Source organism: Diprion similis, chromosome 3 (genome assembly GCF_021155765.1).
Source record: "Diprion similis isolate iyDipSimi1 chromosome 3, iyDipSimi1.1, whole genome shotgun sequence".
NCBI classification, from domain to species: domain Eukaryota; kingdom Metazoa; phylum Arthropoda; class Insecta; order Hymenoptera; family Diprionidae; genus Diprion; species Diprion similis.
Genome location: NC_060107.1, coordinates 3,333,658 through 3,453,680, shown reverse-complemented (window position 1 = coordinate 3,453,680; position 120,023 = coordinate 3,333,658). Strand labels below are relative to the sequence as shown.

The following is a 120,023-nucleotide window of genomic DNA, read 5'->3' as shown; positions in this document are numbered from 1 at the left end:
TATTCGCTATATACATTGGATCCTGTTGTGTATCCAAGAAAGAAATATGCTGGTCTTGAGCCTTCACCGATTCATTAATCGCATCACTATTGCAGATATCAGATACATTATCAGCTGCTTCATCGCGCATAAAGGATTCGGCGACCTAAGTGTTAAAAATTGTTGATTCAAAACTGAAGTGAGCTTAAAATTGAGCATGTATTCGTTTCCATCACTTACAAGGCACCAATCAATCGCTCTCCCACTGTTTCCTGCGGGATCGCATTGATCGCCTGTATCTTCTAGATCTCCATGTTCCAAAGCCCATCTTGCTATCTCTTCCCAATCGATGGTATAATTGGAATCTTGTCCATTCCCACATTCTGGTCTGGAATAAATGATAATGGAAAGAGCTGATCGTGTCCAACTGTCACTGCACGCGTCGTAAAGTTAGGTGAAATATTTTCAAATCAAATCGCTTACGTTGTTATTAAGTTTGGGAACGGTTTAAACATTGCATTAAGTGTTACTCCATGTCGATGAAACGTTTCTTCGAATTTGTCCTGATTTTGAATTTTCTAATTGATCATGAGGGAATTTTGTGTTTCAAACCGAAATTGAATTGATTTTGATGACTGGTTAACTGATGCCAATTGACAGATGACAGTTGAACATTAGTTACATTTTTTTCACAAACAATTTCCTCCGATCTGGTCTTGTTCAAAATTGAATCGACGATGTTAACCTACAGTTACGATTCCTTCAATATTCATATAGTCAACAATTTTCATTTATAAGTTCCTGTAAAATTGTACATGTTTTGAATTTGATTTTGAAGTTATTTATTAACTGGCTTAAAATTTTTTATAAAAATCTTTCGCCACACGGCTTTGTTGGGGACAATAAACTCCAAGTTTCATTTGCTTCCCAGGATTCGGTGGTTCCGTAAGAGGGCCTACAAGCTTACAACGACGCGTTCGACGTTCTTGTTTCAGTGGTACTTTATACACAGTCCTTGAGCCAGTAAGAAAGTAGTCATTTTCCATTTGCGAACATATGCTTGCATTCGAAGCCTTGGAGGAATCAGATCTTGGTTCTATAATGAAGAAACCAATTATGTTGAATCCCTTAGATGGAATATTTCAAATGGACCCGCTATAATGATTGTTCAGGATACATAAAACCAGTGAAAATACGTGGCAATTTCTTACTGCCCGATGAATCTTTGTCGCAAGGATTAACTGATGGCTTCTCCTTTTCTTTTTCCACGCTTTCTCCGCGAAGATGGTGAGGTCTGCTTTCAGGGTCTTGTGGCGTGCTAGCAATTAGTGTTCTGAATCCAAATGGAGGAATGTAAGTCGTAGGATCATTAAGAAATTCTCGTTCGATTTCGTTTTCCCTCAAATAATCATGTCGCCTAAATACTGCAATGTCTGAAGACTCTTCGCCCATGGCAGCGTATCTTTTCGATGAAACATCAGCGATATCCGTTGTCGCAGTAGCCGCGGATTTCTTAAGCTCACTACGACATGCTTTCTTGATGTTGTACTTCGGCATTGGGTATGTGTCGCAGACTCCTCGTCCATAGCACATCTCACGGCCAAATGGTCTGACGTTAAAAGTTTACGAAGCGTGTTTTAGAAGTAAATGAATGCTTCGATTGTCGTTTGAATCACTCACTTATCCTCGATCACCGAACACGCAGGATAAGCTGATCTGATGACACTGTTGCAATTCTTGCAACTGGATTGTTCCTCGTTGTTGCGAAACATTATTATTATTATTTAACGATCTTGGCAAATTTTTGTATAGAGAATGCTCAAGAATTTCATCATTTTCGAAACTGTATTAACTTCAGTTTTTCATCACGATTAAATTTTTCTATTCTGAAAACAGATGGAAAAGGTGAAACCAAAATAAACTCTTTTTTCTCCTCTGTGTGAAAAGAAATTCTTTGATTCTTACCAGTGACATTTTATTACATTTGATACCGTTTCGCCTGTTGCACCGTATAATTCGTTTCTTTATTCTATTGACATCTGGATGTTTTGGTTGTACGCCCGTTTCTTCACATGGTCTTTTCAACTTGGGCTTGCCAAAATGTGGAAAAGCCAATTTCAGTTCTCCTGAAATATGACAAACAGTGTTACACAAATACTAACATCTGTTGAGGAGAAACCGTTTGCTGAGATATATTGAATATCAGAATGGTGGGCTTTTCGTGGTTATTTTCAGTACCCTTGCCCAGTTACCACCGTGACAGTGTTTACCTATGTACCCATCAAGTGTTTTATTTTTCTTTGCCATACAGATGATTTTCTTCATCGGCACAGTGCGATGAATGAACGGTTCCCACTTCATTCGAAGAGGGAGGTTACTAACTCTGGGTACCTGCCATGAAGGAACGTACAACCACAATTCGTGTTTGTCAATACCATCTCTTAATTCTCTGTTAGTCAACTTTTTACGAATAAACGGTGGATATTTGCTTGGTGAAGAAAGGCCAAACACTTGGCCACGGAGACTGTGTAAGTATAAAAAAAATTCCTTTCTTTTCATTTATTTCAGGACCAATGGAGTTTACATACGATTCCGAGATGAACCGTGAATCACCAGAACTTTCATCCGATAAACGTTATATTTCGGTAACTTCCGGTTCATATTCTTTTACTTTTAAAATAAACTTCTCAAGATATATTATTTTAGTAAAGCGTACACTTACGGCATATTGGTAACATAGCTGTGGGGTTCAATGTCTTGACTGGGAGGGAATCTCAATTCTGATCTATTACCACAGAAAGAACACTGCGACATTGTTTTTGTTATTTTTTTATCTTAATTATTTTTAACGAAATGCTTATTGTAATTTTGTCGAAAATATAATGTTGGGTTCAGGATTGATGGTTATACGTATTATGTCAAGTTGACTAAAATTTTTGGCAGAATTCATTCAACAGAAAACAAAATAGGATCAACGGTGGTTATGATAATATATTCATAACGGATTTTCCACCGAACAGAGCAACAATATATTACACCGAAGTTGATCTTTGAAATTTATCACATTTATCTAGTAATACTCCTCTAGATAGGAGAGCAGAGTTTTGTTTACGAATTAAATAATAGTTGACAAATTTTTCGTTGAACTAAACTTTATAGTAATTTATCAAAGTGTAAATGTTACATTTTTGTTAGATTTTGTCGGCCGTGAAGTGCAGCAAGATTTTGGAGGAGGTGGTGGAGATTTTTTGCCTTCCCGTTTCTTCTTTTTGGAACAGCAACAACTTTCCCTGTCACCACTGGGTTTAACTTTGTCGATCTGAAATTTGAAAATCCAATTGACTGACCTTGCGTAGATCGAATTTAACTTCACCATTTAAGCGATTTGAACCAGCTAGATATTTTCGCGCCTTTTTGCTTAGGTACTAAAAATTTTAAAAAATCGAACATATTACCGGCTGAGCACTATAACTCTGCTCGTAGCTATTCTCGGTCGATAAGCCTCCCTGTGGACGCGGCACTCTTCTGCCAAGGGCGATCTCGCGTATGGTAGGTGCAACGGCGCACGGAACGTTTCTTTTACGAATTCGATCGTAGGTTCCCGGACAGCCAGGAGGTGCAGGAGGGCAAGGTGGCTCCTCGTCGGGACAATTATTCACCACTGATTCTTCATCTGGTTTTGTAGAAAGGAAAAAGTGAATTTTTAACATGCAAATCAATCCTTATTGCGGCTTCTAGGTAAGAATCTATATCGGCAACTGGTCAGGCAGTCACCGACGTTATCGGTAACCTCACAAGAACAGCTAGCTAGCTTCTAAATATGCCCGACAGGTGGCGACAGAAACTACGCCCGCCAGAGTTAAATTCCATCTTTAAACAAGCCATAAAACTCTACCTTTTCCGAATTCCTCATCCAGACAAACAGCTGCTTCCTTGCTCACTTCTTTCTCGATTTTTGTCTTCCTCCGTGGTAAATAATGCTGGATTGCATCGTTCAATCGCAAGGCAACTTCCGACGGTGATCCGACTATTTCCTCGGCTGGAAAAAATAATTTCTGTTAATCGTTATACTGATTTTGATTTGTGATTGTTTGCAGTATTATGTTTTCTTCTGATTTTTTTTTTTTTATAATTAGAAAAGAATTTGAATATTCCTAAATCGAAAATTTCTCTTCTATGCATTGTATCAAGCTTTTTGGTATTAATTTTAAAAGGGTATTATATTCTCGTTCATTAAAAAGAGAGGCAGAGTGAGGGAAAAGAAAAAAAGAAGAAAAAAAAAACAACAATTTGAGTCACTCGCCACCAAGCGAGAGTTCTGTTTATACGTTGACGTTAAAACGCGCAGGCATGGGGGCTAGGAATGATCCTCTTCCGATTACTCACTCGAATCGCTGCACTTGACGCTGACGTCATGCAGTCTTCTTGGCATCGTTCTCAACGTTCCCTTCTTTCCCTTTTCTAATCGTGGAATAGATGACCATTAAAGCAAAAATATACACCTCGAAATAGAATCTTTACTCCGTATAACTTCCGATACATATGTATGTATAAGATATATACACGCATATGTATAGTGTAAATACGTCGTGATGTGAGTAGAAAGAAAATGACTAACCACCTCGATCCTTGGTGTTTTTCTCGATTATCGGACTCATCGACAGCACTGTAAAAGAACCAAAGAAATGAATACACGAAGAGAGAAAAAGAGTAACCGTTCTCAGAGTAATAAATACAGGGAGGTAGAAATTGAAAAAGTGAACGATTTCGTACGATATTTTTCTAAAAAATCATTCTGCTCGTCGTCATCGTCTTCGAGATAATCAGGATTCATTGATTCGTATTTTCCGGTCAATACGGTGTAGGAATCGTCCTGCGTAATATCTTGAAAAAAAGAAAGGAATCATGGATATTTTCAAAATAGTGTCAAAATATTCTAAATTTCATTCTATCCATTTCGAAATTGGAAAACAAAATAACAAATTTTGAGTAACTCTGGCAAATTTTCAAAGCCGATACAATTAATTGAAATCCATTCTTACTCCAGCATGCCTGATCCTCTTCATCGTTTCCTTCGAAGTCTTCCATTTCCCCAAAGTAATTTCCGCGGTCTGACGTAAAGCATGTATATTAGAATTGGGAAAAAAATATTTGTCCTATATTAGATATTGGAACAACGCTTATATAGATATGTTTTTCTCGATTTCAATAACTATTTTCAACCCTTTCAGTCACACATTTCTCCATTCAATATTTTGGATGGTCGTTGATTACGAATCTAAAATCCGAATTTGGTCATTTCTAAATCCAAGATGGCGGATCTAAAATCGGAAAACTATTAAAATTCGATTCCGATTCTGGCTGGAACTACTTACTTCCATATTTTAACAGTCATACGAAGTAACAAAGATCATTTGAAGTTGTAAATGAACTGTGATAAGGCTAGAACATAGAAATTTTTTACCATGACTGAAAGAGTTAATTCGCGACGCGACGAATCCGTAACCGTAGTACGATTTCAAAACGCAACAATAAGCATCGAACAAGACTTTCACGCGGTCCTTTTCATACTCGATTTAACGCTTTCTTCGCTCCCTTTGCGTTATTATCCGTATAACGTCGATTGATCCAACCCGTCGATCTGACATGCACGCTTCAATGCCACGGGGCCAAGGGGACACGTGTCGAGTGCACGTGGGTGGCATTTCACTAAATTAGTCAAGCATAACCAGCCCCTTTGGTTTCCCACTTTTGGAACAAGGGCTCCTTTGTTAGCGCCAAAGTATCCCGTGCAGATCTGATTGTAAACCTTCAGGGTTATAAGCTCACATCAAACGAATGCTGATCGGTGCTCAAACACGCCGCGTGTATATCGTATAAGAATATTTAATACACCAGCCTCGATCCTCCTTTTGATATTGAAGACTTTTATACATTTTTCTCACCACCCGATCACCCTTTCATTTTTTTACAATAATAGTGAGAAAAATCGAGCGGAGATTCGCACCAAACTCGCACAAGCTGCTTACCAGGCTCGATTCTGTCGTACTCGAAATTATCTTGATCTGCTGTAAAAAAAGAACCGGGTAAAAATTTATTCATCGAATAATTTTTACATAACCTGCTACACCTGCAATTTTTTTTTTTTTTCTTCTCATTCGGCAAATGCCAATATTTCTGCTTACCATGTTCGGTGGAATTGATTGTAATTGTTTTATTCTTATTTCCACAACATCCGCCACCGCCTCGTAAACTTTCATTGGTGTAATTCATTTTGAAATTTGTGTATGGTTTCCCAAAGAAAATTTGACAACTTTTTTTTTTGCTTTACTCGGGGCAGTTTCTTTTCTTATGAATAATTTTATTTTCATTTAATTTTGGTTGATTTTTACTTTTTGAATTTATGTCACGCTATCTTGGAAATTGATCGAAATTTTTGCTAATATTATAAACATTGTGCGAAAGGCGCGAGGCTGTTACTGGCGCCATTCTTTCAAACTAAAATTTTCATTCGACAGATCGAAGAGTCGGCTTTGAATTTGCTGCGATTTTTTTTCTTTCCTTTCGTTTTATTGTGAAAATCTGACTCTCGTTGAAATATTTTACTTTCTTCAATGTCGCGATCAGGCCCGCGTAAATTTACTACAAGGAAAACATTCTGCAAAGAAAATCAATTCCCTGATGAATTTTATTCCTCCGTCTTCTTAAACTTATTGTAAAACTACGCGGGCCACAGTGTATGCGTAAGCCCGTTGAAAACTAGCTTTAGTCGGATTTATTTTTGTAGCGACTCTCAACCGGCATTGATAACGCGGAATGTTTCGGTCCCTCGGGATTCAAGGGTTGAGCCTCTTCCGGATACCCTGCATTTTAAAACGTACTGACGACTAGAATGTGCGAAGCACACGTTGACGTTCAAAAATGCAGTTTTCTTCAAAAGTTTTTTTCAAAAAGTTTCTGCATCATTTATACTTAAATTTCAAATATTTTTCAATTTCAGGTGAAAATGTTCATTTATCATTCACTCATTACATCAAATAGCTACTTAGTAAGTAAGACAATGATAATAACTGATACTTTAATCCCACAAATTCGTCATAATAAATATTCGATTAAAATCAGTAAAAATAATCGATTTAATCGAAAATCGATAGTTTTGGTCATTCTTATTACCTGCTGATGGTATCGGGCGAATCTCGTCGAGGAAAGGCCTCAACGGGTTTCTCAGATTTCCCTCCTCTAGGTCTTCAGGGAAGGTTTACGCAGATATTACATATATAGGTATAGGCGAGAGCGTATCGCAGCGACGAAGAATGGCAAAAGGCAATAGACTTTATATTTTATTTGACGCAGATACACAATGCTTTGTGGTATACTTTGAGGAGGCTTTAAAATTGTTTTGTTAGAGGGTTCCGCGTCGGGCGAACGACGGGCTTCGCCGGTTTCCGAGGAGGAGGTGGTGGAGGCTGCAGAGGATGAGTTACTTGTGTGAGGGGGTGTCGAGAGATCAAAGAGATCTGAGGATCAAAGAAATGGATATTTGCTACAAGTCGAGGTACAAGGTGCTCCTCCTCCAGCCTCTGTTCTTCTCCACTCTTCCTCTCCCTCTCTCTCTCTCTCTCTCGTTCTCTCTTTCCATACCTTCTTATAAAGCCGCGATTTCTCCCCCCCCCCCCCCTCACCCCCCATCATCGCCCGTCGCGCAGATTTCCCGCGAATCTTCAAAATAATTATAATTACTCCCACTGCACTGCGGATCCTTGGCTATGATATCCGGCCTCTTGCTATTGTTATAAACTGCAAACAAGACTCAGACCTGAAAGTATTCCGTGATCGGTCTCGAGAGGGTGGAATCGTTATTTTCAACCTCTGTTGTACAACACACAGCCTTACAAGCCTGTTAATACGCAATACATTTACCCGGATCATTATCAACAGACTGTAGGCTCATCCGACTCCTGCTCTCCTCGCTATTCAAATATAGTGTATAATTATACAAACGGGGTTCCGAAGCGCGTCAACTCGATCCCGCAATTAACTTAAAACGTTTATTTTCAGGGGAGACTGTATAATACACTGGTAAAACGCTCTTCATTACGCCTTCATGTACATTGTACATACATATATATATATACACACGATATCCTATCTCAGTTTCAATTCAGGTTAAACGCCAATTCCGTGGTTTCTTTTCAACCCTCTCACTTGACTTCTGTCATTCCTTTCTATCAATTCCACATATTCTACAAATCTATGAAACATGTTATTTTTTATTAAATATCGCATTGATACTGAAGGTGTTGAAACTTCCCACAAAAATTGTGAAAATTTTGTGAAACCGTGACAAAGTGCAGGGTTCTCGACAGCCTATCGTCGGCCCTGGCCGAGGCCAGAGGGCAGGCGGCCTGTTGATTGGCCGCGCTTTGAACGTTAGTTGGCCAAAACGCCGCGAGATCGTGCGGCAGGGTAGAAGTAACCAAAGACACTCGTGTGAAAAGTTTTCATGGCGACGGTATGCTTTTCGGTAGTTAACGGGGACACGAAAGTGAAGTGTTTGGGTGGTTGAGAGAGAGAGAGCCCCGCGAGGTTTTCGCCGTTGTGTGCTATTGTTGTTGTTGTTGTGTTGTTGTTGTTGTTGTTGTTGTCGTTGGTGGTGTTTTCTCGTGCATGGTTGAAGGGTGGGAGGGAGGTAGGTAGTGAATATCGGTGCATCGTGAAACTGCCTTGCGGATAAACACATCGGTTTCGGGATCGCACTCTCTCATAGCGAGAGAGAAGAGGTTCTTCGTCGTTCGCGGGTTGCACAGAAATTATAATCATCTGGAACGACGAGGGACCGGTTGTGACGACCGATGACCAGTTGACAGGATAACAAAATATATTCTCTCCCTCCGTGAGACGATGTTTCTTCGTCGTGGAAGAGGCGGCGGTGAGGTTGAAGGCGGCGGAGATCTACTCGTCGAAAATCATCATTATCATCATCATCATCAGCAGCAGCAGCAGCAGCAGCAGCATCAGCAGCAGCAGCCGACCCTCAGAGGAACATAGAATATATACAATACAACACAACGCATAGCACCCGTCATACACGCATCCAGATCCGTATACCTCTACTCTACTCACCACCGTGTGCCTGCATCTCTCGATAATAAACAGGTAAGCTGGTTAGGTCTAGAGCTGAGATCGCGAGTGGCGTTATTCTTCTGTTTTTTTCTTTTTCTTTCTTTTTTTTTTTTTCTTCTTCTTCATCAGGCTGAAGTTAGTTACGTTAGCGTAACGCGGAACATCGTGGGGAGAAAAAAATCACTATTTCGCAGTTTTATGTTAGTGACTTTGAAGTGACCAAGTTTCGAATATATAGGTATGAATTACTTTTGCCACATTATTATAATTTATATACCTACTACGTTTCAGAGATTTTTCAATTTATTACGAAATAAATGCTTATCCGCTACACGATTCGTATAACAATATAACGGTATCAGTTTGATTTTTCTTTTCTTTTGTTTTATTATTATTTTTTTTTCTCCCTCTCTTTTCTTTAAACTTTTGTTTCACCGACTACAGTTCTTCTTCTGCCGCTTTTGCGGATGAGTACAACACACACACACACACACCCGTAGGTAGTTTTCGATCGTCAAATATTTTCTTCGCAACTACGTTCGCGTCGAACAATATCGTGTGTATAATGCACACATCTCTCTCTCTCTCTCTCTCTCTCTCTCTCTTTCTCTTGCTCTCGCACAATGCCCACCCACACACACCGGCGGGCGAGTTTTCCTCTCTTATATTCGTTATGACCGTGGTTGTGTGGTGTTGCTGCTGCTGCTGCTGCTTGATGCCGCTGCTCCGACTTCAGCTTTTTTCTACTTCTTCTGCACTCTGGTGTGGCGGCTCCAAAAATAATACAACACCGCGCTTCTGTGTAGGGAGCATTCATCCACACGGTGTGTGATCTAGGGACGAGAAGAAGCGAGAGAATAAGAAGACACGCCGTTGCGTCGCGTAGCGTCCCCCCCCCCCTCTCTCTTTCTCCCTCTCTCTGTCTATCTATCTATCTGTCTGTCTATCTATCTATCTATCTATCTATCTATCTATCTATCTATCTATCTATCTCTCTATATCCATGTGTCTACGGTGACCCAAAAAAGTTATCCAACCACGGGCAAATCTCTGGCCTGCCCGTCCGGTTCCCGCTCGTTTTAGGTGATAAACCTGCGCTACCTGCGCTAAAGCGACGTATCCCAAGAGGCAGAACGACTCAAGCTACTAGTAATTCGTGCACGAGAACGCTTCGCGTTCTTGTTGTTTTACGTGGCTACGCACAGCGATGACCGGAGTCGGCGGCTTGACTCTGTGTGGTTGAAAACTGCCGCTACCGCTCTGCTGCCTTGGGGCGATGCTGAAACGTGCGCGATGCTGCTAGATAATAACGATGATTTATTTGTGTCGAAGGAGGCGTGTGTGGTTTTTCTTTTTCTCTTTCTTCTTCACATTATTTTTTTATTTTTTATTTTTTCATTCATTTTGTTTTCCAATGTCGTTGGTTCTTTATTTTTTTTTTTCCTACGATTTTCTCCCCGAGAAAGATAGACGAGTTATAGATAGGAAGATAGAAGTATAGATGAGATGAATAGGAGAAACGAAATCTATATTACACGGGAATTATAAATATCGTGCTACGCTCGCTTATCGGCTTATGTATGTATTGTAGGATTTCGGCCAGTGGAGGGGGGGGGGGGGGAGGGGGGGGACATGTGTTCTGTTATATGGCAAGTGTGCGAGGGCGAAGCACGTGGGTAGAAACCGGAGAGTCTATTGAATTGTTGGAATCGGGAGTTTTCGATTTCAGGTTCACGTACTATACATGGATTTTTGAAAAATGATAATCGTTACTTTGGAACGTTGAGATGGTGTTTGAAATTTGGCAAACTTTTTTGTAAGCATAACAAAGCGTTATCATTATATATACGAACGTTACTTGGATTTTGAAGAGAGTGAAGTTTGGACCGTTGATGTAACGATTCGATTTAAATTGAGTAATTTATTTTTAAAAAGCAAAGTGTATTCAGATTTTGGAAATAAAACTTCTTTGAAGTTCTTCTAAATTTTCAAAATAATGAATTTTCTTTTTTTCAGTAATAAAAACAATTTTAAATTATGTCTTATGATATGAAATATAAAGTTACAAAACAGAACAGTGATTTTATTTTATTCTTCAATTAGGCTTAGTTAGTTTAAACGTTACTTACACTAAATGCCTATTCATCTATTTAGACAATAATCACGTACGTAAATTTCCCGTATTCTGAATTTCTGGAATTGTTTATTGAAGCTTTTTATCAATCGGTTTCGACGACGCGACGTGCAGATATTATCAACATCAATGATACATGTTATATTGTACCGTTCTATATCTTCGTAAACATCAACGATATATATATATATACATATATATAATATTTATTAGAATCGTATCATTCATTACGGATGTGTCGATACACTCACTTACAATAATTATATATGTTAAAAATATTACTCACGATATCTACAAACAACGTTTACATATATATAAACGATTAGAGAAATTTTCAACGAGAAATTTCTATCAGCGATTAGATTCAGCGACATTATATGTATATATTTATGCATTTACATACATACATATACACACACACAGTCACGCGTATATTATTATCTTATAATCGCACCTCGTGGAGATTAGTTTTGAATTTAACGTACGCTGCTTTCAATGAGCCAGCAGCATCAGCAGCATGAGTAGAGTATACGTGTAGGTATAACGATAATAGCTAGTAATAATAACAGCGAAGACGGCGTCGACAACGTGGACGAGGACGAGGACGCTGCTTCTGCTTAGTTTCGTTTCATTTCGTTTCATTTTCTTCGTCTTGTTCATGCCTTACAATATTTAGTCTCTCTTACTCACTCACTCACTCTCCCTCCCTCCCTCTTTCGGCGGTTATTCGCGTCGGACGAACGAAAATTTTCTGAAGGTTGAAACAACAAACTCTCTCATCCCTCCTCGTGTATCTTTTTTTCATCTTTCTCTCTCTCTCTCTCTCTTTCTCTCTTCCGTTTTTTTTCCTTCTTCTTTCTTTCTTTCTTTCTATTATTCCTTTTTCTTATTTTTTCTCTCATTCCTCTCTCCCATTGAGATCAGTTGCTGTAGAAGAATAAACGCTAACAATTTTCGCTGCATTATGTCTGCGACAATTGCTGTTGTCGACTCTGCAGTATGAATGAAAAACGTGAAAAACGATTTAACACTCAGTTGAAATTGGTCAAGTTAATGTAAAGAAAAATTTATATTTTCTTTATTTTACAATGATTTTTAAGGAACTAAGATTTCGAATTATCAGCGTGTATTGTTTTATTACGGTTTACTGAATTTTAAACTTTTGCTTTGTGTTTTTTGTCTTTTTTTTTTTTTTTTTTTTTTTTTTTTTGTTCCCTCTCATTTTCGGTTCGGTTATATTTATCGTATTTATCCTTTTATAATAATAATAATGACGATGATCATGATTTCGCTGCTTTTCAAATCTATAATAATGCAATTTACAATACGGGAAAGGTTTAAGATTCAGCGATGAGGAATTAAAATCTATTGACTAGCGGTTAAAAGATATAAAAAAAAAAAAAAATCATCCGCGTAACCGATAATTTTTCACACGGTATATCACGTTATTTGTTAATTTTTCGTTACCACAATTTTAACTTTATCCATATGTACAATATTCGTGTTGCGTAGGTATAGATATTTGTCTCAACTATATAGTAGACTTTGAAGGCAGAAAAAAAAAAAAAAAAAAAGAAAAACATAGGATCTAAAACGATGTTCCAGTAAAGAAGAGAATATTAAGAGATTGATATCAAAATCGTCAGATTTCTGCAGATTTGTATACAGAATACATATATGTATACCGATTTAATTTCACCACGTATATGTATACATATATATGTATACACGACATGACATATTCTTCTTTCATGAAAACTTATTTTCCTCTAGTTATTTATTCTCTTCATTAGACATCGTCCGATCGTCGTCGTGTGTACATACGAACGCACATTACACGCGTAGGTACACGCCTGAACACGTGATTACGTGTCTCTACTACATACACACACATATATATATATATACATATATGTATATGTATATATAATGGCGGACGTTATATTCGATGCGGGAATATCGCGGTGCGACGGGCATACGGGGCATAATTATTTCAGAAAATGTTAATAGGTGTCTACGTCTGCACTCTTGAGTTTCTTGACTAAGGCCTGGGGAATAAGGGGGCGGAGGGGCGGTGGCTGAAGGGGGGGAGCGAGACGGAAGATCAGAGTCGGGAGCGGTCGCTTTGATGTTCGCCGCTGCGCGACTCCTTCACGCCAATAAAGTAACGGTTAAAGTTCCCTTTAAGCCTTAATGCCATTATCCTTGCTTTATGCCCCCCTCCCATTCCCTTTCCTTCTCTTATTCACTCTCTAGCTATCTTTCTCTCTCTTTCTCTCTCTCCCCGTATCTCGCTTATTTATATGTGAGTATATGTACGTGTAGTTTTTTTTATCCCCCCCCCCCCCCCCCCCCCCCCCCCTCTCCCACCTCCTTGTTTTCCATTTAATCTCACCAAACACGCTGGATTCGTTCGTTAATTAATTCATCGAACTTTTTACGATGTGCAGTAAGTAAGGCTGGAAGAAAAGAGAAGAAAAGAAAGAATGAGGCTGAAGTTAGTGTAAAGTTAACGTAATAAAACATCAGGTTTTGAAGTTCGGCAATCGTTAATGTGTATTTAAACGAAATTTTTTGGGGGGGGGGGGGGGGATTATTATTGTCCAATATAATTAAGAATGACTTTCTCTCGAGAAGTTGGCTTTTGAAATGATGAGTTTGGTTTGAATTATCGTGGTGGACCAAAGTTCGAATAATCTTGAAAGGTTCGAATTAACGTTACTGATTCAAACATCATTCATTCGAAGCAAGAGAAGAGAAGCGAAGAAAAAGGGAATAACGAAAGGAAAGGGAAGAGGAGGAAAGCTTACGATTTGTGTTACATGTACGCAAACACTTCGTCTGTTTTTTTTTTTTTTTTTTTTTCTTATGGATGCACAATTTTTATGCATTCTTCTCTTTTTTTGTTTTGCAGTTTCCTTCTCATTGTCAACCGATTACTGATAAAATTTCTCATTTCTTTTTGTACACGCAGCGTAGCAGTTCGAATGTTTTAGCCTTAAGATCGTCACTTCAGAATTTGTGAAATCAAAAGGGAAAAGTAAGAAGAATTATATATATATATATATATATATATATATGTACGAGAAAATTATATACTTTATACCTATACTTCTTTATATATAAGGAGTAGAAATAACCAGAAGTGAAAAGATTCTTTTAATCTTTCCTGTAAATGAAAGGAAGAAAGAAAGAAAGAAAGAAAGAAAAACGAAGAAATCAAGATTCCAATTTTTATGTCTATTTTTTATTTTCTCTCTCCCTTTCTCTCTCTCTCTATTTGAAATTATTATATCTATACACAATAATAAATTAACGGTGACAGAAAAATTTAAAACTCGTATATTGTGTAGGTATATACGTTAAACTATAAAATTTGCATACTCGATATATGGATTCAATGTGGGCGTATAATGGGAAGAGGTTTCTTGTCTTTTCTTTATTTTTTTCTTCCTCTTCTTCGTTTTCTTCTTCTCTTTCTTACTCACAAATTTTTTCATAAAAAAAAATATATATATATATATATATACATATATAATAATTGATGTTACGTTGCATAATTATTTAACCGTTACATTACCTGCACTCCATGCACACGCTCATTTCCTCTAACGTAGATTTGTTTCCGCTGTAACGTAATTTCTTCTTTTTGTTTTTTTTTTTCTGTTTTTTTTTTTCGTTTTCTTTCTTCTTCTTTTTCTCCTTCCTTTCTTTCTCGCTTCACGTTTTACATTCGTTGGCCGCTGTTGCTACCGTCATGGAGTTTTACCGACGACTTGTTATTTAAAATGAATCCGTCGTTTCGTCTACCGCCGACCAAACGAAGCAACCTGGAAAATCCGTCAAGTGTTATGTACAAGGGCTGCCCCTAATGATCGTACCTACCGAATAATTTGAAACAAGAAAAACGAATGCATGAATTTTACAGAAATAAAATTTAGGTATGCGATGTTATACGGCGTAGGTTGTGATAATTAATTCGGTGGGTGGAGGGGGGGGGGGGGGGGGGGGGGGGGGATTCGCAAGAAGAAGAACCTTTACAAAAAAAAAAATACCTCCAACTTCACGTTCTGAAAATGAAAGTTCGATTCGTGGTTAAAGATTTTAAAGCCCTCGGATATCATTTTACATGAAATTATATGAAGTTTTTTTTTTTTTTTTTGTTTTGAATCACTATAGTGGATCCGCCATTACAAATTTTGGAAGTTTGACATTGGATTCGTTATCGGTGAGCCAAAAAACTTCCGCCTACCAATTTCTACCAAAAAATCGGAATATTCTTAGATTTTTTTTCCACCATATATTGGATCACCGTTTTGGATATCGTAGACTGATTTCGAACTCGTGATCAGCCGTTAAAAAAAAACCGATGGATAAAAAAAATTGAAAAATTATTGGAGGTGATTGTTTTAACTAAAAAAAAAAAAAAAACGTCCAGATATAGTGAAAACTTAACTTTTCATTTACCGGATGATTACAATGACTTCCTTTTTAAAACCTTGAAAAAACCAAAGAAAAAAACAAAAACAAACAGAAAGATAACGAAGAGCGAAATGCAAATAATTACATTTAACACAGAAAACGTACATTTTATTTAATATATACGTACATACACGCGTATGCAACGACGTCTAGACATCTATAAATCTTTCTCTCTGTATCTGATGTATGACGTATAAAAATATGACGCGATCAGAACGCACCGCGCGTATTTAACGATAAGTGTTAATATGACCGTGGGCGAAACAAGCATCACAGCGTGAAGTTTTTACTTATTGATTGTATTGAAGGAAAACCAACAAAAATTAAAAATAAAAGAAATCTTATCTGTGTGTTTATTCATAGTAAACAGATGCTGCGTCTCTCATCTCTGTATTATATAATACACAAGTATAGTATATCTGCAATAATATCTATAAACTTATGACGATGAGTAACAATAACAATAATAATAACAGCTATAATAATAATAATTCTGCTATTATTAATAATAATAATAATAATAATAATAATAATAATGGTCATGATTTTTAGTCTCAAAGGATGCCGCCACGGTTTAATTGCCTCATCCTATATGCACTTCTCTCTTTCTCTCTTTCAGAGTTCAATGTATGCGTTACGGCAAGTTAAGCATATTTTTTTTTTTTTTTTTATTTACACGCGTACAAAGGGTGATGTACGGTATATACGCCCAGCAAATAAAGTTCGGTTGGATGGAAATTCTCGTCTCTGATATGCAAATGTCGAATATTGTATATATATATGTAATACACGATGAAGAATAAAATCGTGATTTTATTACAGTTGCCGGATTAAATATTAGAATTATATAATCTATAATATATATATATATGTTTTTCAAACACTCGATAAACATCGCTTAGAGACGGTCAAGTGTTCTGTGAAATTTACAAAAATTGCATATTCTCGAATTTCTTTCTGCATCTGAACGGCACGCGATTTCGTATAAAATTCCATGGGGGAAAAAATATTGTTGAGTGAATAAAGTCGTTATTTTTAAATTTTTGCAATCTGTAATCACGGTGTTGGAAAGTTGGAGAAAGTTGTTGTTGTTGTTGTTGTTGTTGTTGTTGTTGTTGTTGTTGTTGTTGTTGTTGTTGTTTTTTTTTTTTTTTTTTTTTTTTTTTTTGCAAATTTTAAGAACGCATGGGCCCGAGAAGTCTTTGCGTTGAATAGATATATTATATTTATCTCTGCATGATCGATTGATTGAATTTTTTTTTCTTCCTCTCTTAGTTCCAAATAGTAAAAACTTTCAAGAATATGGAAAAAAAAAAATTTTTAAATCTCTTCGTGCAAGATAAAAGTAAAGAAAATTGAAATGAACCGTCGGAATGAAAATTTGAATTTCACACTTTGTGTCGAATGAAATTTCAACTTCGACAATCCTTAAACAAAGAGAGGAAAAAACCAAAACATAATGCAAAAAAAAAAAAAAAAAAAAAAAACCCCCAACAAAACTGAGAAAACTGAACTCATCTCGGAGTCGTCGTCATAACGGCGATGATCGATATATAGTGAAAAAAAAAAAGCTTGAACAAACAATATGAGGTCAATTAAAAATTCGTTGACTTTTTTTTTTCTTCCCAAGTAACATGTCCGAATATACGTACGCGTGGCGCGTTTATAATGTGTATAATTAATACGTTTACGTACATCTCTCCCCTGTTTTGTGGGAGTAGATATATAAACTGGCGGTAGGGTAGGGGCAAGCAGGGGAGGAGGGTAAACGGCCGAGAAAATGAAATTTAATTCTCAACCATACACACATACACAGAGGCAAAGCTGCAAGCGGCACAAACGCGAAAGCTCTTTAACTTGGTGCACCAGCAGCAACAGAGCACAAGCGGGACAAACGCGCCTAAGGTTAGGGGTGGAGTGCGCAAAGGTTAGGGTGTAAGGCAAGGCTTATACGGGGTGCAGAGCAGAGAGGCGATCGGTGAGCTCTGCGGCTCTACGGTATGGAAACGGGAAACGGGAAACGGGAAACTGGAAGTGGAAAGTGGAAAGTGGAAAGTGGAAAGTGGAAAGTCCGGGGTAACGTGCAGGGTAGCAGGTGTACATTTCGCCCCGCGTCGTCTGCTGCCCAAGGAGCTTATGTGTACCATAAAGTTAACCGTTGCCAAAGTCTTTGATGATACGGAAATCAAATGATGTATGAACTAGCCGCACGACCCACCCTCCTTCCCTCCCTCCTCCCTCCTCTCCTACCGATTGCAATAGCACGTGGTATCAAACCGTCCGGCGATCTTCATCTTTTCGTTATCTGATATGTGACTAGGTTAAATTTTTGGCCGGCTCGCGGCGGGGGGGGGGGGGGGGCAGGGGGATGGGGGGGATGATTCTTATCCACGTAAGATCTCTGTATACCACGCGGGCTTTTTCTTTTTTTTTTTTTTTTTTTCTTTTTTTCATATTGATTTTTTGTCACGGGCTGCTTATAAATTCACGCACATTTGACACGCGACTATACGGTGAAGGAAAAATTGACTTATTGAGTGGCACAAGAAATAACCTAAATGTTGGGAGATTTTTTTTTAAACGCTATAATTCTTGTTTATTCTAACTTTTTCAGATTCAGATCGATTATAATAGCAGATAATTTTCAATGCGTTATAAATTCGTATGTTGATAGGCAGGTTTCTTTAACGATCCATACTTTTGTACTATGTAAATCGAAATATTGTCAGGATTATGATGGTGAAATAGAAAAGAAAAAAAAAATAAAATTTATCTTACGTACGTATTATGTATTAATTGAACAGTTCTGCATTGTAAACAACGAGAAAGTTAGTAATACATATACAGGGAGCGTGAAATAAATCGTTTGTTTTGCCATTTTCTCTCGGTATTTTTCTTTTTCTTTTTTCTCCTTTCTACCCTCGTATAATATGGGGCACAAAGCGTACTATACTGTACTTCACTGTACTGTACATGCCTTGGTTCCTTAGAATAATATATCTGCAGGTTTTCTCCTACACGACGTGCGTGCATACCTAGGTATATAGGTATTATATGACTATACATAGATAAGTGCACAATATGTTCATTGTACATGCACAGTTCACACGTATAAACACTCACACACACGTTATACCGTGTGTCCATGAGAAAGGTGGGCACCTTACGCGCGTTCGTCAAGTTGTTTACATTTTATTAACCAACAGTTACCGCCTGATTGAGCAGCCGACTCAATAATAATCGCGACTGTTTGAAAATATCCCTAGAAGCCCACCGTTAGCTGTGGGCTCCTAGGGACATTTTGTGACAAAATATAGTTTCGACACTGTTGGCTGTGGGCTCCTAGGAACATTTTTTGACAGTATATAGCTTTGAGACTGTCAGCTGTGGGGTCCTAGGGACATTTTGTGACAATATATAGTTTCGACACTGTTAGCTATGGGTTCCTAGGGACATTTTGTGACAGTATACAGGTTTGATACTGTTAGCTGTGGGCTCCTAGGGACATTTTCTGACAGTATATTGCTTTGAGACTGTTAGCTATGGGCTCCTAGGGACATTTTCTTACAGTCGCGATTGGTATTGCGTCGGCTGCAGCTCAATCAGGCGGTAACCGTCGGCCAATAAAATACAAACGACTTGACGCACGCGCGTAAGATGCGCACTTTTCTCGTGGACACACGGTATACATCCGTGCGAAACAAAAGCATTCTCTCTCTTCTCAATTCTCAAAGGTTTACGAGAGCTCAAGTGGGCGTATAACGACTGTCCCCCTGGCAAGGCGGCGTCTCTGCTTTACGTACATACATGTATATTATAATGTATATAAAATACACATGCATGTATAACCTATAGCATATACGTATTTAAGCGTGTGTACATACATATCATATGATGCACGTATAACTGCCATGCACTTTGTACGAATCCGTCATACGGAATCGCTAAGGATGCACACCACGCGTCACACCGATCCATCGTCTTTCATTGTCAGTCAAGGTGTTGGTGATTATGGGTAAATATACTCTCGCGAAACTCTCGTCTCATTGATACCCCATAGAATAAACGTTTTTAAGAATAATTATTGATGTTTCGTTTCATTATTCGCAGGGCGCTGCAATCGTTAATTGATCCTTTACCCGACTAGAGTGTCAATCTCTTTTCATATACCCTGCAAGTAACAGCTTACACCTAAATAGGATAACTATATGATAAATGAGAAAAATATTTTCCACATTTCTATTCTACCCGTGGAAACCGTGCAGGAATATCAAGAATAATATAGTCACGGGTTTTCTTTTATCTGGTCAAAAATCACCGGAAAGTCGGGGAATGTTTTTTTTTTTTTTTCTTTTCGCCGAATTTATGCTCAAATTGGAATTCAAATTTTTACATCGTTACGAACTTTGTATTAAACATCTTAGCGAGATACTTGTGACAAGAATGGGTACATGTTTCTATTGTCTGAATCAGATTCGAATTGAGGAAAAAATTGCCAAAATACTATTTGTTAAGGTACATAAACTTTTTTTTTTTTTTTTATTTTTTTTTATTTGTTCATTATTTCAACTCTGATATGTAGATACGTATATACATACATGTATGGCAATAATAATAATAATAACAACAATAATATAGCTCGGTCGGTAAAAACTGACCACATGACATGATCTTTGTGTAACATAACCTAACCGATTTCGCGGTTATCGCGATTATTTCTCGGTCTCGCATCGGAACTCGGTCGGTAAAAACTGACCACGTGACATCTTTCTTTCGTAACATAACCTAACCGATTTCGGTTGTCAAAAAAGGAGATCGCGAATCCTGTTTATTTGGGGTACGTTCAGAAAAGACCGGCAGACAAACGGACAGCAAAACGAACACAGGAGATAAGAGCCGAGAGAAACGGCGCGACGAAAACCGAACGGCCGGGGGGGTACACGGGGGTGAGTTTCTCCCCTTCAATTCCGCCGACTCCCATACCTGCACGTACTATACATACATATATCCCTCGGGTTGATCATCGCCGGTTTCGCCGTCCGTTTGATGCATTGTGTGCCCCCCCCTGCCCCCCCCCTCCCGCCCCTCTCCGGCGCGCTGCATGTACAATAATTGTCTCTATTGTTCAGGAGTGTCCCGCGTAAGTGACTATTGCTTTGATTCGTATTGTACCTGCATTATCAACCGAGCAGCGAGCACCCGCCGCTCGCCGATTCAAAGTGCCCCCGCTCTTCCTTCTCGAGCACGGCCACCACCACCCCTCCTACGACTTCATACCCCCTTCGTACCCCTGCCGAAGGCTAAGTGCTCGCAAAGGCTAAGTGCTCTTCGCGATCTGGCCCGCGGAGTCTCTCTACTCCCCTTCGAACCGTTAACCTCCCTCTTTCTCTCTGTCTCTGCGTGTCTCTCTTTCTCCGCTTACACCCCCTCCTTTTCATATATCGCACGTTTTTGCAATGCATCACGCGTATGCGTTACGTGTATCACATACGATATACATATGTATCATGTATAACATACCACCGAAATCGATCGACAAACTGTTTCCGCTTTATTATCCGCTAGCGTGATGTATTTTTTATATATGTATACCTGCTTTATTTACACGTAACAACTTGTAAGTCGAATTATCTAAAAAAAATTTTTTTTTTTTTTTTTTTCATTTCATCGTATACTCGTTTATTCCTAATTTACTCGAATTCGCAAAGTTTTTGGCATTGATAAGAAAACGTTGATTTTTTTTTTTTTTTTTTTTTTTTCATACACACACACACACACACACACAGGACTATACGTTATACTGTGTTATACCCGAGATTTTGAATGCATCGTTTGTGTTTGTACGTGTGTGAAAGAATTTTTTTTTTTTTTATATATATAATATAGACGTATGTATGGTGATAATTTTCCTCCATGCCGTCGTCATCGTCGGCATCAGTTGTCTTGTTGTTGCTCCTTAACCGGTGCGGCCGGATATCTCTCTTCTTCTCACATCTGCTACTTTTATTTTTCATTTTATTTTTATTTCTCACTTTTCAACTCCTCTCTCTCTCTCTCTCTCTCTCTCTCTCTCTCTCTCTTTTTCTTTTTCTTTTTCTTTCTTGTCTTTTTCTCTACGCTACTGCTCATTCTTTGTGCAGAGTCGAAGGGAAGATGAAAGATGCAACATAATAGCGGATCGGAATTTTTTTTCAATTCAGCGTGAATTACTAAATTTGACGCGCATCCGACACCCGGCGACACGGTAGAAAAAGAAGTCACGAGAGGGGGAAAAACAGAAAGAGAGAGATTCGTCTCGGATGAGTTATAATAATAATAATAATAATAATAATAATAATGGTGAAAATTCATATACAAATACAGATGCACGCACACTTAGGTACATTATAGATTACATGTATGGTATGTATATACATATCATGCATTTCGCCGGTGCGAAAAAAATACACTTTTTACAAAGAGGTTGTAGAAAATTTTTTTTCTAAAATGAAAAGAAAAGAAATAAAAAAAATACGAACGAACGAAAGCAATGGGAATTCGCGACTTTTTTTTTTAAATAGATTCCGAATATACGAAATGAACGGAAAAAAAAAAAAATCATCGAAATTCTATTCCTTTTTTCGCTCTTCCCCAATTTCTTTACCATCCTTTCAGCATACCTATTTATACCTATCTAGGTACTTCATTATATGCCAAGACGTGTGTACGATATACGTAGTACACGTGCGTACTGTTTGATATAACGAGTTATCGTTTATATTGCTTACGTATAACAGGATTACATTAGCGATGACGAACAAGCGGCATGTACGAGTATAATATAGTATACCTACGTGGCGATAAACGTTAGTGAAAATCAACCTTTCATATGCAAAGATATAATACGTCTTGTACACGTGGATATTATACATTATATATATATACATTATATATATATATTTATTGTATGCATATGTAATTCGTGGCACGTATATTAGCGGCGTTGCACGATTGATCTGGTAAATAATATATTCCCACATTGATATATATAATATGTATATATATATTAGGGTGGCGCAAAAAAAACCGAATACTTTTTTTTTTTTCGAGTCTCGTCTGACAAAATGTTAGTTTTTGATGTTTCAAGAGCCCACTCCAAAGGACAGTTCAAAATAAAATTTTTATGAGATCGCTCCATATTTTTTAAAACGTCAGAAATCGTCAAAAATCGATTTTTTTTTTTTTTTTTTTTTATACATCCTTTATCGTTACGGTATAATTTTATAGACAAAAAAAAAAATAAGTATCCGAAAGTTTCAGTTCAAAATTTGAATTTTGAAAGGTCGCTCATAATTTTTTTTCAAATTTTTTGGTGCATTTCTTTAGATATTTTCGAGCGACCTTTTAATATTCATATAAAAATTTCATAAATTTTTTTCCTCTTATTTAGTAATAAAGAATCGATAACAATACACCACGACATGAATTAAAAATCAAACAAAATACTGAAAATACAATTATTTTAATTTAATTTTTTGACGATTTTTGACATTTAAAAAAATTTGGAGCGACCTTTTAAAATTTTTTTTTTTTGAACTGTCCTTTGGAGTGGGCTCTTAAAACATCAAAAACTAACATTTTGTCACACGAGACTAAAAAAAAAAAAAAATAGTATATGTAGGTACCCTTATAGGTTTATAGGTTATTTATTTATCTTTCTCTCTTTCTCTTTCTCTCTCTCTCTCTCTCTCTTTTATTTCTTCTTTTTTTTCTCAATCTCGAGAACCTCGTCGAATCTACGGTATGTGTTAGAGGAATTGAGAAGAAAAAAAGAAAGGAAAAAAAAAACGTCGAACAAGAAGAAGAAGATGAAATGATATAATCACACATACCTATATCCATATAATCATAGTTATCCTTATAAGACATACACACACACACGAATATATATGCACTTCAAGTTTTAAGAAGTAATCAGACCGTCTGATTATCGCACATGGCTGGGAATTCGTCCCGCTGACGTGGGTTCATAATAATCGTTTGTTTCTCCTTTCTAATTTTATTTTATATTCGTTGTTGAATTTTTTCGCTCGCCTGGGCTTACAATATACGAGGCGCCTTATTATAAACTCTGAAAATTATTCCGTCATCCATATAATATTATGTATACTAACCTATAAATGTCTGTTGCTAGCTGCTGCATACAAGTTTATTCGCCACGTGTACCCCCCCCCCCCCCACCCCCTCTCTTCTGCCCCCTTATATCGCCTCGATTTATAGCAAAAATAAATTACTTGCGGATGTGCATAAAATAATGAAAACTTCTGCTCGGATGTAAAAATTTTTTTCACACTTTCCTTTCTATTCCTTATTCTCTCCCTCCTCCTCCTCCTCTTCCTCTTCTTCCTCCTCCTCTTCCTCCTCAACATTTCTTTCACTATGTAGCATGTAAAGTTGAATAAAAAAATTTTCCTCCGGTAATATCAATATTCGTTAATCTATCATCGTCTTTTTACAGTTTTATTTATTTATTTATTTATTTCATTCATTTTTTTATTTTTATTTTTTTTTTTTATTATTTTATCTTCTTCTTCTCTCACGGTACCCACAATGTATTGTACATACATTTTATCACGCCAACGTCATTCTATTTATACACCCACTGCATGTATCCCCATGTACAACACGTCTCTATTACTATTCTAGTCTTTTACTGTAAACCATTCAATCGATCGTGACGTTCATTAGCGAAAAGAAGGAAGAGAAGAAGAAGAAGAAAAAAAAAAAACAAAAAAAAAATTAGAAAAGTAAAAGAGAAATAGATAAATAATGACCACTGTTCTCTGCTGTTTAGTTATTTCTCTTTTTTTTCCTTCTTTTTTTTTTTTTTTTTTCCAATTTTTTTCGCAAGCGAAAGATAAACGGATGAAAATAAATTCTCGCCGCATGGTAGAATAAATTTATAACGCGCCGACTGGATGTGTGTAAAATATTGTTCAATTTGGCGATGAGAAGAAGGAGAGAAAGAAGGAACAAAAAAAAAAAAAAAAAACAGAAAAAAAAAAGAAAACCAACAAACAATTCTTCCCCTCGTACGTGAAAAGTTTATTTATACACACAGATTATCATACACTTCGACTAATTGAATATGTAGTAATTAGAAGGGGGAAAAAAAAAAAAAAAAATGAAACAAGAAAAGAAAAATCAAAATAAAATAAACAAAAAAACCGCGTCACTTGCGAGAAAAAAAAAAAAAATAAAAATAAAAGTCACGATATTTGTTTTTACTTGTTCCCTTCGCACTTTTCATTTGTCTAAACGGGTTTGGATCACCGAATTTAGATTAGGTTCTGCTGTTTTCTTTTTTTTTCTATTTTCTTCTATATCTTTTTCTTTTTCTTATTCTTCTCATTTTTCATTCGATATGTTTTTTCCTCTGAATTTTTTTTTTTTTTTGCGTCGCTGCTTTCTTGTAGTTAAATTTTGCTCACCACGTCCCTGCAGTAATATATATATATATATATATATATATATATATATATATATAGGTATATAAGGTGTATACTTAACTCGGCCAAGTCTCTTTTCACCACATGATATAACCTCTCAGTCTCGCGTTCGCGAATGAAATCGATCCGAGATAAGAGAATCGCGAGCGAAATAACTCGAGGTTTCAACTTACCACCAGCAGCCAGCTCCGTTTTGCCGCCGTTCTTACCCTTCGTATCGCCGTAGGTGTACACACCTACACACACCTATCCGGAATTAGGGAATTCACGGTGATTCAGGTGTACGAGATTTTGCTCTTAACGCTTACTCTGATATTCATTCTGCAATAGCTATACTCACAGCTTTTCACTTTAACTGTATTATTTGAATTTATTTATTTATACACTGGAAGGTGAGAGATAACAGCTCAATCGGTTCGTCGATACTCGAATACTTTATTTATCGTCGTCGATTGAGTATTTGTCAAATTTTAGACGTATTGTATTCGCTATTTAAATATACAAAAAAAAAAAAAAAATATGAGAATATTATCTAATGAAATTAGATAAAAATTATTGATTATTTTTGTTTTTATAAAATCGGTGAAACAGATTTTCTTCTTTTCTTCTTCGTCGGTAGTTAATTCAACATTATACTATATCGTCATTTGTTGATCATAATCAATGTCCGTGTTGTTAAAAAATTGAATATTCAACGACGCTTTGATATTTTCAGTTACGATGGGAGAAAAAATGGTGCTGCAAATCAATTTTTTGAAAACGTATCTCTTGTCTATATTTTCAGTATTTGACAATTCATTGTCGCCAGTTTTTCAAATCTAAAATTGTTCTTCTGCCCGATTCACGTGAAAACTTTTATTGCGAATATTTACGTTCGGCGTTTTCGATGTGTTTAAAAAGGACGATCGCCCGTTCGCCATGAAGGCATTTAGGTTATGTTTACAAAAGGGTGGCGGGGTACGAACCAAGAATAATAATAATAAGAAAAAGAAGAAAAAGAGAAGCCCCGAAAACGGAGCTAAAGAAATGGAGAAAAGTTAAGGAAACAAGGAAGGAAAGACGCATCGAGGCGTAATCGTCGCAGTGATGCGCGAAACTTCTCGGCCTAGCTCTCTTCTGGAGTTTATAAAGAGAGGGCAGTTTCACAAAGTCAAAGATGCCGCTTTGCCGTGTCGCATTTTCTACTCTCTGATCTTTACTCTCTTGTATACATATATAATAATAATAATAATGATAATAATAATACACAATATGTTTTCTCGGTTATCGCACAAACCACCTTCATCTTCTTACCTTTTTCTTTTCAACAACTTTCTCCGTGAAAAATCGTTGAGAACCTCTGTTCGATAGATGATCAATTTTATTATCAAATAGCTATATCTATATACTTGGATGTTTTCTTTATCATTTTCATTTTCGTTTTCAATTGTGAGCTTTGAATCGTCAAGTAATATAATTGAAATGAAAATTCCTATACAATTATTAAAGTATAAAAAGTAAATACTCAGCGTTTTGCAACCGAAAGAACATCACAAGTTTGCCGTAAAAAATTGAATAAAAAAAATAAATCAAAAACTAAGGATATAAATTTTATATTCAAAAATTTATTATCATGAATATACTATATATTATTACATCTTCTATAATCAATTCGTGCAGATATTATTATTCGAATTGGATAAATGTATTATATTCGATTAAATTCTATATTCAACCCATATTTCGGGTATGATTATAAATTTTTTTAATACAACGTGTCCTGCAGTAAAAATTACTATACAATGTAAAAAAAAAAAAAAAAAAAAAAAAAAAAAAATTCCCAAGTAAGAAGAAAAGCGCAGATATTCTCCTTTTCTTTCCTTTTTTTTTTGCATCTCTCTTTTCAAATCCCGGTGCGGGAAGTGCGCGACTAAAGGGGCGGCAAAGATGAAAGAACTTTGGTGAACGGCCGCGCTGCACACACAGTCTCTGAGACGAACGACTGACCACCACCTCATCGTCAGCTGCTGTCGCACGCGGTCTCGACATTTGCCTTATTCTATTGTTCACGCCGGGACGCCGATAAACTGTGTCCTGCAGGGTTTTCCGGCGCTTATGTGTATACATATATATATACATATATATATACTATATGTATGTACATGACTCGTTGTGTGCGTTTGCATGCACGACGTGTATTATATACACATGAGTGCCTCAGTACATAGGGTCGCCTCCTTCGTCCATAGGATTCTGATCATTACCAGGATCAGGATCTTGTCGTCGAAGCGGAAATTTTTCTCTTCTCCGCTCTTCCCGTTGCTTGTTACAATCTATCCTCAACGATGCACCTTATTATTTATGTAGTCCGTTTATGTATAGGTGTACAATGTACGACGTAGATGATTGGCTGAACTACTACTTTTCTGTTCACGTGTTATACACACATTATAGTTACACAATAGAGTATATAATCTATTATAATTGGACTTGGAGAACGACGAATGAACCTTCTGTCGTCGGCTAAAATTTATCCCTTTCAGTCACAGTTGGAGGCTCAGTGTCCCAACTCAAAAATTTCCAATTCCTAGTCTTATCGCAGTTTGTTTATAACTTCAAACGATCCTTGTTACTTTGTTTAACCTCAAAAACCCCTGAGTAACGGGTTTTGGCCAAAATCATTGAAGTTTGATAGTTTTTTTTTTTGATTTTACATCCGTCGTATTAGATCTGCCATCTTGGATGTATAAATTATTAGATTCTAACTCCAGATTTGTGATCAGCGACCCCAAAAACCCCCGAGTAGAAAAATTCGGACCAAAATATTGAGTGGAAAAATATACGAATGAAAGGGTTAATGCGCAGGCGCTAACAGCCCGAGAGCAACTGTTTTCCAGGCTGACCAACTGTCACAAGTTCGAACGAAAGTTTACCGCGATGTATGGTAAACTAAAAAATTCTGACAGATGTCTGTGACAGTTGTCTGATAAAAAAATTTTCAGGTTATATACATCGCGATGGTGAACTGTCGTTTGGGATGGTTGGTCACCCTGGAAAACAAATGCTCTCGTATTGTAGTAGCGGGTGCGCGTAGAAACGTGAAGTCTATAGGAATTCACTCTGTATACAAAATATGCGTTCTGCATCACTGTTACCGACTGAGTATAAATGAGATTGACAATGAGATTAGAAACTCATTGAATTTGTGATTGAATTAATCGTAGGAGTTTTTTTTTTTTTTTTTATTCTTATGTGAAATTTCTTGAATGGGGAAATCGATCTTATCTAATTTTAACAAGGGTTTATTACCCGCGGTTCTAATAATCGAATCCGTTGGTTGTCGGAGGGTCGCACCCTCGGTAAATTTTGCGTAATTCTTGATTCAGATTATAACGACTATGTAGGCACAGACAGTGATTCGATACGATATCGTGCAGACTGAACGGGGTTTCGTATTGCGCAGTGAGATGGATACGAGAGTCTAAGGGGAGGAGGGGCGAGGAGGGGGGAAGGGGAGGGCGAGTAGCCTTTAAGCTAATTACCTTATACAATAAATGAAAGAGAAAAAAAAGCAGCAATCGCGATGTACGACGAAGCCATGCGAGATGACCATTGAAGTCTGGTATCTTTAAGAGCTGGTTGATGGCCTGTCTGGCCGAAATAATATAAGAATAATCATATCGCAACGAATAATATTTATTAACGAATAATAGGCTTTCACATTTCTTTACATTACGTGTCACATTACGAACTGACACCGATTGGCGTCGGTGATAGAAGTTTGGTTATTTAGGGAGGACGTATCATACACATTTGTGTCTAACTTGTCCACCGGACCTCAGTCTAACTATTTTGAATTCAGGTTAAAACAGAAGAATGAGAATAATCTTTCTGGGATACCGAGCTTCGAAGAGAAAGTAAAGGAAAGAGTTGAGAAAAGGGTTTAAGGAAATCAGAGGAATTTTTTGTGCGAGGCAGATGTAGAAACGGCGTCGCGGATGATATTCACGCCGCACCGCTGACCCGACGTATGTATTTAATTACAATAAAGTCGAAGGAAAACTGGTTTGCCGCGATACGATACAACGGACTTATAATGCCGGCTTATCAAGATCTCGGGATGGCAGCAGGCGGCGGGAACCATCAAAGAGTCCTTTGAAGTTCGTTTGCTGGTGGTTGTGTGTCCTCGTACTCACTCGTTCATGCCACTCTCTCTCTCTCTCCCTCCCTCTCTCTCTCTTTCTCCCTTCCGTCGCTGACTCGCTTTAACGTCTCTCCTTCCCCCGTTCGTTCGTTCGTTCGTTTTCCCGCATCGCCACACTCTTCTTCCCTCTCTTCTCATCTCTCCTCTCCTCTCCTCTCCTCTCATCTTCTCTTCTCTTCTCTTCTCTTATCATTCGGCATCGTCAGTCACCGTCGCCACAGCGTCTCGCACTCTCCTTTAGTCGCTTTAACTACCATTCGCAAAGCGTTAACGCGTCCCAATTCAGACTTTTGGTATCTGCGATCTACCGATGACATTATACGACCAATTATCAGCAATATGGAAAAAGTACTTTATAAAACGCGAGCATGTTTTACGCGTTTTTTCAAACTTGTTTTACATACACGAAATACTCGTTTTTATGACGGTAGAGTGAGTTTGCGAATGCGCATTCGCGGAGTATAGAAAATACCACTTTCCAGTCCAAGGAGTTTAAAGTCGTCCTTTCTGCACCGCGCGCATGCGCTGTCGCGAACAAATCTGACACCACCCGACCCTAAACTCAGTTTCGTGCTACGTGAAAAAACGTCTGACATACTCTTTCATCTTTTTTTTCTTAAATGTCAATTCATTTTACGGTAAAACCTCCTTAAACCACAGCTGATTTTTTGATCTATCGATCAAACTGCAAGTGTTCATTACACTGCATGTCTAAGCTCTTGAATGTTACAGAAAATTATCTGTACATTTTACCAAACGTTTAGTGTCAAATTGTTGTTAGGGATTAATTACAGGACCCTTAGTCCGAATCGAGTGTTGAGTCAAAGATAAGAGGATTTGCGGGGATTTGGACAACGAGTAAAATAATAATAAAAAAAAAAAAAGAATATTTGAATCTGTGCAGAAACACAAGAGTTTGAAGCATTTTGATCGATCAGATTCATTTCTCTTGTATTATTATAGTGGTGAACATTATTTTCAACTCTTTATTAACTCTTGTGCTCACTGTAGGTATCCATTGCTCGAGATTGTTTTTTTTTTTCTTCTTTTTCTTCTTTTCTTTTTAAACACTTTTTCTACTTCATACACCCCATAGAAAAAGAGAAAAAAACAAATCCTTCTTCGTCTTCTTCTTCTTCTTCTTCATCGCATGAATGGATAATAAACGATACACTTTATAATAACGGATTAAATCATATCACCGACGTCGGAAATGATCAAAGTTTTGGATACAAACAAGCAAAGTGTTCGTATATAATTAAAGCGTAAAGAGACGATGTTATATATATATATATATACACACACACAACTTCGTGTATAAAATTTGAAATGAAAATTACAGACAACATTTACGTTACGTATAACGTTTCCTACACACTTACAACATATGCGCATGTGTTTCGTATAATATGGCAAAGTTGTCCGATGTTTATCATACGGAGAGGGATATTAAATTGACGGTTACGGGAACACGGCTTGTGTGGGTGGTGGGTGATGCGACTTTATAGGTAGGCGGCTTTATATGTATTCACATACGTATGTCTCTCTACATATAGGTATAGTTACCTACGTATGTGTGTCCGGCGCCGAGATCGCGTGCGGCGGCAAGATCAAAGCTACGCTCTTTCACACGTGTGTATGTGTGTGTATGTGTGTGTAAAATAAACGTGTACATTTACTTTCATCTATGCATTCCCATTTCACTGTCACTTATCTCCTTCGTTCGCTAGGTATATGCTTCGTTACTTTTACTCCGCACCTATCCATATATACATATACATAATACAATACATATGTAATGTATATGTATGTATATACCACCACTACTATATTTCATCTATTATTACACTTATTCATATATAAACATCGCATACCTGTGCATGTATACGTATAATACAATACAATACAATACAATACAATACAATACAATGCAACAGTGAAAAACTTTGAGAGAAAAAAAAAAAAAAAAAAAAAAGCCAATAAAAAAGAAAATTGAAACGTGAGAAAACACGCACTCACCTACGAACACAGAGGCTATACTCTCGTGTCTAACGTATTCGTGTATAAACCATTCACGTATCTTTACGAACGTATTGGAACGTGTAACAACTCAATAGCAGCTAATGACCGAGGTTTTACAATACTTTTTGATGTTTTCTGTAGATTATAACACGTTGAAATATTGTATACATACCACGTACACGTGTTGTATACAACGTGGGAATAACATTCTTATTTCGTATTCACATCTATTTAAACAATCGTTGTAAAATGATATCTGTACAATTACACACACACACACACACACACACACACACACACACACACACACACACACACACTAATAAATCTGAATTACAGGGTATTTCGAAATGTGTAAAAATTTGGCAAACGTCATACGGACTGGGATTTTTTTTTTTTTTTTTTTCTTCTTCTCTCTCAATTCGTTTGCGATATGTATAATATTGATCTTCAAATCTACACACGCAAGTGAGACAGTTTCTCAGTTTCTAGAACTAACAGTGAAACGTTTTATCGAGTTTGCAACGTATGGAACGTTGATTTGGGGAATAGAATCGATCTAGATAATAAACAAAACTCTGTAGATTTGTGTGCATGTGCAGTTTTTTTTTTACATATTATTTGTTGAATTGAAAAGAGGAGAACCGAATAATTCTCATTCGTTTGTATAACTACTAAACTACTACTACTTCTACTACTACTACTACTACTACTACTACTACTACTAACTACAGCTAGTGAAACGGCAGTGTGCCTGGTTGGGACAGCCAATCTGGGAATTCTATTGAAATAGCGGTGGCGCTCATGCATGAAAGCGGTTGTAAAACAAAGGGTTTTGTGCTCCAGGTGGACCAATTACCTAACCTATCTACTACTGCCTTTCTTTCCTCCTTTACACACGGCCTCCATTCGATTGCGTACGCACATACGTATGTAAACGTGGTTTTTTTTTCTTTCTTTCTTTCTTTCTTTTTTTTTTTGTCCTCTTTTTGGTGAAGGCTGCGCGTAATCCTGATCCTGATGATCCTCAAAAGAATATAAAAACAGAGGAATAAACAAATAAAAGGGGAAAATTTTTTAGTATAAACAAACAATTACAAGTATTTATTGCAGGTGTATGCGTAACATACAACGTATATATATATAGTATATACATACATAAATCTAAGAATGACACTGAAATTTTAAAATAGTACATTTTTATTATTGCATGTAAACATATAAATGTATATATACATTTATATATATATATATATATATACTTGGGTATAATAAATTCACGCTGTAGTATGAGAAACATATATGAATATTATTATTATACAATAAAAATAATTACTTACGAATCGTCAAGAGAAGACAAAACCAAAAAAAAAAAAAAAAAAAAAAAAAAACAGATTCAACCATCAAGAATAAAGATAATTAAACAGGAACTAATACACAAGTAATAATATATCATATTGCGCCGGGGTTAGGTGAAAAAAAATTGCTAGGAATAATTATTAATTTCTCATGGATTCACACGGGCGGGGTGACGAATTAGTAAACGGTATGCTCAATTTCCTCGAGAAAATTTGGATTCGTGGGGCCACCGGTACACCTACCCTGTGGTACAAGGTTTAAAGGGCTCTTTCAAAGAATTTCCGCCTTATACCTGGACGGTACCTGGGACTTGCCTCCCTCCTTCCCCTCCTTTTGTGTATCTTGTACCTACATGCACCTATACATTCATACATTCAGGTTGGTGCTACGTTCGGGCGAAGCGATCTTCTTCATCCGCCGTATATGGGGAGGGTAAGGTAAAGGTAAGGAGGACTATCTCGGTGTATAGAAAGTGTCCACACTTTGAAGCAGAGTGCGATTTAACCCCTTATTGAATGAATTATGAAGGATATGAAATAAAAAATTTTACACACTTTTTTGTCGAAAAAGTTTTATTAAAAAAAAAAAAAAAAAAAAAAAATGGAAAAAATCTTTCAACGTATCTACTGAAAGAAAAAAGTTAGAAACTTGAGTAGCCAAATATGACTTTTTATGCGTTAACGAATCAAGATGGCGTTGCTGTAGCAAATGTTTCAGGAAGCACCAATCGGATTGAAGCCTGATTGGTTATCAGCGCCATTCCGGTGACTCTTGGAACCATTATTTGTCACTTTTTAGTAGACAATTTTTGCCGTTCAAAATCCATATCAGTTACTTCTTCTCAACTCCTTACTCTCTATAATCTGCCGCACACTTAAATATCATTCGGTTTACTCGAAGGGAGGTTAGATTTAGTGAGCGAGAGAGATAGGACGAGTGAAAAAGGAGCGAAGGGCGGAGGAGGAAGTTGGAAGGGATGTCGAAGAGAGAGAAAGAGAAAGAGAGAGAGGAAGAGGGAGAGCGTCGTCGGCACATGGTCACTGTGCATGGCCGCTCCTCCTCAGCTTCTCTTCTCTTCTCTTCTCTTCTCTTCTCTTCTCTTCTCTTGGTCGTCGTTGGTTCGCCGGCGGTAAGCAGCGTAACCGTGCAGCCAACATTCTTGGTTCAGTTTCACGGCAGACGTTGAAAAGGACGCGTTGCCGGCTCGCAGCGGCGCAGATAATACGAGTGTTTTTCGAATCTGCCACTGACGACGTTCTACCAACAGCTAGAAAAGCTTAAAAAATCACGTTAAAATCACGTTATTCAACTTACACTTAACAAGTTTTTTGTAAATTGCAAAAAATAAAGTTGATAATAAATACTTGATTCTCTTATATTATGTGTATAAATATATATTTATAATAATAATAATAATAATAATAATAATAATAATAATAAATACGTAATATTAATTGTTTTTCCTATTTTTGGTTTTTTTTTATTGTTTTGTTTTTAGTTTCGGGTATGCGAAATTGTGCAGTTTTTATACAGTGTTGAGTTATATTATATATATATATATATATATATATATATTGCGAAATATGATATGAGTTCTATTTTATTCTCATATATATTTGAAAATTATTGTTTGATCAATGTGATCAGAGTGCGGTGTGTGCTTTTTTAATTTCCTTATCGTATTCGCCGATATTGGCCGCGTAAAATTGGTGCATCAGTTAACTTTCTGTGTCTCGATATAGTGTCGAGAAGACGATTATTTGTGCAACAAACAATCAGAGAAAAAAAATCTGTTGGAAAATCAACGCTAAAGCGCGGTAACTTCAACGCTGGTCAAAGCGACGCCGTTTATGTACGTTTAACGAAGCGAGAAGTGCAGCTTTCTGTTATATCGTATTATACATGATGCATGTAGTATACACACACTGGAATGTATAAATCGTGTCGAGAAATTACTAATCACGATATGGAATATATAAATAAATGAATTCGATCCAAGGAAGTGTATGAATAAAAAACGTTGTATCGATCTCTAAATACTGTATGTGTTTGTTTGTTTGTTTGTGTTTAATTGATTTCTACCCTAAGGAAAGAAGAGAGAGAAACGAGATGTTGAATATTAAAAAGTGAAAAAAAAAAAAAAAAAAAAATTTGAAAGAAATTCTCATTTTACGCCTTGGAGGCATATAAATTATTATTATCATTGTTGGTTAGTGTTGCTCCTGTTTGTTTGCTGTGGCGATAGTGTTTTGTTGCTTGTGACTTAAATCAATCTTGTGTTTTAAAATGTGCTTGGTTTATACGAGTAACGTCTAACTTATATCCGAACTAACCTAACCCAAGCTAACCTAACCCCTCACTTAAAACACTTCAAAACACCCGTCAATGGATCTCGGCAAAGATAAGGTATGTCATTCCAGTTGACGCAGCTGACGTTTTTATCTATGCGATATCGCTAATAAATACCCATAGGCTGACCACTTATCTATCTATCTATCTATCTATCTATCTATCTGTCTATCTATCTTTTTGCTAGCTGGCCGAATGGCTACCTGTTGTAACAGATTTGATGGAAACTTGACTCAATCTTCACTAGCATTTGTTTGCGCGAGTATGTAACCTAATAATTGCGTACGACATGCGAGATCGCACGTTGTGATTTCTGAAAATTATTCAACGCCCTCTTTGCCTTTATTTTCTATGAGAATTTTTGATTCCTAATGCCTGCCCCACAACTCGAATCAATCGCTTTCTTTATAACTAAGAATATTAAAGTACCTTGAAGAGCGGTCACATCGTTCGATCCCAATTTTAAGCAAAGTTGTAGTTCTGTATACCACAGCTATTATGGTTGTTCGAAAATTGTGAGAAAATGAATTTCTATAGGCTGTGTAGCGTTCTTGAATTCGTTATAATCGCTCGCAGCTGAAATGGATACACTCTTATAGGTACAGTAAAACTCATTAATGCCTTAGGCTTTAGGCTAACTTGTTTTCGTACTGAAAAAAAAAAACGCGAGCTCGATTCTATACCAATTATGTAACAATTGATTAGCGATGCAGTCGACGTGAGTGAGAGATTGCGAGTCATTGTCACATAATTCGTATAGAGTCGAAATCGCATTTTTGTTTCGGATCAAAAAAACTAGTTAGCCGAAATGGAAATGCATTATTGAACATTAGTTTCTAGGGTTACAGAATATTCTGAGCGCGGGAAATTTGAAATTTTATTATCGGTTTATCCGCAACCACCTGTTGTTTGCGATGTTATTATAATATCGTTGGATGCGTCCGCATGTGAGTGCACTTATGTATGTCTCATGTTCTAAATACGCGAACACTTCATTCCGTTTCGATGAATAATTTGCATGCGTGCATGCGGACAAAACTACAAGCCCGCCCGCTTTCGACGAAGAACTTACTGCCGAGGCGTCGTCGACCTCTTCGATCGGTTGTTCGCCGCCTTGTATTATTGTTGTTATTATTATTGTTATAGGTATGCATGCATGCGTCGCGCGGCAAACTACAATCGTAAACATGCCCGGTAATTAGAAACCAGACGGAGACGGACGAGAAACTGAGATAAAGGGGGGGGAAATAAAATTAAGAATGAATGAATAAAATGAAAAACGCGTTGGGCAATATGCACGCGTTTTTTTTACCGGCATTATATGTCCACATATTATTACCTATATATAAATGTATGTACATATACGGGGTGGTCCCTGATAATTGTTGCGATAAATTATTATCGTCGTTTCTAAATTTCATTTTTACATGGTTAAATATGTATATATAAATATTTATATATATATTTCTTTACTATTTACGTGATATAAAGATCAAACTTGAATGATTTGATAACAAAATTAAACTCTCAAAGGTACATACGTACTCACGACGTATGATGTATTGCGAGTAGGTGAATACATTTATCCGTGCACCACCGTATGTAGGTATAAAGCACGCGCAAAACCTTTCGAAAGAAAAACTTCTGAAGACACGCCGCTCTGTTGCTGCTGCTGCTGCTGCTGCTGCTGTCGTCCTCGAGACTGACAACATGATCGTGCATGCGATCGCGTACATATGTGTACGTGTGTGTGTGTGTGTGTACATGACATGTATGCCGCCAGGTGTACATAGGTATCTAGTATATGTCCGTATGAGCTCTGCACTGATAATGATGATGATGATGATGATGATGATTGTCGGCAAGACTTGACGACGACTTGACGTTGTTTCTTGCGTGGATTTTTTTTTCCTTACACTCTGTCTCTCTCTCTCCCTCTCTCTCTCTTTTTTCTTTTCCGTCTTACCGCTAATGATCCAAGTCTGTTTTCTACCTCCCCCCCCCCTCCCCCCCCCAAAAACCCTGTTTCTTTTTTTCCTCTTGTTTCACCGAGACACGATAACGCTGCAACAACGTATTGCGGTCAGGAATGATGACTGTGTTTCACTGATATATATATATATATATATGTCAGTGTATATTTATATATTATGTATATGTATGAGAGATTGTTTTAGATATTTTGAAATTTTTATACACAATGTTCCTAAAAAAATGAAAAATTTTTCCCTCCGCGTTATAATCCGGAAGTACAGATGCCGATTGGAATTTTGCGTCGCGAACGATGTGATTTTTTTTTTTTTTTTTAATTTTTTTCTTAACCTCACATAATCCGTTGAATCGTCGAGGATCGAACCGGGTGGATACTTTGTTCAATTTCACGTCACCCGTTATAGAACGAACCTTTGCGCTGGGCAAGCGGGCAGACAAGAAGCAAGCAGGACGAAACTGAGAGAGAGAGAGAAAGACGCGCTGGTTGGTGGTTCAAAAGAAAGGCCGACTGCTCGGCGGCGGCGGCGGCGGCAGCAGCAGTTCTGGGATTTAAAAAATTTTTGTCTGAAAATTTATATATGCCCAATGCCCATGCAAGGTATATACATTATACTACACGTATGTAAAGGTTTATTTATAATAGCTGTAACCTCTGACTTGGGCTGGTTTCTTCCCTCTTTCTCTCTCTCTCTCTTTCTCCCTCCCCCTTTCCCTCTTTATTTCACTCTCTTTTCGATCGTGTCATCTAAAGCAAACACTTGCTCCTGTGTTACAATGAAAAGTAAATAAATAATTTAAAGGAACGTAAAAATACTTGTCTTGTTAGCGTTGGGCACGGAGCTTAATGAATAATATTCATATGTGTACCGTTTAATGTATGGAATTATTTGACTTGTAAATATGTGCGTTAATTGGAATCAGAACGTATTGATTGACAGAAAAGTACAATGAAACTAAAAGACTAGAATATTCTCGTCGTTATCAGCTACATGCGTGGAAAAGAAAAAAAAATTATGTAATCGAATTTATCGAATCAAATATGACAAAAGAAATTTTTGATCAATTCAAGTGAACGTGATATATGTTTTATTTCGTAGTTCGAATTTTACTGTTTTGACCAGAATTTTTTTTGACCAATCAAATGATATGTACTTATTCTAATAATAATTACTGATTTTTGGCCAAGGGAATGAAATTCTTTCTCTGTATGTGTGAAGTTGATTTTTTTTTTTTTTTTCTACATGATTTTACTCGAAATTTGGACTATATATATATATATATATTTTTAATACCGAAGCTGTACTTTCGTTTTAAAGTTAAATCGAAGAAACTGTCGTTATTACACATATTTTCAAACGATTTCAAATTAATTTCAAACGTTTTCGAAGCGCGATTTTTCACACGTTTCCAGAACGTTTCGTGAAAAAAATATGATTTGGCAGAAAAAATAATCCATATAAGAAAATACTTTTTGGATATAGAATAATGCAGTTCAGTTTCATCCTAGTAATTCTATAAAAGTATCGAGGGTTCAAGGTATTTGACAAAATTAGATTTTCGGACTACACTCTACCACGTGATTCGAACGGGAATTGGAACCTTCGGTTGTTAATTCAGGCTCGACGTAAGAAAAATACGAAAGTCCGAGGTTCCATCGAGCCAAGAAATAGACCAGATTGAAGTTAGCAGCAAGGTTAAAGTAACGAAATATTTTGAAACTAAAATCATTATTTTCAAAATTTCCACACGACCTTATGAAGAAGCTCAAATTCCAAAATCTCTGCGTACATTTTGCTTTTTAAAAACATATTTACTTTTATTTCAGACGATCTTACAGTTGCGAAATAATGATTTTTCATAGAATCGAATCCTCACGTTTATAAGGTACGAACTTCACTCTCTTGAAAATGGCGGGAGAAACATTTTACGATTCATTTCTCCCCTTCTCCCTACCTGCTGCTGCTGCCACCGCTTGCAAGCACAACGTTTGCCTCGCTTTTTGAATTATGAATCAAGGAGCAGGATCACCCCGAAGTATCCTGAATAACGATATCCTTATGCAACGCGCGTGTCCCCCTACAACTGGACGCGAGTGCGTCTACTGCGACCCCTTTTTTCAAACAAATTTTATTTTGTTCTCCCCCCCCCCCCCCCCCCCATATCTTTTGAAAGTCGACGTATTCCCTTCTTCCTTATTCGTCCATGCACCCTTCTAGTAGCTGACCCCTGTTATTATAATATGGTGCAAATGTTTAGTCTTGGATATGGGGTACGAGTATAGGGAATTCACTCTATACTCTCTCCCTATTCTTGCCACACGTATACATACACCTGTCTAATTATTTTTTTCTTCTCTTTTCACCACGTCTTCATTTCTTACTTTACTTCGTTCGTTGAAGAGATTATTTTCTATCGATACTATAGTTACATGGTTATTGGTGATTCGGTGAGTAAGTTTATATGGGGTTTTTGTTGACAAGGAAAGGCGATGAATTTAAGGGAAGAAAAATGAACTAATATTAGTAGAACTCGCGTTCTTAGGGTTACGTAGAAACTTGATTTCTTTCTTTTTCTGATGTAACTAGAAATTAACTATTTTTGGAATTTTTCCTCTACTCGTGCTGTGAGATCTTGTTTCTCTCCGTGTGTTTCATGATTCTAGGTCAACCGGAAGTACACCTCCCGTGAGGTGGATTCTGACCGATTCAAGGCCACCGACTGTCGTCTGTTACTATCTATTTAACCCGCGTAGCAGACGACATCGGTGGTCTTGAATCGGTTAGTATTCACCTTGGGAGGTGTATTCTATAGGTTTCGATGAGTCAGTTTGTGGGTATCGAAATATGTTACATAAATTGTCGGATCTTTTGATTGCGTTGACTTAGAAGCTTGAATTTTTTACACCTTCAAGAGACCGTCGAATTTGGTATTTGAGACATTCATTTCAACCTGACACCTATACACAATTTTGAGAAAAAGGGTCTCGACAGGCGGACAAGGAAGTGATCCTATAAGGGTTCCGTTCTTACCTTTTGAGGCACCGAAGTCTCAAAGGAAGAAAGTTGCTCTCGATTGAAAATAAAATTTTATACACCCTAAATATTGATTGCATTAGTTCGTCACCGTTATGTTTTAGTTTTAACTTTTTTCACTTTCTAAACCATCACTTGAGTCACATATTACATGGTTTTTGGGATTTCTGATTACGAATATGAAATCAGATTTCAAAAATTCAAAATGGCGGGTCCAAGATGGCGAAAGAAAATTTCGAATTCGTTCGAATCTGGTCAATAAACTTTATGCAAGGATTTTCGGATCCGCCGATTGAATTTGCCATATTGAATTTTCAAAATCTGATTTCAGTTTCGCAATCAGCGACACCAAAAACCTCTGGACATTACAGAGTTTTTTCTCCTGATTCCATTGAATTCGACATTAAAATAAAAACATTTTCTCACTTCCTTCACACGTTTATATCATTTATTTAATAATCTGTTGATTAATTCGGTTAAATCAATTCTAATCCGTGAGTCACATGTTTATCCAAGTACATATAACAAGAAGCCAAACTGCGGCGAGAAAATCCGATTATGTAACAATCGTGTTTGACCAGAGTTTGCAACGTTGATGTCCAACGGAATTTGATTCGTCTCCGTCGTTTCTCGTCATTCGTGTTTTTTCAGCGTTTATCCGAAGGAAACGAAGTTCATCTGAATATATACATCATATACTTTGATTATTTTATTATTATTATTATTGTTGTTGTTGTTGTTTTCATCTGTTTTTCGATATCATACGATAATCTTTTTTACATTTTATCACTTCCTTTGAAGATGTTCGTATAATAAATTGCGGTTTATTAAGGTTGTACTTGTTGTTTTTTGTTGTTGTGTGTTTTTAACACCCTTTTCTCTTTCCTAACACTTCGCGCGCGGACCTGAGACTTTGAAACTCGAACGTCGAGATGAGACATAAATAATGATAATAATGATAACCAACTGACAAGAAATGAAGAGAGTAAGGTTGAAGGGAAAAATGGAAGGAAGGAAGGAAGGAACGGAATGACTAAGGACCGCGTAGAGTGTAGATGTGTAGTGGCAAGTCAAGTGACGAAGGAGGGAAGCGCTAAAGAAAACTTGTGTAATTACACGGTGCGACTTTTACAACCCTGCATGTCCGTATCATGTCTCTCTTCTGCAGTGCTCTCTTGGGTGTCGCGATCGTTATTCAACGTACTCTCGTAATTTTAATCGCCTTTTTTCAAGCTCATTGTAAAACTAGAATCAAAATAAGAAAATATTGTTAACTCGTCGTCGATTTTGTCGTAGAATTTTATCCCCCCTCCCCTTCAATCGTGTGTACAAACTGTACGTTTGAAATTTCAAAGTTTTCTTTTTTTTTTTTTTGATATAGATATTTTTATTTTCTATAAGTTACAAAAGTAAGAAAAAAAAAAAAAATCAATTCCTTCAAAGTCCCCTGTATAAATTTCGTTCATTTAAAAAGAAAAATATTATCGTAAATAATGATGTAAGATTGAATTGAAATCGAAGAGTTTATTAAAATAATCGGATTATTTTTAACTTGTATAAAATGTTGATCGAATTTCGATAATTCTTTCAAGTGAAATTAAATTACGCTCTGTTAACGTTTTTTTTTTCTTCTTCTTCTTCTTCTTCTTCTTACTGCCATCTTCCATAATCTGCAGTAGTAAATCGGGGAATTTTGCTTAATCCGGGGGGTTAAAATTTACTCACATTCACGTAAATCTTGAATGGTTCTGACTTACGTATACATAAATACTAAGATAGGACGCAGAGCGCCGAAGCCAGACTGTTTTTTTCAGTTCACCAGTATGTACCAGTATATGTGAATGTACGTATGCATGCGTGTAACATAGGTGTGTGTACGTGAAAGATTTGGTTTGTTGCGAGTCAACTGAAACCGAAATCCCACCAATTCATGTGTACCTGAGTTACGATTCGAATTATCGAAGCCTTACGTTATTGTATTACACACAAGACACTTCTCTATACATTGAGAATAATCGCCTTTACGTATCGCCCGGATGGGAATATACACATGTATTCATACGTGTAAAATGGAATCGTATACCTTTGTCACGGTACTGTAATTGACTTGAGAATTGTGTATATATTTTTTTTTTCTTGTAATTTCGTTTGTTCATTATGTCATCGTGGTTTAGAATATCTTTGTGTAAAAAAGTAAATTTTATTCTGGACTATTTTCCGTTCAATATTATACAACAGGGATAGAACCTGTTTACAAATGAAAAATCGCGTCGTGTCTCGGATATCGATGATTAATATGCGTGGTGAAAAATTGTTTAAATTTGTCTGGTGTTGAAAAGAATAAAAAATATCTTTGAAAAATTATCGGAGAATTTTTTGTTCCTGCGAGTTGAACGTACGAGAATATATTGATAAAAGTTACGGTTCAAAACTCTAAGTAACGTAACAAAAAGAAAAGGTCAAATATGGCGCTATTGTTTATCTCGAATAATCGGTTAGTCGTTTAATCGAATAGAAAAACGATTAGTTTAGGAAAAAATCCCACAACTCGGTTACGTTGGCAATACCGAATCAGCTTGCAGTGCCACCGTCGGCCGGTCGCGAAACAAGTTCAATTTTCTAAACATAACATGAGCCAGGATCGTTGAATTTTGTATTTTAAGGTTAGATTATCTTTGTAAACTTATCGTAACCCACAACCCTCGAATTTTTCATTTTTCGGTTAGATTCGACAGTCATCGGTTATGTTATGTTTACAATAATTGAGAGCGTTTCGCGGACGGCCGTCGGTGGCGCTGCGGGCTGATTCTGCATTGCCGCCAACGTAACCGACTCGCCGAACAAAAATCACTAGAAATAGAATCATTGCTGCCAAGTGTGTATGTAATATACATATATATACACACATTAAAACAACACAAATCTGCGTGATTCGCGTTCCGTACACCCGTTAGATCGTTGCCTCGGTCAGCGTTGGAGGGATGGCGAAGAGAAGGGAAGGGAAGGGAAGGGAAGGGAAGGGAAGAAGGGCACCAACTTGAACGGCACGGCTTGCCCGCCGCGTCCAGGCGTTCCGAAAACCTGTAATTACGGACCCGGCGTACATCAAGCGATGCCGCCAGCCGCCAGCCGCCGTCGAGGCCTTCTTCCTTACCGCTCTCCTCCCTCTCGCTCTATTCTTCTCGCCCTCTCCTCTCTCTCTCCTTCTCTCTCTCTCTCTCTCTCTCTACTCGGTCTTCTCTTACCTCCAAGTGTACATGCATATATCCTACGCTCCCCGGGTTCTTCTTCTCGCTCGCAGACGTCTATACCTGTGGAGTTTTCTCTCTTCTCCTCCTCCTCCTCCTCCTCCTCCTCTTTCCTCGCGGCAAAGACGAAGACGACGTTCTCCTCCAACGCTGCCGCTGCTGCTGCTGCTGCTGCTGCTGCTGCAATCCGCGCGAGACGATCTGACCGAGAGAGAAAGAGAGAGAGAGAGAGAGAGAGAGAGAGGGAATGAATGAGAGAGAGAAAAAAAGAGGGTTGCCGACTCGGGGTGCCGCCTTGCCGAGTAGATTTACCGCGCTAAGCACACCTCGGATATTTTCTATCTAGGAAAATATGGAGATTAGAGAAACGAAAATCTTACCAGGCAGTTCACAATCATCCTCCTCCCACACTATACTCGTAATCTAACCTTACAGAGAAACTAGGTACACAAGTTGACTTATGGCAAAAACGTGTATAAATGAGATTAGTGGTAGGTTTTTTTTTTTGTGGAGGGGGGGATTTCAGGAGAACAAAAATTTAGGGAATTTAACACTTTTCGTGCGTTTTCTAATTACGTTTTAAATATCGATAAATGCTATACGGTATTTATATTTATAACCATATTAAATTTTTACACAAAACTGAAAAATACAAATGTACATATTTATTGTATATTTAATGCAAAGTTTGTTTATTATTTTTCAAACTTTTCGAACGAAAGTGCTGCATGTAGAGATTGGACTAGGCGCGTGGGGATTAGAAGCAGCTGTTGAGGTAGGTTTTTTCGAGGAATTTCTATACCGTAAGCTGCTGCATATAGGTGTGTGTATGTATGTATGTATGTATGTATATATACAGACGTTTATTATTCTTTTGCCAGTGAAAAACTTGAAAACCGGGAAAACTAGAGAAATTTCTAGAAAAATAAGACTGAATTTTTGTGTCTGTCGATGAAATAATCTCGTTCTTATTCAAAATACTGTAAAACTTTAGAAACAGAAATATTGGACTAAAAATTTCTTTTTGTTGAACTACTTCACAGATTCGACGTTTATATTATCTGATATTGAACCTTCTTTTGTTTTTTTTTTCTTACGGAAAATCAAAGTCTGTTGTTTGTAAATTGATACTCAGACTGTAAGATGGGTAATACTTATTGTTAGATAATATTGAAGGTATTAGTATTAAGATTAGTACTATCATGTGTAAAAAAAGAGAAGAAAATTATTGCTAATCAGCGGCGTGTTTTTTGAAAGGCTATACTGGAAAAATCCTATTTTTGGGATGGGATTCCTGGAAAAGTTGAGGAATTTCAGGTTCCAAAAAGCGTACGGATACCCCTCCCCCCCCCCAATGTACGTGTCGAAAGTGACACATTTTTTAATTATAAACTTAATGCTGATGTTTTTTTCCATTTATTTATATATTTATTTTAATTTTCGTTACTTTTCTACTCTTGTTCTATTTATTTAAAGAATTTCAATTAAACATATTATGACGATGCAAAGACGAGGGAAAAAAAATGGCATCTACTATCTCTGTATATAATTTATAATTGGATACGTAATTTTTGAGTTCATAATTTTATATCCAAGCCTTTACGTGAATGCTTAAATAATTCTGAGCAAGTAAATCCAAGCATCTATAACCATCCATGTGATACGGGTTTCCGGTGAATGCCATTCGAGTGCACAGGACTGTTTATTCCTGTATATGACTGCATTCCTATGCGGAACACCTGTTATCTCACTGTAGAAGACGAAGGAGAAGAAGGAATAGACCTAGTGTACTTCATCTCATTCATTTCCTCCTTATTTTTACTCTGCAACGAAGTACATCAGGAAATGTTTTTATGAGATGCAATAATTGCAGTTGCGTTGTTAATCATCAGGCTGAAGTAAGTGTTGAACGTTATTGTAATTATGTATCTTTGGAAAGAAAAAAGAAAATTCGTTATTTTAATACTTTGGAGGATTACCTGAAATTTAGCAACACCGTTGAAACACCGTAAAAAAAAAAAAAAAAAAGTCAGATTTTGTAAATTCAATTTCTTCAGGTTATTCTAAAGGTGCGAAATAGTAATATTTTTGTTTGAATCTTTCGGTACTTTGACGTTAGGTACTAAACTTCAACCTCGTCGTTTGCGTTATTGGGATTCTCACTTGGCAACGCGTCATCTGGTAGAAAAAAAATGAAACTAATGCAACCAGGCTGACATCTGACCGTTGACCGTGCTTTTTCACGTATGCATAGTAAAACAGGTATATTATTAATTCAGTTTAATTAATTTACGTGACATGAGTAATTTGAAATCTCAAAAATAACGATTTGCATCCATTGAAATTAAAAACTTAGGTTATGTGGTGATAAAATGGCGCCGACAACCAGACTATGACGTCATAAAGACATTGTGTCCGATATGTATTTTAAGTTTCAATACATGTCGCTGCCTGATTAAATTGCGACAAGTATTATAGATTATATATGGTTTATACATATATTATAGCTATATATATGTATATTGTTTTGTATGTATTTTGCGCATCGAGTTATGAAATAAATCAAACAAATCTTCATTTATGAATATAAATGGGAAAAGCTGAACAGAATTTACGAATTAGTTGCATCAACGTCTATAATAGTAACAATAATAAATTAATAATAATAATAAAAACCGATAACGGATTTATTAATTCTATTCAAACGTCAAATTGCAAAAAATATCTGATCTAAAATACTTTCAATTTCCATCTCTATTTTTCACTCTATTATCTGTATTGGTTAATCCTTTTACCAAGTATCACCCTCGAAAGATTATTTTCATGATTTTCTCCCTCTTGGTATTTCGATGGTTGTAAAATTTTCAACCGGATATGAATGCCCACCGTATACCTACCTACCTATAAGGTTTCAATTCGCGTCTAATTCACTTCTCTATCGCACGTGAAAAATGATACACGATAGACAGGCCTGTATGCGTAACGATGCATCGCTTCAACTCCTATGTCTGTGTGTTTGTTTGTGTCTCTCTCTCTCTCTCTCTCTCACTCTCTTCTGTGTGTGTACAGGAGGGCAACCACTCGCCGCCACAGCTCGGCAGCATTCTTCCGTGGGGCTACTAGTTTTTCAGGGCACCGGCCTCCCCCCTCCTTTTTCGCCTCTTCTTTCCTCTTCTCTCCTCTCTTCTTCTCTCTTCTTCTCTTCTCTTCTCTTCTCTTCTCTTCTTTTCTCGTTCGCTCGGGTTACTCGGCTTACTTTGTACGTTATATGCACCTAGACGGTTAGGGTGAAAGACGGAAGAGGGAATAAGAGAGAAGAATAGATCAGTCTGCTAGACTCGTCACGATTAACTAAAAAAAAAGAGAGAGAGAGACAGTGAATGAGTGAGTGAGGAAGGTTTTATTTGACTTCATCTTTATGAGGCTGAAGTTATTAACGTTGGCGTAAAGGAACGTTGGGAGGAGAAGGGGGGAGGGGGGGGGGGGCGTTCAGAAAAAATCACTGTTTTGCAATTTTCTAGTGACTTTGATGTGGCCAAGTTTGGAAAATATGAGTTACTTTTGCTTTATCATTATAATTTTTTTTACTACGTTTGAGAGATTGACGAAATTACGGAATTACGGTTATTCCTAAACACGAATAATTACACTAACGTTACTAACTTTAGTCTCATTTGTCTTTTCGGTTTATTTTTGTTTTCTCGTTGTCAGATATGCCGAGATACGAGACAGAAGAAACAAAACGAGGCTAAATACGTATGTAGGTTTAAATTCATGTGAGCGTTGGTGGTTTTTCGACTCTCCTTTTCTTTTCCTTTTTTTTTTCTCGCATTGCTTATCAAAAAGTAGCAGGCGGCACGCATGCGTCCCAACCAACAGCGAATTCTTGTTTTTTTTAAAAGAATGTTAATCCATCGCATCGCAGAACGATAGATAAACTCTACACCATCAGCAGCATCGAGTATTCAATACATAGTATAATAGTATATATAGTACATATTATTATATATATGTATACATTTATATACGTTAAATACTGCTTTATACTGCTGATGCTGTAGAACTTATCGTTTTGCGATCCGATAGATTAACATTCTTTCGAAAAAAACAAGAATTCGCTGTTGGTTGGGTGGGCATGCATGACCACATTTTTAGAGAAAAAAAGGATTCGAAAAGTCGCCAATACTTATATACTTGGACCTTAAATCTCGTTTGTTTGGTTCTATCGGTGTATATATAAATAAATACTAGTGATAAATACACACATGGAATATCAACGGATTGTTCTGCTTCTTCTTCTTATTCTTCTTCTTCTTCATTTTCTTTTTCTTTTTATATGAGTTATATGCAACGAGACGAAAAAGAGGAGACGGAATTACGAGAAGAGAAGCAAAGAGAGAATGATTATTATAGGTCCAGGGAAACTTCGTGGAATTTTAACATCATTTTGGATGATTATAGTATATAGACTGTGTATTAAAAGTTTGAAAGATTAAGAAAAAAAAAATTTTCCCCCCATTTTCTTAGAAATTTTTGATAATCTGCCGGAGGACTGACTTTTGTCTAATATATGATTTACTATAAGAGTTGGTTTTAGACGTTTTATGTTTCCAACTATTTCCGCACGGTTTTTACAACGTTGTACGTGATAAATAGAAGTTAAAAATTTTTTGATACTTTAAAAAAAAAAAAAAAAATCTGTATTAATAATTAAAAAAAAAAAGTATCGCCAGAAAGAAAAAAGAAGTGTCAACGATTAAAATCTAGTACCTTGGCAAATCAGTTTCTAATGTATTGTTGAAATTAAGTAAAATTTTCTGTTAGTAGGGGGGAAAATAATGATAATAGTAATAATAATAACAATAATACCCCGTAAGAATGATCGTTGATGGCTGTGCGAAGCGTTATTTCTTGCCTCCCCAAGCATGTAATATCTTATTCACGTCAGGGATGATGACAATATACATATTATATAATATTGCATTGATGTAAGCCGCTCGAGCAAAGATGGAGAAGAAGATGGATGAGATTCGTACACGTATTATTGAAATAAAATTGAACATTCGTGCGGTTTGAATATTATATTTATTTCTCTTTCTCCCTATACTTCTTCTTTTCCCTCCTCGCTATATATCTTTTTAGATGGAAAGATTTTCACGTTAAATTCTTCACATATTTTGACACATTTATCCTGTGTATGTATATATATATATATATATATATATAACATAGATGCAATATCTTGGCTCGAACGCTTCGACGAATCTAAATAATGAAATATTTCTCCCGATTCTTCGCTCTTCTCTCGCTCTTCTATATATATATATATGTGATATTATACTACGCATTATACACAAGGTGGTAGCCAGCCGTCACATTTGCTTGGATTGATTTCAAATCCGTGATAATATTGCGGTGTTGAAATTCTTCTGAATCGTTGACGCGTGTACTTTACGTATAGAAAGGTGCCTGTTCATCTTTCAATATCACTTTTCTGTCTCCCGATATATTAACGTGAGAATCGTACTGTCATTCCTTTTTCTTTCTTTCTTTCTTTCTTTTTTTTCCAATTTCTTTTCTCTACTCCTTTCGTGTCGCTGAATAATCGTGATCTCTAGTAGCAGCTATGCACGTATTATTATATATATATATATATGTATGTGAGATAAAATTATTTGGTAAGGGAATTCGCGACAAATATGCGTGAAAACAATTCACACGTTATGCGGATGAATTTATTTTGTTTATATGTATAGATATATTATATGAAGTGAAATTGTTTTTAGGGAAAATCGTTACTTATACGTTAAAAAATGTTATTATTTATACGTACATCGATAATTTATCGATGTAATAATTGTTTACTATTTGTCAGACTGTCGAGAATTATAAAATGAAGAAAAGAAATCCGTCAGCGAATCATTTAATTCGAATATTGTGTAACACGAATAAACTCCTGCGGACGGTTTTTTTATTAGTTTTCCGTTTCTCTGTTTTCAGAGAAGAAACGAAAAGTTGAGTTTTCACTAGATTTTCATTTTCCATTTTTTTATTTTTGTCCGACGATATTTCGAGAGATCGAGTTACCGGATTTCAATGATTTTGGTCTCCATAAGCGCGGCTTTTTTAAACTTAAAACTGATTAGATTTTGGCTTTAATCGGTTCCGTACTTTTTCAATTATTTAAATAACAAAATTTTGAACAAGACAAATAAAAATGACGATATCTTGAGAATGGATGAATAGATTTGAATGAAAATTCGTATCGTGAGGTTTTTTCGGTTACCGATAACGAATCCAAAGTCAGACTTCCAAAGTTTGTAATAACGGGTTAAAAAAAAAAAACTAAAAAAAAAAAACAAAAAAACCATATTTTCATGTAAAATGCTATCCGAGGGCTCTAAAATTTTTAATCACGAATCCGAATTTGTAGTTTGAAATTCGAATTGGATATTACACTCTTTTTTTTTTCTCTACAAACTTTAAACCTGCAGTGTAAAACCGGGAAGTTCGAGGGTTTGATCATGGCCAGTCTAAATTTTTATCGCTTGTTATCTTTCTCGATTCGATATTTCACAGTTAATGCACTCGCATCGCGTTGCTTGTGTGGTGTAGAAGAAGAATAGAGAGCCAGTGTCTGAAGTAGGCCGTCACGAATTTGTAATGATGTAATGAGTTGCAGAGCAGAGCTACCGGGCATCTTCTCTTCTTGATTCATCCACGTTTTTCTTTTTTTTTTCTTTTTTTTTTTGTGTTTTTCAGTTTCTTTTTTCACTTCTTTTTTCTTTTTTATATCCTCTCTTTCTCCTTCCCGCAGTACGTTTCTTATACGTATTCCTTTTACCCTTCGTAAGTGATCCTTGCGGCATCATCATCATCATCATCATCATCATCATCTTGAATATCAAGTTAATCCAGGAACTCACGTATGTGTGCTTCTCTTTTGAGTATTGTGTGTATTATATATATATATATATATATATATATATATATATATATATATATACGTATTCACACCGTGTATGATGATAATAAATCGGCGCTTTGCGGACGCATCGCTTCACTGATCAACCGTATCGTAATACAGCAACGTGTAATATGAAAGAGAACCGACGTAGCGCCAAATTATAAATTATACACACTCCGGCGATTATTTTTTGTCCTCCCTATATGTCTACCTGTACAATTATATCTACCCACTTATCTGCCTCTATGACGTAACCAATATAAACGTGCAAATTCTCGCGAATTTAGGAACGAAGAAATATAGGCGAAAGAAAAAACACAAAAAATGTTTGTTTCTCAAAGTTTCACCGATTAACGGATCAAGTCTATCTGCGTTCTTGAGTTACATATTAAATATACTTTGTCCTTTATTTTTATTCAAATCGTTTCGTACTTGAAAAATGAAAAATTTATTGTGAACGATAAAAAAAAAAAAAAAAAGAAAAGAAATAGTCGAATATTTTCCTCACTTGTTGCAATATATACAAAAAAAATTTTAACACTCATTGTCAATAATTTCGTATCAATGTTCCATTTTTTTTAAATTTTTCTTATGAATTTACAGAAGTCGAATGGTCGAGTTTCATTATAGATCCCTTACTAACTTCTACCGACCTTACCCCGCTTTAGGGGTAACAAATGTACGGTATGTGTGTACACAATACCTACCTACAAACGCAAATATACAACTCGACGACGTGTACGCAGAAACCAGTGTCGCCATCTAAGGATTTTTTTCGCAAACTTCTTATCGAGATGCTTGTATGTACATACATGGTATGTCTCTCTGTTTAAATACACGGTTATTTGCAAATTTTGTTTAAAGAATCAAGAATTATCGATGGTTATCGTTTTCTTACTATCGGCAAAAATTATACAACAATCATTACAACAATGAAAATAACTACAGCAATAATAATAATAATACTAATAATAATCATAAAATACGAACTTGAAACTGTTTCGCATGAATCTATAATAAAGGTGTTATAATAATGTGGCAAAAAAATGATTTATATTAATAATTTTTACTTTATTATTTCTATACATTTTGCACCGTTTTGTAGCGAAAACGCCTAATTTCGAATTATTTGGCGGCGAAACTTGAAGTAAAGAAATGAAACTTTTGCGAAGCGAGAAAGTTTCGAATGATCGGAAAATGACGTATCAAAGTGCAGACGAAATGCAAGATTCCGAAAATTCAAGTTACGATGGAGAAAAATTTCGAAAAGTAAAGTTTCAAATCAGGATAACCGGAATTCCGAAACGTAAAGATATTGAAAATCCAAAACAAAGAAAGATCAAACTGGTGAAATTTTATCGAGCCAGAAATTCACGGAAATGAAAAATTTGATCCATTCGAAATTTCGATGTTGAAGATTTATGAATTTTTGAATTTTCGCACTTTCGGAACTTTGAACGTCTGGTTTCAGATCATTCGAAACTTTGATGTCTCATTTGATGATCATTCGAGAATTTGATTGGATATGAAGTTTTTATTTTACGGTGTGAGATGACTGTGTGAACCGGAAGTGAAAAGTAGTTTGTGTCGGTCATCGAAGCTATAAAATAGATATTGTATACGCGAAACTTAATACGATGAGTCGCCGCCGTCGTCGCCCAACGTTTGAAATATGAAACGAGAACTACGGACGTCTTTTTCATTCATGCACCAGGTTTTTTCTGAGAAGGTTGAATGACTTGTGGACAGTATCATTTACGTGCTTCATTTTCAATCTTCGGATCACTATTGTTATTGTTATGATTATTATTTTTTTCTGGTTTTGTTTTTATCTTCTCTCTTTCTGCTTTCCGTTTTCAATATTTATGAGATTCAAATTAGCAAACGTTATTTCAACTACGCGTGTTTTATTTAAATTACAGGAAATAATCGTTATGTTTCGCAACTTTGAGGTTAACTGAAAATCGGTCGAACCGTTGTATCATAGAGTAAACCATGACCATCTCAATACTTCATTCGAAGCCATTAGAAAATTGCTAATTATCAAGTAAATTTTTTTTTTTTTTCCTTTCAATGTTGTTTCGTCAAGTTAAAGTTACTAACTTCAATCTCATTTCGATTTATATCATATGGGATGTAAGGTTATCTTTTTTTTTCTTTCTTTTTTTACGAAATGAAACATATTTGTGTGTGTGTTTTTTTTTTATTTATTTAATTTTGTAACAAATTGACGATGTTCCTGAAGAAATAAACAAACAAAGAACGATCAAGATATGATAAAAGTTATATGTTATCGTTATTAATACAAGTCTGTGTAATTCGGTAAACCTTAATTTACAAATAAACAAAACACACTGATATTTCGAAATTTTAGTTTGTTAAAAATCATTGTAAAATTAAGAAACCAGTGATTTTTTTTCCCCCCCAATCTTTTATTACGGTAACGGTACTTGTAATTTCAATATCGTAGATCTCAGGAATTCCTGAGGGGATTTCCATGAAGACAAAGAGACAAAATAAGATCCCAATATACATTATTTATTTATTTAATTAATTATTTATTTCAAGTTTAATTGTTTTCAAGATTCTACCATTGTTGCAAATGGATTATCATATGTATCCTGCTGTCGTACAGTATTCGAATCCTGTAGGACAGATGATGTTATCCTCTTTTGTACTAACGAAAACACACTCGCATCGAAACGGGGAAAAATGTAAAACCTAAGATATTCAAAACGTTGGGAGAGAGGAGGAGCCCTTGAGAGTATTTTTCTTCAGTCTGTGCTCTACCCACGCTAATCCTAGTAGACATTGCAGCGCCTTTTCCTTTTATCTATTTTTATCGTGTATAGCGTGTTATACCGACGCACGCACATAACTGCTGATGCAGGGGGAAAGAAAGAGCCGCAAGAAGACACGTTTTCTAAATGCAATATACTCCGGGGTATAAACTTATATACGTAAATCTATAGATCATAAAATAGACGAGTGTGTGTGTACGTGTGCGTGTCGGAAGAAATATTTTCAAACTTCAACTCTAACGAAAAACCGTCCCACCGAAGAAAATATTGTCGAATTCGTAAATCCACTTGACTTGGCCGCGTTTTTTTACGTTCTGTTTTTTTTTTTTTTATTATTATTTATTATTTATTTTTATTTTTTAAATACTTATTTCTTTCTTTTTTTTTCCCCCTTTTTTCTCATCTTTTGCAGCTGACCCACGTTCAAATTTTCTTTGAACGAAACGGCGAGGCAACCGAATGGCTTGTCTTTTTATCAAATTATAACAACATAGATAGTTTTTATTGGTTTTTTTCTTCGCCCTCCTTTCCCTCCCCCTCCTATACTTTTTGTTTTCTCGTTCTTTGCTTTTTCTCTTCTTTTCGTAAATCAGTTCTGTACCCGAAATTTCTTTACAAGCTTTTTACCATTTGTCTGTGCGGCTTTGTTATTACCGGAAGGAAGAAAATGTTGGAGAAAAATGACGAGGTTCAAGTAAGTTAGGTTATCGTAACGAAACATTGGGGAAAAAATTATGATTATTATTATTTCTATTTTTACAATGATTTGTCAAGGAAATAAGATTGCAAAATTTGATTATGTTTTGTTTTATTAGGCTTTACTGAATTTCAAACAGTTCGAAAATCGCGAGATAACGTTTTTTCCTCAACCGCAATCGTTACGGTAACGTTACTAACTTCAATGTGATGAGGAATGAACGATTTTTTCCATATGTTTTTGGACTTTGTTCATACGTAAGCGTATAATATTTAATTTGAATTTTTTTTTTCGAATTTACCGACCTTATGTCTAAAAGAAAAAGATGAAGAAGAAGAAGAAAAAATAGTAATAGAATTGTCATATTTTTTAGAATATTATTTGTATTACTATTAACGATGAGTATAAATTTGACTTGGTGTACATATAAAATGCATCCATAACGGAGAATCTGATCTCTCTTGGATGAAAATGCAGACTGTTTGTGTCGACAGAGATTTCGAAGGTTAGGAGAGAGCTTTTCAAACAAGGAAAAACCTTTGACAAACGATTGTGAATTGCAAAAGCCTCTTACGTTAAAACTTGAAGCTTATAATGCGAAATGCGGACGACGATTTTATTTTTACTCCGAGCTTTTAAAAGAATATTTTAGGTATTCGTGCATGTATTATATATATATGTATAAAAGCGTTTGTTACAATCTATTTATTCTACCCTGCATAAACATCTCAATGTACATATGGGGCATTCCACGTCAAATCAGCAGCCCATGTCTTACCCACCTCCTTCGATTTCTTCGATCATTTTTTAGTATGATGTTGTTACCGACCCAAAAGTGTCTCAGAATTTTTTACAGATTTTTTGTAATCAAAATTGGAATTTGCAGAAAATCAATAAACCAATTCCGAAAATTGGCCATTTTTGAAAAATTTCAAAAAAAAATTCATTCTTATTCTACGATTTGAAATATGATTTATAAACACTTTTAAATGATAACGGAATCTTAACCTTGACAGATTGGCTTGCAAGTTGTTAGATTTTTCACATTTGAATAAGAATTTTTTATTTTTTTTTTAATTTTGAAAAAATTTAAATTGCTTCAACTTTATTCAGGCCTTCTGGCATTACCCTAAATTTTAGAAAAATTGTCATCCATTTTTATATCAGAGATAGTTATTACTGATGAAGAAAATGAAAACTCCAATTCCAATATGGAAAAACTAAAAACTTGCGAAAAAAAACGTAAACGTTCAAGTCCCATCATCTTGCGCTGTTTAAAAAACATATTTTATATCGTAGAATCATTGCGAATATTTTAGATTCTTTCAAATGGCACTTCTATAATGGCTTTTCAATTTCGATTTAAATTTCCATGGTGGTTAATAAAAATCTGACAAGAATTCCGAGATGCTTCTAGGTCGTTAACAACATCGTACTAAAAATGATGAGAATCAAAGGAGGTGAGGGACATGTGCTGCTGATTTGAGGTGGAATGCCCCATATACTAAATTCATGCGGCCCATGAACCTTTCTACAAGTTGACGCATTAGCTAAGGAAATATTGCTGAAATCTAGGGAATTCGCTGTTATTTTTTTATTGTTTGAAGTGAAATCACATTATTGTTTACATTGTCGAACAGTTTGCGGTTTAGAAATTTTTGAACGGATGCCAAGATTTTTTTATTCATTTTTTCACCACCATCACAGCACAAGTCACCACTATAATTATGAAAGTCAAATAAAGCGATGAAAATTTTTTATCGTACTAGTTATTCTAAAGCAATATGTATCGCCAAACTCATTCAGTATAAAATTTTCATCAACTTATCGTATCACATCGGACTCGAAACTTGAAATTCATTCGCCGCACCCTGAGCACTTGGTATAATAGAATGAACTCCCGTGTACAGCTGAGAACTAACCAAGGGTTGTTTCGTCCCCTAGTTTCGCCTCGACGTCAGTTCGGTTGAGTCAGCAGCCAGTAAATCGTTGTCGACTCTTGTATTCAGAAGTAAAATTTTTTACCAGCGCACACCGAACCCCTAGGATTTCCTACATTCTCTCTCCCCCCTATCAATCCAGCGTCGGTCCTGGCCAGGACGCTGCCTTTCCTCAGTTTGATTCCAGACGCGTAGTTCGACGGTAGCACGATACCAAAATTTCACATCTGGCTTCAGAAAATTCATCTATCTTCGTTCAACCTATTCATCGTATTGCATAAATATAATATCCATTGGCATTATATGTCATAATAGAACCATTAACTACGGTAAAGAAAATCATCCCAATCTTTAGAGGTACTCCTCAAAATGGTACGTATTATTTTTCCACTACCCCCATAAACTCAGGTAGGAATCCGGTGAGGCGAAACTGATTTGTTATGACAGCTTTTCATTTCATAATTTTCTCTCCCCCATTTGCTGCTCTCTCTCTCTCTCTCTCTCTCTTTCTTATACCTGTGCAACAGATTCTCAAGTTCCTTGTTATATGCTGGTTTCCTGCATGCCTGCTCTGTTTATACATAGCTGACGTAGAGATTTTTACCTCGGTTTTCTTTTTCGATAATCGAATGTTCTTCGTTTTTTCAAGTCTCGTAAATGAGCATTCAACTCGTCGCAGTTTTAAATCCAACTAATATTTCAACTTTATACTTGTTGCTCGTCGATACTGTATCTTGTATGAAAATTTAGCATCTCGCTTTTGGATGAAAAACACTTAATCCTTTGGTAAAAATTTTCCTTCCTATTTGTTTAAGCATTTTTAAAATCTATATTAAACTTATTATTGACCAAAATAGGGCATATGGATCATAATAATGGGATTATACCTGGGTTGCGCAGGTAATGCATCCCCTTGGGTTATAATATAGAAATTAATATAGGATATCCATGGTATTATTATATGAAATAATATTTCTATAGTTCTGATTCACAATGGCTGCATCTCCGGGAGCAAACAATGGTGGTTATTTCCCAAACCTTTGCCCCTCTGCAAGTCTTTCTCTCCCGTGGCATAATTCTGTGAAAATATTTTTATGCTTCATTTGAAAACCCAATATTAATAGTACAGAATCTTACGAAGGGATAATTTTTTTTCCCTTCTTTGGAGAGGAGCGGACAGGGAACGCGACTCAATAGATTACGTCAGAATTTTTGACGATCAATACTGCACAAAGCACACCACGGACCGATCAATAGAAATTCTCATCGCTGAAGAGAGAAGGCGTTTCCCGATGCGCAGGCTACAGCAAGATGGATGATTTTTGTTCGATGTAGCCCCACCCGTAGATTTTATTGTCTATGGATAAAAAATATTGAAGCCAAGCCACTTCGAATCCTTGACGATTAATTGAAACATGACTACTCGTCAGAATTATGTACTTCCCTCGAGGGTCTGAAAATGCTTTTTAGTTTCAGCATTGCAATATTGTACGTTTTGATGTTTCATTTTCCCTTATAATTTATTATCTTAAATAAAATTATCATCCCTTCTTTTTCTGTTTTACAAGCGTTGCGTAACCACCTCGTCATACAGAATTTGAAGTGGTTCTCGTTATTACAGCAAGCTTCTTGCGCACTTGAAAGATAATATTTTTTATGATCGCAAAATGAAGAATTTGACATAAACTTTCTTGTTCTAATTGTTAGAGAAATATCTATCCTGGCGGGCAATTATTTGACGAATATTGATTAACTTTGTATTAAATTGTGTTCATCGACTTTGTTTCAGGTCTGGACTAGCCATGTCCACTAGGAGGCGACGAGGATTAAAATTCAGTATAGGAAGAGAAACAGCCCGCAATAGTCGCAAGAGATAGGATGAGTGGGCCGCGACATAGCGAAGCTCACTGCTTCAATGAGAACTCTCCGAGGCCACCGGTGCCTGGTAAGAATTGACTAATGTGTAGAAGTCGCAGTTCACCAATATCGAGAGAAAAAAAAATTTGTTTGGAAATGTTAAATTAACTTCTGCAATTTATATGTCCCGGAAAAACATGAATCATGCGATTATCTTCGAATATCCATCGTCTCTCGTCAGTCACGCAAAGTGTTTTCATATAATTAACAATTCTAATGTAATATTTCTTTATTTGTTATTACTTTTTTAAAATAAAATAAATAAATGAAGGACTAGAACTGTACAAACATTCTTTCGTTTTAGGAGAGGAGACTGGCAGCCGTGTCAGCAGACTCCGTCAACAGAGCCAAGCCCTAACACCGAGGCGCTCTTCGCTTGCTTATACCACCGCTTCTGTTCCTTGCGATGGTTCGGCTCCGCTGGGTTTCGAGCCAGAGGGAAGCTGCGGTGGTACCTGTATGGAAAGCGTCTCGCCACCTGCCTGCCTCAGGTGGGCGAGGAACTTGCACTCGCTTCTACAAGATCCGGAGGGTATAGCATTGTTCAGAAAGTATCTCGACCAGGAAGGCAGGCCCCATGCGGAACCACTAAATTTTTGGTATGCCTGCGAAGGGCTGAAGAATCATCATGATCCGGACACGATACATCAGCTGGTCAAACTTATTTATAGAAGGTAGCCTAGGATTATTTGTTTTCAGCGAAATGATTGATACATTTGTTTAGTTGCCCAGGAGCTTTTTCGTCACAGCTAAAACTCTGCCTTTGCAGATTCTTTCTCAACTTGCAGCTACCGGTGCCGGAAGATGTTAGGAAAGAAGCTAATCGCCGCGTCAAAGAAGGCCGAGTCGACGGAAAGGTGTTCGACAATGTTCAGATCGAAGTCGAACACCTTATCAACGAAACCACTTACCCAAACTTCCTCAAATCCGAAATGTACTTACAGTATGTTCAATCCTATCAAAACCCGGATTCTGGCAGTTGTACCAGTTCTGGGTCGAGTCGGGAAATGTCTGTATCCTGTGGGCCAAGCTTACTACCGACTCTCCACGAAGACAGCGAATTCATTAGTTCAGCTCACACCTCGCATTCGGCTAGCGAAACACCCGGGGAGTTGAGGGCTGGCGAATTAAGACTGACCAGGGATGTTCTCATGGCGACTCAACAAACCAGAGCGATGGAACTACGGCCTAAGCCAGAGGCCTATGCTGGGTAAGCTTGAATATGCTTTGTGGCCTCTTCCACGCATTGAATAATTTTCAAACCCCGGTTCGATACCCTTTCGAAGCATCGTTCATATTATGAATCATCTTTACCAACCATCTCTGAAAGTAGAATGCTGTGCCAGTTTTAGATTTTATTTTTTATTTTCATTTTCCAAAAATTAGATTTATGTGAGAGCTTTGCAATGCCGAAAGTTTGAATACTGTTAAGTTTGAAGCTGAGTAGGCGGAGTATATTTTACATATAGTTTGTAAACTAGTTTCAGATCTTGGTAACAACTGAAGTAGCGAATCGACCGAAAACTATAAGTAAATTATTCTCCTCTTCGACTCATCGCTAGTTTTTTATAGACCGCTTTCATACTTTTTCAAGTATATATTTAGTCGTTTTTTTTTCATCCATATAAAATTATCTCTGGTTTTTTTCCACAATTTTTCTGCAAATTTGAATTTGTTTTACACGATGCCGCTTACAATCCTGTAGTACAAAATATACCTTTTACTTAATTTTTACTTAGTCCTTACCGCTGCACCTTGCGCGTTTTGTTTTTAATTTCCCATTTGTTTTGTTTGGCATTTTGCGTGGCGTTTGCGTAGCATTTACTTCCAAGCTGGTGCTAGTCCCTACCACGTGCCAGCCAACAGGTTACACGCTCAATATTCATCCTACAACCCAGTTTCAAGGCAGGATTCTGAACTGCAGAGTTTGAGCAGTGACGCCCGGACAGAATCCGATAATATGTCGCTCACCGACTCGTCTGTGTAAGTTTAATTTTTCCTGTTTTTTTTCTTTTAATTACAACTCAAGTCACAAGGTATAAAACTGTTGGCACAATTCTAAGAATTGTTTCATTCAATTAATAACTAGTTTGAAACTCATTTAAGAAAGTTTCGTTAGTTTGTATCTTCTAATTAAAAAATTGGCATCGAAGTTGCGTTGCAAAACTTTTATACCTTACGATTACGTTTTGAAACGGGATAAGGCTTGGATGTTGATATCTATGAACGGTAAGTACACAATTTAAACAAGAAATATTATGCATGCTAAAAAGTTGTTATCTCTCTTTTTCATCGACGACAATGATTTTGCCAGTTATCTAATGTTGGTATCATTTTACTGTGTGAGAGATAACATATCAGTTGCGTGAGAACTGATATGTAGCGAGGCTATGACAAAAAGAAGTTTAGTATGTATTTGATCATTACCCCGTGATTGCTGTTGAGAGATTTATGGCTTGGATTATGCAGTGAAGGAGTTGCTTTTCCTATTATCTTGAAAGATTTTTCAGTGCCTTAACAAATAGTTGATTAACATGTATAATTCGAACAGTATGGATAGAGCTCATAGACTTTTTGGTTGGTCTACTCAGTGCGTTGTGGATCAACCAGTTTTCACTCCTCGACAACAAAATGCTTTGGTCGAATGGCTGCTCAACAAACGGTATAATCTAAATATCCTATTATTTATAAGGATTATCACAGGGATTGAAAAGCTAACGATCCGGATTTCTAAGGGGATCCCGAATTGCTTAGCCACTGAGACACTGAAGTGTCAAAAGAAAGCTGCCTTAAATACGTTACATACTGAGTATAATGTATTTGAATAATAGAATCTTCGATTCAGAAGATGACAGTATTTGAGCAAATATTTACTGCACGTTTTTATAGCTACTTGTAGTTTTATCGCTAGAATTATCCGCCTGTAAAAATTATTATATTATTTTATCAGTATGTGCAAGCAAATATGATTTGTAAGGATTCATCGTTGATAGTAACTAAACGAAAGATTGCAATATTCCATTGAACATTGTGATAATAAAAAAAAAAAAAAAAAAAAAAAAAAAAATATGCAGGTCAAAACCTACTCGCATTCTGAGGGTATAATATTACAACTAGCATTTTCTTTGATTACAGCGATGGTATGTCGATAGGAAGGCCTCGCAGTAGTAAAAAGCAGTACATGCGACAATGCAGGGCTATGAAAGAGTCGGCGAGTCTGAACCGTGATCCGATGGTACACTGCACGGTTATCCCTAGAACGCAACGAGTGCCTCGCGATCAAACACGTTCTTTAAAGCCGGAAATTTTTGCCCAAGTCTTGATAGAGAAATTAGAAAATGTAAAAAGAGCGCGCGAGACGCAGGAGAAATTGGACAGGCATTTGCAAGATGGGGAAATTATTGGCGGGGATGTGATGAACGAGCCTCCAACCGGCGGGGCCAGAACGCTGGCCGACGCCATTAGAGAAAAGCTTCTGGTCGAAGACGACAGTGATCAAGCTATTCTGGATCAACACGTATCCAGGGTTTGGTCAGATCTAACTCCGTCGAGATCACCTGGCCTCGCCTCACCCAGACCCCACTCTCCTGAACGGAGGCGAGGACTGCTGCACAATTATCCTCATCAACGACCATACAAACAAAGAAAAGAAAAAGATGTTTCGTCTACATTTTCGGCGGACAGCGGCAATATTCACGATTTTCCCGAAGGTAGCGATTTATTGGGAGCTGGTTCAATGAGCTCTCTAGGATCCCATTTGCCAAAATCGAAATCCATCCCATCCGATTATGCAGAATCACTGAATAAACCGGATCTTTACCAACCATGTAAGAATCTTTTGTTATATTTACTGGAATAAATAGATCCCTGACAAATATTTATATTGGATATAACAAAAAATAAAAATGAACGATGTAACAACACATAATCAATGCACCACCACCGAAACCTATTCACTCTGTTATTTTTCTTATTTTTTATTTTGTTACTCCTAAATCATTTCTTTCGTTTATCAAAAGCTTATAATCAGGACGATACCTTGTTATAGTTAATTTTTTGGCAATATTTCGCCAGTCAGTTGTTATTGAAAAGTGTCAATTCTCAAATTTAAATACCCTGAGTTATGAGAAATATTATTATTCAAGAGAATGCTCGATTACCACTATTTATATATTTATTTTTGTAGCTCACGATCAGAGAATCCGAAGGTCTGATATAAGTAGAAGATCGACATCTTCTAAAAAATCAATGACTGAATTAACTGACAGCGGTGTCAGTGTGGTGAGCGATGCACCTCCGTTAGCTGCTAGCAAAGACAGTCGCCTATTGTCTTGGTTGAAAGAATCTGATAAGAAAAGTGATTCTAAGCACAGTCGACATGGAAAGAAGTACGGTTCACGAAGCGGCTCTTTGGAGAGAACTAGCAGGGAGACTTGGGGCGTTCCTGCCCAACCTTTTGTCGCCGATCCTGGAATGCCTCCTCTGCCGCAACCACATACAGTGAGTTGCTCTGAACAATATCAAAGCCGATATTATAATATTTTTACTATTTATCCGAATTAGTAAGGCTAATTGAGGTGGAAAATTTTATATATAATTCTTGTCAACAGGCCACGCAGCTAGAAGAAGCCAGAAGAAGGTTGATGGAAGAGGACAGAGCGAGAGGTGGTAGTAGTAGACAACGTTACCCAAATAGTGGTAAGCTGTCGTGTGAACCGACTAATCTAAATCCATCCTGCATCCAATCTAACCAATCGACATTGAGGAAGAGTAGACAAGATCCGGCAGATTTCACCACCGTTGTGTTCAGTTTCTGTGACGAACAACTCCCCTATATGACCAAAATTCCTGGGCGTAATATCACTTTGAAACAGTTCAAGGATTGTCTACTAAAGAAAGGCAGCTATCGGTAAGTTTATTTTGTTAGAAGAAAAGCAAAAATCATCTAGAGCATGCGTATAAATACTAAAAAGAAAACCTTTTATCCTTCCTATAAGTTGATTGTGTTTCTCTTTTTTTCACTGATGTACACTTCATTTTTGCAGGGATTATTCAATCATTTGATTGGGAATTTGAGCAAACAATAGATATTATTCTTTCTGTGAAATGATGGAAACATCTTATCGAAACTCTAATTGTCACACTTTTACATTTTATTACATTATAACTTTTCTACTTCGTTTTAAATTTTCTACTTTACTGACAGTGCACATTCGTGTTTATCCGATGACTTCACTATAATCATCCTTTGTTCATTTTTCTTTGCAGGTATTTCTTCAAAACAGCATGCAAAGATTTAGATATGAAAGTGATCCAGGAAGAAATAACGAACGACTCCGAGGTTTTGCCGCTGTGGGAAGGCAAAGTAATGGCACAGGTCAAAGCGATGGAGTGAAGCGACCATTTGCTCGAATACAGACGAAATCGAAACAGTTCAAGATCAGTTTGAAGGATATAAAAGTATTTCCAGTCGAATGGATTCAGAAATTATTTTTCGCTAACATTCATTTTTAAACTAAACTACTAGTCTTTTATTACGCATAGACATCGATAATTAATCATGTTAATTTTATTCACGGTTTTAATCACCCACTGCACATTTGTTCATTTTCTTGAATCATATTTTTTCCCCATATTTTATAAGTCGTATTTTTATCACGTAAAAAAAATTGAATGAAATTTTTGTCATAGCAGCGCCATAAATTATTGCCATTTTTTATTCGTTTCATTTATCTAGATCAGCTCCGTTTCTTCTTCTTTTCGTATACTTTTATTACGAATTTTCAGCTCGTTTAAATTAGGCCAATTTTTTTTGGCAATTGTTCTGATCGGGGGACTGGTCCAATTGAATAATATTGTTTAATGAATCGTTTTGTCAGAGAGAATGATGACAAGAGACGAGAAACGGAAAATACTTCGTAAAAATCGTTCGCGTTATAATCGTAAATGGGATCACTGATCGAGTTTAATCCTTCGGCGAGATTGGTTATGTATCTTGACAGTGATCAAAAGAGAAAAACGGAAAACCGAATACTAATATTTCCTTGAAGACTTCCCTTAGTTTTCCAGCCGACTGTACAAAAGCCTGTGTAGTGTCTCGCCTTATTAAGGTCCGCCTAGACCCTAGACTTGTAGGAAAAATTATTATTACAAATTAGTTTTAAGAGTTTATATATATATTAAAAGAAAATAATAATAGTGACATTTATTATAATTTTATTATTATTATTATTATTATTATTATTATTATTATTATTATTATTATTATTATCATTATTATCATTATTATCATCATCGAGAAATAATTCACCCTCACATCACTCATTCATTCAACATTGTAACATACACACATACAAGAAGATTTGCATAAAGAACACCGAAGAAAATAATTAGAACAAAGAATGTAATAATATTTTATCAGGTGCGGAAATTTGTGCCTTTTTAGTATTTTAAGATTTGATTGTAAGCGAATCTAGGCGAGGGTTAAGAAATACTTATTAAATATGAACTTGGGAGACTTCTAGAGATTATGTTTCTATCCGTGCCAAAATTCATACACGGTGATATCGCCATTTTATGCATATAGTTGAAATTTCCTTTTCATTTTCGGAATCCACATTCATACTTCGGAATGCCTCCGAATTTTTTTTTTATTTGCAATTTTATTCTTAATTTTAACTTGCTAAATATATGATGTTTTCGCATACAGGGACTATTGTTGATTGTACAAGTTTTTTTCTTTTTTTTTTGTTTTTTTTTTCGTTTTATGGATTTTGTCAAATTTTTAATAAGCGATTCGATTGACTGGGATTTAAAAAAAAATTTACCTTATTGATAAATATTGGACTGGCTTCAACACGTTATGCGCGTTGCGAGTCGTGCGGTTTTTACATAAGTTGAAAAATCATCTCCAGGAGTCTTTCGTTTAATGGTATTTTAATGACATCTCTAGCAGCTGCTGGGCGCTGACCTCCGCGAAATATTATATTGAAATAAAATATCAAATAATTATACTGATTAATTGAATTATAGATGATAAAATTATGTTTGACAGCTATTTATGTAGGGCGGTAGTATACGGGGACAGCGCATGGTGGCTCATAATAATGAAATTCTTTTTTTTTGCATTTTTTTTTTTTTTTTTTTTAACCGTACGTAATTAAATATTATTAATTGATATCACGAAAGCTAAAGTGTTCCTGTACCTAATTAATTATTATTATTATTATATATCAAAAGTATTGAGAATAATAATAATGCGATTTTCACCGGATTAAACGACAAAAAAATTTCATTTATAAATCATTTCTGTTATTTAAAAACTTTGCTGAAAAATAGATGTTTTAAGAACTTTGACTTGAATGTATGGATATTTTGCTGAACCAGAAGCAGGAAATCTTGAACATTCCAACGAAACTTTTTGAATCATTATTTGTTTTTTCAGTGCGTTTTTACAGTACCGCAGGTTGTATTTTGTAATTTTTAGACACAGGGTATCTACTAGACACAAATGTTTTTTTTTTTTACATCTTTCGTGTGAGCAGAAACACGACTTTTCGTGTTTTGTTAATTTGTACGCTGAGGATTATTTTTGGTTAGAAATGTCGATTTAAAAACGAAAATTTATAATACGACGATATTTTATTCACGCTATTTCATCTGAAATTCGTTGAATTTTTAATAGTATTGTAGCTTATTGCACGTACAAAGAATGGCAAAATTTTATAATACAGAATTTAAAGAAGCACTCAGAGAAATTGCGCAAAGGGTGGCTCATTTTAATTCACCATACGGTAAGATCATTGTTTTATTTTATACTTGCTCAAGTTTCGTTGGGTTACGTTATTTTTCAGTAAATTAAAATTCGTTTAACTACGCTGTTCTTATATTGTAATAACAAAATCATTTACTGAATGGTAATTACTAGTCTTAAAACAATGTGTATTACGTATGTAACTCCGAGAGCTTTGTGGTTGCACAAATCTATAAAGATAAACGTTTAGATTCAGGTATGCAGCTATTAACTCGTAATTAAGCATTACTGCAGGTATTTTTTTACGGGCAGTGAGATAGCGAAATGGCTCCGTAACTTTTTTACCGTTTTATTTTCCGTGCGGTTCCAAACGATAAAGTCTTAATTGAGTGCCACTGAGCTACCTGATTCTACTATTTATAGCTCGCAATCGTTAGGAAAAGGAGAGCAAAAAAAATTTGAAGCCTATACAATTATTCGAAATTTTTCATTAAAAAGATTCTTTTACAGTATAAATTTATATAAATTGTGTATATATGTAATTCTGCATGATATGCAAATTGATCAAAAAATTTATTTAAAAAATCAATTTTAACTCCTTTATAGAGCCTTTGGGGCACGGGTTAATATTAAAACTTGGAGCGGATTTCACTTTTAAAAATCATTTTTTAGTATTCCGAGTCAATTTGAGGGGTGAGAGAAGAAGAAATTTTTTTTTACCTTTGACATATATGTATCTTGTAGTCTCCAAAATGTTGGGAAAAATGCGAACTGTTCGAAGAAGAATTTGAACTATTGAGAATTGAAGAGCTGTTTTTACATGCAGATCGCGTGCGAATCGTTGAGTGGACACGTCGCTTGGCCGGAATTAAAGACGACACGATAGACGAGGCGAAAAATCGAAACGACTATATTCAATTGCTGAAAATAATGACACGAGGTGGCCGTTTGCATGGTGTATTTTTGAAATGCCCACCCGAAAGTGATATCCCTCCACTGGCAGAGGCAATGGCCAATTTCCTCAGCGATCAATGTCCCGATCTGCCTCGTGCTGGACCCGTCGAACCGATCGTTTCCCGACAAACTCCTGACGGTTGCGCCTACATCGCATTCAGGAGGATACCGGAAAAGGGTGTGCTTTGCTACATGGCCGTCAGTCCGGATGGCCTCAAGTTTGAGGAAAGCGAGTCCGAAAACGAGGAAAACCCCGAGCTTAACGAGACAAGGATAGATTAGGGGCGGTGAAGAATGTTATTCGAAATGTCACGTAGTCCTTGAGTGAAAAATCAATTGTCATTCTGTCGCAATATTGGAGCAATTTTTGCCATCAATATTTCTTAATTTTATAGCAATGTTGGTGCAATTTTTATTAGTATTATTTGGTAATTTTTATCGGTTAGTTTCAAGCATCGACTGATCAATCGTTTCCGGAAATCTAGCTCGATAAGTGGAAGGAAAATTACATTAACTTGTTACACGTGTCAGGGTAGATGATTTTATCCATTTCGCAGATAATATACTGATTGCATGAATGAATGTATGTATGTATGTGTCTGCAAGTTACGTAATTTGATCAATCAATCTTATTTTAGGATGAGGAAACGGTGCTTGGATTTTTGCTCGCTCGCGTTGTTATGTTTTAAAAAGAATGTAAAATCCGTAATTAACGTCAATGGAACTGGAGAAGCAATTTACGCGGTCCTTTTAGACAATTTGCGGTTTCCCTCGTTGCCTTGGACCAGCATGTTCGTTTCAATGTGGCGAATAAATGTGATCACGTGTACCTTGAACTGTTCTGTAGAATTACGTAAATACTGCGAACTCGACTGTTATTCTCAATTGTCGGTCTTTTTAACAGGAGAAACACTCCCTGGTTGCGGTAATTATACGACCATTATACATCAGCCATAAACTACTTTTCTGTACTATAGGTATGAGGAAAACGCTGTTTCATAATTATTAGTTAATCACAGTATATCCTGTATTTGATAATTTTAAATTATAATTAACTTCTCCTGTTGCAAATTCTATTCTTTGTATCAGTTATGGAGTGTTATATTTAACTTGGATTTTCTCTGATAATAACGTTGATACTGTTTTAAAAAAAACTCTATTTTTGGCATCAAATTTTACACGTAATTCGACACGATGTGATCGGCACTCTGATTCTATACCTCCGAAAACTGTATCACCGAATTCTCACCCCGCAGTATTCAACGGAGGCTTAAAGTGAAAGGATAGTCAAATAAACGAATAAATAAACCGGTATGCTTTTGAAATTCGTATTTATTTGGTTCCAGCAGCCTGCTGCTATTCTGTAAGAGTTTAGTCTGTGTTCGTATAACTGTGTGATCCCGTCCAGACTTTGCCTACAAATATCTTTGTATCTCCGAAACTATTGATTTAATTGTAAAAGGATGTAGCCTAAAACCTGGCCAGACGTTCCAGCTATTCACAGAAAAAAAAGAATCAAAATCGGTTCAGTAGTTCCGGAATTGTAAATGAGAATACAGAAAAGACGTTGAGTTTCATATAATGAAGAGAAAAGAAGTAGATACATGTAACGTGAATAATGTTTCCAGGATAAAAAAAATAGTTTCCGGGTCATAAATCTTAATGATAACTGTAAGTATTATACACATAACATTCATATGTAAATCATTTGTAGACATTATCTTATTGTCAGTTTTATTATATAGGTATACTTGAAACGCAATGTTTATAGATAGTTGTAAAGACGCGCGTACTTGAGGCTATTCAAAAAAGTAAAATGTCACCTGAAGTTGCAAAAAATTGCCACTAAAGGATTCGTACATCGAGAATTGTCGGTTGATTTAGATCAATACCGTACGGTGCAATTTTGAACTTACAACGAAAATGTGAGTGACTATAAACGAAAAATTTGAATTGTCGATGATTTATCCAATTGTCTAGATCTTTCTGTCGCCTGATTGATTCGCGGTTAGGGATTAGCTAAAGGACAGTGATCAAACCATTCACCCAATTTCATGTATTTTGATACAGCAATTAGGAAACTTTTAATTACTTATAATAGATCATTGCGCAGAAAATATTTCAAGCTCATCGTTAACGGATACTAGTGGGTGTCGTTTTAATTTCTGCGAATTTTTTTTTCGGTTTGAGAAAAGTTTTATTTTTACGAAACAATAAGGATGTATCCTTATAGGTACCTCATATGTACCTAACTAATTGTAAGTTCTTTTTATCCGACCTTGTGGCTAATTACGGTTACCAACGCACTACGAGGATGGCGTTAAATAGATAAATAAACAAACAAATGAAATGAAATCCCTCTCGCTAATCATAATATCTGTGTTTTAATGAAATGAGGGGATTTTGGGGCAAGAGCGAATGGACACGTAAAGTACCAAGAAGTCGCATGAGCGTCATGACAATTACTGTAATTCACCAGGTACTTTACTTGCTCTTCAATTAGGGTAATCGTTTCACCTCAGAAAAAAATATATCTGCCTCCGGGTACGAATTAGATGATTAATATATTCTGAGGTAGGTTCAAGATTTTATCAGCATTCGGGATAATCCACTGTCCGCCTATAGATTTCGACTTCGCCATGCGTACTTGTGCCTGGCACAAGTTTTTTTATCATTCATATCTTGTATTTCCGTTAATTAATTCTTCCGTGTGATTTCAGCCACCTGTCGGGGTCCTTCAAGTTATTATTTATAACTTTGTTTTTCGATGTACGGAATTGGTCGATTCTCGGATATTCGTCACATGTAAATTTACAAAAATTTGCGATGCGTCGTTAATTGCTTACATACTAATTGTTACCATCTACATTGTATGTACGTATGTACTACATTTAGGTGTAGCTTAGATATATTCATTTATCCACGCGTACGTGCAGTATGTATGTATGTATGTACATACATACAATGTTTCTTGTTTGCTTTCCTCTTAATATTCTTCTTACGTTGATCTTTACCTACATAATTTGTTTTTATTCTTCATTTATTTTCTTACGTGTGCATAAATCTTGACTTTAGAAATTAAAGGGTAAACTTCTCCTTGGTAATACATAAATAATTAGTAGATAAAATTATATAAAGAGGCTGCGGTGTTTGGTGTTGTATATAAAAACGAAGTGCACGTGCGATGATGAAGAATTTCGATAAAATTAAAAGTTAATATAATTTCAAACACACAATTATACGTGCGAAAACATGATGTACCCAATATGTCTGCGAATATGAAAATTTGTTAATATAACGATTTATCGTTATTTTATTGCGAAAGTTTCGAGCGACGCAAACTTACAGCGCCAAAACGTGAGCGAGCTCAAAATTACGCAAGTCAGTACTCGGCTTTAGATTTTACGACGGTCTTTCAAGTACGTTGTAATCAGATGTAAGTACGGCAGCGTAATCCACTTTTGTCCAACCATTGAGCTTGCTAACTCCCCTCTTTGAACTTTATGTCGTGCAAATTACGCTTCACGTAGCCGCTGCGTGATGAACTCGGGGAAGAATATACGTAGGTACTATGTTTTAGATGTAAAGTTATATATACGAAGTGAGTCTACGGAAGGAATTCCTAACAACTGCTCGTTCCGTCGTCTGCTAAAATTTAATGCGCACGCGATACAATCTGAGAGCGGCTCTTTGCCAGGGAGACCAATAGCTGTTTCTAACCTCAAAAATTTTAACAACTGCCGTTACCAGTTGTGCTCAACACCGACAACTGTTAAAATGTTTAAGCTTACATTCATGACAGTTGGTCGCCCTGGCAAACAGCCGCTCTTGTATTGCAGCGCGTGCGCATTAAGCTTTAGCACACGACGGAACGTGCAGTCGTTAGGAATCCACTCTGTATACCCAAGTACCGTGGAATTTTCTTTACAGATTTTGAAAACAACTTGTGGGTTAACTCCCGCTGTGATTATATAATTTGAGATTTGAATAAGCCACAGTATTAAATGCATTCTCTAACCACAATGTTGAGCCGTCGGATTCTTCTTTGACGATTATTATATATACCTACACTTTCACCGCAGTGGGAAGTTTTTGAAACCGTAATTTTCCTCACCACCGGGTATTTCCGTGGTATACAAATGATGAATTATAAACTTTATTACAAATCCAGTTTTATTGAGAAAGGGATCAGATATAATAAAATCCATTTCAAGGTCAGGGAATTTGATGACGTGCGGATAGCTTTGGACTTGCCTTATTTGTAGCAGCTTAGGAATTCGTATAGGTGGAGACATGTACGGGTACTTTCCTCGATCTACGTCAGTCGCGATTCACCTGCGTTAATGGGTATTACCTTATGATCTAACCACCTTTGTTACAAGGTTTATAGAAAAGTGAAGAAATTTCATTTTGCATAAGTTTCGCAAAGACTGTAATACATGTCGCGTGTGGCACGCATCCAATGTTGAAAGAATTTTTGTACCACCGTTGTCTTATATCTATATACTTGCATCAAGGGAATTCTGTAAATGTAACTTAATTTTAGTATTAAGTGGTGAAGAATTGGTATTGTGGAGCTGCCTTTGTTCGCATCGCATAAAAGCCATTGTTTTTTTAATTTTATTTATTATTCAAGTTAGTTCTTCAAAAGGTTCTACGACATTGATAGGCTAAACTTAAAATAGCCTTCAGAACTTTTCTTCCTTAATGCGAATATTCAATTCCTGTAATCATCTTTATTCAAAGTCGTAAAACCAACATACCAATATGAGTATATGAGTCATTTATACGAAAAGGTTAACTACATACGTAACTTACGAAGTACTCTTTAAGTTATTCGATATTGCTAACAGTTTTAAATTTAATATAGTTTTACATTCATAATACGGCTTATATTTTTCACTCTAGTAAAATCGATTATGCAGATTGTCCGAAATGTATGTGTGTACAAACCACTGGGGAAATCACTGGGTCTTTTCTTTTTTTTCGGCGATCCGGTTTGCTATACATACCTGTATTTACCTCTTTTATATAAAATTTAGAGTACGTGCTAATGTGACCGCTGGCAAACAGATTTCTTACGTATAAACCTGAATTCCACGCTGAGACTTTAATAGATTCGTTTACTTATCGCACTGCCTATTGACAGATTTCCAGATGAGAATTGCTCGACGAACACTTTAGTGTAAGCTGAGTTTGTAATTCATTGTTATATATTTTTTTGTTTTTAATTTCTAGTTCTGGTTACTATAAGAGTTTACTTTATGTATTTTCATTTTTTACCAGAACCAAAAGACAGTTCTGGGTATAAAACGATACCAATTTTACTAGAATTTTCCAGTAACTGTAACGAATGAATTTTTTCTCACAATCAATGTGTGTAGGCATTATGCGGGCTATTCTAAATATATATATATATATATATATATATATATATATATATATATATATATATATATATATATATATATATATATATATACGCGTCGGTCGACCTCAACCTCACTTGATCCTAATCTTTTGTCGCCCATGTTTCGCTTCGGAATTCGATGCAGTAGATAATTTATATAATTTATCACGCAACCGTAATCAGAACAATATATGACAAAATCGAAACTGAAAATGAAAGGCACGAGTTAAAGATCGATAATCATATGTTAAATTACGCAAGAGGAAGAACGCGGGTTTATTCCCCTCGCATACAGTAAAACAGAAACTTATGCCTGCAGCAGGTTATTATAAACGCGTCTACCGCCCATACTTGACTCTGAAACACGTAGGTATTTATTCGTATGCAAATTTATATTCGTATTTCTGAATGGTATGCTTGTGCGTAGAGATTTTTCCACGTATAAGCCTGTTTTTCATCTCGCTTATACCCGCGTTACCCGTGATGTATAATATGTGCAATACTTTATGCGTTATTCGATTTCATAATCTTTCAAAAATCAAGTTATGTCACAACGCGGTGCCCGACGTCACGTGTACGTTTTTTATTGCTAAATATTTGTAGAATGCCGCATCGGTCGCAGTTCAAAACAGAAATTCAATTGCCAGCGGCGACGGATAAGTTTTTTCATATCGATACCTCCAAGCACCGATAATTCTGTAAATTTTTGAAATTCCTCAATACTTGATTCGAATTACAGTTACACGCAAAGGTTGAGTCGAGCAACAAGCTTGCAAAGTAGTCAGTGGGCTCGAGAAAAAAAAACGCCAGTGGTGCGAATAACACAAAAATCCGCGGCTCTGACGTTATAAATTTTTAGTCTTAGGACAGTTTATCAACGTAGATCTAAAAACAGGTATAATGAATGTTGAAACCAGTTATCAGTTATTTGCATGAACTCAAAATACCGGGTAATTATTATTATTATTCCATTTCATTTTCGGCTTTGTAAAATGCTAGGCAAACTTCTCTGTATAAGACTGATATATAGTTATACAAATATCCGGCGCCCGACCTTTTTATTAACTAACTCAAGGATTGACTGCTGATGTAAGTCAAAGTATGAGACCATAATAAGAAGACAAAATAATTGAACGTATCCAAACACTCGTCATAGATTTGTTATGCGCAGGTTAATATTGTACAAGTCTCACCTATACTTGGTGTCAAAATTATCTATATATGAAGATAATATTTGTTTTATGGTTAGTCAAGTGCACGGTGTGACTTCGGTCATACGTAAGGTTTGACCCTAATACCGCCATGTCGCCTACAGTTTCAAAGATTTCTTGAACGTAAAAATTCCCGCGACACCAATGCGCGGGCAGTAAAGTAATTCGCTTAAGGTCGCCTCACGTGCCGAATACGAACCAATTGTGTCTGATTGAATTGAAGATTGCGTACCGGAGATACCAGAGCTTGTATAAACGTGAAGTTATTTTGCAAAAAAAGTTTGCGCAGCTTGCGGCGAGATGACGTCTCGTCACGTTTCTTCCTCGGTTTTTTTTACACCCTGCACTTGCTCCGACCCCTTGATAATAAAAATAGACGAGTAAAGAGATTTAGTAGCCGGGTCACTTTCATCCACTTGATCTCACGGTCAAATAGATTACATCTCCTACCGCTATGTATATAATTTACGTAAATGTGGACGAGACTCACACTTAGTGGCGAGTCCCAAAGACCACCTGCGCGTCAGCGATATGACAGAAAACATTTAAAAACGAGTCCAACTGGCTAGTCACATCAACTGATCGGCTGGATAAAATGAAGTAAAGTAAACCATCTACATACATACACACGTTCAATGGTGAACAGCATATCGGTGCTCAACCTGTCTACACCTGGTTATTTCCGTGAAGCGCCCCTTAGAGACTCCTGATTATAGGCAAATCAGGGGTACAACTCCACTCTGGTCAGCTCCGAATGCTCCGATGCTCTTTTGTTAGCACGCTGCGAAACTTGGAGCTGGTCAGAGCGAATTTTAACCCTCACTTGCCTATAATTAGGGGCCTTATTAGGCGCTTTACGAAAATGAGCCGGTATAATTGCAACTCGTGATGGGTATACCTGATAAAAATTCTACGGTTATAAATCACTGCTACGCATACCGCATCTTTCCGGGATCGAACTCATTAAAGATGGTGTGTATATCCTATATATATATAGGTTACATCATTGTGAATGGATATTTTTTTGGTCTCTCGTCAAAATTGGCAGGCCTTGACGTTTTTTTTTTTATCGTTTTTATTTTCATTCCTCATTTTTACTCGCTTTTTTTTTCTTCTTCCTTATGATTATCTTGCGTATATAGTCACATGCGCTGTCACATGATGTTGCTGTTATCATATTTATTAGTACATCGATACAATCGCTTCTAATTAAGATTCAATCCTCAAGAATCTTGTGACAGATAACACGATTGTTTACTGCATATATGGGATCACGGTGGTCACAAAGGCTTGTAAAACTTTACATACGTATTAGATTTGCACACCGAGTCTCATGTGTGTGCGTGTGTGCACGTATGTAAATATATGCCATACATGCGAGTAACAAACCCGTGCATTTATGATAAAATGGTAGGTAATGTTGAACCGCGAAAGGTACACATTGTATAGAGATTCCCGCGTTTATTACTCTACCAATACGTACTTGACACTGTAAACAATAACGGCACGTGAAGTCATCATGAAGTGCTGGAATAATATACGCTTGGAATTTAAACACATTTAATTGAGATCTCTCGCGTAATAATCATTGAAAAATTAACAACCCGTTTAGTCATCGCTATCTTTTACAATCGCGTGCTTTCTTATTGTTCGAGATTCTCTACGGGTCACGTGAATTAACTTTACATGACTCGACGATGTAGGTAGAAATTGACGTATACATATTATATGGTATTTGTATAACGGATATATTCTGCAAAAACATTACACATGTGATTCCGTCTCTTGACATTTCGTACTTATTTTATTTTGGCTACATCACCATTTTCGAATATACTTCCTCAACGTTGATCGTGAACTTTTTCAAATCACCCAAGTCGAGTCATTCAAGGAATTTTTCCTATATATTATAGGCATTCGAACTATAAGACGACTTGATGTTTAATTGTTTGTTGCGTATTTCGTTCATTAATACACACACAAATATGTATGGTATAACCTATTCATCACTGACGGAAATACCCTTAAGCTTTGATCGAGAAATGTAATGAATTGAATCACATTCCTACATGGATGAAACCGCCTTAATGTTTAACCGTAGAAGGGAGAAACGGCTGCGACACTACTGAAAATGTTTATGTCTTAAATCATAAAATGTTTCGAAAGAATTCAGCATGTAATTTATTACGTGATTTATCTTGTAAATTCCAAGAGCACGAATCATCAGATATACTAGATTAAAAATCATATAGTTCACTACGTAGTTGAGTATATGATTTTTGATCGAGACAAAATATCTGATGATATCTAGTCGAGTATATTTGATGACTCGTGCTCTTGTAGTTAATTAGGTATACGATTTCTTATATATTTTACCATAATTTACAAAATAAATTATGTAATCAATTAAACGCTAAATTCTTTCAAAAACATTCTATGATTTAACACTTGAACATTTTCAGTAGGGCAGAAATAAGGGGTTAAATTCTGGGGGTCTATTACGTAATTTTACTTTTCACATTTTCCACCATCCAAGCATTCTGATTGGTTGACCAAACTTTTTGCAAAACCGATCACAATGCTTGGATGGTGGGAAATGTAAAAAGTAAAATTACATAATCGATCCCCTGTACTTATAGATCAGCAGAATGCCGATGAAAGACGATGAATAGTTATAGTCGTACAAAGATCCAAAAGTAATGAAAAACGACTACGGAAATGCAATTGAGAGAGGGAGAGAGAGAGAGAGAAAGAGATAGAGAGTGTATTATGAGCATATTCTTATCTCGGACTGCACATGTCTGTTGCTAATTCAACTCTGTAAACTTGTTTGCGTCAAGGGAGTTAATTTATATGACTATCCTCCAGGTATTTAACACTCATATAAATTATCGGCGCGCTTATATTGTTTCACTGCAATTATAACAATACTTTCACCGGGTTCAGTTCACCTGAGGAAATTATTATACCTCATGCATGTATACGTATGTAAGTACAATGCGTATTAGGTAAATGGCGTGTATCACACTTAAGAAATCGAAACTATGCTGGTCACGGCCGAGCATGGTCAAGTTCATTAGTCAGTATAGCATGCAGTAGACACACGATGCCGAGGGACTTTCGTAATGTTATAACGTGTAATGTATGTACACCTTCTTATCTTCCCCCTACAACAGAGTAAACGAGTTTACCGTATCAATTTCACGGGGCTTTCTTCTTTTTTTTTTTAGCGATCATATTCGACTTTGCTGCGAACTGTAAAACGCAGAGTTTCAAGTGTGCTTAAGCGTAACTTTATTTCCTATACGTTTAAGCGACTGTTTGATCTGTGATTGTGAAAAAACTTACGTCCGTGCAGCGTGTATGGTAGGGTACCTAAAAAGTAAAGTATCCAATGTTTGAAAGCAGTACTGTTAAAATTTTGGACCGGACTGAACTATCATCATCCCGTATTTAAAAAGAGTAAAAGAAATCGTACACCGATCGAGAAATCGTGGATAAAATCAGGATTGCGGGATTTTCACTTTATACGAATAAGAGGACGCGGATACACGGATTATACGTGTGAAAAGAGGCTTTACGACTTATAGATGAACCGGGTAAATGCGCATGCCGACTGTCGTCGTCCTAGATTCAAATCAGGTTCGAACGCTGCTGGATTCACGTTTGTATGTTGCTACCGTTATTCTCATTAAATGTAGATTACATTAGATTGTGCGTCGATTGTGGAAGATGCCTGCAGTAAGTAAAGGTATAAAGGGAAAAAAAGAGAGAGAAAAAAAAAATAATCAGGTGGGCTCGTGGTGCCAAAGGAATAAATTGACAGAAAACGAGGCACAGGTTACCGATCGAGGCGGACACGAGTAGACGTTGCCAATTGTAAACCCGTGATGCGATTGGTTTGTTCGCAAGTGACGTCACGGCTCGCTTGCTCGTGGGGGTTTTCGTAGTCCTGCGGAGCTCCGCGAAGCACGTGGTGGTGGTTTTTCTACCCAGGAAAGCATTTATACCGTCTGACGCGGCCGGCAACGGCACAGTATTTTCTTAAACGGAAACGTGGTTTAACGTGAATTCTTCTCACAGAGATGAGAGTGGTTTTATCGTGTACGTTTACACTTAGCGTTCGTTGAAAGTCGAGGAAATTGTGTATCCTACCCTATTTAAACTATCGCATTTTATCGTTCATTGTCAGTGAAGTTTTCCATATTTCCATCATTTTTGGGATATCCTCACAGTCGTAAAAAGATTCCAATCCTTTCTTTGGCTCACTTAATTTACTTACTTAAATCTCAAAATGTACTCGCGTATCGATGTGCAAAGAAGACCCGGAATATAGTATAACACCAAATTTCGTACTCGATGCCAATTGCTTCTCGTATATTTCAAACTAAGAATAAACGAGACTCTAATCGGGATGGATGAAATTTGGAAATAAATTAGTTGTCACGTAGATTATTGGGCTGGACGTAGTTGGAAAAATAAAAATAAATAAAAAACGACAACTTAATTATCAACGTTAATTTTACTGTACGTTATATTCTTATTTGCAATATATAATATATAAGTGCGCGCAGTGTTGGATTCTGGACTCGGTGCAATTACAAGGTGCGTATTATACACCTGCTCACATGGTGTATACATGCTGGATAAATACATGTTGAAATTTATATTTTACTTGAGGAGTTATGATTTCACCACGATTATGTAATTCCTACGATCATATATTTTTCGATCAGCTGTGTTTGTTTACAGTTCTTGCCGTCCAGCTTTTCGAGCTGATTGTCGAAATGAAATTCTTCACGAGACTTATCTTCATCTTAAGTGGACGATCATATCAAATGGTAGTAAATGGTTGTTAGTGCAGGTATAAATACTGTGTAAAGGGTACGAATAGGGTTTAAAATATATGACTCGTTCATTAACGACGTATTCCACCAACAAGAATCCTCATATCTAATATCGTGCGAGGCGTGAGATTAGTCGCAAATTTTCAACCTTGTATATATACATAGGTATAGTATAGTGGTATAATCCACGAAATGCCAAGGTTCTGAATAGATCTGTTTTCGACGAGACGAGTGAGGTCAAGCAAATCCACAAACTTCCACGTGGGTATCAAGCATCGCGTATACCTATACCACGTACATTTCTCATTGTACTATCGGTCATCGACTAAGATCATTTGAATATGCAAAAGTATGTATACGGAAGAGCTGAGAGGACTGCCGATATCCATAGCGAACCATAATTATATTCGGTCTCATATGTGTATGGTGGAAGTTGATCCTTGATGTATCCGCGAAAAAACATTTATAATCTACCAAACACATGCCATAGGTATATATACCTATACAAGATGATATTTAGACACGTGGTAAGCCTTGCTGGTCACGCGGATAATTAACAACGATGATTATACCTTTCCATGTATAACTTCAGGCATGGTTCAACGGTCGATTTTATCGCCGTATCTGTATTATTTACCTATAAACCGTTAACGCGGGTGGGAAATTTATTACGCACACGTGGTTGCCGACATCAATAACCACCTACCCCCATGATTTCATCACGCCACGGCAACAAGGCCTCCTGCTAATCTATTATTGGGTAAAAATTCGTTCCGACCTCAAATAAAGTCCTTACCAACTTTTGATCGCTTTTGCCTTATCTTGTTGGATCAATCTCTTTGCCAGCAACTTTTTTTTTTTTTTTTTTATTATTTTTTTTTCTATTTTTTATTCACTTTTACAGGTACGCTGTTTATCATTTGCGCGACGATTAATCGAGGAATGATTATTTTCTTATAACGATATTTTTGTAATTGTAGTATCCTTGTGTCTAACTATTGGTTTAGTTACTATTTAGGTCCCTAGACATAAGTATCTATAAGGCCAACCTTATAGATACCCAAAGAGAAGAACGATCTTCTTGTTGTGATTCACAGGTTAAAATAAAGAGTTTCTAATATCCTAAACTAAAACCCACGACTCTAAACACCCTCTTAGATAATAAAATTCTAAACTTTGAGGACGTGAACGAAATACGCGCAACCTTCAACGTTGCACGTATTACAGATCGACGAGATCTTGTTGCGTTGTGTCGCACACATAAACTTTTTGGGAGGTTTCACCAGATTCTTACCAAGTCTCTGCGAATCATTTACGAACATCTGCTAAAACGACAACGTTGATGACCAATCGAAATCTATCCACGCATCAAATCAGAACATTATCATAAGTGACGTTAAATCAAGCGCGATATTCTTTTGCACAGATTGACTTCAATGAACTCAGGCACGCAGTCGGTAGATTGATTTTAAAACTGATTTGTTTTGATCGATGAATAACGCATTGCATTCATCGATCGCTTTGAGACAGACGTTACGATGGTATTACGAAACAGAGGACGATTAGTTTGTCAATAAAAATCTCAATATCGTGTTCAGAACTAGTTCACGGATGTATCGCCAAATCTCGGTTCGATAAATATTAATCGCACGTCTGAAATCTTGAAAATAAAAATAAAAATTAGAAATAAAAATTTGAAACCCCGAAAAATCTTAGAATCCAGATATCGATTTGCGAGTGAGCTGAATGCGCGGGTGATAAGTAATGCGAGTTACGAAACTGCGTGTAGCAGCGTGAGCTTCAGAGGAAATCTTACATAAAATAGCCACTCCGTTGAATTTCAATATCTGTACCAATCCGTTTACGCAATTTTCCTTGGTACATACACGTATATATACATATGTGCTATCACTGTTTATAGATATTTACCAATGCCAACGCTCGTACAGGTATGCAAATTGCTTGTATGCAGTTGTATGTATAGATGGGAGCAGATTATTCAACGCGCAAGAATTGGTCCAAGCTCGAACCCATTCGTCACATATATGCATGGTAATAGGTGTGAGAGTAATCTGTACCTTTGGACCCTGGAAATGGAGGCGGAAAATGTATTATGCAAGTGTACTTCACGTACTGCAATAATTAGAGGATATTAACACTGATGATGAAATTTCATCGAAGATTACAACAATCTGTAAAGCACAAAGCGACCAGAATAAACCTTTCGATAGATATAAATCGTTTAATTGATTTCTGACGAATCAACTTCTGGCAGTTGAACGACTTCCTGTTGGACCTTACCTGCAATCATACCGCGTATCGTGTTCTTTAAAGAGCGTTGGAATGTTATTTAAAAGAAATTAATGGCCATTTGAGAATTCTAATCATTTAAAATAATAATCAACAATCGCTACCGGAGTGATAACATTATTGTAGTACCGTATTACCGACATAATCTTCAGATTTTGCACGTTCCTACTTCAATCTCGCGAGCAGTTATCACTCGACAAATCTCAAGCTTTTATTGATTATACCGATTTAATCGTGAGACGATATTTCATGAATGGACAATTGACGACCAACTAATCGCCACCACGGTTTTATTTGATCTTACCGTATTAATATTCAATCTATTGCTGTCATGCATATATGTATGTCGGACAGCGAGTGTGGCCTTTTTTTATAACCGAACGTCGTTGATTATCAATCTCTAAAATTGGCCGGCGTGATTTTCTGTCTCTTATTATTTATAACGGTTACAATGTATATTTGGTCAAATTTTCAATACGAGGTTACCCTAGTGTCAAGTATCGTCAAGGCTACTTATCGTTCTTTGTACGCTTGGCCTTCGTCAAAAAGATGCCCTAAACTAGATCTCGGTCAAAGTTTTCTTATCGCAAGTTCCTCCCCTTGGACAAATCCTACGATTTGTTTATCCAAGTGATCGGCACTCATCTCCATATTCTCTCGTATATTATAGGTACCTATCTCCACTTATGGCTGATATTTGAAATCGAATTATAACTTTTGGCACCTAATCGAAATTTATCTCGGTCGTAGCCATGAACTCGTTTAAACTTTAATCACGTGTGTGGTATTGAATACATCGTCACTTTTTACGGTATAATAACAATAATAAGGCAAGCAGGTTCTGTATCTGTAATTTTATTGTCAATTTAGTATTTTTTTACACACGATATTTATATATGTATACATGTATAATTATTTCTGTGTAGCGAGTTTTTTCACCGTCACAGTATACTGAAGTCTGTAGGCCGCGTTAAATGGAATGCAAATAAATGATGCAGGTATATCTTTATTCACAGGTAAACATTACAGATGTGATCATCTTCATACTTGTGAAATTCGTTTTCACCTGTTTGACATGTGTGCCATCTGCTGTTACAACCAAAATATTGGCAAGTGTTTATCTGTGATCAATAATTATCAGGTGCCATATTCGGCACCTCAAGTGCCTGCCAATCGTTGATTAATTACAAAGTAGATTGATTCAACGACTCTTATGTATAATACGGTATTTAATACACATGCAACATTAATTCCATTAATTGCTGTAGACCGCAGTAGCTCGTAGCTTCTGAATAACAGCACTCAAGTGTATCAGAAATTACAAGGCATGATGTATTTACTTTGTGTAAAATCGTCGTTGTGCATTCTGAAAACAAATTTCACAATATTTTCTATATCGTAGTGCTTTGTGCAATCAAATCTTGTGATGAAACATTCACAAGTACGAGGATAAAATATGTACCTATATGGGTAGTTAGGCTCGGTTGAAATTCTTCGGTGAAAAAAAAGTCTTTTCATTCGATCTGATTAATTTCACTTGTAATTGAAAAAGATCGCGCGTATTTTTAAACGCGCGGAACGCTTTGAAAAAATATTTACAAACTTTAATAATACCGTTCGTAATGTAACTTAGAAATAATTCCGAAAGAATTTCGAGGGGTGTTTTTACCTTCGTATCAGTATCTACTAATTGTTTTATTGTTAGATCAATTCGCCATCAGAATTTACGCATGGCTTTATTGAAAAGCGTTTATAATGTAAATGGCACTCCATCGTTTCTCATTATTAGATATCAGCGCGTTTGAGTGTTTTCGGTGTTTAATAGGCCGGTAATTTATACTCCAATCTATCGGATCAGAGTATCTGACGGGAGCAGTTTTAATTGCACCTCTACCTCGACTTTTACGTCATATTGGATAACGTAGCAGCAGATTTTATTGCGCGAACAAACAAGCGAAATCCGACAATAATAGTCGGCGTAGGAAAAAAAAAAGTTTAAAAAAAGAACACAAATCATATCTCATAAATCCTCGAGCTATAATGAAAATAATCCATACCATCGTGACTCGCGTAGACGAAATAACATGACGGTGCAATAAGACGAGTAAATACTCGGTGGACTTACGGTGCCGTATAATTAATTGTTAACGGTATGGCGAATTTTGAATCAGTTCATCATCAACTTGCAAGATAAGTTGCAGGGATGTACGTAAAAAAAATTATAGACAGCAAATTTACTGAAAGGCTCTTCGGACTGTATCCAATTTTTGTTTTTCTTTCTTATATTTTTATGCGCCAGTCTAGCCGCTCTTCTAGACCCTTTACATACCTGATTCTATACTTAATACGGACCTCAGTTACACGGATTACATGCTGTACAGCCTGTGCTACCTTAGCTGAGCAGAAAACGAAGACACCGCATATATGTGTATCTGCGCAGTTGAAAACCGGCTTTTTTACGCACAGTAAACAGGAACACGTGCTTCTGCACGGGAAACGTCGAGACCCTATGGCTATTCATTCATCCGGCACGATGCAGCAGCGCTTAAAAGGACGGTTCTGGACTGCGAAATGACCAAAGCTTGAATCGTGCTCTGCTTGTCTCATATAGTCAAAATAAGTCTGAAGTAAAAACATTCAGGATATGGCTGGATTTTTGGGTCTATAAGGGATTTTGACCCACAGGTACTCAAATCTGAAATCATTTTTGAGCTGCATTGCGGGCGTTTCGAGAAAACAGGATTATGTCCTCGCATGTCAGGAACGGAGTCGGATTAAAATATTCCCCAGATGCCGTTGACAAATGGAATTTCCTTTTTCTTGATTTGTTAATCCAACTCCGTTTCCGACGTATGAGGACATAATTCGATGTAGAATTTTCCGCTTTACACGATGGTCAACTTATATTTCATTTACCGATAGCAGTTTTTGAGGAAAACGCAAAAAACCTCAAAGTTTCCTACTTTTTCGAAACACCGGCTATGCAGCTCAAAAATGACTTCAGATTTGAGTTACTGAAGGTCGAAAACCGCTATCGACACAATGATGCAGTCATATCCGGAATATTTTTAATTCAGTCCTATTCTGACTCCACTGATACAGATCAGTGGAAGGTGGGTTCGGGTCGATTTGTCATTCGGATTTCCATCTCGGTAACCTCGGTTACAAAACTGTTAACAGGTCGTTGACAAGAGTGCAGAAAAAGGGTTAATGGTTCGTTTTTCACTAGCCATTTCGAGATGCATGATATCTAGGAATTTGGTTAGATCTCATCGCGATCGGACAACCAAGCTTGTGTATGTATATCAGGTACATCAATAGATATGACGCAGTCATTGATCGATCCTTTCATCACCAAAGAGGACAGAGGACAGATCATCGATATCTGGTGCACGATGACTTCCAGCGTTTAATTCGTCACGATTGTGAATTTTCCCTGTACCTATTATTATACCCTAGATTAGAAAGTCAGTTGTTTTTATTTATATTATTATTTTTCATCACACGTCTAGACATTGTTTGTTTAGAAATTTCTTGGTATAAATCTAAATTGAAATGAGAATCACTGAGGTGATACAGGCTCCGTGTCTACTTCTGAAAACCTGTATTCAACACATGCGAGTGGAATGTGTACAACATAACCTGCGGCTAAGTGCGCAACAAATACGTGTGAAGGAATCCAGTCACACCCAGGCGATTTCAGCACGTGATTCCAATCACGAGTTGACGTGTTTTTTTCCCCTTTTCTTCTTCTTTCCTTTGGTTGTGTTATGTTGCGTCGTGATGTGCCGTCGGCCTGTGTGGTACCGTATTATATGGAAACGATTCGATGCTGGGCCGGGGGAAAGAACTTATTTCGTAGTCGATTATGGACCGTGACGTAAGTGGTCTTGAAATCGACTATTGTGAAATGTGTTTCCAGGAATATGAAGGGGGGCGAAAGATCTACGGAGGATAGGGTTGGCGGGAGTAACGGAGGGTACGTCAACCATGGCCTCAACGGTTCCAGGGGAAGCTTAGATATGGGGAATTCCAACGGCATCCGGGAATCACGTCACGAGATACAAGGCTCCTCGGATTTCATCTGTAAGTCAACTTATATTGTATTCATGTTCTAACAACGAAGAATGTGAACACCTGTAATTTGCCGAACTATTCAACCCTTAAAAGTGTCATTTTCCCGTTTAATAACGCTGCCAGGATGCTGCAACAGTGAGTTTCGCAACCTGTTCTAGAAAGACAAAAGTATGAGTTCTTGTCGTCGATTAATTGTAAGTCGAAGCAGCCGGGAACGATAGTGCGAGTACAATCAACAGAGTTAATCAATCTTACACCGCATGTTGGTTTTGGTAACTAAATTCTGGGGATATTTTCGGATAGGGGATTTTCGAGTCAAACACTGAAAAGGTACGATGAGTATCCTGTGTACTATATATTTCGTTTCTATTTAAAAAGTGGTGGAAGAACAGAACGACTTGCAGGAGAAAAAAAGTCCCGATGGCGTATTCAAGACGTCTGTAACCTGGGCGAGGCGGAGGGCGCGTGCTGTATGTACGAAAAAAATGCTTTACAAAAGACTTCCAGTACTGAAATGGCTGCCGAATTACAACACACAAGACGCCCTTGGCGACCTGGTCGCTGGGGTCACGGTAGGATTGACGGTCATTCCTCAATCCCTTGCCTATTCCAACATCGCAGGTCTTGCACCCCAGGTTAGAATGACGTCATAGATCTTCCGTTCATTTGGGTCTTACTCCGATGCTCAATCAATCTCAACTCATCGATAATTGCTCTCTTCAGTATGGACTCTACGGCAGCTTCTTGGGATGCTTCATTTACATCATATTCGGTTCGTGCAAGGACATTCCGTTCGGTCCAACGGCCATCGTTTCACTTTTGACTTATCAGACGGTGGCGCATCTCGACTCGCCTTACCAGTACGCAATTTTGCTGACCTTTTTGTCGGGCGTCATTGAACTGCTGATGGGAATTTTCGGACTCGGTAAGTAATCGTCAAGAACCTATTTTATGTCCATTTTTGGTATATTTAGAGAACTTTTCCACATATTTCTTTGTCGTTTTTTGATATTTTTGATGGTATGCTAACAGGTTTTCAATACTCAAGAGAAATTATCGGGATATAATATGAATTAATATTGTTAGAAACAAATTGATTGAGAAAAATCTTGAAAATTGAAGGAATGATCCATTTCCGAGAAAGTTACCCCTCTATACATACCTATACATATTTTACATACACTATAAATTTTAGGGTCACTGATTACGAATCTAAAATCGGATTTAAAAAATTCAATATGACGAATCCAATACGGCAGACGAAAATTTCAAATTCGATCGAATCCGAAGAAAAAATTCTGTCCAGGGGTTTTTGGGGCTGCTGATTACAAATCTGAAATCAGATGTTGAAAATTCAATACGGTGAAACCCCTGTATAAAGTTTTTTAACCGTATTTGTACAAATTTGAAATTTTCATCCACCATATCGGATCCGCCATCTTGAACTTTTGAAATCTGATTTCCTATTCGTAATCAGCGATCCTAAAAACCTTAGAAAACTAATTATTATAAAATTTTACTCTGCACAATAACGTGTGACTCAAAGGGTTAACGACGATGTAACCGACTGGTCTTTCCCTCATTATCATGTATTCTCGTTTTCTCTGCTCCCAGGATTTCTCATAGACTTTGTTTCGGGGCCGGTAAGTTCCGGTTTCACGTCCGCCGTTGCCCTGATAATAGTATCGTCGCAGGTCAAAGATCTACTGGGCATATCCGCGTCTGGATCAACGTTCGTACAAATGTGGAAAAGCATCAGCGAGAACCTTACCGACACTTCGGCCTGGGACGCGACCCTCGGAGCCTCGTGCATAGCTCTTCTTCTCATTCTGAGGGTGAGTTTGATCTCTGATCCTGCCGAATCGAGCTGTAACTTGAAAATCCCTTTCTCACAATGTTTCGGCTTCTCCCCTTGCAGATGGTGGCTTCTATCAAAATTGGGCCCGAAGATGAAGAGCTCCGGACAACGAAGCACCGAGTTATCAACAAGGTCATGTGGCTCATCGGCACCTCAAGGAACGCGCTTCTGGTCATCATCTGCGGAATTCTGGGCTACAGTTTCACCGGAACTCCGCCATTCCAGCTGACCGGTAAGATTTTCCACGTATTTCGTTCACCTTCCTCGATCACTTCCGGTACTATCGGTACATTTAAACGGTGCCAGCGAACTTCCAGCTCATTTTCAGGACTCACGTTTTTTCCCTCTGACAGGATACATACCCGGCGGAATGCCAACGCCACAGCTGCCGCCCTTCGGCTATACAAAAGACGACAACACCACCGTATCTTTCTTCGAAATGTGCTCGAACCTGGGAAGCGGAATTCTAGTCGTCCCGCTGATCTCTCTGATGGAGAACATCGCTATTTGCAAAGCTTTCGGTGAGTGAATTTTCTTCTGGGTATCTTTTTTCACGTCGAAATCTCTCGATTCTACGCATCTCCGAGTCTCTTTTTCATTTCATTTATCAAGTATGTAATATCGTACCTTTCAGCAAACGGGAAAACCGTCGACGCAGGGCAAGAGCTGATCGCCATCGGTATAAGTAACATAGGAAACTCCTTCGTTCAGGCATTCCCAAGTACAGGATCGCTCAGCAGAAGTGCGGTGAACAATGCATCCGGAGTAAGAACACCGATGGGTGGTCTTTACACAGGTAAATACAAACGCGACAATAACGTAATCACTGTCTTCTTTCGCTCCGCGTTACTGTCAGATGATCGCGATTATTCACAGGCATGTAAAAACTAACAGTGGATCCATATCTGTAATCGATAGATCAAGCATTTATCCATTGGTCGTTACGCTTGTTGGAATTATCATATGCAGTAATATCAGTGTACATTCAATCTTCAATCCAAGTTTAATTCATTATACATTCGATCACTACATTGATCTGGATCAATAATTGTACGTGGGTAAATGGGGCATATATTATGTTGTCCGCGTCTTACTTCATGTGCGTTGCACGTGGCTGCTCGCCTTATCGACAATAAGTAGGTATATTTCATTCTACCTGACTGTTTACAATTGCCTTATATGCGACACTCATCGTGATCTCTTTTGTAAATAAACAACGTCTAGTCACTACGATAATATTACCCTCGATCTTCGGCCGACTACCGACGATCTATCCTCGTTATCGTCTCGGCTCATCGGAAATAGTAAAAAACAATTCCGAAGTAGAGTGCTTGAAGAACTTAATTTTGATATATTTACAGGTCTACTGGTAATCCTGGCGCTGTTGTTCCTCACCCCTTATTTCAACTACATCCCGAAAGCGAGCTTGGCCGCGATTATAATTGCCGCTGTGATCTTCATGGTCGAAGTAAAGGTGGTTAGGCCGATGTGGAGGGCGAAAAGTGAGTATAACTGGGTCCGTTTGCAATTAATTAACGTCCTTGAAGCTCTTCGGATCATCCAGCATCGCGGTTGAGATCTTTTGAGGTGCAGGTAGACGAGCTTTCGGACTCCTTTTAATCTGTGCATGAACAATATTCGTCAGACCATTTGTCATTAATAATTACTGGTCTTTATATCAGCGATCGTATCACACGCTTCTGATTTATAATCCGAATACGTTGCATATGCATGCGACCATAGAATGCACATATATAACGTGAAATATCGACGTACGCATGTGCGCGATAAGCACGGCTGTATATTCGGATTATCGGTGAAGTAGGACAAGTCGACCATGCTTGTCAGGTGCGTATAAATATCGCGTATGAAGGCACATACGTCGGAGAAAAGTTACTCAGGCTTAAACATAACAATCAAGGTTGTTCAATATACGTGGTCGATAAACGACCTCAGGTTTTTGATCAGGATTAATGATTAATTTTGCAGCTGCTTAAGGGTCTTATCGGTTTCACTCTATGTATATCAGAGCAGCGAAGAAGATTCTTAAATTAACTTTCGCCTATCGCCTCAAGTATAACAATGTCATTATTCACCTGCCAATAAGATATTTACTCATAAATTTTTTACCGGTGACAGGTTTACAATCGTCGTTGATTTATGAAGGACCAAGGCTCTCGATTCGACTGCTCCTGATCCATGCACGGATCACCTTGAGTCTCTCCGATCTACAACCGCGATCCGTTTTGACCGCTTTGTATCAGGTACATGCACATATACATACATTTATACGCGTATGTATTTGTGTATGTATGAATATGAATTCGCGATAAGAATCACTCGCCTTTACTGCCGAATTTTTTCCTCGCTTTTTCTTCCCTCGTTTAATGTGCCAAAGATATTTATGGCACACTTACCGAAAGTAAGTACATGACTCAATTAACGCTGAGTGGGAAGGTGAACCCATATATACTGTAGTACATCGATGACCCAATTATTTGATCGCGAAGAAAATTTCAAGGACATATTTCGCGATGCGAAATCGTTTTTCACCCCTACACTCAACATCGACATTCGTAACTGTTGTTTCAGAGTCTGATCTGATACCAGGAATAGCCACTTTCGTGGCCTGTCTGGTTCTCCAGGTGGAGATTGGAATCCTTTGCGGTATCGGAATCAACGTTCTATTCATACTTTATCACGCTGCGCGGCCGAAGATTTCCGTCGAAGAATTGACAGTGAGTGATAAATTTATGATACAACTGAAGCCGTTTCTCATTATTCAAGTTTTGCCTGACGTCTGTTGTATGAAAAGTTTCGAAAGCGACAAATTCCAAATTTTTTGGGGGTAAAACTTAAAGTAAAGATGTCAAACTTTGACGAAACATCAAAGTTTCGAATGGTACGAAACCCAACGCTCAAAGTTCCGAAAGTGAGAAAATGAGAAAATTCAAAAATCTGAAAATCGAAATTCTAACCGATCGAAGATTTTCAGTCATGTGAATTTACTGGCTTGGTTTTCACCACTGTGATCTTTCTTCGTTTTGGAGTTTCGATATTTTTACGTTCGACATCCTGGTCATTCTGGTTTTTGGTTTTTTTTTTTTATTTTGTACACTCACTCGTCGAGTAAATTACGCTGTCTGAGTATATTTTAATTTTCGAAATTTTACCCTACGAACGCTTCACTTTTCGGAATTCTGCTTTATCGGAACTTCACACTTCCTAACTTTGCTCTATCGTAACTTGAATTTTCGGAATCTTGCATTTCGTAACTTTGAGCTGTCGGGTTACCAGCCATTCGAAACTTTGATATTTCGTAAAAGTCTTCTTTCTTTACTTCAAGTTTCGCTACTAAATAATTCGGAACTTGAACCCCAGCTCCCACTCGACACGATTTCATTTTCGTAAAAATCGCAGCTAATCATCGATCATTCGTGTGTTTCTTGCAGAGTGCTCGAGGGGTTGAATACCTGATGCTGACCCCGGATCGCTGTTTGATCTTTCCCTCGGTTGACTACGTCAGAAATTTAGTTACTAAATACAGCAGCCGCGTACGCAGCATCGAGACACCGGTTGTTATAGACTGTACGCATATTTACGGGGCTGATTTCACAGCCGCCAAAGTCATTGAGAGTTTGACAAGGGATTTTGCAGCCAGGGGACAGCCCTTGTTTTTCTACAATTTGAAACCATCGGTTCACGCCGTTTTCGAGGGCGTTGCACCGACTGATTTTGTCGTATATTATACACAGTCGGCTCTCGACGATCTTCTCAAGCAAAGCGAGCCTCCAAAATTACCAAAAGAATTTTCTGCCGCCTGAAAAGGACGCAAATTGCGGGCTCACAGACAGAGAGCCTATGGTAAGTATTGTTAACTGGATGTCTGCGAGATCGATGAGGAAAAATAAAATCATGATGATGACGATGATCCAGATGTAGTATCGATTTCTTGTTCGGACATGCATGTTTTTACTCTTTGGTGAAGCATAAAACGGAATGAAAAAAATTTCGGAATGCTATTGAGGGAAGAATGATGTAAGGCTCAACCTCTGCATGTATAGTATATTAATTAATACAGCACGTAACTTTGTCAATAAGAATCGAATTCAATATCGACTCTCCGTATAATGTAATAGGCATAATAAACGAGTATAATTTACATTTTTAAATTTACTGCGCAGCGTTATAAGCTGCCAAACATGTATATCAGAACTCTGATCAGCAATTTAATAACATCCGAAACTTATTGCGCGTATTTTCTCAGGAAAAAACCTTCACTTTTCACATCTAAAGTTCAATTTCAATTTCATCGTCGTTAAAAATTATCCTTGATAATTTAATACAGATATAATATTGTAAATTATCCTCGTTACTTTACAGGGAATTTTATTTAATGTTTTTAATTCGTTCGCCTGACGCCTTGTGCTGTTTAAATTCTAAAAATAATTTAAAACCACAGGTGTAGGTATTCCGTGTACACGGTCGTGTTCGAAATTTCCGGGAAGAGCGTGAAATTAAAAAAAATAAATAAATAAAAATAGTGCGAATAAATTATTATGAAAAAGCGCTGCACGTCAAAATTTGTAAACGAAATACCTCTTCCGGTTGTAATTAAATTTTCCATTTTAATTCCTGCACTTTTCACAATTGCAGGTTCATACTATCGGCCGATAATAATGATGATTATAGTAATGGTAATAAACAAAAGCAGTATTAACCTGTACAATTATTTAAGCGCAAATTGTAATTAAATCGATGTTGTTATGTAGGTAGCATGTTGTTGTAAATCATAATCTTTTACAGTATGTTTTGTTTCAGTCGGGAATAAATTACGGTAATTAGACAAGTTTAACGATACATAATTCCGAACAAAAAATTGCAACAAAACATGTTGTAAAAGAAATATGCATGAAATTATTTAGCAATAGTTGTATTGAATAGGTGCATAGATTTACATACAAATAAATATAAATATAAGTACTTACCTCATTATGTCTAGACATCATGATTTCAGAAACGCCATGTATATTCATATCGTACAGTTATGCACTTTGTTTCAATTTTTCGCGTTATTATTAAACTTCAATATTAATATAAATGGTATGGTGATAATTAATGTATAAATATTGCTCGCTCAAAGCATTTACTGCGTAGAATCGTGTTCTTGATGTGTAAAATTTATAGTGACCTGCATGTGGGAAAAAAATCAACAAAAAATGAAACTTATAGAAATTTAATGAATCGTGAGAAGCTGCGGTAAAATATACATGGTGATACATTTATTGGATTACTTAATTTTATTGGCAGCATGTACATATTATACATATACTAATAAATTAATGAATACTACTGTGATAATTTTATATAAGGAAAGAAGGAAAAAAAAACTGATCAAAAAATCAGTGAGTAAATGAATAAATTACTTAATAAATAATAAGCAAACAAATGATCAAGTGCCACCCAAAAGGCCAACGTGTGTTTATCCATAAACGAAGCTCTTTACCTTGCAGATATTTAAGATAATGAATTCAAAAAGTAGTAAATTACGTTAAGACTGAGTATTATTTGTTGTATTAATAGTGTATATTATAATAGACGCAATGCGTAAATTATTCAAGTCTCTTTTCATACATGTTTATAAATATGATATTGCTTGTTTTTATCGTTCCGTAATAACGACGGGTAATCATAGTTACATGTAGGAAATATTCATCCAACAAGGTGCCCTAAAATTATATTTCAGTGTATTTCAATACGCCAGTAGTCACTCGCTGAAACTTGTTCTTTTCCTTTATATACCGTTGAAATATTTTCCTCGAAAATTGACTTCATTGAACATCCGTTTTAAACCTGCCGTGGATTTTTTCGTCAGCTTTGGGATATCAATAAAACCTTTTCATAAAAACCAATATTATATATTTATGCACATATTAATTGTCATTGAAGGGCTACTGGCGTATGAATACGTATGTATGTATATACGTACACATTATTCATATATTATGAAGATAGTCGCGAGCGTGCTTATTACAGTAATTAACAATAGGCATTAAACTATACAGGTATGTATATAGTTTATTAAATATTAGTTGAGCAAAGCAACGTGCTTATATATTTCAGTGTATAACGAGGTGCACTTTCTAAACACAGTATATATATATATATATATATATATATACATATATGTGTGTGTGTGTATATATATATATATATATTACAACCGCATTTTTCGATAATTCTTATCCTAGAAGAAAGAAAAAAAAAACAGCGTTGACGCAATTTTCAGGTATAACAATTCGTATATTAACCGCGTTCGAATCCACCATCGCGCTGGATCTAATAATTATACAATTAAACTGACTATTGAAGAATTACTTCATACGCGTGCATTTGAAGATAAATTTAATATCACTCTAACATCGTTAAACGCCGCGGGACCTGATTTCTCGTTACGTATATAATATAGTGTCTACATAAGGTATATATATATACATTATTGTTAGGTACAACCAGTATAGGTGAGTTATTTTTAAAGGAAAAAAATTATAGCCATCGGCATTGGAATATTTTTGAACAGTAATATCGCATCGCCTTGTTATATAAATATAATTACGAGATTAGCGTTAAAAATTGACTGAGTTCCTCCTCGCTATAATCCTAAGATATGTCTATGTTTAATTCAGGCCAAACAGTTCCACAGCCTCTGCAAACAGTCTACGGCCATCCAAAATTCATTCCGGTTAGCTGATAGAATCGTTGATTAAAAGGCCGATAAAAATCCCTGAGACGTTGCACTGCTGCTGGATCTATGTGGGGATGGCTTCGCCCCTTCGTTTTACCTTTTCCAAAAACGAGAGAGAAAAATTTTTCATATTTTTTTTTTTGTTTCCCTTTGTTTTTCGCCTTTCTAATTCCTTTCACTTACCCAAACAGTGCGGACTGGATCGTCCCTCCGACTTGAGGAGGCAGGGAAATCCCTTCGTCGAGTTGAAGTAGAAGTGTTTTTCCGAAATTACCCGTTTCAAGCCGAGGAAATCCTGGACCCTCGCGATCTCGGCTACCGGGTCGGCTATCAAACGTTCACCGCTGACAAATAGGAGCTGGGAAAGTGGGAAGTAGAGGAGCCAGTGCTCCAGGTGCTTCGCATACACGCCGATCTTGAGCGGTCCCCAGGAGGTATCAACGACTTGGGAATCGTTTAGGAAGGCCAACTCCTCGAACCGCGGCATTTTCACGCGCTTACTTTTCACCTGGGTGTAGTCGGATATTGCTCTGGTCACCGGATCTCGAACAACTACGATCAGCTTCGTGCCTGGATTCATGTGCTGTACTCGACGAGGCACTTCCTCTCTTATGAAATATGATGGTGTTTTTTCCATCGTTACTTGGCCCTCCAGGGTCGGCGGCATGCGATGCCTGTAAACGAGAGAAAATCCGTGAGATCACTAAGAAAAATCTTATTTCTCATGGTTCATCAAGCCATAATACTTCCATATTATATTGACACAGTCGACATAATCGTACCAACATAATCATAGCGTATAGTAGACCAGGCCTGATAAGCACTCACCTATACCAATGAAAACCCTTGGAGTAGTGTCGGTCAAAGAAATGGACCTCGGAACCGGCGGCTCTGATGTCTGGATGGAGTCTAAGGAATTCCAGAAGTGCCCTGGTGCCTCCCTTCTTAACTCCGATTATTAGGGCTACGGGCAGTTGTCTTCCGGGTCTGAGTCCCTGTTGTCTGAGGATTTGATACTTCGGAGCAACGTCGATTAACTCTCGTAGCAGGGTCTCGTTGTTTGACCATAAGGGGACCAGCTGGACTTTTGTCGTGCGTGGATCGAGGCTCGCGATGTTGTCCAACGGGATTTCCTCAACCTTCACTTGGCTGGGTGATCGCAACAACAGCGTCTCGGAATAAGAGTCCGCCTGTTGACTCCTCTGAAGTGTTAATTTTCGCGACAAGCCGCCCAGGAGGCACCCGTTGTACTTGAATGTGATCCAGATGAGAGTCGTGACGAAAAATGTTAACAAGATGAACTGTTTTGTCCAAAAGTATTTCCTCAGTTCCATTTTCTTCGTTCAGTTATTATCGCTTTTTAATTTCTCTTGGTACTTTCTTTCATTATCATGGATATCGACGATAATTTTCAGGAACGTTCATCTTTATTTTATGATATGGTCGTTACTCTGATATGCACTTTGAACACTTGCAATCAGACTGTCAAACATTTCGCCGTGTATGTGTGTACATCTGCGGAAGGCAAAAATTCAGTTTAACGTTTCTTGTTTTCCAAAATCGTTTTGCTGTTATCTAGATATGCAGTTTGCCTGGTGTATTTTTACGTGCTTAAACTCACCGTTTGTTTTTTTTTTTTTTTTTTGTACCAAAGTCTTTCCCGTTTCCTCTTTCACCAAAAAAATGTTACCTGTAGCGTCACTCAACTTTCCCGTGAAATGCAGGTTGCGGAAATACTTCTTCAGGCGCAGTACTTAATGCGATGATCATGTCAAGATTGCACCCAACGATCTCAAATTTATCGTATAAAAATGTCTTGAATGGGATCTGGAAACTACAGAATTATCAAAAATGTACCAGCCGGAAGCCCAAGCTGTGAGCTTACGTATCGATAGTTAGGATATGCGAATTCAGAATAATAATTTTGCATCAAATAATGCCAAAATGCTGAAAGATTAAATAATTGAGTATTTTTTATTCGTAGATTTTGCCCCGTCATGTCATTTTAACGCACATTAGCAAAATTCATGCAAGAATTTATCATGCACCTACGTTTGGCACGCTAATCGATAGCTGATTGAGTTCAACGTAATTCATTCATGAACGAATTCTGATTAATTTAGCCCCGAAAAACACGTGTACACCGAACACATAAATATTTCAACTCACGATGTGTTGACAACAGCAACCGCAACGTCAGCTAATTCTCATCTTGCGGAAAAAGATCTGTCAGCAAGGTAAAGCACACACTTCATTTCGTCAAAGAGAAGGGAATTTTATTTCTCGCTATCACGCGGCGTGCCTGCGAGATCAATACCGGAGTAATGAACCCGTCGAGGCCCATATTCAAAAACAGAGTAAAACAGATTTACGATGTATAGTGTATTCCGTGCAATCACCACTCGATGCGGGGTCCAATTTTTCCGTCAACTTGAAACGCGCATTCGGATAATTTTGCCCATATTCACGCGTGGTTTCAAATTTTTATTACTGTCAGACCGCATTGCGTCTCGTCCTGATGCAGGTCATAATCCTCCGCGATAGCCACACGAATACAATGTGCATGCCAAAATGACACAGTGGCGGTATCTGGATATTCTCCTGTAACCAGCTCTTTCTGTAGATCAATATAGTTGTATCAGTCGTGATAATGAAGTAAGCTGTCTTATCGACGGCAAAAGTCTTTCGAGACGCTTATGGTATGAACGGATTTGAGTAAAGGCGCATGAGCGAGTGCATGGGTTCTTTATTTTGATCGTTTTCCAAATGTTAAACTTGTTTAACGATGCAGGATGTTTTTATCAAGTCTTGCCGTATAGATACCCTGACTAAGGTATGACGTAAAACAAATATATATTATAAGTTGAAAGTCTCAGAGTGTCAAGTCCCTGGAGTAAAGTTTGGAGAGATGATCATGTAGTCTCTACTCTTACAAGTGATAATTAGCGATAATTGCAACTCATGAACCGCTTCTGATCTCAGTTCATATAGTGTGGGCGTAGGAACTCCAGCTATTTTAATTTCGTTTCAAACTAACATCGCAAACAACGGGTGAAACTCCATATGACATTTTTCCTGCCTTCGATGGTAACTTTTGTACTTTTTATTTGTATTCAGAGGTACGATATGCATTTAAGGCAACATCCTGTAGATTATGATACTGTGGTACGGAAACCACAATTAGCAAGATTTATATTTATACATCATATAAATGGCGATAAGCAAGATTTATTATTACATACGATCACGCGTAAGATCAGTCTCTCTTCACTGTATATACCACGTAACATGTAATACGTATAAAATTATATTACAATTATATTTTGTCCATATTGTATAAGATTGTATATATGAAATGTTCAATCAATGAAATACATATTGCCCGCGAGATAATATTTTAAATCCTAATGCCCATGTATTATATTCCACATATTCCATATTCCTACTATGAAGACACTACTGCTTGTGCCTCAGGCAACTCTTGTGTAAACGTTCGATGCGCAGTCGAAAGAGTTTCCGCATTGCGTCATCATTTCGCACATACATCAACCACAACGAAGATAGCTGAGAAACACACGAGTTAAATAGCTAGTGTTAATAAAAATTGTACGTGATGTAGGTATAACTTAAATAATTTAAGATCTAATGGGCCACCGTACATGTATTTTCTTATACGTGTGTCACGATGAGGTGTCCAATCATTTATTGCTCTCTTGGTCTTCCTTTCAAAGTTATTTCATGAAGCGTTGTATACGTCGTTAGTTGAGTTGAAGACACAAGCGATAGTTAACTATACCTAATAACGATTCACGCGTACATACAGATGTGAATGCTTGTAATGCCCATACAATATTTGTGTGGTGTTCTACCATGCGTGAATGTCGAACGAATACACTTAGGAATGTGTAACCATGTTATGTATACACACGTGCATATATGTAGGTATATATATCGTATGACGTCTCGGTCTGAAATACACGTCAACGGGTGCTTGGTGCTGGAATGGTAATGTAATTCATTTAAGTATGTTATTCTTGGGCGAGTCTACCGTATAAATATAACTTCATTTATTTGTTCATGCACCGATGTACTTTATCCTGATGGTATATCATTTTTATCCACATTCGAACGTTGTTCAAGATCGTACCAAGATCGCACAATCCGTCCAGGTATATATCAGTGGAAAAATACCAAACTCTATAAAAACTCGGCATGCGACACTGTATTATTATTGGGTGTGACGCGAAAACGGGATAGCTTCCAAATGTCAAGATCACTTCAAAATCGAATGCAGCATCCTAAGCTGTGGTTCATGCAATGTGCTTCTAACAACATCAGGATTTTCCTTCATGAAAGAAGTTCATCTTCTTAGACAGAGACAAAATCTATAGTTTACAAGCGAATTGTGGTTTGAAAGCGGGAGAGGTAAAGAAACGAAACAAGTTTCTGCCTTATATTGATTTGATTCTTCTAACATACATTATTCCATGTAAGTAACCAATGGGATACGCAACGTTACAGGTAACCACTCGAAAAGTTTTGAGATCAGCTTATACAGTGAGTGGAAATTGTTTTATCAGGTCCATGTTGTTACAAAGATTTACTTTCCAAAAGTCTTCCAACAGTTTCAGTCGAAACCAATCGCTCAACACCTTGTAGAAGAACTTTTATCCGGGATTGAAGGTGTTCAGCGGCGGTTGGCTGCAGTTAACTAAAATTCGAGGTACGGAGTCAAAAACCCGTTAAGGTAGATATTCTCGCCGGTCTCTAGCCGGTGTCGCGTGATGTATCCAGTCTTGTTTTTATGCCTACCGTGTAATGTCGTCTATACGTAGACCGTTACACCTGATGGTATAGAAAGTACGGCGAATAACGCTGCGTGTTTGCCGGCTATATAACGCCCATGGTATAATATAATCTTCACCGTACAAACTCCCCTCCATCAAAGAATTCACTATACCTTTCCTTTATACAAACATTCTTGTCCGATTTGTATTAGTGGGCACATGTACAATGTACATGTGTTTACAGTGCAGAGTGTGGGTCAAAATGCGGAGCCTGTGAACGGGTGCTAGCTGTTGGGTCAGTCCTTAGTCAGCCATCAGAGTCAGCGGAATAGTCGCCAATTTAAAGCTCGTCATTTTTCACAGCCGCATCTGGGAAGTGCATCCGTACAAAATGAGTAAATACTTGGTGTTGCTGCTTATAACTATCGGTGCTGTCACTGCTCAGCAGGTATATTTTTTCTCTTTATTCAATTTGCCTATATTATATAGTACTATTTTACGCAGTTGTATTGGACGAGGATGTAATTCCATTGTTCGCGACCGCTCTTCCGAAACCTCTTGAAAACCGGTTGTACGGATTTCTTTTTATTCTTCATACAATATACCTCGCCACCTACGCGGATCTACAAATAAGACGAGCTTGGCGGCGCCGTTCGTCGCGACTACCACCTAGCTGACTTATTTTATGAACTATGTTCAACGCAAACTTCTATTTCGTAATACGGCGTCCCGGAAACTCCGCGCCCTGGAAACCGCTAAATCAAGATGGCCTTTGCCACACCTTATAAACTTATTGAAGACCAACTTGACATCTTACTCGTTAATCGTTGTTGTGTTGTATATCATGTATTATATCTTGACTTTTGTCATTGCTTACATTTCTCTCTCTCTCTCTTTTTTACCAGTCTTCACCATGTTTGAATTATTTCATTTATTCACGAGGCTATAACGTTTAATTAGCGAAGACACAAACTTCGGTATATTGCTGTATTTCAATATCATATTGTTCAAATTGCTATACAACTTAATTAATAATTACTATTCTGCAATTGCGCGTTGACAGACCAAATTAATTAATTTATTACTTTTATACTTTATTTATAACTACTATATTCTGTTTGAAATCTACGTTTTCAACTTTATTTGAAATTTACGTTCTCAACTTATTGTACACTGTGCGTGCGTTTTATTTTTGTGTGCCATACCCTTACGGTCGTTAGGGGACTTTGACCTACGATTAACTAGATAAACATTACATTACATTCCAAATGAGCTCTACCCGAATAAACTCATGAGGCGTCTAGTTTGAATAAAGTAAATGAATCACAAATAAACGTATTAGTAATACATTAAATCGGTATTTCAATAATAATAAAATATATTTTGCTATAATTATGATTTATTCAACTTTTGCAACGTCATCTTGCTGAGAATGCTGCTCGTGTGCAGGCATGTTTAGAAGAGAATATCATTGCTCGAATTTACAATAGCTTCAATTCAATATTATTGAAATTAAAATAACGTTAAGCTGACGCGTATTTTTATATTCTTGCCATTTTTATTAATTGTAGGTTTTTAGTTTATTTACGGCATAATGACTGGAATTGTTTAGAATGTATCCAGGGATTGAAGACTTATTGCATTTTTTCTAAAGCAAGTGTAATTATTAAAGTTATTTTTTATCGAACACTTCGAGATTCCGACTTTGAGTCATGAAGATAGTTTGAAAATCGTTGAACGTCATTTAAAAAAATCTGATAGAACTCCCGCTGCTTTCAAGGGATGTTTATCATTGAAGTTAATATTGAGTAAATACAGGCAATTTCTATTGGTCGTGTTATTGTAAGAGTGCCTGAAATGGGGATTCGAGACTTGTTTGGCATTTTATTTGAAGTTACTCAACTGTTTACCGTTCCAACTTCATGACCACTGTTCGTGATAAATACCATAATATATTATTCAAATTCATGCCGGATGAGGTACATACATACAGTGATGACTGTAACCCACTTTCTGAAGTCCTTTGTATTCGAACCATCTATGGTGCAATAGCGGAGAGAATGCGTGTGCGGATCTCTATGGATCAAAACCCGAAACCACAGACGTAAAATAGACGAACCACTCCAATGTTTAATACATTTTTTATGATCTATACTTTAATATCTCCATGGCTAAACTTCTAGAGATTTTTTCAGAATGTTTTACAGCATCTTAATGGGGAAATGAGCATTGTTCTTCTCGGCTTTTGGATTTATTGTTCGTAATTTCTTTTCTTTTACACACGTTGCAGAAGGTCTCAGTGAAGATTTACTACGAGTCACTATGCCAAGACAGCATAGATTTTTTCACAAAAAAATTTGTACCAGCATGGCGCGATGTAGATGTACAGAGTCGCATTAACCTGGGGTTGATCCCGTATGGAAAATCTACATCAAATCCGTCCGACCCGACTAACAGGTGGACATGCCATCATGGACTCAATGAGTGTACCGGCAATAAGTTGCAATCATGCATTATCGACAACTCTGCGGAACTAACGGTTAAAAATAAAGTGGATTTCATAGAATGCCTTATGGCCAAAGCTAGTAAAGACGTACCTTACATGCAGACTGTAGATTCCGTAAGTATTTGAAAGTTGAAACAAAGATCACATTACGTCCGGAAAATGAACGTTGACAAAGTATCTTTGCGCTCCTTCCTCCCCCGACATTCCAGATTTTCAGATAAATTTTCCATATTTTCATTATTACAGTGTGCATCTACACTACATACGAGTACCATGACGTTGGATAGTTGGAAACAATGTGCTAATGGTCCCCAAGGAAATAAGCTATATGAAATGAATCAGAACAAGACAGATGCTCTACAAAACCCTCTGAAGTCCGTCCCAACGATTGTCTTTAACGACGTAAGTAATAATATTTTTTTTCACATATACACGGAATCTCCGATTTCGCTACTATTTTCGAGGTAGTAGAGTACTGTTTTGCCGACCGGAGCGCCGTTATTCATACTTTGCTCCCAGTTTCCCCTTCTTTTTTCCTACCGAGTCTCAGCTGGCCCTCCGGCAGTTTAGTCTATTCCCTACTTATCGACATGGGAGCGAAATCGGCGTTTCATACTATTTCTTGCAGTATGAGGTCCTATACTGAGTCTCACGCTCACGAGCCTTATTTTGGAATTGTTTGGTACATTTGTTAGTTTTAATTCATGTAACAAAGCCAGTCAAATTGTAATCTAACTTAATACGTGTACTAATCACTAATATAATAATCACGCTGTGATAATTATGGTAGATTTAAAACTCGGATTTGCATAAAATTTAAAACCTGTGTGGGACTTTTAAAGGAAATCTGTACAATAAATCAACTTCAGCTATTGCTTCGTTCTTCCCGATGAACAATTGTTCAAATCATTAAATATTTTTGCACAGAGATATGACAAAGCAGATTCTGACGCTGCGCAGAAATCCTTCCTAAATGTTTTGTGCAAATACATTACGGATTCTCCGAAGCCAAAGGCCTGCGACACCGCAAGCGGAGCTCCGAGCGCAACTGCAGGATTCGTGTCCTTAATAACTGCTGGTCTTATTTACCGTATGCTGTCATGAGCTGCCTCAGCTATATGTGTACGGCCATACCATATCTTTTATACACTTTAAATAGCATTAGAGTACTACAAGTAAGAAGAAGATTTTTTTAATATATTTAATACGTTTATTACAATTCTATTGCTGAAATATCAATTCATGTATTATGTATTCGTAATTTGGATAAATAAAATGAAAAACATTGTTTGTAAAAATCCATACCTGTCTCTGTAAATTTTAAACTATTCTGTAATCCACTTATTGTTAGTGAAGAAGTAATTTCACGCCACAGAATTTCGAAAGCATTGATACTGGTGAACTTTTTAGGCCGTGACAAATTCTTGAAGGTAGCATCAAACCGCTAGCCTTCACCCAGTGAGTTTGCAATTCAGAATCATTTTAGGAATACTAGCAAATTGTTACTCCGATTGCCTATCAGTAGGCGCCGACGTAGCCAATTTTTCGGACATTACTTCGAAGAAGCATTAATCGGAGTGACTTGGTATTAAAGGCACGGTGTTCGCTCGCAAAAATATGCCGGGAAATCTCTTGAATTATTCAATTTTAGCGATTTCAAGATCAGCCAAATTTGAGGCGTGTATGTTGAAACTATGATAATAACTATCTGATGTGATGGTTTCATATTTTATTTGAGACGATGTATAGTGCACACTCATTTCCTCGAACAAACCTTAGACTACTTCTGAAATTTTGAATCGAGTTCTCGTGTTCCTCGTTGCCTTTCACTTCAAATCTATTGTTCGAATCGTTACTTTGCTATACACTGAAACCTGAAAACTTGTACTAGAATGAGGTCGTATTAAGGAAGCAACTGAATATGAGTAGATTCAATTTATAATGATTCTTCCCCTCTGTCTTGAAAACTGTGGGCAAATATTTATTGTTTAGCTGTACCTGTTGTTCCGTTGCTCGCAGCGTATTGGGACTGCGTGCAATCAATTCCACTAGCAAAATTACGCCGTTTTAGGGCGTCAACGGATTGTTTCCAGCGTTTTCAAAATCATCGAAATTTTCACCAAAAATCCATAGGGGTTGATCTTTCGTTTTTTTCGGGCGACAATTTTGTCTCTCAGAATCGATTTGTGTGACGATATTTAGATTATTTGGACCCACAGGGATGCAGAGAACGCGGCAAAGATGACGTAAAAACTACGGCCGAGGAATCACGGTGACGATCTCCAGTTTTTAGGCTGTAACTTTGCAGGCGTTGCTCGCAGCGTATTGGGACTGCGCTTGATCGATTCCTCTCGCAAAATTACGTCGGAATAGTGCCTCACAGAATTAATTGCAGCACTTTCCAAAGTCGTCGAAATTTTCGCCAAAAATTCAAAGGGGTTAGCCTTACTTTTTTGGTGAATTTTTGAGCCGAAAATTTCTCGACTCGGAATTGATTCCTATGACCCTTTCCAGAGTAAATCGACCCCCAGGAACTCGAAAATCACGTGCAAAAGAGCGTAGGACCAACAGCAGAGAAATGAGGACGAAAATCTGCGATTTTTTGGCTGTTACTTTGCAGGCGTTGCTCGCAGCGTATTGGGACTGCGCTTGATCGATTCCTCTCGCAAAATTACGTCGGAATAGTGCCTCGCGGAATTAATTGCAGCACTTCTCAAAGTCGTCGAAATTTTCGCCAAAAATCTGAAGGGGTTAGCCTTACTTTTGTGGTGAATTTTTGAGCCGAAAATTTCTCGACTCGGAATCGATTCCTATGACCCTTTCCGGAGTAAATCGACCCCCAGGAACTCAAAAATCACGTGAAAAAGAGCGTAGGACCAACAGCAGAGAAATAAGGACGAAAATCTGCGGTTTTTTGGCTGTTACTTTGCAGGCGTTGCTCGCAGCGTATTGGGACTGCGCTTGTTCGATTCCTCTCGCAAAATTACGTCGGAATAGTGCCTCACAGAATTAATTGCGGCACTTCTCAAAGTCGTCGAAATTTTCGCCAAAAATCCAAAGGGGTTAGCCTTACTTTTGTGGTGAATTTTTGGGCCGAAAATTTCTCGACTCGGAATCGATTCGTATGACCCTTTCCGGAGTAAATCGACCCCCAGGAACTCAAAAATCACATGAAAAACAACGTAGGACCAACAGCAGAGAAATAAGGACAAAAATCTGTGGTTATTTGGCTGTAACTTTGCAGGCGTTGCTCGCAGCGTATTGGGACTGCGCTTGTTCGATTCCTCTCGCAAAATTACGTCGAAATAGTGCCTCACAGAATTATTTGCAGCACTTCTCAAAGTCGTCGAAATTTTCGCCAAAAATCCAAAGGGGTTAGCCTTACTTTTTTGGTGAATTTTCGAGCCGAAAATTTCTGGACTCGGAATCGATTCCTATGACCCTTTCCGGAGTAAATCGACCCCCAGGAACTCAAAAATCACGTGAAAAAGAGCGTAGGACCAACAGCGGAGAAATGAGGATGAAAATCTGTGGTTTTTTGGCTGTAACTTTGCAGGCGTTGCTCGCAGCGTATTGGGACTGCGCTTGATCGATTCCTCTCGCAAAATTACGTCGGAACAGTGCCTCACAGAATTAATTGCAGCACTTCTCAAAGTCGTCGAAATTTTCGCCAAAAATCCAAAGGGGTTAGCCTTACTTTTGTGGTGAATTTTTGAGCCGAAAATTTCTCGACTCGGAATTGATTCCTATGACCCTTTCCGAAGTAAATCGACCCCCAGGAACTCAAAAATCATGTGAAAAAGAGCGTAGGACCAACAGCAGAGAAATGAGGACGAAAATCTGCGGTTTTTTGGCTGTAACTTTGCAGGCGTTGCTCGCAGCGTATTGGGACTGCGCTTGATCGAATCCTCTCGCAAAATTACGTCGGAACAGTGCCTCACAGAATTAATTGCAGCACTTCTCAAAGTCGTCGAAATTTTCGCCAAAAATCCAAAGGGGTTAGCCTTACTTTTGTGGTGAATTTTTGAGCCGAAAATTTCTCGACTCGGAATTGATTCCTATGACCCTTTCCGAAGTAAATCGACCCCCAGGAACTCAAAAATCATGTGAAAAAGAGCGTAGGACCAACAGCAGAGAAATGAGGACGAAAATCTGCGGTTTTTTGGCTGTAACTTTGCAGGCGTTGCTCGCAGCGTATTGGGACTGCGCTTGATCGATTCCTCTCGCAAAATTACGTCGGAACAGTGCCTCACAGAATTAATTGCAGCACTTTTCAAAGTTGTCGAAATTTTCGCCAAAAATACAAAGGGGTTAGCCTTACTTTTTTGGTGAATTTTTGAGCCGAAAATTTCTCGACTCGGAATTCATTCCTATGACCCTTTCCGGAGTAAATCGACCCCCAGGAACTCAAAAATCACATGAAAAACAACGTAGGACCAACAGCAGAGAAATGAGGACAAAAATCTGTGGTTTTTTGGCTGTAACTTTGCAGGCGTTGCTCGCAGCGTATTGGGACTGCGCTTGTTCGATTCCTCTCGCAAAATTACGTCGAAATAGTGCCTCACAGAATTATTTGCAGCACTTCTCAAAGTCGTCGAAATTTTCGCCAAAAATCCAAAGGGGTTAGCCTTACTTTTTTGGTGAATTTTCAAGCCGAAAATTTCTCGACTCGGAATCGATTCCTATGACCCTTTCCGGAGTAAATCGACCCCCAGAAACTCAAAAATCACGTGAAAAAGAGCGTAGGACCAACAGCGGAGAAATGAGGATGAAAATCTGTGGTTTTTTGGCTGTAACTTTGCAGGCGTTGCTCGCAGCGTATTGGGACTGCGCTTAATCGATTCCTCTCGCAAAATTACGTCGGAACAGTGCCTCACAGAATTAATTGCAGCACTTTTCAAAGTTGTCGAAATTTTCGCCAAAAATACAAAGGGGTTAGCCTTACTTTTTTGGTGAATTTTTGAGCCGAAAATTTCTCGACTCGGAATTCATTCCTATGACCCTTTCCGGAGTAAATCGACCCCCAGGAACTCAAAAATCACATGAAAAACAACGTAGGACCAACAGCAGAGAAATGAGGACAAAAATCTGTGGTTTTTTGGCTGTAACTTTGCAGGCGTTGCTCGCAGCGTATTGGGACTGCGCTTGTTCGATTCCTCTCGCAAAATTACGTCGAAATAGTGCCTCACAGAATTATTTGCAGCACTTCTCAAAGTCGTCGAAATTTTCGCCAAAAATCCAAAGGGGTTAGCCTTACTTTTTTGGTGAATTTTCAAGCCGAAAATTTCTCGACTCGGAATCGATTCCTATGACCCTTTCCGGAGTAAATCGACCCCCAGGAACTCAAAAATCACGTGAAAAAGAGCGTAGGACCAACAGCGGAGAAATGAAGATGAAAATCTGTGGTTTTTTGGCTGTAACTTTGCAGGCGTTGCTCGCAGCGTATTGGGACTGCGCTTAATCGATTCCTCTCGCAAAATTACGTCGGAACAGTGCCTCACAGAATTAATTGCAGCACTTCTCAAAGTCGTCGAAATTTTCGCCAAAAATCCAAAGGGGTTAGCCTTACTTTTGTGGTGAATTTTTGAGCCGAAAATTTCTCGACTCGAAATTGATTCCTATGACCCTTTCCGAAGTAAATCGACCCCCAGGAACTCAAAAATCATGTGAAAAAGAGCGTAGGACCAACAGCAGAGAAATGAGGACGAAAATCTGCGGTTTTTTGGCTGTAACTTTGCAGGCGTTGCTCGCAGCGTCTTGGGACTGCGCTTGATCGATTCCTGTCGCAAAATTACGTCGGAACAGTGCCTCACAGAATTAATTGCAGCACTTTTCAAAGTTGTCGAAATTTTCGCCAAAAATACAAAGGGGTTAGCCTTACTTTTTTGGTGAATTTTTGAGCCGAAAATTTCTCGACTCGGAATTCATTCCTATGACCCTTTCCGGAGTGAATCGACCCCCAGGAACTCAAGAATCACGTGAAAAAGAGCGTAGGACCAACAGCAGAGAAATAAGGACGAAAATCTGCGGTTTTTTGGCTGTAACTTTGCAGGCGTTGCTCGCAGCGTATTGGGACTGCGCTTGTTCGATTCCTCTCGCAAAATTACGTCGGAATAGTGCCTCACAGAATTAATTGCGGCACTTTTCAAAGTTGTCGAAATTTTCGCTGAAAATACAAAGGGGTTAGCCTTACTTTTTTGGTGAATTTTCGAGCCGAAAATTTCTCGACTCGGAATTGATTCCTATGACCCTTTCCGGAGTAAATCGACCCCCAGGAACTCAAAAATCACGTGAAAAAGAGCGTAGGACCAACAGCAGAGAAATAAGGACGAAAATCTGCGGTTTTTTGGCTGTTACTTTGCAGGCGTTGCTCGCAGCGTATTGGGACTGCGCTTGTTCGATTCCTCTCGCAAAATTACGTCGGAATAGTGCCTCACAGAATTAATTGCGGCACTTCTCAAAGTCGTCGAAATTTTCGCCAAAAATCCAAAGGGGTTAGCCTTACTTTTGTGGTGAATTTTTGGGCCGAAAATTTCTCGACTCGGAATCGATTCGTATGACCCTTTCCGGAGTAAATCGACCCCCAGGAACTCAAAAATCACATGAAAAACAACGTAGGACCAACAGCAGAGAAATAAGGACAAAAATCTGTGGTTATTTGGCTGTAACTTTGCAGGCGTTGCTCGCAGCGTATTGGGACTGCGCTTGTTCGATTCCTCTCGCAAAATTACGTCGAAATAGTGCCTCACAGAATTATTTGCAGCACTTCTCAAAGTCGTCGAAATTTTCGCCAAAAATCCAAAGGGGTTAGCCTTACTTTTTTGGTGAATTTTCGAGCCGAAAATTTCTGGACTCGGAATCGATTCCTATGACCCTTTCCGGAGTAAATCGACCCCCAGGAACTCAAAAATCACGTGAAAAAGAGCGTAGGACCAACAGCGGAGAAATGAGGATGAAAATCTGTGGTTTTTTGGCTGTAACTTTGCAGGCGTTGCTCGCAGCGTATTGGGACTGCGCTTGATCGATTCCTCTCGCAAAATTACGTCGGAACAGTGCCTCACAGAATTAATTGCAGCACTTCTCAAAGTCGTCGAAATTTTCGCCAAAAATCCAAAGGGGTTAGCCTTACTTTTGTGGTGAATTTTTGAGCCGAAAATTTCTCGACTCGGAATTGATTCCTATGACCCTTTCCGAAGTAAATCGACCCCCAGGAACTCAAAAATCATGTGAAAAAGAGCGTAGGACCAACAGCAGAGAAATGAGGACGAAAATCTGCGGTTTTTTGGCTGTAACTTTGCAGGCGTTGCTCGCAGCGTATTGGGACTGCGCTTGATCGATTCCTCTCGCAAAATTACGTCGGAACAGTGCCTCACAGAATTAATTGCAGCACTTCTCAAAGTCGTCGAAATTTTCGCCAAAAATCCAAAGGGGTTAGCCTTACTTTTGTGGTGAATTTTTGAGCCGAAAATTTCTCGACTCGGAATTGATTCCTATGACCCTTTCCGAAGTAAATCGACCCCCAGGAACTCAAAAATCATGTGAAAAAGAGCGTAGGACCAACAGCAGAGAAATGAGGACGAAAATCTGCGGTTTTTTGGCTGTAACTTTGCAGGCGTTGCTCGCAGCGTATTGGGACTGCGCTTGATCGATTCCTCTCGCAAAATTACGTCGGAACAGTGCCTCACAGAATTAATTGCAGCACTTTTCAAAGTTGTCGAAATTTTCGCCAAAAATACAAAGGGGTTAGCCTTACTTTTTTGGTGAATTTTTGAGCCGAAAATTTCTCGACTCGGAATTCATTCCTATGACCCTTTCCGGAGTAAATCGACCCCCAGGAACTCAAAAATCACATGAAAAACAACGTAGGACCAACAGCAGAGAAATGAGGACAAAAATCTGTGGTTTTTTGGCTGTAACTTTGCAGGCGTTGCTCGCAGCGTATTGGGACTGCGCTTGTTCGATTCCTCTCGCAAAATTACGTCGAAATAGTGCCTCACAGAATTATTTGCAGCACTTCTCAAAGTCGTCGAAATTTTCGCCAAAAATCCAAAGGGGTTAGCCTTACTTTTTTGGTGAATTTTCAAGCCGAAAATTTCTCGACTCGGAATCGATTCCTATGACCCTTTCCGGAGTAAATCGACCCCCAGAAACTCAAAAATCACGTGAAAAAGAGCGTAGGACCAACAGCGGAGAAATGAGGATGAAAATCTGTGGTTTTTTGGCTGTAACTTTGCAGGCGTTGCTCGCAGCGTATTGGGACTGCGCTTAATCGATTCCTCTCGCAAAATTACGTCGGAACAGTGCCTCACAGAATTAATTGCAGCACTTTTCAAAGTTGTCGAAATTTTCGCCAAAAATACAAAGGGGTTAGCCTTACTTTTTTGGTGAATTTTTGAGCCGAAAATTTCTCGACTCGGAATTCATTCCTATGACCCTTTCCGGAGTAAATCGACCCCCAGGAACTCAAAAATCACATGAAAAACAACGTAGGACCAACAGCAGAGAAATGAGGACAAAAATCTGTGGTTTTTTGGCTGTAACTTTGCAGGCGTTGCTCGCAGCGTATTGGGACTGCGCTTGTTCGATTCCTCTCGCAAAATTACGTCGAAATAGTGCCTCACAGAATTATTTGCAGCACTTCTCAAAGTCGTCGAAATTTTCGCCAAAAATCCAAAGGGGTTAGCCTTACTTTTTTGGTGAATTTTCAAGCCGAAAATTTCTCGACTCGGAATCGATTCCTATGACCCTTTCCGGAGTAAATCGACCCCCAGGAACTCAAAAATCACGTGAAAAAGAGCGTAGGACCAACAGCGGAGAAATGAAGATGAAAATCTGTGGTTTTTTGGCTGTAACTTTGCAGGCGTTGCTCGCAGCGTATTGGGACTGCGCTTAATCGATTCCTCTCGCAAAATTACGTCGGAACAGTGCCTCACAGAATTAATTGCAGCACTTCTCAAAGTCGTCGAAATTTTCGCCAAAAATCCAAAGGGGTTAGCCTTACTTTTGTGGTGAATTTTTGAGCCGAAAATTTCTCGACTCGAAATTGATTCCTATGACCCTTTCCGAAGTAAATCGACCCCCAGGAACTCAAAAATCATGTGAAAAAGAGCGTAGGACCAACAGCAGAGAAATGAGGACGAAAATCTGCGGTTTTTTGGCTGTAACTTTGCAGGCGTTGCTCGCAGCGTCTTGGGACTGCGCTTGATCGATTCCTGTCGCAAAATTACGTCGGAACAGTGCCTCACAGAATTAATTGCAGCACTTTTCAAAGTTGTCGAAATTTTCGCCAAAAATACAAAGGGGTTAGCCTTACTTTTTTGGTGAATTTTTGAGCCGAAAATTTCTCGACTCGGAATTCATTCCTATGACCCTTTCCGGAGTGAATCGACCCCCAGGAACTCAAGAATCACGTGAAAAAGAGCGTAGGACCAACAGCAGAGAAATAAGGACGAAAATCTGCGGTTTTTTGGCTGTAACTTTGCAGGCGTTGCTCGCAGCGTATTGGGACTGCGCTTGTTCGATTCCTCTCGCAAAATTACGTCGGAATAGTGCCTCACAGAATTAATTGCGGCACTTTTCAAAGTTGTCGAAATTTTCGCTGAAAATACAAAGGGGTTAGCCTTACTTTTTTGGTGAATTTTCGAGCCGAAAATTTCTCGACTCGGAATTGATTCCTATGACCCTTTCCGAAGTAAATCGACCCCCAGGAACTCAAAAATCACGTGAAAAAGAGCGTAGGACCAACAGCAGAGAAATGAGGACGAAAATCTGCGGTTTTTTGGCTGTAACTTTGCAGGCGTTGCTCGCAGCGTATTGGGACTGCGCTTGATCGATTCCTCTCGCAAAATTACGTCGGAACAGTGCCTCACAGAATTAATTGCAGCACTTTTCAAAGTTGTCGAAATTTTCGCCAAAAATCCAAAGGGGTTAGCCTTACTTTTGTGGTGAATTTTTGGGCCGAAAATTTCTCGACTCGGAATCGATTCGTATGACCCTTTCCGGAGTAAATCGACCCCCAGGAACTCAAAAATCACATGAAAAACAACGTAGGACCAACAGCAGAGAAATAAGGACAAAAATCTGTGGTTATTTGGCTGTAACTTTGCAGGCGTTGCTCGCAGCGTATTGGGACTGCGCTTGTTCGATTCCTCTCGCAAAATTACGTCGAAATAGTGCCTCACAGAATTATTTGCAGCACTTCTCAAAGTCGTCGAAATTTTCGCCAAAAATCCAAAGGGGTTAGCCTTACTTTTTTGGTGAATTTTCGAGCCGAAAATTTCTCGACTCGGAATCGATTCCTATGACCCTTTCCGGAGTAAATCGACCCCCAGGAACTCAAAAATCACGTGAAAAAGAGCGTAGGACCAACAGCGGAGAAATGAGGATGAAAATCTGTGGTTTTTTGGCTGTAACTTTGCAGGCGTTGCTCGCAGCGTATTGGGACTGCGCTTGATCGATTCCTCTCGCAAAATTACGTCGGAACAGTGCCTCACAGAATTAATTGCAGCACTTCTCAAAGTCGTCGAAATTTTCGCCAAAAATCCAAAGGGGTTAGCCTTACTTTTGTGGTGAATTTTTGAGCCGAAAATTTCTCGACTCGGAATTGATTCCTATGACCCTTTCCGAAGTAAATCGACCCCCAGGAACTCAAAAATCATGTGAAAAAGAGCGTAGGACCAACAGCAGAGAAATGAGGACGAAAATCTGCGGTTTTTTGGCTGTAACTTTGCAGGCGTTGCTCGCAGCGTATTGGGACTGCGCTTGATCGATTCCTCTCGCAAAATTACGTCGGAACAGTGCCTCACAGAATTAATTGCAGCACTTTTCAAAGTTGTCGAAATTTTCGCCAAAAATACAAAGGGGTTAGCCTTACTTTTTTGGTGAATTTTTGAGCCGAAAATTTCTCGACTCGGAATTCATTCCTATGACCCTTTCCGGAGTGAATCGACCCCCAGGAACTCAAAAATCACGTGAAAAAGAGCGTAGGACCAACAGCAGAGAAATAAGGACGAAAATCTGCGGTTTTTTGGCTGTAACTTTGCAGGCGTTGCTCGCAGCGTATTGGGACTGCGCTTGTTCGATTCCTCTCGCAAAATTACGTCGAAATAGTGCCTCACAGAATCATTTGCAGCACTTCTCAAAGTCGTCGAAATTTTCGCCAAAAATCCAAAGGGGTTAGCCTTACTTTTTTGGTGAATTTTCAAGCCGAAAATTTCTCGACTCGGAATCGATTCCTATGACCCTTTCCGGAGTAAATCGACCCCCAGAAACTCAAAAATCACGTGAAAAAGAGCGTAGGACCAACAGCGGAGAAATGAGGATGAAAATCTGTGGTTTTTTGGCTGTAACTTTGCAGGCGTTGCTCGCAGCGTATTGGGACTGCGCTTAATCGATTCCTCTCGCAAAATTACGTCGGAACAGTGCCTCACAGAATTAATTGCAGCACTTTTCAAAGTTGTCGAAATTTTCGCCAAAAATACAAAGGGGTTAGCCTTACTTTTTTGGTGAATTTTTGAGCCGAAAATTTCTCGACTCGGAATTCATTCCTATGACCCTTTCCGGAGTAAATCGACCCCCAGGAACTCAAAAATCACATGAAAAACAACGTAGGACCAACAGCAGAGAAATGAGGACAAAAATCTGTGGTTTTTTGGCTGTAACTTTGCAGGCGTTGCTCGCAGCGTATTGGGACTGCGCTTGTTCGATTCCTCTCGCAAAATTACGTCGAAATAGTGCCTCACAGAATTATTTGCAGCACTTCTCAAAGTCGTCGAAATTTTCGCCAAAAATCCAAAGGGGTTAGCCTTACTTTTTTGGTGAATTTTCAAGCCGAAAATTTCTCGACTCGGAATCGATTCCTATGACCCTTTCCGGAGTAAATCGACCCCCAGGAACTCAAAAATCACGTGAAAAAGAGCGTAGGACCAACAGCGGAGAAATGAAGATGAAAATCTGTGGTTTTTTGGCTGTAACTTTGCAGGCGTTGCTCGCAGCGTATTGGGACTGCGCTTAATCGATTCCTCTCGCAAAATTACGTCGGAACAGTGCCTCACAGAATTAATTGCAGCACTTCTCAAAGTCGTCGAAATTTTCGCCAAAAATCCAAAGGGGTTAGCCTTACTTTTGTGGTGAATTTTTGAGCCGAAAATTTCTCGACTCGAAATTGATTCCTATGACCCTTTCCGAAGTAAATCGACCCCCAGGAACTCAAAAATCATGTGAAAAAGAGCGTAGGACCAACAGCAGAGAAATGAGGACGAAAATCTGCGGTTTTTTGGCTGTAACTTTGCAGGCGTTGCTCGCAGCGTCTTGGGACTGCGCTTGATCGATTCCTGTCGCAAAATTACGTCGGAACAGTGCCTCACAGAATTAATTGCAGCACTTTTCAAAGTTGTCGAAATTTTCGCCAAAAATACAAAGGGGTTAGCCTTACTTTTTTGGTGAATTTTTGAGCCGAAAATTTCTCGACTCGGAATTCATTCCTATGACCCTTTCCGGAGTGAATCGACCCCCAGGAACTCAAGAATCACGTGAAAAAGAGCGTAGGACCAACAGCAGAGAAATAAGGACGAAAATCTGCGGTTTTTTGGCTGTAACTTTGCAGGCGTTGCTCGCAGCGTATTGGGACTGCGCTTGTTCGATTCCTCTCGCAAAATTACGTCGGAATAGTGCCTCACAGAATTAATTGCGGCACTTTTCAAAGTTGTCGAAATTTTCGCTGAAAATACAAAGGGGTTAGCCTTACTTTTTTGGTGAATTTTCGAGCCGAAAATTTCTCGACTCGGAATTGATTCCTATGACCCTTTCCGGAGTAAATCGACCCCCAGGAACTCAAAAATCACGTGAAAAAGAGCGTAGGACCAACAGCAGAGAAATAAGGACGAAAATCTGCGGTTTTTTGGCTGTTACTTTGCAGGCGTTGCTCGCAGCGTATTGGGACTGCGCTTGTTCGATTCCTCTCGCAAAATTACGTCGGAATAGTGCCTCACAGAATTAATTGCGGCACTTCTCAAAGTCGTCGAAATTTTCGCCAAAAATCCAAAGGGGTTAGCCTTACTTTTGTGGTGAATTTTTGGGCCGAAAATTTCTCGACTCGGAATCGATTCGTATGACCCTTTCCGGAGTAAATCGACCCCCAGGAACTCAAAAATCACATGAAAAACAACGTAGGACCAACAGCAGAGAAATAAGGACAAAAATCTGTGGTTATTTGGCTGTAACTTTGCAGGCGTTGCTCGCAGCGTATTGGGACTGCGCTTGTTCGATTCCTCTCGCAAAATTACGTCGAAATAGTGCCTCACAGAATTATTTGCAGCACTTCTCAAAGTCGTCGAAATTTTCGCCAAAAATCCAAAGGGGTTAGCCTTACTTTTTTGGTGAATTTTCGAGCCGAAAATTTCTGGACTCGGAATCGATTCCTATGACCCTTTCCGGAGTAAATCGACCCCCAGGAACTCAAAAATCACGTGAAAAAGAGCGTAGGACCAACAGCGGAGAAATGAGGATGAAAATCTGTGGTTTTTTGGCTGTAACTTTGCAGGCGTTGCTCGCAGCGTATTGGGACTGCGCTTGATCGATTCCTCTCGCAAAATTACGTCGGAACAGTGCCTCACAGAATTAATTGCAGCACTTCTCAAAGTCGTCGAAATTTTCGCCAAAAATCCAAAGGGGTTAGCCTTACTTTTGTGGTGAATTTTTGAGCCGAAAATTTCTCGACTCGGAATTGATTCCTATGACCCTTTCCGAAGTAAATCGACCCCCAGGAACTCAAAAATCATGTGAAAAAGAGCGTAGGACCAACAGCAGAGAAATGAGGACGAAAATCTGCGGTTTTTTGGCTGTAACTTTGCAGGCGTTGCTCGCAGCGTATTGGGACTGCGCTTGATCGATTCCTCTCGCAAAATTACGTCGGAACAGTGCCTCACAGAATTAATTGCAGCACTTCTCAAAGTCGTCGAAATTTTCGCCAAAAATCCAAAGGGGTTAGCCTTACTTTTGTGGTGAATTTTTGAGCCGAAAATTTCTCGACTCGGAATTGATTCCTATGACCCTTTCCGAAGTAAATCGACCCCCAGGAACTCAAAAATCATGTGAAAAAGAGCGTAGGACCAACAGCAGAGAAATGAGGACGAAAATCTGCGGTTTTTTGGCTGTAACTTTGCAGGCGTTGCTCGCAGCGTATTGGGACTGCGCTTGATCGATTCCTCTCGCAAAATTACGTCGGAACAGTGCCTCACAGAATTAATTGCAGCACTTTTCAAAGTTGTCGAAATTTTCGCCAAAAATACAAAGGGGTTAGCCTTACTTTTTTGGTGAATTTTTGAGCCGAAAATTTCTCGACTCGGAATTCATTCCTATGACCCTTTCCGGAGTAAATCGACCCCCAGGAACTCAAAAATCACATGAAAAACAACGTAGGACCAACAGCAGAGAAATGAGGACAAAAATCTGTGGTTTTTTGGCTGTAACTTTGCAGGCGTTGCTCGCAGCGTATTGGGACTGCGCTTGTTCGATTCCTCTCGCAAAATTACGTCGAAATAGTGCCTCACAGAATTATTTGCAGCACTTCTCAAAGTCGTCGAAATTTTCGCCAAAAATCCAAAGGGGTTAGCCTTACTTTTTTGGTGAATTTTCAAGCCGAAAATTTCTCGACTCGGAATCGATTCCTATGACCCTTTCCGGAGTAAATCGACCCCCAGAAACTCAAAAATCACGTGAAAAAGAGCGTAGGACCAACAGCGGAGAAATGAGGATGAAAATCTGTGGTTTTTTGGCTGTAACTTTGCAGGCGTTGCTCGCAGCGTATTGGGACTGCGCTTAATCGATTCCTCTCGCAAAATTACGTCGGAACAGTGCCTCACAGAATTAATTGCAGCACTTTTCAAAGTTGTCGAAATTTTCGCCAAAAATACAAAGGGGTTAGCCTTACTTTTTTGGTGAATTTTTGAGCCGAAAATTTCTCGACTCGGAATTCATTCCTATGACCCTTTCCGGAGTAAATCGACCCCCAGGAACTCAAAAATCACATGAAAAACAACGTAGGACCAACAGCAGAGAAATGAGGACAAAAATCTGTGGTTTTTTGGCTGTAACTTTGCAGGCGTTGCTCGCAGCGTATTGGGACTGCGCTTGTTCGATTCCTCTCGCAAAATTACGTCGAAATAGTGCCTCACAGAATTATTTGCAGCACTTCTCAAAGTCGTCGAAATTTTCGCCAAAAATCCAAAGGGGTTAGCCTTACTTTTTTGGTGAATTTTCAAGCCGAAAATTTCTCGACTCGGAATCGATTCCTATGACCCTTTCCGGAGTAAATCGACCCCCAGGAACTCAAAAATCACGTGAAAAAGAGCGTAGGACCAACAGCGGAGAAATGAAGATGAAAATCTGTGGTTTTTTGGCTGTAACTTTGCAGGCGTTGCTCGCAGCGTATTGGGACTGCGCTTAATCGATTCCTCTCGCAAAATTACGTCGGAACAGTGCCTCACAGAATTAATTGCAGCACTTCTCAAAGTCGTCGAAATTTTCGCCAAAAATCCAAAGGGGTTAGCCTTACTTTTGTGGTGAATTTTTGAGCCGAAAATTTCTCGACTCGAAATTGATTCCTATGACCCTTTCCGAAGTAAATCGACCCCCAGGAACTCAAAAATCATGTGAAAAAGAGCGTAGGACCAACAGCAGAGAAATGAGGACGAAAATCTGCGGTTTTTTGGCTGTAACTTTGCAGGCGTTGCTCGCAGCGTCTTGGGACTGCGCTTGATCGATTCCTGTCGCAAAATTACGTCGGAACAGTGCCTCACAGAATTAATTGCAGCACTTTTCAAAGTTGTCGAAATTTTCGCCAAAAATACAAAGGGGTTAGCCTTACTTTTTTGGTGAATTTTTGAGCCGAAAATTTCTCGACTCGGAATTCATTCCTATGACCCTTTCCGGAGTGAATCGACCCCCAGGAACTCAAGAATCACGTGAAAAAGAGCGTAGGACCAACAGCAGAGAAATAAGGACGAAAATCTGCGGTTTTTTGGCTGTAACTTTGCAGGCGTTGCTCGCAGCGTATTGGGACTGCGCTTGTTCGATTCCTCTCGCAAAATTACGTCGGAATAGTGCCTCACAGAATTAATTGCGGCACTTTTCAAAGTTGTCGAAATTTTCGCTGAAAATACAAAGGGGTTAGCCTTACTTTTTTGGTGAATTTTCGAGCCGAAAATTTCTCGACTCGGAATTGATTCCTATGACCCTTTCCGAAGTAAATCGACCCCCAGGAACTCAAAAATCACGTGAAAAAGAGCGTAGGACCAACAGCAGAGAAATGAGGACGAAAATCTGCGGTTTTTTGGCTGTAACTTTGCAGGCGTTGCTCGCAGCGTATTGGGACTGCGCTTGATCGATTCCTCTCGCAAAATTACGTCGGAACAGTGCCTCACAGAATTAATTGCAGCACTTTTCAAAGTTGTCGAAATTTTCGCCAAAAATCCAAAGGGGTTAGCCTTACTTTTGTGGTGAATTTTTGGGCCGAAAATTTCTCGACTCGGAATCGATTCGTATGACCCTTTCCGGAGTAAATCGACCCCCAGGAACTCAAAAATCACATGAAAAACAACGTAGGACCAACAGCAGAGAAATAAGGACAAAAATCTGTGGTTATTTGGCTGTAACTTTGCAGGCGTTGCTCGCAGCGTATTGGGACTGCGCTTGTTCGATTCCTCTCGCAAAATTACGTCGAAATAGTGCCTCACAGAATTATTTGCAGCACTTCTCAAAGTCGTCGAAATTTTCGCCAAAAATCCAAAGGGGTTAGCCTTACTTTTTTGGTGAATTTTCGAGCCGAAAATTTCTCGACTCGGAATCGATTCCTATGACCCTTTCCGGAGTAAATCGACCCCCAGGAACTCAAAAATCACGTGAAAAAGAGCGTAGGACCAACAGCGGAGAAATGAGGATGAAAATCTGTGGTTTTTTGGCTGTAACTTTGCAGGCGTTGCTCGCAGCGTATTGGGACTGCGCTTGATCGATTCCTCTCGCAAAATTACGTCGGAACAGTGCCTCACAGAATTAATTGCAGCACTTCTCAAAGTCGTCGAAATTTTCGCCAAAAATCCAAAGGGGTTAGCCTTACTTTTGTGGTGAATTTTTGAGCCGAAAATTTCTCGACTCGGAATTGATTCCTATGACCCTTTCCGAAGTAAATCGACCCCCAGGAACTCAAAAATCATGTGAAAAAGAGCGTAGGACCAACAGCAGAGAAATGAGGACGAAAATCTGCGGTTTTTTGGCTGTAACTTTGCAGGCGTTGCTCGCAGCGTATTGGGACTGCGCTTGATCGATTCCTCTCGCAAAATTACGTCGGAACAGTGCCTCACAGAATTAATTGCAGCACTTTTCAAAGTTGTCGAAATTTTCGCCAAAAATACAAAGGGGTTAGCCTTACTTTTTTGGTGAATTTTTGAGCCGAAAATTTCTCGACTCGGAATTCATTCCTATGACCCTTTCCGGAGTGAATCGACCCCCAGGAACTCAAAAATCACGTGAAAAAGAGCGTAGGACCAACAGCAGAGAAATAAGGACGAAAATCTGCGGTTTTTTGGCTGTAACTTTGCAGGCGTTGCTCGCAGCGTATTGGGACTGCGCTTGTTCGATTCCTCTCGCAAAATTACGTCGAAATAGTGCCTCACAGAATCATTTGCAGCACTTCTCAAAGTCGTCGAAATTTTCGCCAAAAATCCAAAGGGGTTAGCCTTACTTTTTTGGTGAATTTTCAAGCCGAAAATTTCTCGACTCGGAATCGATTCCTATGACCCTTTCCGGAGTAAATCGACCCCCAGGAACTCAAAAATCACGTGAAAAAGAGCGTAGGACCAACAGCGGAGAAATGAGGATGAAAATCTGTGGTTTTTTGGCTGTAACTTTGCAGGCGTTGCTCGCAGCGTATTGGGACTGCGCTTGATCGATTCCTCTCGCAAAATTACGTCGGAACAGTGCCTCACAGAATTAATTGCAGCACTTCTCAAAGTCGTCGAAATTTTCGCCAAAAATCCAAAGGGGTTAGCCTTACTTTTGTGGTGAATTTTTGAGCCGAAAATTTCTCGACTCGGAATTGATTCCTATGACCCTTTCCGAAGTAAATCGACCCCCAGGAACTCAAAAATCATGTGAAAAAGAGCGTAGGACCAACAGCAGAGAAATGAGGACGAAAATCTGCGGTTTTTTGGCTGTAACTTTGCAGGCGTTGCTCGCAGCGTCTTGGGACTGCGCTTGATCGATTCCTCTCGCAAAATTACGTCGGAACAGTGCCTCACAGAATTAATTGCAGCACTTTTCAAAGTTGTCGAAATTTTCGCCAAAAATACAAAGGTGTTAGCCTTACTTTTTTGGTGAATTTTTGAGCCGAAAATTTCTCGACTCGGAATTGATTCCTATGACCCTTTCCGAAGTAAATCGACCCCCAGGAACTCAAAAATCACGTGAAAAAGAGCGTAGGACCAACAGCAGAGAAATGAGGACGAAAATCTGCGGTTTTTTGGCTGTAACTTTGCAGGCGTTGCTCGCAGCCTATTGGGACTGCGCTTGATCGATTCCTCTCGCAAAATTACGTCGGAACAGTGCCTCACAGAATTAATTGCAGCACTTTTCAAAGTTGTCGAAATTTTCGCCAAAAATACAAAGGGGTTAGCCTTACTTTTTTGGTGAATTTTTGAGCCGAAAATTTCTCGACTCGGAATCGATTCGTATGACCCTTTTCGGAGTAAATCGACCCCCAGGAACTCAAAAATCACATGAAAAAGAACGTAGGACCAACAGCAGAGAAATGAGGACGAAAATCTGTGGTTTTTCGGCTGTAACTTTGCAGGCGTTGCTCGCAGCGTATTGGGACTGCGCTTAATCGATTCCTTTCGCAAAATTACGTCGGAATAGTGCCTCACAGAATTAATTGCAGCACTTTTCAAAGTTGTCGAAATTTTCGCTAAAAATACAAAGGGGTTAGCCTTACTTTTTTGGTGAATTTTTGGGCCGAAAATTTCTCGACTCGGAATCGATTCCTATGACCCTTTCCGGAGTAAATCGACCCCCAGGAACTCAAAAATCACATGCAAAAGAACGTAGGACAAACAGCAGAGAAATGAGGATGAAAATCTGTGGTTTTTTGGCTGTAACTTTGCAGGCGTTGCTCGCAGCGTATTGGGACTGCGCTTAATCGATTCCTCTCGCAAAATTACGTCGGAATAGTGCCTCACAGAATTAATTGCAGCACTTTTCAAAGTTGTCGAAATTTTCGCTAAAAATACAAAGGGGTTAGCCTTACTTTTTTGGTGAATTTTCGAGCCGAAAATTTCTCGACTCGGAATTGATTCCTATGACCCTTTCCGAAGTAAATCGACCCCCAGGAACTCAAAAATCACGTGAAAAAGAGCGTAGGACCAACAGCAGAGAAATGAGGACGAAAATCTGCGGTTTTTTGGCTGTAACTTTGCAGGCGTTGCTCGCAGCGTATTGGGACTGCGCTTGATCGATTCCTCTCGCAAAATTACGTCGGAGCAGTGCCTCACAGAATTAATTGCAGCACTTTTCAAAGTTGTCGAAATTTTCGGCAAAAATACAAAGGGGTTAGCCTTACTTTTTTGGTGAATTTTTGAGCCGAAAATTTCTCGACTCGGAATTCATTCCTATGACCCTTTCCGGAGTAAATCGACCCCCAGGAACTCAAAAATCACGTGAAAAAGAGCGTAGGACCAACAGCAGAGAAATAAGGACGAAAATCTGCGGTTTTTTGGCTGTAACTTTGCAGGCGTTGCTCGCAGCGTATTGGGACTGCGCTTGTTCGATTCCTCTCGCAAAATTACGTCGGAATATTGCCTCA

At 37.9% G+C, this 120,023-nt stretch overlaps 6 protein-coding genes across 11 annotated transcripts; 4 read left to right on the top strand and 2 right to left on the bottom strand.

The window, feature by feature from the left end:
* Positions 1-3,145: 3,145 nt before the first annotated feature.
* Positions 3,146-5,072, bottom strand: LOC124404366. The gene is made up of 7 exons (XM_046878449.1): positions 5,022-5,072; positions 4,753-4,863; positions 4,598-4,645; positions 4,366-4,440; positions 3,875-4,018; positions 3,435-3,652; positions 3,146-3,298 (listed from the first exon to the last, which is right to left on the bottom strand). Exons 1-7 carry the CDS (start codon positions 5,065-5,067, stop codon positions 3,146-3,148), a joined length of 795 nt encoding a protein of 264 aa, XP_046734405.1. The 5' UTR covers positions 5,068-5,072.
* A 3,385-nt stretch (positions 5,073-8,457) lies between these two features.
* LOC124404329 (axin) lies at positions 8,458-65,010 on the top strand. Of its 4 annotated transcripts, none has more exons than XM_046878375.1 (9): positions 8,458-9,135; positions 57,586-57,741; positions 58,018-58,387; positions 58,483-58,923; positions 59,532-59,696; positions 60,849-61,540; positions 61,900-62,213; positions 62,324-62,622; positions 62,982-65,010. In XM_046878375.1, the coding sequence occupies exons 2-9, from the start codon at positions 57,675-57,677 to the stop codon at positions 63,106-63,108; spliced, it is 2,475 nt and encodes an 824-aa protein (XP_046734331.1). In that variant the 5' UTR covers positions 8,458-9,135; positions 57,586-57,674; the 3' UTR covers positions 63,109-65,010. The 4 variants fall into 4 exon arrangements, with proteins under 4 accessions (XP_046734331.1, XP_046734334.1, XP_046734332.1 ...); XM_046878376.1 differs by lacking the exon at positions 8,458-9,135 and adding an exon at positions 35,039-35,176; XM_046878377.1 differs by lacking the exon at positions 8,458-9,135 and adding an exon at positions 55,980-56,168.
* A 414-nt stretch (positions 65,011-65,424) lies between these two features.
* LOC124404641 lies at positions 65,425-66,702 on the top strand. Its single transcript, XM_046878976.1, has 2 exons — positions 65,425-65,506; positions 66,293-66,702. The coding sequence occupies exons 1-2, from the start codon at positions 65,425-65,427 to the stop codon at positions 66,700-66,702; spliced, it is 492 nt and encodes a 163-aa protein (XP_046734932.1).
* A 10,330-nt stretch (positions 66,703-77,032) lies between these two features.
* On the top strand, positions 77,033-91,556 carry LOC124416765 (sodium-independent sulfate anion transporter). Of its 3 annotated transcripts, XM_046898088.1 has the most exons (12): positions 77,033-77,646; positions 84,121-84,284; positions 84,654-84,910; positions 84,999-85,200; positions 85,890-86,110; positions 86,194-86,365; positions 86,487-86,654; positions 86,768-86,929; positions 87,495-87,635; positions 88,726-88,871; positions 89,586-89,997; positions 90,790-91,556. In XM_046898088.1, exons 2-11 carry the CDS (start codon positions 84,125-84,127, stop codon positions 89,955-89,957), a joined length of 2,001 nt encoding a protein of 666 aa, XP_046754044.1. In that variant the 5' UTR covers positions 77,033-77,646; positions 84,121-84,124; the 3' UTR covers positions 89,958-89,997; positions 90,790-91,556. The 3 variants fall into 3 exon arrangements, with proteins under 3 accessions (XP_046754044.1, XP_046754042.1, XP_046754043.1); XM_046898086.1 differs by having other exon boundaries at positions 89,586-91,556; XM_046898087.1 differs by lacking the exon at positions 77,033-77,646 and adding an exon at positions 80,718-80,868 and having other exon boundaries at positions 89,586-91,556.
* An 883-nt stretch (positions 91,557-92,439) lies between these two features.
* Positions 92,440-94,420, bottom strand: LOC124416766 (heparan sulfate glucosamine 3-O-sulfotransferase 6). Its single transcript, XM_046898089.1, has 3 exons — positions 93,707-94,420; positions 93,062-93,552; positions 92,440-92,975 (listed from the first exon to the last, which is right to left on the bottom strand). Exons 1-3 carry the CDS (start codon positions 94,210-94,212, stop codon positions 92,851-92,853), a joined length of 1,122 nt encoding a protein of 373 aa, XP_046754045.1. The 5' UTR covers positions 94,213-94,420; the 3' UTR covers positions 92,440-92,850.
* A 3,533-nt stretch (positions 94,421-97,953) lies between these two features.
* LOC124416768 (GILT-like protein 1) lies at positions 97,954-101,397 on the top strand. Its single transcript, XM_046898090.1, has 4 exons — positions 97,954-98,113; positions 99,956-100,285; positions 100,418-100,573; positions 101,099-101,397. The coding sequence occupies exons 1-4, from the start codon at positions 98,057-98,059 to the stop codon at positions 101,273-101,275; spliced, it is 720 nt and encodes a 239-aa protein (XP_046754046.1). The 5' UTR covers positions 97,954-98,056; the 3' UTR covers positions 101,276-101,397.
* The last annotated feature ends 18,626 nt before the right edge of the window (positions 101,398-120,023 follow it).

Excerpts from the sequence above, each read along its gene's own strand:
- LOC124416765 (XM_046898088.1), top strand. The coding sequence starts at position 84,125 with ATGAAGGGGGGCGAAAGATCTACGGAGGATAGGGTTGGCGGGAGTAAC. Across the intron at positions 86,111-86,193 it reads CTCTTCTTCTCATTCTGAGG|ATGGTGGCTTCTATCAAAAT; the intron begins GTGAGTTTGATC and ends CTCCCCTTGCAG. Across the intron at positions 86,655-86,767 it reads CGCTATTTGCAAAGCTTTCG|CAAACGGGAAAACCGTCGAC; the intron begins GTGAGTGAATTT and ends CGTACCTTTCAG.
- LOC124416768 (XM_046898090.1), top strand. The coding sequence starts at position 98,057 with ATGAGTAAATACTTGGTGTTGCTGCTTATAACTATCGGTGCTGTCACT. Across the intron at positions 98,114-99,955 it reads GTGCTGTCACTGCTCAGCAG|AAGGTCTCAGTGAAGATTTA; the intron begins GTATATTTTTTC and ends CACACGTTGCAG. Across the intron at positions 100,574-101,098 it reads CAACGATTGTCTTTAACGAC|AGATATGACAAAGCAGATTC; the intron begins GTAAGTAATAAT and ends ATTTTTGCACAG.
- LOC124404329 (XM_046878375.1), top strand. The coding sequence starts at position 57,675 with ATGAGTGGGCCGCGACATAGCGAAGCTCACTGCTTCAATGAGAACTCT. Across the intron at positions 58,924-59,531 it reads AAGCCAGAGGCCTATGCTGG|CATTTACTTCCAAGCTGGTG; the intron begins GTAAGCTTGAAT and ends GCGTTTGCGTAG. Across the intron at positions 61,541-61,899 it reads ACCGGATCTTTACCAACCAT|CTCACGATCAGAGAATCCGA; the intron begins GTAAGAATCTTT and ends TTATTTTTGTAG.
- LOC124416766 (XM_046898089.1), bottom strand. The coding sequence starts at position 94,212 with ATGGAACTGAGGAAATACTTTTGGACAAAACAGTTCATCTTGTTAACA. Across the intron at positions 93,553-93,706 it reads AAGGGTTTTCATTGGTATAG|GCATCGCATGCCGCCGACCC; the intron begins GTGAGTGCTTAT and ends TCTCGTTTACAG. Across the intron at positions 92,976-93,061 it reads ATCCAGTCCGCACTGTTTGG|GTAAAACGAAGGGGCGAAGC; the intron begins GTAAGTGAAAGG and ends TTTTTGGAAAAG.
- LOC124404641 (XM_046878976.1), top strand. The coding sequence starts at position 65,425 with ATGGCAAAATTTTATAATACAGAATTTAAAGAAGCACTCAGAGAAATT. Across the intron at positions 65,507-66,292 it reads TCATTTTAATTCACCATACG|ATCGCGTGCGAATCGTTGAG; the intron begins GTAAGATCATTG and ends TTTTACATGCAG.
- LOC124404366 (XM_046878449.1), bottom strand. The coding sequence starts at position 5,067 with ATGGAAGACTTCGAAGGAAACGATGAAGAGGATCAGGCATGCTGGA. Across the intron at positions 3,653-3,874 it reads GGATGAGGAATTCGGAAAAG|ATGAAGAATCAGTGGTGAAT; the intron begins GTAGAGTTTTAT and ends CTACAAAACCAG. Across the intron at positions 3,299-3,434 it reads AGAGTTATAGTGCTCAGCCG|ATCGACAAAGTTAAACCCAG; the intron begins GTAATATGTTCG and ends TTCAAATTTCAG.